The following is a 143,273-nucleotide window of genomic DNA, read 5'->3' on the forward strand; positions in this document are numbered from 1 at the left end:
TGGGGAGTCCAGAGAGTACAAGCAGGAGTGAGAAAGAAGAGAGGTGAAGAGAAGGAAGAAGAAGAAAGAAGGGGCTCCAGAAAAATAGGAGAGGAAGCATAGACTGTAAGGAATGGTGGAAGAGAAGGAGAACAGAGAAGTAGAAAGCCAGAAAGTGTAAAGAAGATGAAAGGCAGACCCAATGACACACGGGGGTGCGGGAAATACAGAGCCTAAGAGTCGAAGCGAGGTTTCCAGTTTGACTTGGTGAGATGATTGAACCTTTATTGTGCAAGGAAAAGGCTTCCAGGCTCAAATTCTGCACAACAGGCTGTCCTTTGGCCTGTGCCACCAAGAGCTCAGCCATGAGGTAGCAGGACGCCCAGCCCTGGGCGTGGGGTGCAGTCGGTGGTCCAGGCTTGGCAGCCTCATCGACCTCATCTGTCCGATGGGACTGTTTGACCTAACAGGACACGCTTGGGAGGCGAAGGGTGCAGTGGGGGAAGGGCATCTGTTCTTCCTCTTTCCTGCTCTTCTCATCTTCATGTGCATTTTAGAGCCAAGCTGGACCAACTCCGCCTCCCAAGGCAAGCCTGCTTGGCTGAGGGGTTGACTCTGTTTTTGGACTGTGTTGATAGTATTTACTATTCCCTACAACAAGGTCACCCTTTGTTGGACCAAATCATTACTGAGGTCCTATAATTCCCCAGTGCAGCAATTCTATGAAAAGAAAAGTAGGTACAGGACCTGGCTCTTCTGCCCAAGGACGCCCAACATGTCCATGGCAAATTGACCACTGACCACGAGCCAGGGATGCCCCTGCAAGACAGAAGCCTTGAGGCAGCCCGAGGCCTGGAAAATACTAAAGCGTCCTAAACCCAACAAGAAATCACAGCCTCTGCGCCAGACCTCAGCAATTGCTTTTCTCTGCTGAAGATTCAGCAAATAAATCAGCCAAATGACACGAGTGAGAGATCCACACACTGCCCTGTGGCATTGAGGGTGGCCACAAAACACTGCTGAAGTGCGGGATGAAAGATGTGACACAAACATCCGTGAACATCAGCGAGTAAAAGTCAAGGGACAGAAATGGCAGCTCGGGCCCTGGGGCGAGAATATTGTCAGGATTTGGGGAGGGGGTTGTTAATTTGCTTTTGCTATATTGCTTTTAGAAGGCACCTTATAGCCAGAAATTCATTCCAGACATTTGACGTATTAGCAAATTGCACAAATAAGACTGTCAAGAGAATGAAGCAGGACCCGCCAAGCAGCGGCGGGGAGGAGGCAGGGGTTGTGCTCTGCAGTGCACACTGTGGCGCCATTGGCCTCTCAGAAGGTCTGAGACTTACACAGAAAGCCAGGCAGGAGCAGAGCCCAAGAAAAAGACCCCAGGCACTCAAGGCAAGCAGCTCCCACCAGCCAAATTTGAGCTGCAGTAGGGTGGTAAAGGCAGTGGATAGATACATAGAAAGCTCAGGGTATCTGGGGACCCAACACACTGTTTTGAAAACTGGTTGAGCCTAGTAGTGATGACTTTAATCCCAGCTCTAGGGAGGTTGAGGCAGGAGGATCAAGAATGAGAGGCCAGTCTGTGTTAAACCTTCAAGACCCTGTCTCCAAAACAAAGAAAGATCAAGTGTTCATCTTGCTTTTTAAAAATAAGGACTATCAGTATCAGCAATTGAATAGAGGATTAAGGAAAGTTTCTCTTTATAGAAATCTTTTAGTTAATAAATAAAGAAGAAAGGAAAGAATTAGAACATCACCTTTTTTTTTTTTTTTAAGACAGGGTCTTACCATGTAGCCCAGGCAGACCTCAAACACTCAGACTTCCTGCTTTGGCCTCCTGAGTGCTGGCATTACAGGTATGCACCACCACACCCAGTTTAGAACATCACCATTTTAAATGAAACCATGGGATGCCATCAATATAATCTAAACTGTGAAAAAGCCTACAACAGTTCATTACATTCCCTCAACCAACACACTGCAGGATAGAGAGTATCCCTGGCTTAGGAAACTTGAGGACGGCTGGGTACTGGTGGCTCACGCCTGGAATCTTGGGAGGCTGAGATCAGGAGGATCAAGGTTTGAGGCCAGCCTGGGCAAATAGTTCTCAAGACCCCCATCTCCAAAATAACCAGAGCAAAATGGACTGGAGGTGTGACTCAAGTGGTAGAGCCCCTGCTTTGCAAGTAGTAAGCCCTTGAGTTCAAACCCTAGTCACACTAAAAAAAGAAAGAAATCAGAGGACTTATCAATCAAGCAACCCAATGAGTGGATTCTGAATTGAAGAAATTTTCTGTTAAAGTTATAAGTCAGTGTCAGTCAGGAAAGTCTAAACACAGATTCAATATTTGATATGAAGGAACTATTAATTTTAGGTGAGCTAGTGGGTTATGGCTCTGGTTTTTGAAGAGTCTGCCTAACTTAGAGATTTACAGAGAAATATTCATGACACTTGGCATTTCTTTCAAGGCAATCTGTAGGTGGGGAAGAGGGTGGCGAGGGAGGCACAGGACCTTATGATTCTATCTTTCTGCCGTGCACACGTTGGATATTTTCCATACTAAAAAATCAACTATCCAGGAGGTTGGACAAACCCAACTGGATGGCATCCTACAAAGTTCTCAGGAGCCCATAGTCAGGATGACCTGAGTGACAGTGTCAGCATGGGGCATGTGGCTTTGATCCCAAAGCCACAGGAATCTTTGCTGGCAACTCTCCATGGTCCCCAAAGTTATGAGGCTCAAGATGGTGAGCTGGCTCTGCCAGGAGAAGCCAACTCAAAGCAGTACCTCCCAGAATGGGAGCCTGGGTTCACTGGGCCTGTCCATGAGGCAGGTGAGAGAAGTTTGCACCCGCACACCATCCTTGGTTCCTCAGGAACACTGTGGTTTAGGTGCTCAAACCATTCGCCATCCCAGCCAGCTACCACTTGTGCGACAGGGCTGGTTTCTGCACCGGCTCTCCCAGGAAGAGTGACTGGTTTCCAGCGCGGCTGGTGGAGGCTAAATGATTTCCTGAGTGTTTCCCAAACATTTCCTTTCACTTCTTCCTGTAAGAGATGCCCTCCACAAATACCAAGGTATTGATTTTCCAATTGATCGAGGAGGCGAATGCTTCATACAGTTATGAATCCTGACAAGCGGGGAATAAAAACCCTGTCATAATGAGTTCATTTACTTTGCTTCGTTATATTACTTGATAGCGAAATATGGATACCAACAGCTGCCTCAAGGACATCTCTTCCGAGCTGCTGGTTCTTAATAATGCTGCCAGTCTTGCTGCGTGATGTGTGAATTTAAAAATCGTCCTTAGTGGGCTCTTTTTCCTTTTTTTTTTAAAAATAATGCCGGAGCTGTACTATGGAATGTTCCCTTCACCCAGGAAGAAATTTGATTGATGGAGAGAGTAGGACTCAGATTTGGACACAGGGTTTATAGAGGATGTTTGTTGATGAACAAGGAGGGGGAGGTTGTGGTGAAAGCCTAATTGTCGGTTATAAATATACTTGGTTTTCCCTATTGATTAGATGACAGCAAAATGAAAGGGATTGCCTTCTTAGATCATATTTAGGCATGAGGATGTCCGTGTGCTTGACTCAGGGCACTTGCCAAAGACTCATTAATTATTTGAGATGAAGAGGGAGGTCTGTTTAGCACCCCAAACGTCCGATGGCTGTCCCCAGTCCTAGGCAGATGCTTTTGGACTCCTGGCTGCCTCTCACAGGCTTCACAGACATTCTCTGTTCACCAGCCTCCTGTGGCCGGGCAGAAGCTTCCATGCATGTTCCCAGTACATCAGAAGAGGACCCTAAATAGAAGCTCTGTTTGAGGATTCAGATGGCTGGCTCACCCTTTCCCATGAGCTTCTGGGGGCAAGGTCTGGCACTGAGTGGGAACCAACAGAGTCTGACACTTCTTTAAATAAACTGTCTCACAATTAAGCCCCAGCTCTTAAGAACTCCCAGGAAGTGAATCATGGAGAGCTGCCCATGGTGACTCAGGAGATAGTACAGCCCTTGCTCCCAGGGCACCACAAAGCCTTGCCGTTAATCTTCCTGGGAACTTGTCAAAAAAAAAAAATGGATTGTGAGTTTCTCTGCCTCCTCAAGAGGATGTACTGAGCACCATTTTGCTCTCCCTTGACCAGTAAGATCAGAATTTCCCTCGCCTCCCATGGCTCAGCCTGACTTAGTCCTGGGACAGATAGACCTCAGGCCACAAAGGAGATTAAGGACAGCAGCCCAGGCCTCCCTCTTGCTGGGAGACCAAGCCTCTGGATCCAGAGTCCTCTTCTGAGAAGAGCCCTTATTCATAGGGCCAGAGCAGGAACTCAGTGAGCATGCACAGTGGTCAGAATGTTGGGAATGCATGTTGAGAGGATGCTGGAGAATGGGGCTCCCAGGCCTGAATATCACTCTTATTACCATCCAGTAATAAGACTGCATTCGATTCCCACGTGCTACGACTGTGGTTACAAGTGTTGCGTTTTCTACTTAATCCTTCTTCTCTAGTCCTGAGGCCCGGGACTCTTCAGCCAGCAGAGTGTTTGCCCCATGTCCCCACTGCATCTGCCATCGCTACCCTCTCTCAGGGGTGGGGGTCCTCTCTACTTGCTCTGTGCTTCTCAGATGTGACCTGGCCAGATGAGCTGCTCCACCAGCCTGGTGGTGACCCCAAGACGGAGTCTTCATTTCAACCACACTGTTCCTTCTCCTTATGACTTGGGACAAATCATTGCAGCTCTCTGAGTCCCAGTATTCTTCTCTGGAAAATGGAGCTACAACTCTTAGCCAAGGGATGACTTGAAAGTGAGGGTGAAAAGAAAAGATCCCCGCACCAGACGAGAGCCCAGAGGGGAGGCCCCAGACGGGAGCAATGAATCTCCCCATTTGTGTAGGCAAGTCACTACCAGACTTCGATTTTGGCTGAGTTGTTTAATTTTCACTTCTGCTAACAGCCTGCGTTTAATGTCACCTCTCTCCTTATTCATTTCTGGCTTTCCGAGCTGCCACAGAAACCTCTCTAGGCAAAACAGTAAAAGTGAATGATAAGTCCTAGCCAGGTTCATTCTCGGTAATATATAACTTGGCCACTAAAGCGATTACTTAATGTAATGTTCCCCGGGAAGGGACAGGGACACTGAGCTTATTGAGTGGGTGCCTACCGTGTGCCAGGCCTAAGCTGGGCGCTTCATCTCCTCCAATCTTCCCTGGCATGCAGATCCCAGAGGTTCTCACTTCTCTGATGCCCCATTTGTCTGCACCCATTAATACGAACCGTTATTCCAGCCCCACCTTGGCATCGCATTGCCTCAACGTTCTAAGAGTCCCTGTGCTGCTTCCGCGGGTGATATCCATGCCCTGGAAAACTTGGTTGATGGGCACATTTGCTTCCTCGGCACATGATGCAGAGATGGAAATGACATGGAGGGTATCAGGCGACTGATCTCCTCCACCTATGGACCACAGGCAGGTCGCAGGCTGCAAGCTACAGGCTACCCAGGAAGGTTGAAAAGCAAGGAGGCCAGAGCTCTAGACCATAGTAGGTCCCTGAACCCAGCTGAGCCTCAGTTTCCCCACCTGTAAAAGATAGGGTAGACCCAAAGCCCCTTCTTGTGCCTTCATTCTTTTCTCAGAGAGTCCTGGAGGTGTGATCGCCTACCCTGGCTGGAGCTCCAGACTGCGTGGAGGAGCTCCTTGCAGCTCCGCCTCTCCACAGGCCTCCCAGGCCTCAGAGCAGACAGTTTAGGACAGCTGGAGCTGCAGAGGACAGGCCGGGTACCATCTTTCTTGGCCACAGAGGCCCGTGTTCTGTTCTCAGGGTCCAGCACCATGACCCCCAAGAAGTCATGCTTCTCATGAATTCTCCCATTTCTATGCCGGCCCTGGTACAGGTCCTCCCTGAGCCCCCTGTGGCCTCCTGCTTCTCCACTCCACCCCAGTGTTACAGACTCACCCCTCCTGCTATCCTGCTGGCGCATGAAAGACCTGGGCTCTCCTGCCTGTCCTACCATCTAGCTCCCTCCAACCTCAGAGTTGCTGTCTCTTCCTGGAGAGCGCTTCACTCTTTGTCCTCATGGCCCTGCTATCCTTTTGCTCTTGGTATCTGCTCCCCCAATACCCCTTGCCCAACCCTCCCCTGACTCGATTCCCTCCCTCTGCTCCAAATTTCTTTCTTTCTTTCTTTTTGGTGGGACGAGGTTTGAATTCAGGGCTTTGCACCTACAAAGGTGCTCTACCACTTGAGCCACACCTCCAGACCATTTTGTTCTGGTTATTTGGGAGATGAGTGATTTGCCCCAGCCGGCCTCAAACCTTGATCCTCCTCATCTCAGCCTCCCAAGTGGTCAGGATTAGAAGCATGAACCATGAGCTCCCAGTCGACTCCAAACTTCTTTACCATTCTTCCCAGTACTTCCAGTTCCAGATGTCTCTGTCCACTTCACCTGTCCATATGTCCCTCTGTAGTATCATATATGAGGTCTCTGCATGCCCAGGCCCAACTGCATTGTCTAACAGAAAACAGTCACTCCAGCAATGCTTGTTGAATGAATGAGTGAAATGTGGATTCTTAGACTAGTACTTCACTTTGTTATCTTTAAGACAGCCTCAGAAAACCAGCAGTCATTGCTCGATGTTTGGTTTTTTTTTTTTTTTTTCAGATCATTTGTGTTTTAATGGTTTGATCAACAGCTCATCTTAGAGAAAGCTCTGTTAATGCAGGCACCAGGGAGGTCCCCACTCAGCCTGCCTCCCCACCAAAGAGCTCGCGCCGGCTGGGGACAAGCTCTGGTCTGGGACAGAGCTCACCTGGTGCACTGTGAAGAGCAGGCAGAGGGCAGGCCATGTCTTATCTTGCAGAGGGCCATCACGCTGTAGCACAGAGCAGGCTTGCTCCCCAGAGGACAGAAAATAGGACTCATCAAAGAAAGTGCTGGTGGCCTGAACGGGTTGCCTGCCTTTGGCTTTTGCTCCCTGGCTGCGATCAGAATGTTTCAAATTAAGGCAAAAATGGGACTTACACTCACAGACCTTCAGTAAGAGGTCAACATTGCCCAAAAATAAGGAAAAAGTCTCAAAATCTAACTTAGGGTCTCTAAAACCCAACAGTACACATCCTTCCAAAAGCTGCTGACCGCTTGCAGAGTGAGCCTGCTGATCAGCCAAGGGCACAGCTTCATGATGATACTTCCAGAACATGCTACAGAAGCACTTGAGTTCCATTAGCCATTCTAGAAGCTTTGGAAAACCAGCGGTCAGCTTGTCAACCACAGAGTCCCAATCACTCATTTCCTCCTGAGAGGACCAGAAAGCCTTTAACTGGCCACCAAAGTGCCAGAGGATTGAGTGGGGTCTAGTTTCTTGTTTAAAACAACAAGAAGACCTCTGCATTAAAGGGGAAAACGAACAAGGCAGAAAAACGAAGAAGTGGTGACTTTTTTTTAATGATGTTTTCCAATGTCACCCAGAAACTATTACAAGGCCCCTGTGTCCCAGGCAGGACTCCCCCCATTCCCTGCCCTGGAAGCTGTCTGTGTTTCCCTCTCTCAAACATCACTCTCCTCACATCCAAAAGTCTGTTCGTATACCTGCTCCCTTCTTTGGAATAGGGTTGCAGAACTGTTTTCATAAAGGGTCACAGAGTAAATGCTTTAGACTTTGTGGATCCTGTAGCTGGTCTTTGCCACTCCTCAGCTCTGCTGTGCATAATGGCTGCTTGTATGGCACACACAGGACGCTTAGATATGGCCCTACAAATCAGGAGGCTTAGATAGGGCCCCAAGGTCATAGTTTGCTTACCACTAGAGTTCATAGAGGAGGACACCCTGTTACATAAAAGACAATTACTGACCACTCAACAGTGGATGCACAAATGGACCAAAAAAAAAAAAAAAAAAAAACCCACTGCCCAAGAGAAGTATTTCTACATTTGCCATTCTTGGCAGCTAAAAAAATTCTACTTTGGTGAAATGAAGGCGCTGACATGGACTTAGAATACATAAGGTGACCTTAGAACCCTGCATGTCTCGTTTTGATTTCGGTCCCAGCCACAGTGGGATCTAACACATGACACACGCATGCTTCCAAGTCACTCAGGAGCTGCTTCCCCAGATTAGCAAAGCAGACTCCAGAAATCTCTGACACCCCGAATTTGCAAACTGTGTTTTCATCAGAAGTGCATTAGCAGCCAGCAACCCAGCCACTATCAGAATCGGAATTAGTAGGTCCACTTGATGTGAGCTGGCTCCCCAGCTAACATGGGAATCAAAACCTGGCTGCTTGGGCCAGAATGAGAGGGAGCAGGTAGAGCCTCTGGGCCAGTGGCTGTCCCTTCTTGGCCTGCCACTGTCATAAAATGTGAGAACAACATGTGTTAAATCAGGTCAACAGTCCTGACTCATTTTTTACAATGGATCAATTGTTTGCTTGAGCTCCCAGGATTCTTGGTAACTCTCGGACCTCACCAGTACCACGTGGACTCCTGGAAGGAAAGCAGTGTCCTCAGCCAGCAGGCACTTCCACCCACTTCTCCATCCTCTTCCTGCCCCCATGGCAGGCACTGCTTGATTTGAACACAAAGTTCTGAGTTGCCTCCTTTTCCTTGTCTGGTCCTAGGCTGAAAAATTCCAAGGCAGAACCCCTCCAATGCCAACTTGCTGGTCTGTCTTACCAAATCTGTGAGCTCAGGGGTCTGAGCCACAAGGCAAGGGACAGTGACAGGCTTGGTCTGTTCAAAATAACCAGTGTGACCTGGCTCACACCCTACTGTTGAGGATTGTGAGGGACATGGCTCAAGTGGCAGAGCACCTGCCTATCAAGCATGGCACCCTGAGTACCATTAAAAAAAATCAAAAAATGGTACCATCAAAAGAAAGGGAGAGAATCAATGTTCATGCTTTTCTTACATTCTTGGGGCACAGTTGACTCTAGAAATGGAACGAGAAGAATGCATTTGTGCCAGGCACAGTAGTGCATGTCTATAATCTCAATTACTTGCCAGGTGGAGGCAGGAGGCTGGAAAGTTTGAGGCCAGCCTAGGTAAAGTTAGTAAGATCCTATCTCAAAAATAAAACAAAACAGCTGGGTACCGGTGGCACATGCCTATAATCCTAGCTACTCAGAAGGCAAAGATCAGGAGGATTGAGGCTCAAAGTCAGCCTAGGCAGATAGTTGGCAAGAACCTATCTCAAAAATACCCATCACAAAAAGGGCTGGCAGAATAGCTCAAGGTGAAGGCCCTGAGTTCAAACCCCAGTACTGCAATAAATAAAACACAACAAAAAAAAATACAAACAAAAGGGCTGGGGGCATGGCTCAGGTCCCTAGTACCATGAAAAAAAAAGTGCATTTTTCTTTACAATTTAGCTCTTTAAGAGAGAGAGAGAGAGAAAGTCCCCTCTGTTTATAAAAGTATTAATTTTCCACTGGATTTACTTAAACAGCAAACTCGCTAATAGATTTTTAATATTTGGTTTATTTATTATATTTTGTAGATGGTGCTTGTACATGGTTTAAAAATAATTCAAAAGGTACAAAAGGGCATAGAGTAAAAAGCCACTCCCCTTGCCACCATTGCTTCCCTCTTCAAGGCCAAATGGTCACAGACTTTTTCGTGTTCCTCCAGAGATATGCTTTGTATGTAAGAGCACATGTGTGCACGCGTGTGTGCATGCTCATGAGTGTGTGTGTTTCTTAAGCAAATGGTTGCACATTGCATACGCAGTGTTCTTCTGCACTTTACATTCTCCCCTTGGCCATCTCTCTTGACGCCTGCTCAGGAGCCTCCTTATGCTGCCCAGACACCATAATTTGTTGGAGCAGTCCCCTAGGGACGGGCATTCCCTCCCTGCTGAACCTTCTGTAGAGAATGAGATTAACACTCTATGAGCTGGAACACGGCAACTGAGTGAGGCCAGGCAGGCGAAGACGCAACAGGAAAAACTCCGAGAAGAGGGAGACTAGCATGTCTGACCAGAGATGACACTGGGTTCCCCTCCTGTCCCCGAGGGATGTGGATCACAAAGCCTTTATGTTGAAAAAACAGCTGGAGCTGGTGTCCATATTATGCAAGGGAGGCAGCCTGGGTCCCCAACAGCTTCGTCGTGCAGAAGAACCATGGATCTGTCTCCGAAAACTACCACCCTTCACTGGTCCAATGAGTGGACCCAACAGGGCCCAGGTAGCCTCAAAAGAGAGATTTCCTTCCCAGTTTTCTCCTCACTTTATAGTAGGGGTCCATCCAGTATCACCTGCTTCCAAGCAGGGACCAGTGAGTGGGAGGAAGAGCCTGGTGTGGCTTCCTGCTCTAAAGAGACCCCAACCTCATGGTATCCACTCCTTTTCCTTCCAGCTCATAACTCCCACCTTGGATACAAGCAAAGCAGGGTAAAAACAAAAACAAACATCATGATGACGACAGAAAAAGAGACGCAGACTATTTTACAATCCCTGGGGGGAAAAAATAATCAAACCGTGGTATTTTATGTGCTTTTTCACGTAAGGTGGTAGGAGTATTGTACAGTTAGATTGGAAAAACAGATCTGAGCATTAAGAAGGCTACAGACTCTGGCTTAATATTTCATAGGGAGAAAATGAATTGCTTTGGCAATGTACCACCTTTTAAAATAAGAATTCTGCGAAATACCCTAGCATATTAGTGACTCAGTCTAAAAATTAAGAAAACTTTAAAAGCCAAGTTTTACAGCCAGTTTCTTAATTTAGTTAAAAGTACCAAATAGTAAAAAAAAAGAGAGAGAGAGAATAAAATAAATCCTTTAGGATATAGAACATCCAATTCAGAGACGCTCTGCACATGAATGGCTCTTGGAGGGATCAGTAAGAAACATGTGCACCTCCATGGAGGGGTGTATGGCTCTGCCCCAGGAGGGAAAGGCCAGGCCCTGTCCTATCTGCTAACCCTGCAAAGACTCAAGAGATTCTAACTTTCCTGGCAACTTCCCAAGAACGCCTACAAATGGATGACTCCACAAATGCAAAGTAAATGTAATTCCCCTCTGCTGAGCGGAGCCCATTCTCTGAGTCTATTAGCAGAATCTCCAATTGCCACCCTGGGGACAGAGGTACCTGTCAGGTGTGCCTTTCTGTTGAATGGGAATATTATGCAGGCTGGTGGTCTCCAGAAAGTGTTCATTAAAGTAATGAACTTGAAGGATGCTCACTAGCAAAGAAACAGCAGGCGGCAGAATCCAGCACAGCTCTGCCACACCAAGCTCCACCAAGACACACATCATGAGCCTGGACCTGGGCAAAGGGGAGTCTTGAAGGCTGAAAGACAGGCATTCACCTGTGTCCTATTTACCAAGATACCTGCTTTGACAGGCCCTGTGGTCCTTGCCCCTACACCAGAACCAGATGGCACTGGTTTTAAGGGGTGCTCATGGGCTTAGGTGGGCTGCTTTGGGCCTATCCAAGGTTCTTTGGTAGGTGGGATCCTGGGATCTGAGAAAGTCCGGAATTCTCAGAGAAGCATCTGGGTATCAACTCAGGCTCACAGTCCAAGTCAAAGAGATGAACTGAAGATGGAACTTGGGGAGAGTCTGGAAAGCCCTAGGTGAGAGGAAGAGCTCCATGGGGTTCCAGCCCATGGGCTCAGGGACCCACCAAGCAGGAGTGCTCTGTAGGTTCCAGGGGATGCACCCTTGCCTGGACTTTGGAGCGCCAATCTTGAAGTCTTGGTTCTGGAAGGGCCACCTGTACAGACCTGGAGGATCCGGGAGCTTGGCAAAGGTGCCTCCAAGGAGGACAGAACCAACTAGAAGTGCCCCTTCCCAGTACATCTGCTGCTTTTGATGGCCCTGTAGGGAGCCTGAGACTGTCATGCACCTTCTTACAGTCCCCATGGGACTGTGTAGGCAGCTGCTGTACAGACACAGGTGCCAGTGAGTAACTGCTCCATTTCCTCTGCAAGTCTCTACCCAGGAAGCTGTGGGTCTGTTTCCGTCCATACCACTCCTGCCCTGATCACAAAAGCTCGTAAACTCTGGCAGAGCCGAGAGCCTTTTAGCAAATTGAACTGCAGGGGCCACCACCCATGAACTTCAGCAACCAAACTCTTACACTTTTCAGACAGCCCCAGAGTTCAGTGGAAAACCCCAGCAATGTTTTGAGATTGGTGTGTGTAGATAGCTGTGGTGGCTATGTTGAGTAAGGGACCATGACTGTCCCAAAACTCCTCACCATCCTTCACTATGAATCGCAGTGCATCTGCAGCTCAGGCAGGTCCCCTGGATGAGTGCACTTCGGGTTCCTGAGAAATGGACAGGGGCTTGAGCCAGCCAGAGCAGGAGGTGGCTGGACCTTAGAAAGGGCTAGGTGAGCATTTGGCGGTAAGAACACCACCGTGCAAAATTCTCTTTCTACCAGAGATCTTTGCTGGAAAGAGCCCAAGCTCATTCTCATACAAGGGTCTATACCAGGTCTTATGAGACACCAAAATGGAGTTGGGGTTATGGCTTTAGTTGAGTTGCCTGCGGAAAAGGCAAAATCAGTGCATGAGGAAGTGCACTGGTTGGGAGTTGGGAATTTCATCTGTTTATTGACCGATTTGGGTGGTATTGGAAATCAATCCCTCCCTCTCTCTACCTGTGTGGGGGAACTTTGGGGTTATCTGGTAGAGAGTGTTGACCTTATTGATAAATGCAAATGGCTCCTGTTGTTTCTCTCTGGCCTCTCCCATCTGCCCACCATTATGCAAGAGCAGGAGCCAGAAGGTAGAAGAGGGCTGGCACAGACTGCAAGTCTAGGATAGAGCTGTGTTTCCAAGCTCTGTCTGTTGGGAATCCAGGCAATGCCAGTGTCAAGGGTGTTCAGGAAGCCAGAGCGTCAGAGAGACCTGAGATCTTCTCACCTGTGTCTCACCTTCTGTTTGGTCTCAGGGTCTTCTGTGTGAACTCACATATGTAACCTAGCCAGACAAGGAATCCTATCCAGGATTCAGCCCTACAACCTCTCACCCACAACCTCTCTCGGAGCGATACTGCATCCTTGGGGTCTTGCTTGGGGTTGTGCTCAATGGTCCTTTGCCGACACTCTTGAACCAACATGGCAGCCGTGAGGGGCTAACCCTGAGTCCTCATACAGGGCCTGGCAATTGGTAAGTTCTTGGTAGATATAGCTACAGCAAACAAGACAAAAGTTCCCTTTGAAAGAGCCCTTGGCCACTTTGAAAATTCCCTCTTAGCAGCCCATGGCATTTTGTCATTCAAGAAGCCACTATTAAATGTCTTCTGAGCTCCCAACCTACACTAGATATTACAGAGACCACAAAAGGGGTGGAAGCATCAGCTCTATCTTCCAAGGAGTCAGTGTCCAACTATGGACAGAGATCATCCAAAGAAATCACTGGTGAGCCAATAAGACATCATGAGAAATTGGGTGTGTTGCCTGTCTTGTTCACAGCAGGGGAGAGCAAGGACTGGCCTCACTTCCTGGTGTCATCAGAGCCCCTCTTGCAAAGAAAAGACTGGCACAGTAATTCTCAACCATGGATAATTTTGACCACCAGGAAGACATTTGACAACATCTAGAGGTATTTTTCATTGTTAGAGTGGGGTGAGGAATGCTTCTGATGTCTCACGGGTCATGGCCAGGGATACCCTCAACCAGCCCCAAATGCCAACTGGGCCCACACTAGGTCAACAGTTAAGAGAGAGCACAGGTTTCCACTGAGCCAGACCAGAGTTCGTGGGCTCAATTCTCAATGACCAGAATCCTCCACTTGCTATCATTAGATGAGGGGAGTGATAGCACCTGAGTGAGAGGCTTATTTCATCTTGTGAGGATGGAATGATGTGACATGTGGAGAGGGCTGAGCACAGTGCCTGGCTAGTGCATTTAGACAGTTTTCTTCTTGCTGTCACTATGAACCTAACAATTGCCAAACTGGGACAGAAACTCATGAGCTTTATCCCACAACATAGATTTTTCTTGCCCACAGGAATTTCCCCAAGAGAGTGTGAGGCATAACTTGGCTCGTCTTTGTATCCACCTTGGTGCTCCCAAATGGGTCCAATCAACACTGGAGACACATGACAATGATGACTGGCCCCATCATCCAAGAGAGAGCTCCAAGCTGACCTGCCTTCCACATCTACTACCATCTCAGGGAGTAAAGGGTTTCACACACCATATCCAGGGGCTGGGACAGCTGTGGTTTGAGGTCTTTGTCAGGGTTCCAGGGGCTCTTCCCTGAGATCTTCCCCTGTCTTGCAAGAGGAAGTTGGGAAGTCCTGGCCTGAACTGTGGAGCTGTGTCCTTGGTGCTCCATGCCTACCAGCAGGGACAAGTCCTGATAATTCCCACGTGGGAAGGGCATTGCCTGGCAAAGGAGGAGGAATGCTCAGGACTGCTGGATGGGAGGTCTGGGAACCACAGCCTTTGGGGCAGCCCCAGGACACATGAGATAGGACATAGAGACCCTGACCTGCCAAGAGGGAAGTCAGCAGGGAGGGCTGTCCTCTTCAGCTCTAGTGACAATGTGTACAAAAGCCACGTGATGTGGGTATCAGTGTTGTGGTTTCTAAGGAGAGGAGCCTGTTTCTGATCCAGAGTCTTTCCTTCATGTCTTCCTTTTGCTTCCAGCACCCAAAATTGACTTTGGCGGCAGTGTTGCGATGGCCTCTGCTGCTCTTGCTGCCTCTGACATGGTCCCTGTCTCACCTATTCTTCATATGCTTCCGGAAGAACCTTCCTAGGCTGCTGCATTGTCTCCCTCCCCCAAACCAGCACAATAGCCTCTAGCATATGGTTAGCATTTAGTGGTCCCTGGGGTTCAGACCTTGGTGTTCAAACTCACAGGCTACTTCAAGGTCTCGTTGGTCCATTTGTTCCAAAGCCCATGACATGTCATGCATGCAACCATGAACAAAAGCAAGCCCATGGTGCATCCCCGCTGCACACAGCCTGTGGTGGATAGACATTAGAGAATCACACACACGAACAGAAAATTACTGCTGTGCTCAGAGGCACAGAGCAGGACAAAAATTGGTCAGAGAGGCCAGGGGAGGCTTCCTGGAGAAGGCTGACCTCCATTGACAGGGTTCAAGGAAGGCTGCCTGAGAGATTGGAGCCCCTAAAACAAGGAGCACACTTATGGAGGAGGAAGGTGGATGGAGTGCTAAAGTCATTTAAGCATACAGGTCTTTATCCTAAGAGCAATGGGGAGCCCCTAAAGAGTTAGGCCAAGAAGGGTCAGGGTTGAAAAGAACGTCTCTGGTTGCAATGTAGAGAACAGACAAGAGGAGTCAAGAGTGTGGGTGGAGTAAGACAGATGGGTGGGCCACTGGAAGGAGGGATGTAAGGGGAAAGGGGGGAGCATACCCTGGGATGCTGTGGGGAGGCCAAGAGTGAAGTGGTTGACTCCAGAGAGACTTGGCAGATACAAAAGCATCTTTAATAGTCGGTTGATGTGGGCTGAAGGCCAAGGAGGGAACTTGCCTGCAAATTTTGGATGGATTGAGACTCCATTTACTGAGGCAGAAACAGAGGTATGAGGGAGCAATCCTGACTCAGGTGTGTTCTGCAGGCCTTTAGGACAGTCAGGTTTATTCCCGTTCAGCCCTTGCTCCTTTCTACCTGACAGCTACTTCCTCCACACCAAAATACACCCAGGTCATTTCCCCAGCCAGGAATGAACTTTCTGCCACCTGCCCCTCTACAGGCCCAGCGCTTCCTTCCTTCCAAGCGCTTCCTGGTTGATCTTGTGGATCAGCCAGTTTGTCCAACACCCCGAATGGATGCAGCAATCAACCCAGACATCCATGGCCACCATCTTCCAAGACCAAAGCCCAAAAGAAGCACCCTGCCTCTCTTCAACTTATCCTCTAGTTATTCACGCGCATGTCTCAGCACCCCGAGACCCCACACCCAGGGTCCTGTCACATGGTGCCCACGTTGAACAAGAACCTCACTCCAGCGCTGGTGGCACACAGTCCCATTTACATCTTACTATGTGCATTCCAAATACACTGCAGGAGGTGCTCAGTGAAACAGCATTCCATCTTGTGCTCAGAGCCGAGGTCGAGCAAATGGATCTGTGCAGAAAACACTCTTTAAAATGCATTACGTGCATGAGTTTAAAGAGATGCCTGCTGCTCGGTGAATTTCAAAAAGGAGCAACCCAGTGATGAACGACCTCAGTTGTTACCAGGCTAAGGAACAAGGGACTCTGCCGGTAAATAAAGTGTGGACATCTATCACCTACAGGGCTCTGCTGGCGGGAGGCGCTTAAACCTGTTGGACAGGAAAACGGTTCCCAGAATATCATACAATAAGGTTCTTATTTGGATTAATATGAAAAGGGTCACAGCTCGGGGGAGGAAGTCCCCATACCTTTCGTGGAGGGTAGGGTCCATGGTCATAGTGGGCATACCTGAATGTGAAGGTGGCTTCTATACAGACAGGAAACACCCGGGACACCACTTCAAGGCATGGACAAACAGGTGTGGTTGTTGTTAGTTTTTTAACTAACCTACCAGATCCTATTTTTGAACTTTCTGTCCTGGGTGGCACTATAGACAGTTCTGAGGCAGTTTTATCCTGGCCTAGCTTAGTGGGGAAAGAAATTAGTTGAGTTCCTATATTAATTACAACCCTCTGTTTCTTCTCCTCTTAGAGCTAGCTGTGAAATTAAAAACAGAACCAGCTATTAGCAAACCATTATTAAATACACTTGTGTCCAGAGCACTACGTTAGGCACCATGAGGAGAGATTCCAAGCCGTGGAAGCTCTCCTAGTGCCCCTGGCTCTGCATACAGATGCAGAAGTGACATCCCTGGGTGCCAAGCCACAGACTCCATGCTGAGCAGGTGAACTCAGGCAGGTGGATGTGTGCACAGTTCAGGGACAAAGTGGAATGGCCTCCCAGGTGAGTCACATCGGCAGTTGCTCTCCCTTTGGGAAGCACAGTGGTCTGCCTGCAGACTTCCTTTTTGTGTATTCCGAATTGTCCCAGGCCCCCTGGGCCTGGGCGCTGCTGTTGTCACGGGGTGATGCACAGAAGCAGATACAGGAGGAAGGATGGGCTCCATCCCGTCAAGGTGAACAGGTGTATAATCACCCTGGAGTGAGTGCTTTGGGCAATTATTCATAGACTATTGGACAGCTTTTCATCAGAGCTCATGCAAGCTGGGTTTGTGACCTTGGGCAAGTTATTTGCTTCTCTATCCCCCCCCACCCCCCTACCCCCCCACCCCCCGCTGCAAACTAGTCCCCAGGGTGCATTTGGGAGCCCGCGCCACCCCCACCAGTTCAATATCACAGCCCATGCTGGTTAAGCAAAGCATTGAACAATGCAGGGCACAGGTTTCACCCTGAACTGAGAAGTGGGCTCCTTGCTCAGCTCCCTTGGGCAAGTCTCATTCATTAAGCAAGCATTTACTGAGCACTTGCTGGGTGCTAGGAGTGCACCGACCACAGTGCAGATCTCTGAAGGTGTTCTCCCTACTGGCACCATCGTAGCTTGGAATTTCCACTGTGGTTTCTTTGAAGTCAACTCTGAACACCTTTCAAATCCCGTGATTTACCACCAACACTGCTAGAATTTGAGCAGTGACGTTTTTGCTGATGCCTCAGTCTCACATGTGTCCATCCTCCTCCACCTCCTCACCAGGAGCCCACAGCACGGAGCACAGCTCTGTCTTCCCTTTTGCTTTGTGAATTTGGACAGCACCCCTGTCTTTTGCTGTTTCTGGAACTCAGGACCTCAGCCCTCTGCAGAGTGCTACTGATGAGACTGACTGGCATGAAGAAATGTCCTCTGGAAGAAGAGGTTGGAAGGTACAAGATTTCAAACTGAGGGCACTTGTCTGGAAAACCCTGCCTTAGTCTCTGGGCTCTTGAGCAGGAGTCTTGTCCCAAATTCCAGCTTGCTGCTGTTAGGGCCAGACGGTAAGCCTTAAGCAGCTATTTAAAACATTGTTTCAATATGGCAGGCATGGCGGTTCACACCTGTAATCCCAGCTACACAGGAGGCAGAGGTAGGAGGATCACCTGTCAGAGGCTGCCTGAACAAAATTGAGAGAACCTGTCTGAAAAGTAAACTAAAGCAAAAAGAGCACCTGCCTAACAAGCACAAGGCCCTGCATTCAAAAGCCCAGAGAGAGAGAGAGAGAGAGACATCTTCCATTCTTTTTTTCTATAGCGTATTTTCAAAAATCTAACCTATAATTTTTATTTTATAGCACATCTCAATTTAGATGCTAAATTCTGATTGGAAATACTTGAGATTTCATAAAATTTTAAGAGGAAGCCACAGAGTCTCATATGCTGTTGTTGTAAACAAGGTCTGAGGTTTCTAGCGAGCCCTGGAGTGTTACAAGTGTTCGGTTGTAGTGAAGTCAAGGAGATCTCTGCTCCTCTGAGAGCTGGTCATGTTTCGGGAGTCTGCAGCCCTGGGTGCTCTGACAGAGGACGCATTGTCACACTCCACTCTGCTCTCCAACACTGTGCTGGAGTCCTGCAGACGGGTGGGGAGGCTGAGGTCCTTGTGGCTGATATGTTCCCAGCAAAATGTCTTGGAAGAAGGGGAGCTGGAAAGGTACAGCCCCTCCATGTGACCAGGCCAACACAGAGCCTGCTGCCTAAAGATATTGTCACTAGGAGCCCAGGCCCTGGAAGACCTAGGGAGGCCTTGAAGTACAGAGCTGAGGCATTGAAAGGAGAAACTTCCCCTGGGGAGGCAGCCCCTTCTCCCCCACTCAACTGGCCTCTGGCCCCAGTGAACAGCAGTCCTGAGAACGGCCTGCACAGATGCACATCCAAAAACACAGTGTAGCACCTGGGCTCACTAGGTGGTCCTGCTGGCCTCGTTCCCTAAGTGTCCCTGCAAGGGCTGTCCAACGACTCTGGGGTCTGCCCACCCCATCAGGTAGACAGGGCACTGCTGTGGCCCCCCTTAGTACCTACTAGGTAAGAAAGGACTCTTGGGCCTACCCATGTTGGAGAACAAAGACTCAGTGATGACTTTGAGCGCCAAATGTGGCAGTGGCTCTTAGGACAGAATCCTCACTCTACCCCTAGGCCTTTTTGGTGCCATCCTCAGAGCAAGAGCTGGTGACTGCATCCTCAGAGTGACCCTCACAAACATGGGAAAGTCGGAAGCAAAAATATCAGCCAGAAAGAATCCCGATGCCCTTCCCCTATCTGATAAACAGGTGGGGAGTGGTGGAATCTGGAACCTTCACAGAGCTCAGAATCAACAGTTTGCACATCGGCAAACATTGAGCATCTGCTGGGAGCCAGCTCAGCCTTGTACCTGAGAAGAAAGAAGCCAGAGAGAGAGTTCAACTCGATGAAATTCACCCAGCGGTTCTCGGCTTCACTGGGGGGAGGTGGGGCAGATGTGGGCACTTTACAAACCCAATCTGACTGTTGTCCATCGGCTTAGGCCAGCCTTGGGAAGCACACATCACCCCAGGCTGTTGCCGGTGTCCCGTCTCCTTGTTCTCCTCACTACAGCCCCTCCCCAGGTGCCATCCTGGCCCAGGTACCTGTCAAAGCCCTTAGGTACAACCTCTGGGATGGGCCAGCTGCCAAGGGTTCCTAGAATCCTCACTTGGGACAGGAAGGGGAACTGTGCAGTCCCTGAGGCTGGGAGCAGCCCCCTGAGGACAAGAAGAGGCTGGGGTCTAAGGGGTTCGGTAGATAACATTCAGACGATGAGACCGGGGGCAGATGAGCCCAGACTGTATGGATAAATGGGGGGAGAGATGGTGGAATTGTGGAGGAACCCCTGGGGAGAGCGCCCAGTGCCACTATTTTCACAAGTGGAGAACTTTGGCTTTTATATGATTACATGCAGAGGGCTGGTATCGGGAGCAGAGGTGGGTCAGGACAGGCTCTTCTCCATGATTAACTCACAAATTGGCCCTCAACCCTTCTTCTTCTTGCTACTGCTGCTGGATATTTTTTGGTTTTGATGGTACTGGAGTTTGAACTCTCTACCATGCCTTCAGCCATCTTTGCTTTTAGTTATTTTTCAGATAGCATCTCCTACTTTTTGCCTGGGACCAGCCTCAGACCTCAGTCCTTCTACTTTACTTTCTGGGTACCTGGGATTACAGGCATGAGCCACCTCACCCAGCTACTGTTGCTGTTTTTGTATTTTGTTTTATTTTCTTTGGTTGTACTGGGGGGTTGAACTCAGGACCTTCTGCTTGCTAGGCAGGTGCAATTCCACTTGGACTATGCCCTCAACCCTTTTTGTGTTGGTTATTTTAGAGCTAGGGTCTCACTTTATGCCTGGACCGCTTTCTTCCTATTTGTGCTTCCCTATGCAGCTGGGGATGATAGGTGCATACCACCATACCCAGCCATTGATTGAGATGAGGGTTTTGTGAATTTTTGCCCCACCTAGTCTCAAACTGTGATCTTCCTGATTTCTCCCTCTCAAGTAGCTAGGACTGTAGGTTTGAGTCACTGCACGCAGCACTGCTGTTGCTGAAACTCGCAATCCTCCAGCCTTAGCCTCCCCAGTGCTGGGATTATGGGGGTGTGCCAGCATGCTTGGTATCTCTCAGCTGAGGATGAACGTGAGTTTCACCAGTGGTGTGCAGAGCAAAAGTCATCTGAAGCCCCCTTTGCAGCAGGAGGAAGAGGCAGGTTCCCAGAGGATGGGCAGGAGGTGCATGGTGTGAGGAGAGGGGTCTACAGGGGGAGAAGAGTGCTAAGGCCAAGGACTGCTGCTGACCCAGCATGGTCACTGAAGATGGGGTTCCCAGTGAAGTAGTGGCTTCCTGGGGGTGTCTATTTGGCCTCCCAGGATCTGCCGCCCCTTGAACCATTTGCTGATGTACCACTGGTTTGCTCTGTAGGACACACGCTCACTCGCCAGCCAGCTAGGCTCTGTCACACTCCATGGTGGAAGCCACCCTGGATGTGTTGTACGGTCCCAGCATGGCTGAGAGGATGTGGGCCACTTCCATTCAAGGGTGGGATGCACTTGGCTGGCAAAGTGCTATCGGCACAGCGAGACCTCCCCTTGGCTTGGCGCCCCCTGGCCTAGGACAGGACTGGTCCTGGTTAACCCCCTCCACACGTGTGAGCCAAGACGGGCCAAGCCACTGAGCCGTTCACGAGGCTGAAGGAGCTCAGTGTAGAAGTCACTTACACCCATCGTCCTATCCTGAGGGCCTCGGACGCCACTGGTCCAGGGGGCCACTCAGCAAGCGGGGCTTGAATAGTAAGATTTGGTCGTTCTCGTTCATGTTGCTCTTAGGGAGTTTAAATGCTCTTCTTTTATGAGCTGTGCTCTTAGGAAGTGGTTGTTTCTGTGTGAGTGTGTGTGTGCGTGGGTGGTTTTTGTTTTTGTTTTTTTTGGCAGTATTGGGGGTGAACTCAGGGCCTCGCTCTTGTGAGGCAGGCACTTTATTACTTGAGCCCTTTTTTCTTGGGATAGGGTTGAGTTTTTACCTAAGCTGGCCTGGACAGAGATGTTCCTATTTATTCTTCTCACGTAGCTGGGATGATAAGCACATACACCCATGCCTAGCTATTGGTTGAGATGGGGTCTTGCAAACTTTTTTGCCCAGACTGGGCTGGAGCCTCTATTTTCCCAATCTGTCTTCTTAGTAGCTGGGATTACAGACATGAGCCCTGTGCCTGTCTGTTGATGGATGCCTTTTCTTGATAAAATATTTTTGTATCAGTCTTTAAAATCCTAAATCTAGGGACTTATTCCCTAAATGAATAGATCAGAACGATATTTACATAATGGATCAGACATCGGGTATTGATGAAATGGGAAGGTATATCCCTAAACACCCCAAAATAGTTCACCATGACCTACCACTTCTATAAACTACAAAGGATTTTCATACAGGCTGCTCTGTGTTCCTCCCTTGGCTTTGTAAAACAAGGCATTACAAGTGTTTAATATTGATCCCTACAAAGGAAACTCTCTGTTCAAGCCAACAGGCATAAAAAGGCTCTTTGGTAAAAAGGCTGGATGAGAGGAACTGCAAGTTCAGGGCATAGTTTTGTTCACCTGTGAGAGGCTTCCATCAGGCACTGGCTGCTTCTCAGGGAATCAGTCAAAGGTTTGGGGAATAGAGGACTCAGAGGCAGGAAAGTATGGCAGACAACTGATAATCCATTTACCTGCACAGAATAGCCAAAGCAGAAAAAGAAAGTAAGCCAGCGTCCGATATGGCAGGTAGCCTCTGCAGAGGATGAGTGGGGAACAGACAGGCTAAAATTTCATTAAAAGGGTCTTGAAAAATCAGCCTGTTGCGATTAGACCCTTGTTCTTTCCAAGTGGTTTTTTGAATTTTCAGGGTCCCTTTTTCCCTAAAGGAAATAAATAATTCTATAGATTATTTTCCCCAATCAGTTGCCTGTCTTTGAAATTAACCATTTCCCTGGCTTTCCCTGTGATTGGGATCAACTCCCTCCTTGGCCCTTCTGAGGTGCTATTGTGCTGGGTATTATTCGCTTAGCCACACACAATGTAACCTTGAAATGCGGTGGGAAAAAAATTAGCATTTCCAGTGCACTGGAAAGAATGCGTCTGATTTCAAAATGTGTACTTAAAGAAGAAAAAGCACACCAGAATTGATTCTACCAACTATTGGGCTCATTCTGCCCAGCCAAAGCTGAAATGCAGTTTTGCAAAAGGACAACTTTATTTATGATTTTTTAAAGGAAAGAAATATGAAGATCCAGGCAGAGGGGAAAAAAAAAAAGCGTCGTGGGGAATTAATATAGCTTGGATTAATCAAAGTGCCTGCTTTTAAGCTATGTGTCCCCACAGAGGACTGAATTAATGGGCAATTTATGCAGTGAATATATTTTTTTCTTTCATTATCTAGGTATTTCAGAGGAACATGCTTCGTCTGACTTGAATTCTCCAGATACTTCTCTGAAATTTTAGCTTCACTTTGCATGTATAATTACAGCCTCAAGTTGTTTGGAGAGCAAGTCTCAAGGCAGTGGAAAACTTCCTGTGCCCCCAACCTCATGCAAATCAAGCCCACTGCTCAACCCTCAACCTCTACTCTTGCCTGACTCCTTCTGATTGAAGAATGCATTTTGGGATTATTCTTAGGCCAGTATCTCCAGGGTTAGTTTGGGGAGGGGCTGATTAAATAAGAATACAGATGCCCCACTCTAAGAAGACTCAACACCAGCAGGTCTGGGTGGGGCCTAGGAGTTCATATTTTTCAAGGTCCATGTAGCAGAGTGGCCAAACTCTAAACCCTCAATGAGAAGGCAAGTTAATGAATGTTCTGCCTTACAAAGGCAATCTGTAGACCCAAGGTTGAACTGATGGCCAGGGTCAGGAGCAAGGAGTGAGCAAGGAAAAACATGGAATTTTCTCTCCTACAGCTCAGTTGCAATTTAGACCCCCAAGGGTCTACATGAGGTGTGGGGAAAGGACCTGGATTTGTAGATCTGCCTTGTTCTGGCAGCCCCTAGAAATGAAGGCAGCATCACCTTATATTCTTATAGAGCTCTTATATTCCATTATTGTGCTGGCTTCCAGGAAATGGGGAGGGGACCGGGGACTAGGTGGATGGAATTCCCAGACTCTGGGCCTATAGCCTTATCTTCCACTGCAGCTTTGTCAAAATGTGAGGCTTGGGTTGCCACAAACAATAGGTATGCACAGCCAAGAAGGCTGGAGCGGCTGAAGCTCTGGGAACAGATGTCAGTGGGGGTGGGTGGAATGTCCTTTCTGTCCAAAAGTTCCTGAGAGCAAGGAGCTGGGTAGCAGGCCTTGGCCATGGTCATGGCCTCAGTTGCTTCCCACCTGTCTTTCTGGGTCACCTCCACCGAGCCCCTTTTAAACCCAAAGAGTGGGTGGGGATGGGGGTTGGCGTTCAGCATAACCCTAAAGTGTTGGCTCTCCTCCCTAGCACAGCCCTCTGGGCCTTCCATGCCAACACCCATTCTCCAGTTCACTTCTTTCCATTTGCCCGCACTTAGGACTAAAGGAAGGAGAGGGAGCCAGTTTTGAAACAAGCTGAGATGGCTCTCTGGCTGACCTCTGTTCTCCCCCACCTGAGATCTTTCAGGGACAGAACGTTCAAATTCAGGAAAACACAAGTAGCCACTCCTTCAGCCACCCTCCCCTTTGCCACCTTTCCATTAGCACTGAATCACAGCATTCAGAGCCTTCACAGCTTCCTGGCTTAGATAATTATTTTCTCATTAGTTCCATTCACATTCACCTGCAACCTTCATTAGACGCTGGTGTATAAAATGATCAGTTTTCTGTACACACAACCAACTGGGTCCACAGTGCCACCGAGCTGACCTTCCAGCCCTCCACCCACACCTGCTCCCTCCATTGGGGACAGTGGGGATGGTTCCACTCTCCTTGTGAAAGCAAGAGGAAGCTGGAGGGGCTGGGGTAATAGCCTTGTATCATCCCCTGAATGCCCCCTCTGTTGCCCAAGCATCCACCATTAGCAGGCCAGTGATTTGAGCTGACAATTGCCATCTTCCTGTGCCTGGAACAGGCGTGGGAGGATCTCACAAGAATGACAGGGCAGTTGGAATACCTGTTGCATCTGTGTCCTTGTGTCTTCCTGTAATTGCCCAGAGCAGGCGCTGTCTCTGGTACTGATGACCTGGGGAGCCCACAGACCCTCCCCAAAATGGCCACTTTTTGTCCACTCATCCAACAGCATTTATTGAATGTGCATTTGTTGACAGGCACTATTCTAGTTACTGGATTTCAGCAGGAACCCAACAAAGCCCCATCCCCATAGAACTGACTAGGTAAAAACATGAAATTGGTGATATATAACTGTCCTTAACTGACAAGAGCTGCAATTTCATTTGATTCAACTTGATACGCTTTGGGTAAAGAAAGAGATAATAAACAAAGACTATGCACAGATATAGGAGAGATGGAGAAAGGGCAGGAGGTGTGTGGAGATTCCTGGGCAGGCTGTTCCTATCGGATGGAGGACACAGCACATCCAGCCAACGCTGCAGGAACAGACTGGAGGCAGGGTCAGCACTGGCCCAGGGTGAGGAGCTGAGAGGCCACCAGGAGGCAGAGAAGGTGGCATGATCCAACATCTTCCTGGGAGGTGCCCATCCACACCCAGGAGGCAGGCTCTGAGAAGTGTCTGGAGGTGAAGACAAGCCTCCTCCCACGCAAGTTTGGACTACAGCTGAACTGCTGGATGGCAGAGCCCCAGCTTTACCACCATGGGATTCTCCCCAGCTTCTCCTACATGTCTGCTCTCTCCCTTGGGGGGAGTTGATGAGGTGCTGAAGGACCCACCTTGGATTGCCTAGACTCCTCCCTAGGTCATGCTGTGGGTTCTGAGCACACTTGCCCCCACCCCTGTGGGTCACAGTCTGTGTCACTGTCAGACGTCCAGAGTGGTTTCAGCCCTTCTTCCTCATCACACCTTTCAGGGTGTTACTACCCTCTGGAGTCCAGCCTGGATTGGACTAATCCTGCCCCAGTACTTCCCATCTGTGCGACCCTGGGAGAGGGGCCTAGCTCCTCAGAGCCTCTGTCTACCTGTGAGTGAGGTGTGCTCTAGGTCCTAGAGCAATGGCACCAAGCATTCTACCATGTCAAACTGTTTGGGTCCTGTTCGACATAGGGTAGCTGTAGGAGGCTCCTTGAACTCAGGTCTACTGGAGCTTGTTCTGTCCCTCACTGCCTCCAGTACCACTGTCAGGGTTACCTGAAAACCTTAAATGGATGGATAACCCATGCCTGACCTTCCAGAACCATCTCCACAGACCAGCCAGGAACTCTGCCCGTCCCTCCTCACCCCCTAGGAGCTGGACTTGCCCAGCTCCAGGTCCACAGTTTAAAAGAAAGCTGGAAGGATTAATTAGGCTTTCTAAAGAGAAAAATTAACAAGCGGAGAAATGTCCATCAAAAAACAAGAGACCACGCCGTAGCCAGCTCCATGTAAGTGGACACTCTGGGTACTTTGGAGACAAATGGGCCCAGGAGAGGAGTTTCTGTGTGACAATGACTCTGCAAATATCACCTTCAGCCTGCTCAGCTGGAGTTCTCTTTGCCCTAATTAGGAAAACCTTTCTGCCTGCTCTGCTGGAACCCTCCTCTGTGTGTGTCTGCAGTGTGATTTGGAGATCACTTGCATTGAAGTATCCCATAAAGCAACACTGCCTTCTCATCTGTTAACCAGTTCTTAAACCACAGAACTGGGGAGGGGTGGACTTTATCCCCTCACCCACCTGTGATCTGTGATGCTTTCCGTCCGTGGTATCTCTGAGAATGGACTGAAGGCAAGTGTGGATCCAGGCAAACCCTGGAGCTCATTAAAGCTTCCCTTCCCAGTTTAGGATTTGCAGCACTTAAGGTATAATTGACATCAGAAAATGGACAATACATTCTAAAACAGAATCAAAAACACACTTGAAAATGGAACAGAAAGCGAAGGTCACCACTGCTGTTCTGAGGTGGACAGAGCCATCAAGGAGCATGGTGCACTTTGAGTGACTATTCCCCACACACCTGGTTTACTGCTCAGCAGAGTAATTGAACACTCACTGAAAATGCATGTTTTTCTCTCCTGTCGATCATACTGATTCAGGGAATCCAAGGGCCTGGACACTGAAAGTCAAGTAGATTTGCTGGGGAGAGGGGATGCTGAGGCCCAGAGATGTCCACCCCAAACTACAGCCACCAGCGTTCTGCTCTGTGGCTTTTTGCATCTTTACAGGTCTAGCTAATAGTTCCTAAATATTGTTTTGTTCTTTCATTAAATACGTGATTTGAAAAGGAAATTTTGGAAGTGAATGGAAAAATGAGTGTCACTTGCGGCAAATAGGAAATATCCAATTTATAGTAATAATCCATAACGCACTTATTAGCATAGTAACTCTCCGCAGAGAACCCAACCACCTTCCCTTTGTTTTGTGAAACAGAGGGTTAAGCTTTGGAATGAATTTTGACCCACAACTAGAAGGTGTTGACACTGTGTTATTTGGAAGACAGGAAAGCATCCCAGGATATAAGCAAAGCAAAGAATCCTTAGAAAACAGCGGCAAACTGAAGAGTTCTGAGCATCAGAGAGGGGCCTGGTCTCCCCCAGGCTAGGGAACTTATCGTCCCTCCCCCAGGATGTATTTTTCATAACAAACCAGCACAGAGTGGTTTTGGTTATTTTTGTTTTATTTTTTAAGAAATTAAATTTTATACTTTGATTTCTGAGCATTTATTTCTGGTTCAAAAAATCAAAATGTACAAAGGAAAGGGCACACAGGGAGGTTAATACAGCCTCTCTCACTGCCCCTCCCGGGAGGCAGCAGGCCGAGGGACACGGGGAGTGGACACAGCCAGTGCAAACATATATATTTCTTCCTTTATTATAAACACAGAGGGTAGTGCACTGAGAACACTGTTCTGCACTTTGCATCAACAATAATGACATCGTCTGCTCACCATACAGTGAGCCTCCTGGTTCTTTACACAGTGACTCCATCGCACTATACTCCTATAATATAACGCAAGAAGGATCGCTCTGCTCACGTTCCAGATTCACGTATTTTCCACAGAGGTTCCTGACAGCTAGTTGGTGAGGGGGCTGGGGCAGAATCGATACCTCCACGTTGCAAGGGACCAACGTGGTTTACTGAACCAGTCCTCGGTGATGGGTGCCTTCCTTGTCTCCAGACCACTGCTCTGCAATGAATAAATGTGGATATTCATTACCCATCACCGGCGCCTCTGTAAACAGTAGAATATTCCTAGCAATGCAATTAGCACATGCTTTAGAATGCTGTTTAGCACGAGTCTGTAATGTTCCTGTTCCTATGGGATGGAGGGGCTGCAGCAAGGAAGTCAAGACCAGAAGATATGAGCTCAGAAGAGTTGCTTTTTATTTTCACCATGTCAAGAAAATGCCTCTCTCGGCCTCAGTCTGTAGAAAAAAAGGATAATTCAATTTGAGTTGCACACCCCCTGACTGGGTTCTCTATGAATTATGGATTTTCAAAAAGACAGGAAAGGAGGTGAGATATTGAATTTCCCAAACTGGTTTTATCTTACTCAATTTAAAGTTCATCTTCTCATTCTGATTTAGGCAGTGGCGTGAAAAGTGGCCGTGTGGCATCTCTCTGGGCCTTCTCACAATTAGCTGGTGGGTTTATGCAATTCCAGGAAATGAGGGATTTATTTTTCTGGTTCGCAGGCTTGTTTCTGTGGTTCCTGTCAGCCAGGCCACTATTTGTAGAAAAACTGGAGCCCCAGCCCCCGGTCTTGAATGGGTGATGGAATTTGGTAAGAAGATTCCAGGGGCTCCCAGACCACTGTGGGGGAGGGGGAGGCAGACACAGACGAAGATTTTTGAAGATGAAAAACACAGGCAGTGACTCAGAAATGCAGTAAACCAGGATCCTGACGCAGGAGCCGGTGTCATCTCTATGGAGCCCTCCCATGGAAACACCAGGCAGGATGGAGCCGAGGGGTCTGCAGCAGCTGTGACCTTGGGCGCCCCCACTGGACATTTGCCCTTATCTGGAGACATTTTTGGTTGTCACAACTTGCTGGTGGGGGTGCCATTATCATCTAGTGAAAAGAGACCAGGAAATGCTGCTACTCCTCTTCTGAGGAGGTCCAGGATGCTTTCTTCCCATTCATCCCACCCAATATATCAATAATGTCCTGATGGATAAACTGAGCTCTAGCCCAAGCGTTGAGACAAAATGACAATTATGCTGGGACTCAAAGCCATCTTTGTGAGGTGGCAGCACCCATCGTGTGCACCCTAAGGGGGTGGCATGCTGGGCCTACCTGCTTCCCCACCTCTGGCCTAGGTCTCTGGCATCCAGGGGCCCTCCTGAGCCCAAGCTGCTGCCATTTCTATGCTGCAAACACACACATTCCATTTCAGAGGGGAAATAGATGAGAGAAGCAATATCTCAGGCTTCTCAACAATTTTTCTCCTCTGAGCTCAGACAGCTTTTCCAGGACAATATTACTTTATACTCCTATAATATAACGCAAGAAGGATCGCTCTGCTCACGTTCCAGATTCACGTATTTTCCACAGAGGTTCCTGACAGCTAGTTGGTGAGGGGGCTGGGGCAGAATCGATACCTCCTGAAGCCTTTTTTTATTTTTACAAAATGAAAACAGCTCTTTTTTTCTGATTATAAAAATGATACCTGCACACTGTTTCTTTAAAAATTCAAACTACAGGAAAACACAGGAAGAAAAATGAAAAATCACCCAGATTCTTTCACCAAGAGATAAACAGATGTAGACATGTTGGTGCTTATCTTTCTAGCTCTTTCTCTGGTATGGACATGTACAGTTTTTACTCACACCATTTTACTTAAAGTGGCATTTCTCAACCCTGGCACTATTGACATTTGGGGCTGGAGAGTTCTTTGTTGTACCTGTCCTGTTCACTGTAGGATGTTGAGCAGCAGCTCTGGCCTCTGCCAGGAGCATACCCACCCCTAGTCACCGACAACTAAAAATGTCTCCAGGCATTGTCACATGTCCCCCAGGGGGCAAAAGGACCCTAGTGAAGCACCTCGGAGATGAACAGAATCATGTCCTGCCTGTTCTGGATGAACAGTTTGGAGACAGGAAAGAGTCAAGATTAGGACTTTCTCGTCTTTTGGTTTTTAATGTCAGAGTTTGGGGGTCAAAGTCCACCCTAAGAGTTTTTGGTAACTTACTTGACTTTCCTGAGCCTCAGTTTCCCTGCTTTCAAAGTGGGCCCATGCTAAGAGACTGCTCCTTCCGGGGGTTGTTGAACTATGTCCCAGAGACAAGGTGTGGGAGTTCCCTTGGGCTCATCCAAACCCTGCACCTGGTGGTTCCCCAAGATGCTGGCTTTGTGCTTCTGCAGTGGGTCGGGGGAGGGGGGCGGGGGGGGGGGAAGGCACCTTCACAGGAGGAGGCACCACTGAGTGATTTACTCCAGTCACCAAAGCAGCACACAGGGCAGGTCGGGAACAGAAAGTTGTGAGGCTCTGTTTGTAGGCCTTGATTTTAATTCAATTATTTTGGAAAACAGATGAGCATGAGTTTGCTTCGATATCATATGTTAGGTTTCGGGGTTTTTCTCCTGAGGTTTTGTTTTTTTTGTTTTTTTTTTTTTCCACATAAACCTTGGTTTATTTTGAGCTTCAGATATTAAAAAAGACAAGTATATAAGGTCTAAGCAAATTGGTTTCTTCCATTGTGGAGGAAGTAGTGTAAGTCACAACCCTGGGTTTGTCAGATTTTTACAAAGTAGTCTGCGTTTTCAGTGCTAGTGAAAAGAAAGGGGGTGGACAGCACTGGTAACCTTTTTCTTACTTTCCCCTTCCCACCCTGACACCATGTCTGTACACACTCCCTTGCCCCCTTGGGCAGCCAGGTCAGCTCTGGTCTCCTGGGAAGGAAGCCCATCTTGTGTCAGGTCCTCATGGGAAGAAATCTTCCCTTCAACTGGTCCTCAGGGCAGACCTGGAGGGTGACCTCAGCAAGTCCTTACTCTTTGTGACCTCTGCTTCCTTGTCCATAACATGATTGCGTCCTACTCCCTTGTAAGACGTCAGTGACCCTTCGACCCCTTTCACTGTTGTCCCCAGGGGCCGACAAGCTCTGCAGGCCTGGCTCCTTCCGCACTGCTCCTCACTCACCTCCCTCTGCCCTCGGGTGGCCTGGCCTCCCCAGGTTCTCCCCCTCCTGTTCTTTGCTCTCACTGTTCCACACTGGTGCACACTTCCTGCCCCTGCTCCTTGCGCGCCTCGTCCTTGGGTGGGAGCCAGGCATCCCCAGATGCAACCCCTTGAGTGGTTTGACGCAGCTTCTCTGATTATCTGGTCAACCTTTGTCTTCCTATTAGGCTATCACCACCTGAGGGCTGGAACCCTGTCTCATTTTGCTCTTTCATTGACATTATCTCACACAACCCCTGCAGGGTCAATACATCTGTGAAGGAAGGAAGGCGGGAAGGGAGACCTGCCATCTCTGAAAGTGAGTTTTTTACCTTTGACATCACACTCTTCCCTCATCAAGTGGTGTGTGAACACTTGCCAGCTCTACTTCCTCACTTCTTCCTCTTCTGGGGACCAAGGAGAGCATCTCCCGTAGTGAATTCAGGAGACAGATCTGTGAAGCCGCCTGCCTTGTGGCCCTGAAGCTCCTTTTTTTAATTATTATTATTTTATTATTCATATGTGCATACAAGGCTTGGGTCATTTCTCCCCCCTGCCCCCACCCCCTCCCCTGAAGCTCCTTTGCTGCCAGCCAGCCAGCCAGCCAGCCCCTGGAGAAGCAATGATGACCCAGCACTTCCCTGTGACCAAAGGGTATCCAGCCTTTCCCAAGAATTACTGTCCACCCATAATGGAGAAATTGTGTGAGGCATAATTCACTCTGGCGAGTCACCCATGTAGAAACGGCACTCAGTGGCGGTGGACATGGCTGTGGTGAGGATGGCTAAGTGTCTAATCAGGTCATGGTCTCTGCGTTTGGGGGACTAGGAGGGTGCAGGGGCCCAAGCACTTCTGGGTGGCTCAAGGATACTTGTCCACATCACCTTCGTGAGGACTAGGAGGGGACATGGTGAGTGGCCTGTCAAGCTCCCTCATTTTAACAACAGAGACCGGAAGACTCACCTACTAGCTATCCCAGGTGGCATTTTCCCTCAATTTCTTCTGTGCTTCTCACAGCCCTCAGAAGTCACAGTGCTCAGTTGCCAGGGCCGCCTGGACTTGATCACTCCCCTTCCTTTTGTCACCTCCTCCCTGGCCCTCTCCAGGACTTCATCACCCACTTGCCATTTCTCCTGGCTTTCACTTTGCTTCCAAACAGCAGTCTACAAAGAATTTTTCAGAATGCAAACTGAGTTGTATCACTGGTCTCTCAGAAACACTTCAAGGGTTCATCCTCAACCCTGGTAACATCCATGTGGGGGGTGAGAGGAGTTCTGTAGGGTCCAGGCCTTCCCACATGCAGTCATGGGCACACATCCCTTCAGCCTGGTCACCTGGCTATCTTCCTTTCTGCTCACAGCCCACTTCCTCTGGAAAGCATTGCCTGCTATTTGCTCAGCCAGAGAGTCTCAGGCATGGGCACGAAACTTCTGCAGGTACAGGCCTATGTCCCTCTCACCCTAGTATCCGAGGAGCCCAGAGCAGGGCATTCAGGCAGTGGCTGGTATATGTCTTGCAGACTGTGGGAAAGATGTATTGTGACTCTCCACAGGGGTGTGGTGATGGTTCTGGGGCCCTGGCTTCTTGACCTCCCTTTCTTTGGCATCCCCAAAACTCTGCCCTGAAGGAAACTGGTCCTCAGAAAAGCTGTGGAGGGCGTGCCCTCACTCCCGCCCCTCCCCGCATCAGGCCCATCTCCTGCAGCAACCCCCGGCTCTTGGACCCTTGCTCCCACTGACTGCCTGCCCAGACGTCCCTGCTAGGTGTGAAGGCACAGGCCACAGATGGCTCTCACTCACAGGTGGGTGCAAACGCCTGGTGCATGGGCACATTTTCATTCTGAGAGGGTTGGTACCATCCCAGATTCACCTCAGATTACAAGAACACTCTGCCTTTTGAGAAAATGAAGAATTTCGGGGGAGTGGGGGGAGGCATTTTTGGGCAGACAGGGCCTCTCCTGATCTCCTTCGGCCAACTGTGCTCTGGGTTTTCTTCAACTTGTGGAAAACGCTGCCAGTGGCCAGGAAGGCTGGACACACACAAAGCCGTGTGCTAGGAAGGGCTCTGCCAGGCGCCCCCAGCCGACCTGGCTTCTGCTTTTAGTGTTTTCCCTTTTAGAGGAAACTGAGACCTTCCCCTAAATGTCCCATGGTGCACACAGTAGCATGGCAGCTTCCAGCTGCACCACATCCTTGTGGCACCCATAACTCAGGCTGTAGTTACACTCTGACTTCTACTGTACATCTTGGGTTGCAGCCAAAGGCCCAGACTCTTCCATCTCACATCTTGTCCAGCAACCTGAACCCCCACCCCCGTGTAAGGGCCTGTCCTTTCTCCTCTGAGCCAACACAGCTGCCTTCAAAGGGGCTTTCTGCAGCTCCATTACAGGTGAGGTCATTCTTCCATGTACACCACCTGTGTACTATATGGGTTCACACCACATATGTGTGCTCATTGCACAAGCACATCACTCTACGTGCAGGTAGACACATGTATGTATGCACACCCACAAAATACTACTTGTGCACACACTAGGCATGTAGCTGTTTCTATACTTCACTTCATCCCTGAATATCCCCACCATGGGTTCAGAGGGGCCTGTATCTGTGATTGACACTTGCAATGGCCCACAGAGGACCCAGTCACTTCCTACCTGGCCTCCTGCTCCCTTCTCCCCATTTCACTTATGGGGGCTCAGGCATCAGGTCTATTGGTGTGGGGGCAGGCTACAGTTTAAAGATCCAATTTATTGCTCTCTACAGCACCTATCTCATCCAGGAGGTGTGTGCTGGAATATCTATGTACACACACACACACACACACACACACACACAGACACGCGCGCGTGCTTGCGCACGGGTACTGGGGCTTTGTGCTTGCTAGGCAAGTGCTCTACCATTTGTGCCCCAGCCCTTTTTGCTTTAGTTTGTTTAGTTTCTCAGATAGAATCTTGTGTTTTTGACAGGAACACCCTCAGACCTATCCTCCTACCTCTGCCTCCCAAGTAGCTGAGTTACAGACATGGCCACCAAGCCCAGCTGAATACACATTTTAAATAAGCTTTAGTTAAAAATGTACAGATTTACAGAAAAATTGCAACCATAGCCCAGGGCTTCTGCATACCCTGCCTCCGTATCTCCTCTTATAACTGCCACAGACTGGACACAACTACTGAACCAATGCTGAAGCAGTATCACCCAATCTCCATGCGTCAGGTGGACTTCACTGTTTTCACTCTGTGCTTTTTCCCGGCCTGGACCCCAGGCAGAACCCAGAGGACCTTGGCCATCTTGGCACCCAAGGATCTTCTTGGGCTTGTTTTCTATGGCCTTCACCATTTTGAGGTCTAGTCAGTTTTGTAGAATGTCCCTCCATTTAAGCTGTCTGATATTTAGCCCATGGGTGGAATGCGGGGAGAGGCTTGGTAAAGTCCTTTCTCATTGCATTGTCCACACTCGTGGTGCCTGCTATATGCATAGGATTCCTTGCCTGGCCTAGGTGCAGCCCTCCACAAGTCTCCTTACTACACTCTTTGGAAATCAGTCACTCAGCATCACTCAGACTTCAGGGGTAGGCAGCTATGTTTCATTTTATTTACCTGAATTATCTGGAATTATTCTGTGCAGAAGACTTACTTCTTCTACCTATTTACCCATTCCATTACTTGTATCTCTGTAGATTCAAATGCTTTATATATTGGGTTGCAATCCAGGACAACTTTGTTAGCCAAACTGCCCCAGTCTTGGCCTCATGGAGCTCTTTCAGTTGGCTCCTGTGCCCCTTTGAATGCTCCCATGTCTGCTTTCTTGAGATTAACTTACTATCTGGAACCCCATGATGTTCTAGGTTCATCATGTATTCCTGCCCAACAAGAGCCAGTTATTTCCACTAGAAGCCTGGTTCCTTTCACTGGAAAATGGTGCTAGAAACCCAAACCTGGATGCTGTCATTGCCTTGAGGCCTCTCAGACACCCTGGGCAGAGTGAGGAGACCCGTGTGCCTACCCATTGAGAAAAAGTACAGCTAAGAGATGTGTATATGCACACCAAGTAAGAATTATTTCTTCATCCATCCATCCATCCATCCATCAGTCTATGTATTAAGCTAAACATCCTCATACCAACACGATCCTTGGAAGGTCACAAGGCTTGTTTACATTTTAGCTGCCTTGGGGCAGTACAGTTTAGATCTAGTTTAAGGAGGGCAACAGGCTGTGTGGTGATGTATTTTTCTTTTTTTCCTTTGAATTAATAGTTAAGCAAGTCAAGGTAAAATTGGTATAGCTAATGTATACCAGTAGCCCGGGGTGATTTGTTACCCAGAAGACATAGAGCAGTATCTAGAGACATTTCTGGTTGTCACAACTGGGCAGTGGTGTGGTAGTACTGGTATCCAGTTAGTATAGGCCAGAGGGACTGCTTAACGTCCTACAGGGTCCAGAATGGACCCCTATCCTGACCCAGCCCCATGTGAGCCCCACCCAGGTGGAGAGGCCTGGGGCACACAGTGGCCAGTGGGAAGGAACCTTGGAGAGTCACATTCAGATAGCAATTGCCCTCCTATCCAGCTTCACCTTCCCACAGAAATGTGTCTCCTAACACGTGAGATCACTGACTTACTTCTTAATACCAATGTTCCTTTCCCTACTCAAAAGGGAGCCGTGCCTCTTTGTGGCTGATGTCTCCCAGCCTACACATGGCTGGGCACTTGACTGTTGCTCCATGTCTGCTCACACACAAACGGGGAAGGGCAGTGGAGTGTGTATTTCTGAGACAGAAACACGAGGGACAGGCAGCATTCCTGAGGAAGGGAGGCTGAGTCTGCAGGAAGCCTGGGTCAGCAAAAGTGGGAGACTGGAGGACAATAAAGATCTGGAGCCTGGATGGGAGATCACAAACAAGTCAGCAGGGCTCTGCCTTCCTGTCCTGGAAGCCCACCCTGAGTCAAAGGAAACAAATGGATTCTGTTTTAGAGAATTCATTTGCTCTAAGGGTGGGTAGTCTTGCCCTGGCCTGCTCTAGGACAGCTGAGATACTCCTCATCCTTCTGGCATCCTAGCATCCCACTTGGCTTCGTTTGAGCCCAAAATGCAGGAACCACTGTTTCTGAGACACTTCACTTGCCTTGTTCATGACTAAGTCTTTTTGCTCTCTGTTCATCCTTGTATCCATCCCTCCATCCATTACCTGAGGCTTATTCTGTTCTAAATGGATAAGAAAGATGCTCCTGTCCTTTTTGAGTTCAGTCTGGTCTAGTGAGTCGGGGGACAGACACTAAGAAAATAGGACATAGTGCCAAACTAAGAGTTAAGTGCTATGAAGGAAAAGAGCCAGTTGTCATGAGAGAAACCACAGGGGCTGTTGTGGTGTGGGTAGAGGTGGGGGCTGTACAACTTCCAGCAGGACCCCTAGCAGAGACTATGACAGGAGCAAATTGAGGAAGTCCAACGAAAAGCACGGACCACACACTTGCTCTGTGGACTCAGCAAGCATAGAGCTGGGTGCTGTGTGCAGAACAAATGAAAGAGAAAAACGTACACCACTCCTTCTACACAAATTTATTAGGTACACACTGTGTGCTATACCAGGGAAGAAGCCGGACAAGATAACAATTCACGAAGCAGCTATGGCCTTGCCCCCTGAAGCTCTGTCTAGCAGAGGTGCACAATCAATAAATGGCCCCGTGAAAGACCTGGTGCTATGAAGCGAAGTGGAGAGTGAATGGTCAGAGCTTCTCTGAGGCGTGACAGGGAGGATGGGAAGGCCCTCAGGAGGGCAGTGTGAGTCCAGGGCAAGGAGTCACTGATAAGCTAGAGTAGGAGGGCTGTGGCCAGTTCCCATTGACAGGCCCCTGGGCACAGCATGGGGACAGATAGGGTGAGTGGAGGCTGCCATAGAGGACCAGGCACAGGACAATAGCCCTTCTCTTATATAGATAGAGCAACACAGGCCTGCAGTGCGGAGCTCCTCAGAGCCCTTCGGGAGAGCCTCCACCCAACCCTCTGACTTAAGCACAACAGGATTGAGGGGGGGCCCTCCCAAAGGGCCCTTTCCTGTCATCTTTCACCTGAGGCTGTGCCTTGAGATCCCATCCTGGACACTCCCCATCCTGTCCCATCTCTGTGGCTTGTGGAAGGCCCTAGACAGACACTAACAGTCTTTCTCTGCACAAAGTCTCCTGTGATCACCTGCAGAGCCTCCTACTGAAGTATGCACAACCATACCTGCCTCCTTGGGGCCTGCTACCCTCTCAGTTCCAAGATGTATTGTGTGCTTTGATATCATGGCCTTGGGCATAAGTCTTGCACGAATCAACCAAGGACCTTGGCCTTTGGTGCACTTTCCTTGCAGACCTACTCAAATGCACACATCCATGCCTCCCTGCTCCCTTCCCTATTCCAAGGTGCTACTGTGCACTGGGAAGCAGGTTCAGATACTATAAGAACCTCATCACAGTAGGCTGCTGCCTCTCGCAGTGTCAAAGTGTGCAGACAGTCTCCACACTTTGTTTGCTTTGAAAGTTCTACCTTGGTCAGGGGAGTGGGATATGCACTAAGGCTGGGAGAAGAGTCTAGAAACAATTTCCTAATTCAAGGGCCGCAACCATGGACAGCCTCTGCGTGGTTCTGAACAAAGGGAGCTGTTGGCCCACTCCTAAACAGAGCAATGGGCAAGTTCCTCTTGGTCACGAAAACCCTTGGGAGGGTAGATTTGGCTCTGATGAAGGACAGTCCTGTCCCATGTCCTCAGCTGCTGACAGATCTCTGTAGTTAGACCACAGAGCTGCTGTGCAGCTTGGAGAGTGCAGGCTGAAGGGACTGGCTGGCACACTCCCTGAGGTGTTCAGGAGGCAGCCAGGAAATAGTGAACTCAGGTAGGGCTAGAAGTTCTGAGGAGAGCTCCCCAAGTGCTGCTGGGAAAGGTGGGGAGGGTTCTCCTCAGGGTCAGAAGAGCCACAGATCTAAGCAGCCCACTGGCTCTGGATAAACAAAGCAGATGGACAAGCCTGTGGCTACTGCATCCAGGGGGCTCATCTATTATGCAGCAGTACAAAGCATCATTCTGTAGATACTGCCTGCTCATTTGTCAGCAGGTGGGCTGCAGTTTCCCACCTACCACCTGATATGGTGTGGTAGTAACCTGGAACAGTAAGTCCTCTCATTCCACATGGCCCTAGGTGGTGGGGTCATCTCTAAGAAGCCCAGTGGAGACTCCAAAGCCAGCTGAGGAGGGGCTAGGATGAGCCCCTCACTGGGCCTTTCTTACAGTGAGACCTACCTCTACTCTGACTGATGTCTGGAGGTGGCGTGTGTGATGTCTCAGAGGTCCTAGGGGCAGTGGGTTCTGTGGAGGGTGAAGAGCAGTACTTATCTCCAAGGAATCTTATTCTACCAACTGTAATGCTTGGCAAACCTCTCCTTCAGAGGGCAAAGGATGTGTTTTGAACCAGAAGAGGCTGAAGCAGTACAGATTTTAAATCAAGGAGGGGCATTCATGAAGCTCACTGCCACACAGAAAAACACCAGGGCTTCAAAGGTGGTACAGCTGCCAAAGGCTCCAAAGGTACTTAGAAGAAGATAGGCTTGGGATAAAAAGAGAGAAAAATGAGGGAAGGGTTAACAAGTTAAACAAAACCAGACACACACAACCTCCCAAGGTCACACTTAGAAAGCTCTTCAACTTAATGTCTTTCTTCTAGAGGCCAAAACAGCCATCAATAAAATGTATGTTTATGGCAATCTTAAGGCTAATCGTCTGTTGATGTAAGACAGGCAGTCATAGTTTTGAAAATATGGCCCCTTTTCTGATGAGGGAAAGCAGGTTATTAAAAAATGGGTTTGACATACCCGTCTCCAAGGCCTTCATGCATGATCTTAGACAAATTATCTGTCTTGAGTCCACTTCCCTCAGCTAGATAAGCACAGAGCACAAGAAATCCAGCTTAGAGAAGCCTTTTCTGAAATCCTCTGACTGGCCAGAGAAAGGGGATAGAACTATGGTGCTCCTGTTGATCCTGTGAAGCAGACTCAAGGCATAGAGAACAAGAGAAGAAAGGCCACTGAGTTTACATGAAATGACAGAGCTGGTGGACACCCATCTATCTCTGATCCCAACCCTTATTATGGACAACCACTCCAGGCCCACACAGGTGACATGACTTAACTGTGACCTCAGAGCAAAATGGAACAGCTGGGACTGGGTGTCACATCTAAGAGGTATCCAAATGGGCCCTATGAATCCCACCCCAGGTAGTTCTCTGGAGAAGGAGCACTTCAGTGCTTGTTGGCATTGTCACTGCAGCTGTACCACCTCGTGGTGAGGGGCTGAGGCACTTTGTGCCCTACTGGAGTCCCTAGAATATCCATCACCCACAGTACGATCATGGCTCCAGATCCCTTTCCAGTGTCCCCACTATGAGCATCAGCTCCCCACTGTACCTGACCTGGTGACATCCAGAAGACTGTCGTTTTCCTCATGGATTGGAGATGTAATCCCAGCATTGGCCACCTACAAGGCCCAAATTTCCTTACCTATCAAACAGTAAAAATAAAAATGCATGAGGTCCTGCCCACTTGCCAAGCTGTCAAGAGGACAAGTCAATGACTTCAGAAGCCCACCCGGAGAGAGCTATTAGAAGCACATCCCACTGTCCATGTAAGTATTCCGCCCTAGTCTGTCTCTCCAGAACATCCCACAGCACCCACTCCAGCCTGCTCCTGCTCAGTGGGTGCTCGGTGGGCTTCCCACTACCTAGGCTAAGGCCATATTTGTTCATCAGTCTGCAAAGAACCAGCTCTGACTTTCGGCTGAGCCCTCCAAGAGCTGAAGAAGATTCCACAAGTACCAGGGTCCTTTCTCTACACTGTCAAGGAAGAGGCCTCAGATGAAAAGCCTCTCCAAAGTTGAACTTCTAAATACTCAGAGTAGCTCAGACCCCCATCAAATCTAAGCTACCCTCAAGCTTCTCCTCACATACCATGAGCCAGTGCTGCTTGCCTCTTGTATGCATCATGGCCACAAACAGGCCCCACAAGGTGTCTCCTGGACCAACTGGTCTTCCTGCTGCTCTTTTGCACAGCCTGGCCACCAAGGCAGTTTACTTAAGAGTCCTCAGTGCTCCTCACTGTGCCTAGACTTAGACCCAAGCTGCCTCTCCTTCCCAACCCCTCCCTGGCTCCCTTCCTATAGCCAGGCTGGCTTCCTGCTTCCCTACAATTCCCTGCCAGCTCTCTCCTACCCCAGGGCCTGTTCACCAGCTGCACCCTTTTGCCTAGCCACCTAGTAAGCTCCAGGCTTTGGCCTAAGCATCACCTTGGGCCCCTTTTCTAAGGCCCCTCAACTTCCAATCAACCTTGAAAGGAATTGGCTTAGAAAGTACATTCTGGAGCCCAGCTGATTTCCTTAGTTCAAATACAAGGTCTACCACTTTCCAGCTGTGAGGCCTTAGGCAAGTTATTGGACCTCTCTTCTAGTTAAGTTTCCTTATAAGTTACAGAGAAGATTAAGTGAACAGAAGAATTCCTCTCTGAGGCCTAGCACACAGCAAGTACCATAAACAAGTCAGTAACAGGAAGGGCTTCTCTGTGCCAAAAAAGATGGAGTATGTAGCAGTAAGCAGCTGACCCTGGTTTGTCTCCTGAGGCCTGCAGGAGACTTGGACTTGAAGAGCTAGGAGTCTCCTAAACCTTCACACAGATGAAGCCGTTAAGGCCCAGCTCTCCTACAACTACAATGGCTTCTTCCCAGAGACCTGGACAAGTGAGGGAGTGCTCTGAACTGCCAAGGAAAAGGAGGAAATGCAATGGAAATAGAACAGGGATTAGCTTGGGGTTGGGGGAGGGTCCTGCCTGACACCTACCCAAGGCCCCAAGAGAAACTCCCCTCCTCCACTTTTCCTCTCTCCTTCCTTTGTGCTGAGTTTGCAAGGCCCAGGTTCCAGAACCACTTTGACCTCCTCCGAGCTTTCTAAGTCAGTCCCCACCCAGCTGTGGCTAAGGGAGGCCCAGAGACTCACAGATGTTACGTTGTCATGGTAACTGCCTAACCCTGTTGTGCTCTGTTCAGGTTACGAAGGGGCCCGCCAAAAGGAAACAGGGCAGTTATGCTGGTTTCACAGGCCTGGCCCAGGCCGCTGTCAAAGTTCATTGCCCTCTCCCTTGGCCTTCCTCTCCCCAGGCCCAGCCACTAGATACTGATTGAGCCCAGGTCTCCTAGACCAATGTCACAACAAAGTCAAGGAGGGCCCAGTCAGAAACTCAGTTGCTGGGTCCCTGCCTAATTCTGATGGCCCTCGTTCCTCCTAGGATAATAATAGCTACACTTCATTGCAGGAAGAGCAAATGCAAATGCCTACAGAGGCCAGGTCCTGCTCTGAGATGAATGACAGGGCTGGGTGGTAGCAGACATGGTGGTGGATTTGTCTCTGGTCAACAGGGGGCAGTCGCCCCTTGCCCACAGCTATCTGTGGACAGGCAGATAGCAGGCCCCAGAAAACCAGAGGCTCCACTGTGACATAAGTCAAATATCCTAAATTTTTGGTAAAATCTCCTAATATCTAAACATTGGTAAATAATTTATTTTCATTCAGACGTAAAACCTATGTGGTTAAAACACTGTCTCTGGTGGACTGAGCCAAGAGTTAATTTCATATTAACTACAGCAGCTACCGTTTAGGGACTTCTTTCTGAGAACCAGGGCTTTGTTCATCTTACTTAATTCTCACCTAGCCCCTTGACCAAACCAAAGAAACTGCCTTGGCAGACATGTTGTCTTGAGGCCTGGGAGTGGAAAGTGGAGCGCTGAGCTTGGTGTTCTTTTTTGTTTGATGCCAGAACAGGGTCCCAACCCACAGGCTTTCTTCTCACACCATTGCTCTGAGCTGGGGCTCAGCTCTGACCTCTCTACTCAGTCCTGTCCTTGTCACTTCCACACAGTTCCATCTGCCCCTGGACCCAGCACCTGCTCACATCTCTCACCTGCCCTCTTGCCTGGCCGCCACCTCTGGCGCCTACTATTTACTCATAGGATCCTTCCTGCTACCTCTTCACGGGTACTTCACAGGCTGGGCTTCTTCCCAGGCACTAATCCTACCCAGCTCTCCTGACCACATCTAGGCAGAGCAACTTGGTGTCCTCCAAATCCCCCTGCCCCTCCACCCTGCTGCCAAATAAGCTTCCATTTGACCTATGACATTTAAAAGTATCTGCCTGGCCTTGGCACACAGAGCCCAACACCCCCAGCTGTTGGAATACCACCACTTCATTTGGCCTCACATGCCTATGCTTCCAGCCCCCAGCACACTGACCCAGAGCACAGGCCATCTGAACCCTCTCCCATCACGTCGGTCCCAATTTGGCTCCTTCGTCACATAGCTGTCAGTATGTGACCATCCCTGCCCCTACAAGGAGAAGTCATGCAGGGGCTTGGGGGCTTTTGAGCGGCAGGGCAAGGTGCAGGCCACCTGTGTGCCCGTGACACAGGAGCACATGCCTGGAGCATGGTGTGATGTCCGCCACAGCTGTCCCTCCTCCCTGGCTTCCGACCCCAGCAGGCCCCATGGCCTTGCTATTAATATAGTACAAAGAGGCCCAGCAGCTGACCGGGGCAAAATCTTTCCACATGGACGGTGACAACTGCCATCACGCTGATTTGGGTTCTGAATGTTCCCACCATGCATTCTTTCAGAAGGGGCACAGCTGAAATTTGCCTGGGCTCCAACTACTGAAACTGTGTCCACTTGGCCTTGGCATTGGGGGCATTTGCCAGTGATCAATTTGGGGGCCTTGAAAAGGGCTCCAAATTGTAGCTTTTGGAAACTCCTGGTGCTTACAGGATCGAGGGTCCTCTCCTCTTAATGACGTCATCAGCCTCAGTTTTCCAAGAGGTCCAATGCCACCAGCTCCCTCTCTTCAGGCAGCGCCTAGCACTGTGCCCAGCACAAAGCTACAGCTGAGGGCACACCAGTGGGACGACACACACTATGGGGAAGAGAAGAGGAGAGGTGCTTTAATTCTCCCAACATGCTGTCTTTGAGGGCAAAGAGGGTGGTTTCAACCTATCTTTCAAGAACCCAGAAAGAGTGAAATGGCTAAGTGTTATACCACGAACCCAGAATGGAAAATCTCACTCTATTGTCCAAAACTGCCAGGCACACAGTGTACCTTCTGTGATCCACTTTTAAGCACTCCAGAGGAGAAAATGGGTGCCACACAGTCACCACAACTGTGACCTGGGCTTGTTGGCCTCTATCTCTACCTTTAAATTCCCATAGGAAGTTCAAAAATATACATATGACAACAATACTGAAAAAATATTTAAGAGAGTACAAAAAGAAGAAAGGTGAACAAAGCCCCACTACCCACTCTCCTGGGAGCCTGTGCCATGGCATGGTGTTGCCACTACCAAGATGCCCTGGGTTGGTTTCAACTGCCTGTGCCCTGGAACGTTGGAGACAGTCTCAACACAGGCCTTTACATAATGAAAGGCTGGTGATGTGTGGCTCAGCAGTATAGCACTTACCCAGATTGCATGAGGCCCTGGGTTCAATCCCCAGAGCTGAAAAAATAAAATAAAACTTAGCATTTAAAAATATGACCATGGGCCCGACTCAGAAAGAACACTGTGGGAAACTTTTCCCGTAGTGGCCTTCTCCACAAGTGACCAAATGTCATGTGTGGACCCATAGTTTTAGGTGTAGGTTCTTCTCAGACACCCTATCAAGCACAGAGAGCAGAAAGGGAGAAAAGACCCACCTCCCTCTACCCAAGTCCCTAGAAAAGCTGAGTAAAGGCCTTGGGGGTCAGTTCTGCAGAACTGGCTATAGAAGAGCTTCAGAGGAAGCAGGAAGGACAGAGCCTGGCTCAGGCTCACTGTTGTTTGGGACACAGCTCCACTGAGGCCAAGGGCATAGGTTAAGCACTCCACTGATAAGGCAGTCTCCGCTGCATCTAGAACATAAACATGAGAAGTGGCAGCAAATGCCTGGTAAAGGCAGATCAAGACAACTACATGCCGGCTTATTATTAGAAGGCAAATGTCATGGAAGAAAATATGCCTCAAGTAATTCAGTCCTGCTGAAACTCGACAGGATTCAGCTGGTTGGAATCAGAATCCCTCCTCCCCTCCTCAGCAGAGGGGCGCCTTATTGGATCCTGGGATCAAAATCGAGCTTTTCCCTGATGGTGGGAAATATTTGCCATCACACAAAAGCCCCTCTTGTAACGTCCTCCCTGGGGAGCCGATGAGCGTGGGTCTTAAGGGGATGGGGAAGCTTTATGCATATTGTAAAATACTTAACAGAAGTCAAGGGATATTGGCAATCGTTTGGGGTTTTGAGACAGGGTCTCCCTAAGTAGCCAGGGAGCCTTGGAAAAAGTGCTTCGCCCACTTTGTGTTCCTGAACTTTAGACAGAACTTCAGGAAAAACACAGCTGAGCAAATGCTACTTCTCATGCAGAGTTCACCCAACTTTTCGGCGCTCTCCATGGGAGAACTTTCTCTTATCACACTGAAGTCTGATTTAAAAGTAGTGGTGGTGGCTGGGGAGGCAGATGTAGCAGCTCCAGTCTTAAGGCAGAGATAAGGAGGACTTCAGTTGAAGGCCAGCCCCCACCAAAAAAAAGTAGTGGGAGAAGGAAGTTGCTTCTCTTGTAAATGTGCTAAAATAATAACATAATATTAATTATTTATAAAATAATTTAAAATTAAATTAAAATTATCAATTATAAAATTAATTTTATAACTGTGTTACTTTCACATTTCACTATAGCGTTAAGCTTAAGGTTAAAAATTATATGGTAACCTAGTTACACACCATGACTAACTCAACTATGCCTGCAGGGTGGGTGGCTGAGGGGAACAAGGATTTTTCTAAGCTCTTGTGCCAGTCACAATTCAACCTGTCTACATCACAGACTAGAAGAAGTCTCCATTTGGGTTGCACATTATCCCGTGAGGATGGGTATATGTCTATAATCAGTGGTATTAAAACGCCTCCAGTGGTTATGCCTAAAAGCAGCCAGCATATTTCCACACAAGCTTTTAGTCTGAGGAACTAAAAGAATCTGCATACAGCACCTGAAACACACTCACTGGCCACTCTTCCCCAGCATTTTTCAGTTAGGTTTCCCTCCCTCTCCCTTTGTGACAAGTCTCTGAAATATATGCCACTGAAATTCAACTCTTCTTCTTGACAGGCTGAGGAGTGATAAAGCCAAGGTCATGGGCCTCACAGCCCCAACCCCACAAGCAGAGCAGAAAAACAGCTCCAAGCTCTCTTCTACACACTGAGGTTCCCGGCACGGTACTCGTACAAAGCAGGCTTTAGCTTAGTTCTGTTTAGTACTTTAGAATTATTAATTAGATAATACATGTCATTCAGATAGTCAGATGTACAAATCAACAGTAAAGTTAAGAGATCATGGCTGGGAAAACTGCTGGTAGCCATAGGTTTCACAGAGCTGACATCTTGAAAAAGAGTCAGAGAAAAACTGATGGTGCCTTTCTTGTACCTTAACTCCCATGTTTTGGGGGCCATTTTAAATAATAATTGGTGTTTTTGGAGCTACTTGGACTTTGAATAACCAGCAGAAAAAGAGTGTCACCAAATTATATTAGCTTTAACCTTGGCCAAGTCCTTCCCGGTTGCCATGTGGGCTTTGCCAGGCTTGATTATTCAGGGCATGGTATAGTTCTATTTCTAGCTTCCAAGCCACTTCTAGCCAGCTCTTGCTTTGCTCTTTCTTTAATAAGGAGCCGGTGGAATGTCAGTTCTAAAGTGATCAAGAAAAGAATGTGAAGCTGTGAACTGTCCATTTGGTTGCTGACAAAAAATAGATCTGATATCAAGAGGGTTGACATCTGAGCCCTTGGCTCACCTTCCACCTCCACATGAAGATTCTCCACTTGGTGCAGTGAAAGTTTTGGAGACACAGATTCAGCCTAAGAGCTGGTTTGGCCACAAACTTGCAGGTCCCACCTCCTTCTCTGAGCCCCAGTTACCTTACTTATAAAAATGAAGGGCTAAGACTTGGCCTCCCCAGTCCCTTACAGCTCAGAGATGACTTCTATTCCCATCAACTTTAGTTGGAAACTCAATTTGGGGTGTCCCTCCCTAGCACTGGTTTTTTCCCTCCTTCCATGACAGCAATTAAAAAAAGAAAAAGAATCCACTAAAAGGCACTGAGGATACCATTCAAGTAGCAGAGTATTTGCTTAGCAAGCATAAGGCCCTGAGTTCAATCCCCAGTACTGTCACAAAAAGAAAAAATTAAAACTTCATATAGACAAAATCCAACTTGACTGCCTTTCCAACTTTATCTTCGTCTCTTTCTGCCTGGTTGAACTCCGTGTAATATTTCCCTTCATTCTTTTGGTCTTTCCACCTTTACCACTGCCAATCATCTTCACCTCATCAACAGCATCACCATGATCTTCACCATCACGACCACCATCAGCACTAATGTCACCATTACCATCACTGTCATCACTACCTGCAAGTCAAAGTCAGTGGTCAGCTGGAAAATCATTTATATCCAGACCTGTCAATCTGGCTTTGGGCCTCTCACTTCCAACCCTCATTTCCAACCTTTCTGTTGGATCCCTGAGATAATGGATATTATCTCATTCCGCTTTAAAAACCATCTAAATATGTCAGAGAAAATACCTTTAAAAATGGAAGCAAAATGTGGTGAACCCCAACACATCCCTAATACAGTAAAGTATTAAAGATTCTTCTCTCACACATACTTTCAGAGAATACAAGACAAAAGTGAAAGATGAAGAAATTAGAGAAAAATGAAAGGAGGAATAAAAAACATCAATGACATGACAAACTAGAAGAATCCAGAATAAACTAAACATTATTTTAAAATAAAAAAAGCCCAGATTTACTGAATATCAAAACTGTAAAGCCCAAGAAGACACTGAATTTGTGGAAGTTTCAGATTTTGAGATTTCAGACAATGTTAAAATTTAAAGAGAAATGTACAGTGCTAACATGGGTTTGCGAACTGTCTTTTTAACCTGCTAAATAAAATCACAGAAAAATAAGATTAAATAAACAAACAAAAAAGCCTAAATTCTTTGGGGGGGGGGCGGTTAGGATAGAATTCAAATTTTGATTTTTTTTCTTTTGGTAAGCATTTCTTGTTTATTTAAAAAACCTCTAAAATCTTAAAGCAAGACAAAAACTCTAATAATCTTCCATCCTTCTAAACGAAATGAGTCACCCAAATCCTTTACCGAAAAGGTAGGACACTTACAAAGCCTCAAAATCAAGATTAGTCCTTTCCCTAAGTAAATTAGCTTCATGAAAAACTCACTACATCATCTTTACTGTCCTTATGTCACTACAGAGCAGCATTTGAGACTCACTGACTTCCTTCAGTTCTTTCCCCATGAAGGAACAGACCCAAAGCCCTTCAGAAACCTGCTGAAGGTGTGCTGTGGTGGCACCTCATCAACCAGCCAATTATAGAAGTAGCATAATATGAGAAGAATGTACAAAGCCAGTATCACTCCTATAAACACAAAATAAACAGCCTGAAAAAATCTAATGGAAAAAAAAAAGAGCCCACCTATAATGCAACCAAAGTATCAAATACTTGAGCAATGTGTACGATGTACATTCACATGTCAAACTCCACAAGATACATTATAACTATGTAAAGAGAACACAAACCCCCAATGTGAGAAATAGAGATTTGAAAACAGACTCAATGAGACAATTCTTCTGGGTTAAGAGTAAATGCAAAAAAGACAATGTTTTCCAATTTAATTTATAGAATGAATGCAGTTCAAGGCAGAAATATCATCAGTCATCATAGAACTTGATAAAAATGGTTCTAAAATTCATATAGGAAAATAAATGGATAAAAGTATCAGAGAACTCTGAGATAATATTCAATAGGAAGGCACTTGCCCTGGCAGATCTTGAAATAAAAATATAAAACAATGATCACTAAGGCTGTAAACCAACCACAGAAAAACACTGGGAAAAGATGTTGCAATTTAACAAACTAAGCAATAATAGACCAGCTCACAATAAACAAAAATATAGGCCCACATACTGTCACAATACTGTAAGGACAGAGAGATGGCTTTCGAAACCCTCCTACCACCATTGTAGATGGGGAAGGATTTTTTTTGTTGTTTAGTTTTGTTTTGTTTTAGTAACTAATTCTGATTTCCCAAGGTCCATCTCAAGCCCTTTATTCCTGGAGTACTTACAGTCAAAAGCACACTGTGGAAGCTAATTAAATTCATGTTCTTCTCTAATTATTTTGAGTGTGAGTATGTGAGGGAGGTCGTGGCAGGTGCATCTTCTGCCCTGTCTGCTTTGCTAGTGACCCTGTACCACCTCTACCCAGTAAATACCATTGGGCCTTCTCGCTGGCCAGTGGCTTCCTGAATACACTAAAAACTGCTCAAGGGCAATTACCTGAATCCAATTTCTTACTTGCCTCAAAACCAGCCATACCTCTATGGTTTGTTAACAGTCTTTTCTTGTTCTTCCTTCCTCCAAGATTGGGGTGGGACGGCCACCCAAATGTGTTCTCATTCTCGTTCTGAGAGACCTGCACTCATTTTTCCATGTTTCATCATGCAGGCCATTTGTTGATCCTGTTAGGAATCATCATATCATCTTAGCAGCAAGATAAAGGTCACCTGGTCCAATACCTCAGGTTTCTTATGCACACAGAGAAACGGGATAAAAGGAAGAGGCTGAAGTGGAATGGAGTGTCCACTGGAAAGTCAGCTGGGATGCATCCTGTTGTGAGCCTGATCTGATTATAAACTGACACAGAGGGACCGTGTTCTGAGATCTAAGTGAGCCACACACCCTGACTCCTGCATGGTGCAGAACTGGATGTTCACAGACTGCCTTTTGGAAAAACAAAGCCAAGCAAAAATAACAAACAAATACCTTAGAATCCTCTTTAACTCAAAGCAAAGCTGCATGAATGAGGCCGATTTCGCCCAGTTATCAGGATGGGCTGATTACAGAGCCCGGATTCATTTGCTTGAAGATAATTGCCTCAATTGTCCACTTCACTTTGCACATATAGAAATAGCCCCAATCTTCCGGAGCTGGAGCCTCAGTGACTAGACATGTAAAATTGGTCTAATCATAGTTTGAAGAGCTCAAGCTGAAAGGATTCTATGAGCTTGTGACTGAACCATGACACCAAGAGTTTCTCCCCTCTGGGCTTGAGGCCCCTCGCTTCCTGGCTCCCTCCCCCAGGTCTGAAGGGTGAGTCAGATACTCAGCAGATGAGATGAAAACAACTTTGAGGCTTTCTGCTCATGCTGGTGGCGGGGTGCAGGGTTAGTTGGGGGAGAGGTGAGATGTCCAGGAGATATGAACAAAAGATAAAACCATGAGCCTGGGACATTTCCAACAGTTAGGTGGTCCAGATGTGGGAAGTGTTTTTACCCATTTCACTCACAGCCCACCAGCTGGAGGCAGCAGCTGGTGTGTAGGGTAGAAGTAGACATCTGAGGTAGACATGTGTGGCCAGTATCACCTGGGCTGGTAATGCCTTTAGACATGGATGTCTCAGCCAACCACAGGAAAGAAACAGACAAGAAGCTAAGTATGTCAGGGCTAGACAGACAGACAGAACCCAGTCCTGATCTCTACAGGACAAAACAAGGCACGTGGTCAGAGTCCAGGGGCTAACCTAACAATTCCACGAAAGGTAAGGTCCAGGGCCTTACCAAACACAGAAAAAGAGGCCTCACGTCTAAAGACCTATACACCAAAGCTTCACATGAATGACGGAGTGTCAAGACATTTCCTGTTGGCTCTGAAGTCTAGAAATTATTCCTTCCATGGCAGAAAAGAAGGGAAGGAGATAGGTGCAAAATCAGTGGGAGAACCTGCATGGAACACAGGGGAAGGAAAAGGAAAGGCAACTTCTAAGCAGAAAACTGCTAACAATCTGTACCCAGGAACACAGTCAGTTCTGATCCTATCTCCCTTGCAACATGAATGGCACAAATACAGTACTGTAATCCCAACAATGGCCTGGACAGAACCCTGGCATGTCACAAGATGATGAGTCCCCATTGTTTGCTTTTAGCTCTAGATGGCATCCCCCAAAATCTCACAATCAGGAGCTTAGGATTTTCACCATTTCTTCTGGTGAGAGCCAACTGCGATCAGTGCAGTCTGAGTAACAGCAAAATAGCACCCTAGAGAGATGAGCCAAATGCTCTTGTATTGTGCCTGTCCCCTTGGGGAACAGGCAGGAGGGGCCAGTACCAAATTCTCAGTGGGGGTAAGTCTTTCTGGCTGATTGCCACAGTGAGGGGTGGGGAGCACTTCCAAGGCCCTGAATTCATTTGTATCCAAAGGAAAGTTTGAAAAGCTCTCCATCTCCAAAAATAGTCCTTTCCAATGACTGTCCAGAAAACATGTTCAAGAGTGATTATACCCACCACTGGGCAGAACAGAACCATTCCTTTATCTTAAATCTCATCTTGGAAAATGTATTGGTGTCTATGGGACCTCTGACAACAGGCTGCAAGCCTTCTACAAGCTCATATGATTCATCTGTCTCCCAGAGAGACCAGCACATGGCTTTGCACATGGTAGACACACTGAACAGGTGGACTGGAAGCAATCCTCTCATGGGCTTTTAAAAAACCAAAAGAAAAATATCAAAGTCATACTAGGTAAAAAAAAAAACCCAAAAAACTCAAAAACAAAGAAACACCACTTTCAGAAACCCAGATGAGCTGTAGCTGATTCTAATCACTGCTTCTCAGCTTCCCTCCCCTGTTCATCAGGAATATGTTCTATCAGGGATAGAACATATTCCTTTACACCTGTATGCACTATGTTTTTAGTATTTGGGGGCATTTCACACTGATGCGTATGTTGCTGGATGGCAGGAATGGCTCATCCTCAATTACTTCCATCTCTCCACAATGCCAGGAATAGCGTCTTGGTCATAGAAGTGAGTCAATTCGTGATTGCTAAATAGCCAATTTCATTTGTAATTTCTGAGACAGCTCTAGGAGGGGAGATAAAGAGGACTGATGTAATTAATACATAGACTTGACTAATGTCTTTGCTGTAACAAGTGAGTTGTGGAGCAGAGCCTCAGAACCCTGCTGGGTTACAAGAGCTCCACCACAGGCCACTGGGTCCATATGCATTCTATCTGTTTGCCTGTGTCATGAAATGGCCACGTAAACATTCCTTCTTGTCACTGAGCTACTCATACTTTCAAATGCTTCCCAAATAGAAGCAGAGTTGAAAACTGTGTCCATCTGTAGAGTTCCCAGGCTCTCTCACAGCCCCCCATATGCCTTGCATGGAATCAGATCCGAGTTAAGACGACTTCAGTGAACCTCAAGTTCCAGCTCCACCCGGATCATAAGCACCATGGAAAACATCTCCAGTATGTGGTCATCTGTCCTTTGACTTAGCACAGCTTCTAATGAAGAGCCAATAACCTCTTGACAGTTCATTCCACTTCAGAGCCCTGATTGCTAGAATATTCTTCCTTGGGTTGAACTAAACCTATCTATAAATGCTACCCATAGTTTCTAATTTTGTCCCCTGGAGCCACATAAAGTAACTCTTAAAGCTTCTTCCACACAACAATCCTTTAAGGAGCTGAAGACAATATTCTTCACAATGCATCCAAATAAAAACCTTATCGTATGATACGATAATGAACTGGAAACTGCGCTTTCCTGTCCAACTTGGTTTAGGAGCCTCCCTCTGGCAGAGCCTGAAGGTAATATATGACCACACTTTATTTAGCAGCAGACAGAGAAAGCCCTTATTCCTTAAGCTGGTAACAACTGAGGTCGTTCATCACCCACTTGGTCCTTTTTGAAATTCACTCTGCAGCAAGCACTTTTTAAAATCATGCACATAATGCATTTTAAAGAGCATTTTCTGCCCAGATCCATTTGCTCGACCTCGCACTAAGTGCGAGATGGAACAGTATTTCAGTGCAGTCCCCTGCTCCTCCTAGAGCCTGTGCCGAATGCACACCAAAATGTATTTGCAATATACATGACTGGGGCTTGAAAATGCAGTATTTTGTTAAATGTCTTTTTGCTGATTAAAATGCATCTTACAAAGAAAGAGCATTGCTAATGCAGAATCTAGTCCAAAAATCTGTATTATGTAATGCATATTTTTTAATAATGCAAGCAATCTCGGTGTGTCTTTTTATTAGTGAATCAGCTCTGGGCTGCCATCTCCATTACAGGCATAAAGCAGTCCATCTGAAAAATGAAGGGCTTTCCTATGCACACTGAAGAACCAAAGCCCACCTCAGCACTGACGGCTGGCATTAGCTTCCACTGAGGGCACTTGACAGCACCCACATAGTCTTGATTTTTTTTCCCTTCGATGTGCCCTGAAATTAACTTGACCGATGTCTTTATGTTCTATACACTGTCAGTAGAGCTGTGCTAATTGAAAGAAATAAAGTGGGCGGGTCAACATGAGCAGACTCTTTAGAAATGTCCCCCATTAGTCAGGGTTGAGAGGCAAGAGATCAAGATTTAAGATATACAGCTCCCAATAACCCTGTCCAGTGTCCCATAATAATACCCACATGGTGAGTAGAGCCATGCTGGCACTTATGATAATAAACCCCTCCAGTTTCTCTGGAAAGTGTTAGAGTAGGGCACAACTAGAGCACAGCTGTCTGTCCTTTGATGGGATTTGCCGAATCAATCCCATTCTATTAGATCAATCAGTATTTTAATACTACAAACTCCTAGAACATGAGATACAACATAGACACAGCCAAGATGCAGAAATAAGAAAAACTTCAATCATCCAAAGTTGTGGCTGGAATGTAGCCAAGGTTCTAATTCTGCATGTGGCATGTTTAACGCAGGTCTGGTATTAAGGAAGTGGAGGTAAGTCACCCACAGTGAGGAACGGCTTTGGTGGGAGAGACTGAGTAGTCAGTCACCAGAAAGGATCACTGGGAAAGCAGAGAATTTTAAGGGCAGCGCCTCTTCTTTGAGTTCCCTCACACTGACTCAAGGAGAACAGAACCAATCCCAACGTGACGTGTCTCATGTAAAGCAACCTTATTGACAGTTCATGGATTCCAGAAAGATGGCTTTGCTCTGAGCTTTATCACCTCTGGACTTGTTTCTGAGGCACAAGGGGCACTCCATATTTAGCAGGGAGGACAAGACTGAACACACACACACAAAAAATTGCATTGCACATGGAACCCAAGACTTCCCACTGCTGGTATCCCCTCCTGGACCCAGGAAGCTCATTTGATTTTCTAGGGCTGAGACAGAGTGGAACCAGTTTACTTTAATTCTTTGGCCTCCAGAGTTCAACACCACGATCTAGTAGTACCTGTCTGCCCCCTAGCCCCAACGTTCTGTTTTCTCATGTACAAGTCAAGCTGGATTGAACAATGTTGGTGAATGAAGGATTGTGAAAGATTTAATGTTCCAATTAGCAGATTAATCCTCAATACCCTTTCCTTAATGCAAGACTTTTTCTTGTTCACTATTCTGCCTTCAGCACCTAGAACAGAGCTTGATATGTGCTAGGTACTCAATGAATATTTGTTAAATTAATTATTATTGTTGAAAACTGATCTAAGAACTAGCTCCAAGGGGCAGAGCTCATGGAGTAGGGGGCAACCATTGTCTGCAGGCTTGCAAACTACTACCTCTAGGGCTTTCTTAAGGAAGTGGCTAGTTTGTCCATAGGATAATTAGCCAGTTGAGACTATACAGTGGGTATATTTTTTGGAAACTTCTCTAATTAGTCACTACAACATATCCGCCAAAGGTGGTTTCATGATTAATGACAGCCTTAGGTTACCATCCTCAAACTATTAAGCCTGTGGAAAATGCCTGGGGCTGAATCATTAACACTCATGTACAGACCCTCATTTCTTCAATTTTTCCAATTTTGTGGACTAGTTTTCAGCTGGTCATGACTCTGTTCATTTCATGGAGAAGAATTTGGGGAGGGGGACAAACCTCGTAGAGAATCCACACCCAGCTACCCAAGTACTCTAACCTGTAGCTACCGTGAGCGCTCGCTTGCTTGTTCGTTGGCACTCGCTAGGCGCCCCCGCCCGCTGCTTTGCCCAAATACTTTCAAACAAGGATCCCTCCTGCCACCTGCCGGCCCACTAGGGTCTGCACCACGGGCTAGGAGCCATCGCTCAGCTCGCGGGGAGACAGCCCCCACCTCCCTACTGCACATGCCCGGCAGAAGTCCGGGCGCGCAACTTCGCAGAACCTCACCGCCCCATCTCTCCTCGCCTCAGTCTCCTCTTTCCTCTCCCAGGCGAGAGGACCAGCGGAGGCACCGCTCTCGAGTCTTAGACTGCAGTCTAAGACTTAGTGAGAGGAGCCCGGGAGGAGATAGCCCTTTTCCCATCCCTTTTTGCTTGGAGAGGCGAGCAGAGGCGCGGAGCTTAAGAAAGTTCTTAAGTGGTCGGGAAGGTAGGTGCTTCCCTTTTTCTCACACCGAGGTGGGACTGGGACCTCCGAACCCAGGTTCTCACCTCGTAAGACGCATCTTTTTCGGCTCCAGCAGCTAATGCGCATCGGAGCCGCGCTCTGCAGAGCCAGAGGGCGGGTCGGCTTCTCCGTGTGCGCCTAAGAGGATGGATCGCAGGTCCCGGGCTCAGCAGTGGCGCCGAGCTCGCCATAATTACAACGACCTGTGCCCACCCATAGGCCGCCGGGCAGCCACTGCACTCCTCTGGCTCTCCTGCTCCATCGCGCTCCTCCGCGCACTTGCCACCTCCAACGCCCGTGCCCAGCAGCGCGCGGCTGCCCAGCAGCGCCGGAGCTTCCTTAACGCCCACCACCGCTCCAGCGCCCAGGTGTTCCCCGAGTCCCCTGAATCTGAGTCTGACCACGAGCACGAGCACGAGGAGGGAGACCTTGAGCTGTCCCTCCCCGAGTGCCTGGAGTACGAGGAAGAGCTCGACTACGAGACCGAGACCGAGACCGAGTCCGAAATCGAGTCCGAGACTGACTTCGAGACCGAGCCTGAGACTGCCCCCGCCACCGAGCCTGAGACCGAGCCAGAAGACGAGCGCAGCCCCCAGAGCTCCACCTTCAATCAGTCTCTTACCCAGCGTCTGCACGCTCTGAAGTTACAAAGCCCCGACGCCTCCTCGAATCTTGCGCAGCCCACCACTCAGGAGTCCCGGAGCCCCAGTGAGGGGGAGGAGCCCGAAGACCAGGATCCGAGGGACCCCGAAGAGTCTGAGGAGCGCAAGGAGAAGCAGCAGCAGCGCCGCTGCAAGCCAAAAAAGCCTACCCGCCGCGACCCGTCCCCAGATTCCCCTTCCAAAAGGCCATCCATCCCCATCCGGCGTCACTAATGGAGGACGCCGTCCAGATTCTCCTTGTTTTCATGGATTCAGGTTAGTTGCCCACGGCTAACCTGGGGATCCTGGGGGCAGTGCGGGCTCCGCGGGAGGAAGGGTGGGAGAAAGGGTGGAAGAGAAGTAAAGACAGGTTAAGGGGCAAGGTGGGAAAGGAGCAGGCTCAGCTAGTCAGCCCTAGACGAAGGACATGGTGAGGCGAGGGCTCCACAGATCTTCCCAGGATGTCAGGGGTGCCCCGGTGGCCAAGGGCTTATTGGACGGCGAAGCGCTCTTCGCGCCTCGCTGGAGACAACCTGAGGGTCTCCAAGTTGGCGCCCGGGACAGGAGACTGAATGCTGAGCACGCCTCAGGTTTTGAGCTGCACACCCAAACAACAAAGGTAAGTACTTGTTTGATGCGTTTTTTTCCTTCTAGAAAGATTTGTCTCAAAGTAAGTTGACTTTAGCAGGCGCCCGAACTGTGGTTCGGAGGTTCACGCGCCAACTTTCCCCAATTCAAGAGCAGCATCACTGTAGCGACACTGTTGCAATGTGAGAAAAGTAAACAATAGAATTGGGTGAGAAAACTCCGGAGACTGCCGGCTCCGGAGGAAGTCGTGTGCGCGCAGGTGCCTAACAGGCTCGGAGTCTGTAGCCAAGGTCCTGGTGCTGCCAATTTGGAGCCGCGGGAGTTCGGCACTAGTGCCCCCCACTGCGGCACAGCAATCCTGGCCATCACTGGTCCCCTCCAGGCACTCACCCGGCCAGAGCCAAGGAAAAGAGAGAGCTTGCGCACCTGTCCATGCGCCCAAGGGCCAACCTTTTCCAGTGAGCCGGCATCTCCCTGGCAAGTCACTGGTACCTGGAGGGTAGGCAGTGGAGGTACAGAGACCATTTGGCGGGGGTGGGGGGTGCCCCTCCGGGCTACCAGGGCTATCAGCGCGGGATCGATCACGTCGGGGCATCGCCAACCTTTTGGCGCAGCTGGTCAGAGGGCAAGGCTGGATGCAGCTTGGCTGGAGAGGTCCTGGGCTGTTTGCGCAAGGTCCTAAAGGCAGGAGAGAGAGCCGAGGGAGGAGGTGGTAGGGCGGAGAAAGGAAATGCAGGAGTGGGGAGGGGGACGAAATCGCGTCTGTCATCGAGACTGAGTACAAGGCGCCCACAAAGTGAGTGACACTAACCGAGCTGGGGAAAGGTGTTGGATCCAGCACGCCGTCCTGGGGCATTGAGAGGGGGCGGTTTCAGCAGCCTCAGGGAAAGGAGGTGGCGCTCTCTGCTCCGGCCATTTTCAGCTCTGGTGGAGCCAGGCTTGCAATCTGTAACCTGGAGGGAAAATTGCCCTGTGATCCAGCCCCAAAACAGCCGCAATCTGGTAACACATCTTGGAGTGTCTTCCTTTCCAATTCCGGGGCGAAACTGATAAGTGAAATTTACTTACAAATCTTAGCAGATTTGGGAAGTTTTGTGCGTGTGTTGGTGCGCGCGTGCGCGCGTCTCATTTTGCGCGGCTTGAGTTATTTTAATGGGAATGATTTGAGAAATCTGTGAAAGTAAAGCGTTTTGACGGCTTGAAATGAAGGTGGTCGTATTCTTAAAGTCCTAAGAGAAGGATGGTGCTAGAAGGAAAACTAAGTGGTCTTCCTTCCAGGACCTCTTCCCTAGGACGGCGTCGCAGCCTCCGGAACTTAGTTACACGGAGCTGCGGCGCTGAAGATGGTTGGATACCTGCGCGGTCTTTGGTAAACACAAGGAAGACAGGGAATATGTTTCCCTGGCAAGCATATTGGTGTCTGGAGGTTGCCGAGGATGTTGCAGAACGGCCAGGATGCCCAGCCGTTATTATTATCATTATTTTTGGCTCGCAAGCATGAAGTTGCCTAAGTGAAGTGGAATTCCACTAAGTTGAAATTTCTGCTTAACAAGGATGGCGACTTTTCTGTGACACTGACATTTAGTGTTCTGGGTTTTTGTTTTGTTGTATCTAGCAATGTCTTAGTGGCCTCAGTTCATCAAACCCAAAGCTCTGTAGTTGACGGCAAGTGAAGCCAGGAGGTTTGCTGGATGTTGTGCTGTCCTTGCTTCAGTTTGGAAAGTCTGGGAGACAAGTTTTTCAGCAGAGCTAGGTTTTTCATTAACTAAATTAGCACACTGCCTTGTTGCAGAGATGAATAAATGCTTTAAAAGGTCCTTGGTGCCTAGTCCATTCCTTGCCTAAATCTTGTTCTGTTTTAAAAAGAAGCCTGCAGGGGGAGGCCAGCTTATCTTAACAGTGAGCAGTGCACCAAGTTCTTACAGGGGTGCCCAAATAGTTTGCTGCATCTCAGTCAGCATCATCCATAAACTACCTGAGTCAGTAAAAAACCAAATTACAGCCTAATCCTGAAAACCTGCTACCCACCAGCACACACCCTCCCCCATTTAGTGCCCCTCCCCCACCCTCCCTCCTTCCACCCTGATTAGGAGATAAAGTCATTGGGGACCATACAGGAGTGTACCAAACCCCAGGGAAAACACCCACGACCCACTGGGAGGAGAGGGGGTTTTGCTAATAAGACACTTCAAGCCCACTTTCTGCCTGGGTCACTGGGTTCAGCTGCCTTCCTTTTCCAGACACCATTTCTAGCAAGTTCTCCAAACATTCTCTGAAACTAGTCTGCCAGCTAGCCCTTTGTCTCACCCGGATAAGCTGGGGTTAGCATTTCAATGGGCTTGCTTGCCCTATACCATAGGTAGGGTCTGTGGGGTGAGGATATGCTCTCTGAAAGGCAGATCTTTTTGACCACACAGCGAATTAGCAGTCCATTAGAATATTTCAAGCAAGAGGGAGAACAGGGGGAGGGAGAGAATAAAGCTTGTGAAATACCATGGTATACCCCAACCTTTAAAAGCTTTCCTTTTCTGTATTAGTTATTTGCTTAATGTAAATCTGCTTTGAGGGGCAAAGGTGCTCTTGCAATTCAACTTTTTTGAGTTGTAAATCATGTAGCAATGTTCAAATATTGTGTATTGTAAAAAACCTGATGTAAGTTTATAAACAAAATTTCTATGTTTATCAGAATTAGCAAACTGATTTTAAAATTTGGAATTGTTCTAAGATGTTTCTTAAATGCAATAGAAGCCCCCCTCCCCCGCCCCGGCTCCCAATTGCCTACAGCCCTTTACTCTTTAGCCTTTAGCCTTTATTACTAGCAGCTGTGATGGAAGGGCTAACAAGAAAGCTGGAACTTCAGTGTCGGTAAGAATAATGTTTTTTAAAATAGTAATAACTGCATGAGTTTTGCTTAATTTATCTGAATTACCACTGCTCTTCAAGAGGAAAGCTATTCAGAGGAAACTGAGCAGAAACCATGTATTGGGTAAAGCATCTTAACAGGAAGGTGACCTATCACTAACATCAAATTAAACTTCCAGAGGCCAGTGACGTCATAGGCCAATTCAAGTGCTACCCTTCTCTAAAATACTGCCCAGCAACAGGGATGAGAATCTCAAGTTACATCTTTAATCCCCGTGTTCCAGAATAAGGGATGGAATTTCTTGTCCTGCTGTGGGGGTTGACATTAATGACTCTATTTCCTACATCCTGATGCCCCAGACATGGGCAACACGATCCAAGACAAAAGGTCTTGGGCTAGCCCAGAATGATTCTAGTCCCAGTCCTGTCAAGTGGCTTGGGTTTTACCCAACATCCCTCTGGCTCAGTTTATTCTAAGATGAACTACCTAAATGATATGTTTCTATGATCCCTTTCGGCTTCAAATATGTGTAGGTTGACTTGTTTAAGAAGCCTGGAGTGTCTGATTTGATTCATTCAATGATGTTAGCACTGATGAAGCCCCAAGATTCAAAAGTTGATCGACAAATAAATCTGTTGTCAAATGTTTTTTAACTTGTAGCAAAAATAAAGAGGCATGACAGAGAATGCAGAATTCTGTGTCCTGTCTCTAGACTGAGAAAAATATGGCCATCCTTAAGCACAGTGGGTGTGTGTGTGTGTGTGTGTGTTCGTTCGTTCTACACCTCTCTCCCTAACAGTAGTGTCTGGACTGAGCCTTCCAGAGCCTCAGCAGGCAGCATGGTGCAACTGCTGTCAGAACACTGCAGCAGGGAGCTGCTAGCCCCTGTGGAAGACAGCAGACTGACACACTGTGGAGTGCTGAATATATTATTTGGAAACAGTTTCTGAGTGTCTTGATCAGGCTAGACCTGGAAAAATGGCTTCGAGGCTATAACTAGTTAGAATAAACCAATTCTCCCAATTATATTTTTCATTATCACTCCCACCCAGGAGCTTTTTTAAGCTATTTTTTCCTAGCTGTCCCCCTCTTCAGGAAATTTTAATCTCACAGATATAGATTAGATATTATTTGCTTATCTGCTGTGGGATCTGGTAATTGCTAAGCTTTTTGTATGTACACACACACACAAACCAATTTTGGCTCCACTGCAAATGCATGGGATAAACAAAGCACACACATACACAAATTGCTTTTGTCAAATTAACTGATTTTTGTGTCCTGGTTTTTGTTTTATAAATTAATCCTTTTTTGGCCACTTACAAAATTTGGTAAATTTTTACTAGTGTTTGTTTTTCTTAAAAAAAAAAAAAAAAAAAAAAAACTCAGTTTTTCTTCTTCCAAAACGGTTCCCCACCCACCCCTGCCCAGGGCGGGGGGGGGGGGGGGGGGGGGGGGGGCAGGCGAGCGCAGCCGTGTACAGCCAAGTGCTAGCGCCTACTTAATTCACATGACAGAGGCCAGAATAAACAGCCTAGTGACTTACTTCTCCCAAAGCCAAGAGCCTACAGTGCAGGGCCACCATCACTTGTTGATAGAGCTCAGCCAGCAGAAGCAGGACACCCAAGAGGGCTGGCGCCATGCACCTTCCGCCTGCTAACTATTCTGGGTAGAACTGGAGAAGTTGCCTTCCCAGGTTCAAGTATGGGCATGACCTGTGTGTTTATGCTATGGGCCTATTTTAGGGTGAGTGTGTTGCGAATTAGCCAGGGGACATAGGTATGAAAGAGACCAGAGTAAGCACAGACTGCACAGAGGATAGGTGTGTGTGTGTGGGGGGGGGGGTTGGCCAGTAATTCCAGATGGATTTAACAAAGAGGAAAAGAAGGCTTCAGAGGTCACAGGTGTGGGGGGGAGATGTAGTCAGATAAGAGAGCACCCAGGAAGGAAGGATCAGATTTAGAAATCTGGGGGGTGGGGTGGGGGAGCTGCAAAGCCAGTAAATTTTAGGTCTATAGAAAGCAGTTTAAAAAAGGTTTAGGGTATACTCAAATATGCTAGACTTCAAATATCTGGTGGCTGAAGGGAGTGGAACAAGGTACAGCAAGGAGCAGATGTAGCCTCAGTGTTAGAACAGTTTTATCCGTCAAATACAGCACTAATGAGGCATTCAGATTGACCACCCTTAGAGTTGCTGTGCCTTGACAGTCTCCTACAGTCTTGGCTCAGGAATTTCAATTTCATAGTTGGAGTTTTCATACAATACCTCAAATGCTTCAGTCAAAGAGAAAGACTTAAAATCTAGCAAAGTTGTTTTATGGTTCAAATTCTAAGCCTTGGATTTTTGTTCAACAAAGGCTGGTCTCTGACATCCCTACTCTCTAACTTGAGGGGGGCACAGGCCCAAAGACTGACAGTTAGTTGAAACTGACAGATTTCTCCTTCCCCCAGGCAGGAGCTGGTTTCTGAGTGTCCTGGCTTATGTTGCTGTCCCAATTAGACTTTATTAGCAAAATTTGCTCTGCCTAATTGAGGTTGTATGAAGAGGTGAAATATACCATTCCGCTTAAATTCAAACAGCATTCAGTGTCCACAATCCCCCAGGGTGCCTGGAATTTCTACCATGAATTACATAAATTTTAAACAGAGCTTCCACTAAAGCCAAATTTATCTTCCGGGATTCCTCCTCACCTCCCAAACCCCACCATCGCCCCTCTCTTAGTAGCCTTCCCTACTTAGTAGCCATTCATCCACTTCTCCCCCTCAAAATTCTCTGCTACACTGTTAAAGAAGGAATCCACAGCACAGCTGAGGTGACTCTACAAAGGGCATGGACGTACTGCATGAGCACACGTAGTCAGGTGACAGTAATATGCTGGGCTGAAGCAGAATTTGGTGGCCCTTCTATGAAGAGGGCTGATGAGCCACAGTTAACAAGCTGAGTTGGGGGCGGGGCAATGAATGCATGGGGGAAGGGGACTTTTCAATCTAAACAGATGAAGTGTTTTCAGAAATGCTGTTTTCACCATCTTTAATTATCAGGCCTGCATCTGCCCCTACCCCAGTATCTTTGCCTCATCTGCAAAAAGCATCTTTCCTTTATTGGCATTTGCCTGAAACCTGGTCACGCAGCCCCTTTTGCAGACAGCAGTAAGCTGCTGCTGCCTCCACCGGCCAAGGCTGGCAGAAATGCTGGGAGGAAAGGGATAGCAGCAGCACTCTTAATTGAGCTTCCAAGTCTTATTGCTACTCAGGCAGCGTTCAAAAAACCTTTGTCACTGGGAGGCTGAGAAACTGAGTATTGGCCTAAACGCTCTTCTCTGTCTTCTCTTTTTCTGTGTTTGCTTCCTTTTCCTCATTTGAAAGAAGCCCACTGACAATGAATGACATGACTGGGCTGTAGAGAAGGTTTCTCTTTCTGCCCTTTCCCAAAAGCTTCAGACCAAAAGGAGCCTGACTGCCAACAGGACTGCTTCTCCTGGTTTCTGTTCTCTTCCCTCTTGCCCACCCTCTCTTCCTCTCAAGAGACCCTTTTCTACTTTGCTTTCTCTTTCATGGCTACAGGAATGAACCAAGAAAGCTGACAGGCAGATACCTTAAAATCTGGATGTGTTTTGTGCTTTTGGCAATGAGTAAGAACACAAAATGTTAAGTATAAACACAATCAATTTTAACTCATGCCATCGCAGAGGTGTGCATAAAGCCAAGAGCTTAAATTTAGGAAGCCCAGAGTACCAAGTGGGATTGCTACAAAAGGAGACCATGCCCCTGCAGATAGAAATGGTGCCGTAATGCCACTGGTAGGAGAGTCAATGGTGAGGAAAGCATTCTTTCCATTTGGGACTACTTATTTACAAAAGCCACTGATTTGCTACTGGGCACCTAAGTCACCTGGACTGAACAGGATGACTTTCCTCAGAAATGTGGGGTAGCATTTTTCATTCCTTTCTAATTCATCAAGTGTAGGAAACCTATGACTGTTAAGTAGCCAATTACAAACCATTTTCAAGAAACTATTACCTAGGTTTTACAGCAACTCTTGTCTTCCTCTAATTGACGCATCATCTCATTGCAGCCCTTCCCTCTAGCTCCCTACCAGGACAGGATCAAAATCCTGGCACCCAGATTTTGTTCTTCATTCCTACTTGGCTTTTTATGGGCACTAAATTATCTCGACTTCTTCTTCCTTAGCTGCATGAACCCTTAACTGACTTTCCTTCTTCCTCCTTACTCATATTCCCAAATATTTACCTCTTCCCCAATGAAGATCCATGTGGAACTGCAAATCTACTTAAGGTCCTTTGATATTATACAATTACAATGGCAGTCCATAAAAGCAATACTCCTGGTAGGGTTAGGCCCCAGACTAAGCTACCCACCAACACCTAGCACTGACCCTCTCCATCCAGGTCAATGCCATGTTTCTTCTTGAGCCAGAAAATTCACCAATTCTCAGCAGGCTCACTAGACAGATGACCCCTAACCTATCTACTTGCTTATCACTCCTAGTTCTTTACCTCAAGTCACTTTGGCCAGGTCACCCAGCTGTCTTCTGTGTAACTCCTAAACATCTGGCCACACTTCTGGGATCTCTCGAGCTGCGCTGCTGTTGTGCAGTAGTTCAGCTCTTTGCCCCATTCACCCAAGCGACTTAGGGTCTTCAGATTCTGGTAGCCAGTCACTACAAAAAAATAAACAAGAGTGGAAAAAAAGGTAAACATCAGAGCTAAATACTGAAGTTTGCTTTTCCTGGTACAAATTTACCTTTAAATTAAGGTGATTTCTATTCAACTCTGAGAGTTATTTCTCAGCTTATAACACTGATTTTCAACCAAGGGTGATTTTGCACCCCAGAGGATATTTGGCATAGTTTGAAGACATTTTTTGTTGTTACAACTAAGGGGATGCTACTGGCATCTAGTGGGTAGAGGCTAGGGATGCTGCTTATGTACTATAATGCACAGGATAGTCACCACAGCAAAGAATTACCTGGACCCAAATATTACCTGTGCAGAGGCTGGGAAACCATGATCTAGGTTGAGGGTGCTCACAGGTTCGGAAGCCCCTTCCACTACTGTGCTCTCATCTCTCCCTGCAGAGCCTTCCCTCCTTTCTCCTGTCCAGTGCTCCAATTATTCTTTTAGCACCAAATATCCAGTGATCTTATTGTCAGTTCGCATTTATGCTTTTCCTTCTAAATTTCAGATCCTTTCTCCCCAATGAGTTGTAAAAATCTCAATCAGACTGACCCTCATTCCTTCAACTCTGCCATGTCTAAAATTAAATTGGCCCTGCCCACTCTAGCTCCTTCATGACTTCTCTATCCTACTCCCAGTATCAACATCAATCACGTGCCACAGGCTTTTTTAGTTCCTCTACCTTTTGTATCCCTCTAGCACAGGTATTGCTAGAGGATCCTCTGGGACCCTTTAGTCCCTTCCTTCAGTCTTCTGAAGAGAGATTGATTAGACATTAGAGTCCTCTGTGTCTGGGTCTCTCCTTTAAAGGTCATAGGCAGCCACAGCCTCCTTTGTGCATAACCCCTTTCTTTCTTCTCTTTGTCAGGATCATCCTCTACATTACTTCTATTACTAAAACTTGGCTCAAATTCTCACTTGCAGGACAAAAAAAAAACCCAAACAAAAACCGCTCAATATCCTCTGCATTTCTTACCAAAATGGCCTCAAGAACATTAACCTGATGTTCCATGGATCCTGAGAGGGTTCACACTCATTTTTTTTCCTACCCTCTGCCCCACTGCTCCTCCAAGAGCAAAGATGGCCTGCTCTGTTTACCCAGCCATACCCCGCCATTGGATCCTACCATTGGATCCTTTGTTCCTGATAGGTAAATGTGTTCCGCTTCAACCCCCTGCCCCCACCACACACACACTTCTATTCATAGTCAAGGCATTTATCCTTCGATGGAGAGCCATTTGAAACGCCATTTTCTCTATCAAGACTTTCCAGGCCCCCCTAATTGGAGGTCGTCTTTTATTTTTATATTGCTCTGCCCCTTAAGATAGAAGACTGGTATCTAGCCAATCTTTATTCTCTTAATATATGTGTTTGCCTGGCTGAGGACTATGATACAAGAAAGAATATGGAACAAAGAGGTCCCACGGATCCACAAGAATGTGGACCTTGTGACCCTGAACTCATTTTTGTATGAACAGTGCTTTGGAAGTGGGAGTGATGTCTGGCGAGAGAAACCCTTCCCGTTTAGGAACCCTACTGCAGCCTCCTTGGGGTTCCGATTCCAGCATCTACTGACCTTCTACTTGTGCAGGGCTCAGCATCCCTGGGGCCTCAACTCCTAATCCATCCTGGGCTGCTCTTCTGCATGGGAAAGTAAGCGCTCATCCCAGGTCTGGACCACTACCTCCAGGCCCTGGAAATCCTTCTCTTCGCCTCGCCTCAGCGGCAGCACTGTTAAATAGGTTAGCCCACCGCCATTCAAGAGCCCAGTGGCTGGCCTCTAGCAGCCCCCGACTCCCGACCCAGCCTCTGTGACTTGTGGCAGCAAAAAGACTGACCCCACCACGTTCTTGGTCCTCGTGGCTTTCTAGGCCTGGCCGCCATACACCCGCCCACCAACCGCTTCCAACCATCCCAGCAACACAACCTTTTTGGGCGTTCCAACGCGGCGCCCCCTATTGGACCTCCCACCCATATCCGGTTTCCGGTCCGACGCCCCCCGCTCATTCGCCAGGCAGCCTTGATTGGCGTGACCCCAGCCCAATAGCTGACCCAGTGCTGGGTCGGAGGATCGTGAGTTGATTGTTGGGACCTACTTGGCCCATTGGGTAGATAATCAAATTGTTAAGCCGTTGGGTATGGGGGTAGTTGGCCAAACTTTGAACTAAAGTTCAATACTACCGTCAGAAAAATGTGTAGACCCATAGGACTGACGTGGCATGCGTTTGGAAGGCCTCAAATGTTATCCAGGACTCGACTTTGTCGGTTTTCCTCTGTGCATGATGGCCACGTGGAAGGTGGATGTAGGGAACTTGGGGGGTCTTTAGTGGCTGTAGCTGTGGTGCCCTGGTTGGAAGAGGAATACATTAGACAGACTTAATAAGATCGGACCATGCTGTGGTCCATCCGCCTACAGTTCGTATACAGGGACCTGCACCGTGCGTCTTTCATGCCGCAGCCCATCCCGAGTCATACTTTTTCACCCATCGTCTCTGACCCCCACAGCTCCACCAGACAACCACCTGCCCCCTGCCCAGCTTCTCTGCAATTAAAGGTAGCTGGTGAGCCCCTGTCACCGGGTGGCGAAACTGCGAGGCGCTAGTGCCAGGTTTTTATGTGATCCGGGAGCGGCAATTTTTTCCTCTGGTGCTCAAATCCCTCCACTGACCCCCCAGGCCCAGAACAGTGCGCGTGTACGCGCAGAGCCCACCTGGCAATGCGGCTGTTTACCCTCCGCGGGCTCTGAGCCCACCGCAGCACCGCAAGGGGCGCTCAGCCTGGCTGGCAATCGGTGGATTGCTAGCTGCACTTAGCACCGCCTCCGCAGACTGTAGCAGAGGAAAAGTATAGCGGCTGCCCTAGAATATTCATACCAAAAGGAGAGGGGCTGGCAGGGGGGCTTGAGAGGGGATAGGGGAGCTGACTGATAGATCCTGCAGCCGGTGCCCAAGACAGGAAAAAACGCACCTCGGCTGTTGTTGCCGGCGCGGCACGGTTTGTCTGGAGATTAAGTGCGTACAGGGCTCTCCCGTCTTGGAGACCACCCTAAATCAACCATTATTCCTAACCAAAATCTCCTTTAACCCTTCCCCAGAATGAGGAAGTATGAGGCCTGCGCTGGGTAGGGTCCTCCTGTGAGCCCTGCGCCCCCTCCCCCATTAGCGCAGCCAGCCGCCTACCGCCTGGGGGGTTTTGCTTGATTCTCTGCAGTGCGTGCCTGAGACCCTCTTTTTCACCTGCGTCACCATCCACATAAACAGGATAGAACACTGCGTCACTCTAGGCCACTGCTGAGACCCTCCAAATGTAATGGGGACGGGGGACATTGAAGATAATTACCGGAGCCAATCTCCGCAAACGACAAACAAAAGCAACAGAAATGACAAAAAGTACCCCGGAGCATTTAAAAAATAAATTGTGTGCTCACACTCGGCAGCCCCTCACCCCTCGCCCCCTCTTCACCCCTCCGGTGGGCTCACGACCACCTGTCGCATTCCCGCACGCTTGCCTGTGTCCCCTTCCCAGTCATCTAAAGCTTCATTTTCTGCACTTGCAGCTCAAGATCGGGGGCTGTCTGGGGCTGGGGGCTTCAGCTAAGGGGTTCAGGGGTATTCTGGGGTGATAAAATCCTCCCGCAGTCCCCCCTCCCCCGGAGAATCAGTTGGGGAGGGAGGGTTTTAGCTCCTGCACTCAGCATCTTGATGCCCACGTCTTGCGTCACGTGTCCCGCAACGCAGGAGAGCTTTCTCTTTGGCCAGGGGAGAAGCGAGGAGAAAGACCAAATCAGTCAGGGAGAGGAGAGGAAGGAGCCAAAACGTTCCTGCGAGGCCTGCGCTCATCAGCCCCCTTACCCAAAGTCCGGGGCTGCCGGGCTCCCGGAGCTGGTTCCTGGAGCTGGAGCCGGCTCGGCACTAAGACCTGCGTCCTCTGGTGGCAGAGACAGAGCGCTACTAACGATTTTCGGAACGAATCGGCACGCTCCTTAAAGCCAAGCAGGCAAACTACCCGGGAGCAGAGAGAAGAAGGAACACAGACAAGCCAAGGGGTGACTGGCCAAGGAGCAACCTGAGGGAATAGAAAGTGACCAAGAAGAAGGCAAGACTTCACCAGCGAGAACTGAATTGCTTCTGCCATGACTTGCAGTTCTAGGCCCTGAGACCCCCAACCTCACAAGGGTTGGAAATTAGGCTGGAGAACATTCCAGCTGCTATTTTGATATTTTTTAAAAATATTTTTTTCACCCTAGTTTGGTTGGGTGCTCCGTCTTACGGAGCCCCAAATTTATTTTAAGAAACCGCCACCGTGTTATGGGCGTGCGCAACTGCCTCGACGGCAATAATATGTCAGGACAACACGATATCCCCCCTGAAGACGGGGAACAGCCCGAGCAAGACCCTTTGGAGGCCCCAGGGGCAGCTGCCCCCAGTGCTGGGCTTAGCCCAGCCGAAGAGATGGAGACCGAATCGCCCCACAATGAGCCCATCCCCATCCAGATTAATGGCAAGGCCAGTGGACCCCCAGAGGTCTCCAGGCCGAACTTCCAGGGCCTCAGCACGGCCCTCAAGGAAGCCAGAGCCAGTGGAGGCTACAGCCCACCTCCTGAGGAAGCCATGCCCTTCGAGGTCAAGCAGCCCAGCTTGGGAGGTTTCTGGCCTACCCTGGAGCAGCCTGGATCCCCCACTGGGGCCCATGCAGGCCTGGAGGCCTTCGACCCAGTGCTCATGGAGCCCACCAGAGCCTTCAATGTTACGAGACCAGGCCTGGGAAGCTACAGCCCACCACCAGAAGAAGCTATGCCGTTCGAGTTTGAGCAGTCTACCCAAGGAGGCTGTAGCCAGCCTCTCATGCAGATCCCAGACCTTGCTCCAGGTGGTCCGGGGACAGGGGTCCCTGGAGCTCCTCCCGAGGAGCCCGGAGCTCTCAGGCCTGCAAACACTGGCTTCAGAGGAGGCTACAGCCCCCCTACTGAGGAGGCTATGCCATTTGAGCTTGATGGAGAAGCATTTGGGGATGACAGCCCACCCCCCGGGCTCCCCCGAGTTATCCCACAAATCGACTGTAGCGGCCAGTTCCCAGCAGTCGCGATCCCGAGTGCGGTCTGCCTCACTCCCGCCGCAAACGCGCCTCCCCTCTGGGTCCCCAGCGCCATCGGCAGCCCATCCCGAGAGGCTGTCAGACCTCCTCCTAACTTCGCATGCGACAGCCCCCCGGTGGAGATCTCCGGACCCCGGCTCGAGATTGGCAGCGCCCCCGTTGGGGTCGACGACGCTCCCGTCAACATGGACAGCCCCCCAATCGCCGATGATGGCCCGCCCATCGAAGTCTCTGGAGCCCCAGATAAGAGAGAGCGAGCAGAGAGACCCCCAGTTGAGGGAGAAGCAGCGGAGATGGAAGGAAGCTCAACCACCGCTGCCACGGAAGAAGGAAAAGTCCCCCCTCCAGGGGATGGAGCCTCTGCTGCCGGAACCACTCCAGATGCCGGGGCAGCCCCTGCCGTGCCAACCGATCCCAACGTTCCAGGAGTCCTCACCGAACCAGTCGATCCCAAAGCCTCGGGAGTCCTGGCTTCCCAAGGCGATCCCAACACCCCAGGAACCTCTGACACTCCAACCGATTCCGACTCCAGAGCAGTCGCTTATGATCCAGCGGATCGTGACTCCCGGGGAGCCTCAGTTGATCCAACCAAGCCTGATGTCTCCGGGGCAGCCTCTGTCGCCACAGCCGTTCGGACCGCCGGGGCAGCCCCTGGCGCCCGAGCCAATCCTGGCGCCCGTGGAGCATCCGCCTCTCGAGCAGATCCTGCAGTTAGGGCAGCCCCTGTCCCCCGGTCAGCCTCCGCTGCCCCGGCCTCCGGGACCAGACGCAACCTCAGTCTCCTCAGACCCCCCAGCCCGGAGATCCAGGCTGCTGACCCGCCTACTCCGCGGCCTACTCGGACGACCGCCTGGCGGGGCAAGCTCGAGCGTGGCCGAGGCCGAGTCAGGTACGAGGATGAGGGGGCGATCGGTGACGACTCCTCCAGCGACGAGTCAGACGATGGGACCATCGGCTGCTTCCAGTGGCTCCGGCGAAATCGTCGCAGCAGAAAGCCCCAGCGTAACTTGCTCCGCAACTTCCTCGTGCAAGCTTTCGGAGGCTGCTTCTGCCGATCTGACAGTCCCCAGTCCAAAGCCGAGAGCCCTTCCAAGGTCAAGAAGGTTTCCCTGGCGGAGAAGCGAAGACAGATGCGCAAAGAAGCCATCGAGATGCGCGCCCAGAAGCGCGCAGACAAGAAACGCAGCAAGCTCATCGACAAGCAACTCCAGGACGAAAAGATGGACTACATGTGTACGCACCGCCTGCTGCTTCTAGGTAATGCGGCGGACTCTGCCCATGGGCAGCAGGGCCGCCCGGGTACCCGGGGAGGGGGTGGCAGGGCTGCCTGGTGGGTCTGGGGCTCGACAGTGGGAGGAGGGGTCTGTCAAAGGTGGGGAGAGCCTGCTAGAAGTTCCAGGGAGGGACCCTAACTTTGCCCTGGGAGCGGGAGGGGACCTTGGAGGGGTTCGGGTGGCCGAAGTATATGCCCTCCAGGGAGAAAAGTGGTGCCGAGCGACACTGAGGGTCGTTTCCGGCTGGAGGCCAGTGCCAGCGCCAGCGGCCGTAAGCTGGACAGGCGGGGGCTTCAGGTGAGCCCGGAACTGCCGGGGAGGGGCCCTGGGGCTCCCTGGCTAGGTTGGCTGGGGCCGCGGTGGGCTGGGGCCATTGGGGAAGGCTCGCCCCCGCCTCGCCTGGCACGGCTGCTTGGACTCAGACAGCTTGTCGTTGGTGTGTGTTGGTGTCCATATTGTGTCCGCTTGTGCATGACAAGCTCAAGTGTCCCCCATTTCCCTTCCCTGGCACCCCCAAATTACCCGCCGATTGTGTACTTGTACTTGGGAACGGGCTGTCTTGTGATTTGCGCCATGGCGCAGGCAAAAACTTTCCGTGTTGGCACACTCCGTGGTACCTGTGCGGGCGCTCTGCTGCGAGCCGCGCGAAAACGCGCAGGGAAAGGTGGCGGGGCATCCTGGGTAATGTGCTGGGCCGCTGGCCGGGGGAGGGGGGTGGGGGGGAGAGGGGCCGCTGCTGCGGGCCTCCATAACCTTTTTCCTGTATGTCTTTCTCTCTTTTTCCCTTTGCGCTAAGCGTTTCCTCACTTCTCATTCGTTCGCCAAACCCTCCCGCCTTTACGGTTGAAAAACCAGACACACAGGTATCTGGGGCTTTGGGGCTGCACACATAATTTCTGTGTTCTGCACACACTCGGCTCTCACCTGGTGGGAGGCTGGAGGGGGAGGAGGGAGACACTTATCCATGTTGGCAAGTCAGATCCAAAACCACACGGGGTTGGTTCCAAGAGGGTGGGCGTGGCTGTGTTTAAAAATATGAAATGATTTTGTTTTCCTAGCGAAGAGCCCGAGGTAAGCCAATCGTTTACAATTTTACGAAGAGCACAGTAGGAGGGTCTTGGCTTAAAAAGAGAGAGTTGTATGTTGGAAATGTAATGTCATCTTTGTGATTAAAATGCAATTGAAATAAAAAAATTAAAAATAGTCTGAGTGTATTATAAGTGTATGAACCAAGTATGAAAAACTGTGACTGTGACTTGTAAAATAAATAAATGTTTACATGTGAATTTTTTTCAAGCAGCTTTAGCTGGGGCAAAGAGTCTCAAAGGTAAGGTCTTCTGCAAATTGGCTTTGGATTTTAAAAAATTGAGAACAATCTTGTGATTAAATTAATGGTATGCTAATCAGAAGGGTGGGCTTCATCTTTCTCCTTCTCTCTCCACCTCTCCTAGCTCTCAGTGTCCCATTTCAGGACTCCTCCCCCACCCCACAGCAAGGACCCCCTCCTCCTTTCCAGGCTTCTTACCTCAAATCTTGCCACAGTTAATCAAAGCAATAATTAAGAATGATCTGAATCTGCAGATTAAATAAAAATTTCAAAAGTGAATCTCCACATTCTTAATTGCTTTATTTTATTCTCTAAGACCTTTCAAGGGATTTCAAGATCACACTTTGTTAAGTATTTTATAATGTGTTATAGTTTTTATTAATGACACTATTGACATAACTATACTGTTGTGATGGGTCTCCCACCAATCACAGTTTTAGATGTGGTGGCCATTTTATTTATGCCTACCTGGGAAAATAATGACATTATCATTTACCCAAAAATATGCAAAAGGAAGATAGTTTTAAATTTAAAATGTCTCAGCTACATGAAAGACACAGAACCTTAAACCTGTACCAGATTCCTTGCAGATAACTGATTTTGCTATATCAGGCTGCCTTTAGTATTCCAAGCATAGCTCTGGGAAGCAAGCCTGTGAATTGGGGGAAGAAAGGAGGACCCAACTGACTGTAGAAAGGAGACCCAAGTGATGTATATACCTGGCCCCTAATTGATAGCATCCCTTGCATGCTGGGGTCTGGGTTGCCTCACTTGAGAAATTGAGCTTTCCTAATAAAGTTCCACCGAGGTCTCTTTTTTAGCTCTAGGACTTGAGTTTTCTGTACTCCCCCTGCCTTGGGGTCAGTGGGAGGGGGAATGAGGGCTCATGAATGGATTATGTAAACTTCCATCTTACAGCAGACTTCATGTCTGGGGCTAGGTCTTAAGAATATTAGAAATTTAGCTCACCTCCCTTTGATTTGTCCTGGGGGGAGGGGGGTTGTTAGGATGCCACTGTCCTGTCTTTGCTCCCTGGTTGTTAGTAGTCAGGCACATTTGGATGCAGCCTTCTCCACGAAACTGTCTGGAAAACCTCGGGCCATGTCTAGCACAAGCCTGAACTAAGAAGGCCAGTGTCACCTGCTTCCTGGCTACTTTCCTATCAGGCTGGGTTCATTTTGCCAAAAAAGTGACAAATGAGGGTCCCACCTGGGCCTAAGTTATTGATTAGGGAAGCAGAAGATAAAGACTTACACAGCCATATTTAGGATAAAACTTACTAATGTTCTAGTCCTAACATGTAAAATAAGACTCCATCCATACACTCTTAACACTGAAAATGTAAATCAAGTGCCCATCCTTTGATATGGCTTCAAATTTGTGACCTACAGATTCATCTGTTGCTTTGAAAGTGTGTGTTTTTTGTGTGTATACTCTGTTTTTATTGCCCAAACATCTTAATTACATTCCTGAGTATCTTAAGGTCTATAGGTAGGTAGGTAGATGATAGATAGCTATCAAAAACATGATGAAAATTCTAGAATATTAAAGAGTTGAAGCTTTTTTACTTAACACTATTTGATCCCAGGCTATTTACATGTTTCTGTTGGCCTTTTAAGTAATTTTGGTGGGCACAGGCTTTTAAAAAATTTTTGAAGCCTCATTTAAGAATTGAAGGAAGATATTAGATCAGAATTTCTTAGTATCTGCTGTATTTATTAAAACTGTGCATACAAATGCCATGTATAATAATGGCCACTCTGCTATGACACTTTATTTATACAGTGAATCACAATTGATTGTACAATAATTTATTTATGCCACCAAGTGCAACAGTAATGTATTGCATCCCATCTTGTAGAAGCGCTTCCCCCCCCCCCCCCTTTAATTTAAATGCAGCCATTTTTCTGTTTAGAATGCCTCCACTGAACTGTTTGGTGCAGTGGGGAGGGCGTGGCTTATCAGACCCAACAAAGTTTTAGAGTTAAGAAGTCCTTTATTACTTCTCGTCTTTATCTCCCAGTAGTATTTATTTTAAAAATACAATTTCCTCTAGATTTCTCTCAAAAATATTTTTCCATGTGGATAGATTAATTTTAAAAAATTGGTCCATATTATCTATCACTAAAAAAATGGTATTACAAAAAGAGAATTGACATTGTCCCCTCCTGACTTGGAAGGGTAAATCTCACTGCTCTCAATTTTGTTAGTGAGTAGTGATAATAATGATAACACATTATTACTATATTTTATATTTTTTAAAGCCTTCTATCTAGTCACATTTGTTTTTTGAAACAGTTCTGGGCAATAAAAACATGATAGGATCCCATTCCATAAGCACATAGCCAAAAACTCAAGGATGAAGTAACAGAGATTTTGCTCAAATATGGCGAGGTAAGTGAAGGACCTAAAGTTTCTCATTCATATAAGAGAATGCTTACCAAAACCACAATCATAAGAACAGGCATAGCAATTATCTAATGTGAAGCATGATTGTTATAATGTACTGTGTGCTCTTGAAATCCCTTGTCAAATGTCAGGTGTCTAACAGTCTGCTGCTTTCTGAATTATAGCCAGACCCTGACAGATCCCTGGTTATAAATGTCCATTGAGTGTACAATGAAATGTGAGCTTGTCATTTCTGGGATACCTGTCATTGCTATGGTGATATTTAATTTCCACATTTGCTTTAACTCATCTGCCAGCACTACAACACTGCAGTCAGTTTGTTCGTTGAGCTTTCTTTCTTTCTCCTTTTTTTTTTTTCTGAAGTCTTTTCTTTTTTTTAATCCCTAAGTGGTCTTTGTTAGTAGATTCTAGAGTTTTTCTCCTTAGTTAGGTTTCTAATAATAATAGCAATAATAAAATGCAGTTGTCTTTATGTAGTGTGAGGTTGTTTAAAATTGTGGTTAAGGTCTCATAATGTGTGTGTGTGTGTGTGTGTGTGTGTGTGTGTGTGTGTGTGTGTGTGTAACCCGTACTTTAGCTCAGGGCTGATTTTCATTTTGCCATTAAGCAAGAGTCAGTGCATGATTTGAAAACCTACCTTTAACTTTTATGCCTGAAGGTTGACATTAAGCAAAAATAATTTTACTTTAGATAAGCTAAGCTAACTGACTAGATTTGAAATTCTGAACACCAGGCATGTCCCTTCCTTTTTAGAATCAATTTTCCCTCCAAAGGAAACCAACACCACCACCACCCCCACACACACACACACTCCACGCTCCCCACCAAACTGTAGATTTGCCCATTTTAAAAATCAAATTTCTCAGAAAGAATAGTTTTTAAAGTAGAAAGGAAAGGGTCACTTGATGAAGTAGCATCCCCACCATCAATTAGAACAGTCAGGGGAGGGACCAAAAGCAGTGGTCTTCTAGTTATTTCTCCCTTGGCTGCCCCCCAGCCCCCTAAAGACACCAAGACTCCTAACTCTGCCTTAACAGGTGTCATTGAACTAGAGTGAATGTAGCCTTTCTTTCCATCACATCCCTGCCCTGGCCTGGTGTCACCCTGAGGATGAGATCAACCTTTCTTTAGGGAGTAAGAGAAAAATGGACTCAGTCTCTTTTTAAGAGTTCTGCTGAAGAATCCACAAGTCCTAAGTGTCCTTTGTACAATTGAGAACACCTACTGGGCAGCCACAGAGGCAAACTAGCCAAAGGGGTAAACTGTCTTAAATGAGGAAAGGGAAGGAAATTTCCAGAAGAAACAGACATGGAGACACTTCTTTCTTAATTCCACTAAAAAAAAGGCCAGATGCCAGAGTGAAGTTACATTTCAGAGTGAAATCTTGAGAAACCCTGTACCTGGTACCTATAAGTACCCCCAAAATGTTAAGTGTGTTTTTTAAAAATTCTCTTTTCCTCTTGGATTTTTTTTTGCTCCCTACTCCAGTGAATTTTGGGTTTGATTTTGTTTTTTCTATATTTCCTCACAAGACTGTTAGCTTTATAAGTTCTAGAAGGACCAAGCACTCCATTCTGTCTTTGTTTCTGTATTTCACAGTACACTCTTTGTGCACATTTTGTAAACAAAGGTCAAGCCAAACAGTAGACAAATGACACCTGTCAAATTTGTGATTGTGTAAAGTCACTCTCAAGTGATGTGGCAGAGAAAAGATGAGGGGATAACTTTTTTACTTGTTCTGAAAAAGTGTCATTTGTCATCCTTGCCCAAGTCCTATTCCCCCCTTCTGTTTTTATTATCTCCTACCTATAAATTAATTAATTACTGGGACTTAGCCTAAGGACCCGAGCTTGGATTGTTCTGTGGTTATTATACATGTTTTTTGTTTTTTTTAAAAGAAGTGTCTTTAGTTTCCTTCCCAACAGCCAGATGGTGAAGCTGGCCAGCCAGTGGGGACTGAAGAGGACAAGACCTCCAAGAAAGAGGTAGGGAACCACACAAAAAACCGTGTTTGACTTTCAGTTATTGTTGATCATCACACACACTATTGACACTAGGATGCTTTGGTCTCTGACGCCTTTCAAGTTAGAATTATTGGAGCAGTTTTACACATGAACAACTGAGAGCTGTAACCAGGGAAGAATGTTAAGCAAGTAATCTCTCACAGCAGTGAAATTAAGAGAGTGTGCCTCCCTTGTACTTACTTGGAGGTAAAATCCCAAATTGCTTTGCGGGGTAATTCATTAAGTCTCAGGAGAATTCACTAGTATTTTGACTCGTGGAGCTCTGCCCACAGAGCTTGAACATTGGATCTTACTGAATGTTTTTTAATGATTCAATTCGGGGGGAGGAGAGAGGTGTAAAGGTACTATAAATTGTTACTCAATCTCAAATTTATTATGAGTCAGTTTCTGACATTGTCACACACGTTTTGTGTGGGGGACAGAGTAAGTACTTTAAACTTCTTCTAATGAATTGATAATGGGAAGGAAAGGAAAAGCTCTTGTACCTGCCTTCTCAGAAATGTCACAGTCAAGTTTTCATAAGCTCAGTGTTACTGCCAAGGGAGTGTCAGAGTCGCTTCTGATAAGGAAATCAGAATATGGTCAGAAGGAGGCTCTCTCTTCTGACTTCCTGGCTCTTGCCTCTCCCTCTGCCAAAGGATTATATTACCTCTCTCCTTCCTCCATGGAGCAGTTTGCCTTCCAGTACACTGATCGCTAGTGTGTACATTACCATGAAGGTATTCTTGCAGGGAACCTGCTTCCAGGTAAGTTTGAGGCTGTGGTATTTTTTGAAAAAAACCATAGTACTTAGGATGATACATACAAAACAAAGTCAGGCATTGGGATTCAAATAGGTGCCATTTTTAATCTGTAGTTGTCTATGGTAACCCCAAAGTGTCCAAAGGATTTAAGCAGAAGAACTATGGCTTTCTCTTTCAAAAAAGGCAGACCTTATTTATAATTAGACTCTTGAGGGTTTTTTTGGCCTGTGTGGGCTTTTGAAATCTTAGAAAGTATCCATCTTAACCCCTTATATTTGCTCTCTGTGAAGCCCTATTAGGCCTATAGGATGCTTAATTAAGCATTATTTAACTTATTAGTTAAATAATTTTTGTCATTCAGGGCTCTTCTGTCCACTACCACCCAAAATATAAATTTTTAAATGGTTTTAAAAGAGCCCAGAGATGGTGAAGGTGAGTTGATATTTCAGGTGGCCACTAGATGGTGAGACAGTATAAGGCAGGAAAAAGGTGTCACATTTGTTGTACAAATGAGAGAGGACAGGAAGAACCAGTAAGGTGGGGAAGGGTCTCACTTCACTTTCACCACTGTCTCCCCCCACCCCCGCCTCCTGCATCCCAGGACCAACCCCAAATAGGCCCCAAAGCTTTAGTCAGACCTAGCTTTTTAGTTTTAAGCTGAGACTTCTCCCTGTTAGCTATGTGCTGAGATTTTTAGGAGCATTTTGAGGGACTCTGCTAACAGAGGGGTCCTCCAAGCAGCTTCGCTGACATTTTGTCACGGAGCTGGGGGGTATTTAGAAGCACCTCTAGATATCTTACACCACCACCATCTACACATAGTGAGACAACCAAAACTATCTCCAGTCATGGCCAAATGTCACCCATGGTGACATTCACATTATGCATACCAAAGTCTAGGGAAATTACAGATCATGGTAAGTTGTCTCTTCAGTTACTGTTAACCAGTCTGTAATGTCCATACTACTTTTGGTAACCTGTACTCCTAGATAGGAGCAAATTTCAGAAATCTCAAAAAAGGTGACCCAGATGACTCTAAATAGAAGAGAAAGGGGAATAATTTCAGGGAAGTCAACAATGAGTTGATCTGGGACTTTGTAGCCAACTCAATCCCTAACTAATTAATGGGGAGAGGGGGGCAGAATCAGGGCATAACTAGATTTTAGCTGTTAAAGAATCACTTCTGCCACTTAGGGGTTCTTGAGGTTGCCTCTGTCTGTAGCAGGCTAGGAATTCCCCCTCTAACTGGTGCACACATACATTTAAACACTTAGCTTTACTATTAGGATTGCTTTAGGGTGAGGGGTAGAAATGGATTGGTAGTTTGACAAATTATATGTTGAACATATAAAAGTATCATTTGAAATCAAAACTTGTTTGCAAACTAGCTTGATTTGTTCCAGGTTCAGCTAAGCAAAGTGCCCCCTAACTCTAATCCTTCCTTACTGCAGAATCCTAGAAATTACTCCAGGCAAGCTTTCAGGATGTTAGTTTTGATATTTTGCCTGGGACCAAGTATAACATCTTTCCAAGGAAATGCTTAGAAGACTCAGGGCAGAACCCAAAAACAAATGCCAGGTGTTAGGGAAAAGTTTCTTTAAGTGGGACTTCCAGAAAACTTCTGGCTATTTATAATTAAGCATTAATGTGATGTCAGTTATTTTTTAAGTGCTAGAAGGGAAACACAGAAGATCATTTTGTTTTGTAGAGCAAATGGCCAGGGCAGGGATTTAAGATGGACACTTCAGGAGGCCTCCCTTTCCAAGTGGGAGTACTTGGAATCTGGAACAGTTCTAGAAATCATTATCCTGGTTTGACATTTTGAGGTTATCATGAGCTTCCCATGTTGCCCCAATGGAGGAGAGAGGCTCATCAATGAGGGAAGAGGTGGGCAGAGGAGTCCCAGTTTGGGCGAGGGTCCTAGGATACTGGAAAGAGCACTGGCTTAGAAGTTGGGAGTTCTCCCTCCTATGATCTTTGGTTGATTCCGGCACTTCCTTCTAGTATTCCATGCATTTCCCAAGTGGCATCCAGAAATTGTTGACAAGGCTGAATGTTGTGATCATCCTGCCATGGTCATGGGGACCTAAATTTCATGGGTTGTCCGAGAGGAAGTCAGGGTGTATTCCTGTGTTCAACTTTGTATGTAGGAACAAACATCCAAGATGGCAGTAGGACAAACAGAGCTTGAGAAAGGGGACTCAAGGTGGTAACCTGGACTCAGTTGGCAGAACAAATCCAAAGCCTTTGCAGTTAGCAAGGCCCAAGACTTAAGTGAACAGGTGTGAAGGCCTCTTATCATCCCCACCCCTTGCCCTACAACCTTGACCCCCAAAGTCAGGATCTGAGTTCTGATGTTAAGACAGCTTCAGTGGAGGAGCCAAATCTGCAGGAAGGAAGATGAAGAGCATCAGGATGACCTTAGTCATTGGGAAAGGAGCCTGTCTCATTTTTCTCAGAAATTTACACTCAGAAGTGGGGGGCAGAAATCAGCCTCCTGAAGAATTTTATCTCCTTCCTTCTTGTTTTTTTGCTTCTTCTTTCCTTATTTTCCCTCTTTATCTCTTCCCTGAGATTTTTTTAAATGGGGATTTTTACTGGGGGGACACTTTCTGAGCAAGAAAAAACTTTTTTAAAAAAAAGAAATAAATGAGCACACCCACTATTTAGGGCTGAGAAGTGGAAAAAATCCAATAAAGCAGGACTGCTGCGAACCGGCTGGCAGATGGCGCTCGGCTTTTACTATTGAAAGCCTGGCTTTTCAAAACTCAGCCTGCGCCTGCCTAAGGCAAAACTCTATCCCCTTCCTTAATCCCCCTTCCCAGGGACATAGCCCTGCCCCCCCAAAGCCTAGGGATATTTTTTAAAGGTTTTCAGCCAAACAATTGATATCTGAGGACAAATTCTCACTTTACATAGTGACTCTGTACTCCTAGTCAGGGCAGGAAAACTGACTATGGATGGGGGTGACCTCCAAACTCATGGGGGTGACCTCCAGATTCACAGCGCTTGGTCCTGACTCTGTAAGGAATCAGTTCTGAGGTGGTAAGCAACTCTCTTTGTTTCTTTGGTCCCAGTTTTTCTCTTCTGGAAAGGAAAGGGATGTCATCTTCACTTTAAAAGTTTTTAATTCTCCTATAAAAAGTCTACTAAGTTTATCTGACCCCACCTCTTAAAATTGAAAAGCCGAAGGAACAATAAAAAATATCAAACTAGGCAAATATCACTCCCCACCCCCCCACCCCCGCCCATTAACCTTTTTCTTTTAAGTTAACAACTCTGTAGCACCATCTCTCACTCTTGCTCTTCTAGGATTCCTTAAAGCTTTCCTTGCCCCCTTTCCTCCCTGGGGCTCCTGATACATTGCCCTGAATGCTAGTGGTAGGCAGGTTAACACGGCCCCCTCCTCTGGTGTTTATTAAGGTAGATGTGGGTACAGGTGGGCTACGCTTCTCAGAACTTTTCCTGGGCCAGTGGCACTCCTCCCCACCAGAGGTCAGCAGAGCTCTCAGAATGGCTGGGTCAGTTTGCAAAAAGTGGGATTACTTAGAATTCTCTAGATAAAACCCTCTATATGTGGGGAGGAGGTGTCTTTGGCTAGGATTTCATCTTGTCTTGGGTCCTTGGGGGCTTAGTTTGAACACCATTACTGCCTTTCTGTGCTTTGGGGGAAACAGAAGTCTCTCATCTGTTATTTGGGTTGGTTTCTTTGCCAGCCCCCCTCCAAACACAGAAATCCTTCCCTTATAGGGGACTACACCCTGAGAACTTTCCCTATGGGGCCAAACTTCCCACAGGAAGGTGGAAACCATGCCCCACACTGGGTCTGGCCCTTTTTCTTCTAGAAGTTGTATTGACTGTTAAATTGACATTATATTATTATAGGAAATCCCTCCCCACCACTGCCCTTATCATGCTTTTATTTGTCCTTATTTCCTCCTGTAAGGGTATTCTTAAGAGGGTATTTATTAACCCTTGTGTGCCCCACAATTACGTATTAACTGCCCCCACCACACACTTTACAGGTTTCCCTTGTTCCCCATCATCTCTCCACAGTTTGGAGCTTGTCTAGTCCCTTTGCTGGCATGAGGGAATGGGGAAAGTATCTGAGATCTGAATTTCTTCCCTCTTTTTTCTTCTTTCTTTCTTTTTCAAATATTTCCCTTTTCTGCTTTTTTAAAATCCCAGGGTCCTCATGAGCCACTCAAGTTACAACCAACTCCCTAGCCAGTTCTTTATTGTAGAGAGAGAAGAAAAGAAAAGAAAGAAAAATAAGTACAAAAAGGACATTAAAAAAAATTTAAAGGAAGAGAGAGAGAGAGAAGGGGAACCGTTGCCAAGTTTAGCTCTAAGCAGCAGATGGGGTCCCTGCCCTCTAGAAACTTCTAGTCTGAAAGAGGATCAGGTTGCAAGTATCTACAGCAGCTGAGGCCAGATGGAGAGCTGCCAGTGAGGGTGTGGCCAGCTAGGCTTAACTGAAGGACAGATGTCCAGATACCACCCCTCCCATACCTCATCACCCCCACAAGGCCCCCTGCAGATTCTAATGGCTGCCTTGTCCTCTGGGCTTTTGACTACTGCCCTCTCATCCCTCATGACCCCTTTTTTTTTTTTTTGCTTTTTCTAATACTTCTCACTTGATCCTGAAAAGGTGGTCCTGTTTTTGTTTTACTTTGAAATTAGGAACAACCACCACCACACACACAACCTGATTTTCCAAGTGTTTTCACATGCCTTATCCTACTTAGTGGTTTTGCTTTGTTTTGTTTTAAGAAATTTGGCAAGTGAACCTTTTTGTCTTAAAAAAAAAAATGTAATCTTCATGAATCCTTTGATTCAATAATCACCCAGAATAAAACAAAGCCAATCTAAGGTTAACTCAAACACTGTACCTTAAGTATATATCTCAAATGTTGTGGAAATTCTTAGGATTTTGCAAGTCTGTGTCATCTACAATTTGGCTCCAGCCAGACCCCATATAAGCGTTGTTTTCTTCCTTCCTTCCTTTCTTCCTACCTCCCACCTCCCACTTCCCATCCTCCCACCTCCCATCCTCCCATACCCTTTGCAAAACAAGTTTTAGTCTCCTAGGGTAAGTTCATTCAAGAGGGAAGACAATTCTGTTTAGTAAAGAAGGGTGAGGGGAAGAAAAAGGGGAGGAGACTGCAAACAAGATTGATGGCTTGGTGGTGCTGGGGTTAGGTGGGGACGGAAAAACATCATAGCTAGATGCAAATTTAAGAGTAAGCTTTCAGCTTCCTGGCCTTAGTGGGGAAAATATTCCATCAGCAGCCCCTCTGTGTCCTGTGCTTTATCCATCAACTCAAGCAAAACAGAAAAGGGGGAAAAAAATTAGTTGTGTAGGACCCCATTCTCCCAATTTTGGGCTTTTTGATTGAAGCTGGTCACAGAGGGGAAGAGACTGTCTGGGCTGCCCTGCTTGTTTTTAAGGTTCAGTCCCTCCTCACCAGAAAAATGTTCTCTTTTCTCCTGAGCAAGTGCCAAGGGTTAGAAATGTGTTGCTAATTGATTTGAGTCAAATTTGTATTGCTTTGAGACTTAGCAAAATGGCTGATTGGGATGGGGTGAAAGGCACACAATTGCTGTTCTAATAGCCAAGGAAAGGAGCTCACCACAAATGTGTTCACTCAGTGAGCCTTCTGTGGTATTTTAGTATTACTGGGGATTGGTGGTCATGGTGGTTCTTCAAGAAGGAAGAAAGAAAGATTGTTGGGAAGTGTTTAATGGAAATTTAGCATAAAATGACACACCTGATTTAGGAAAAGAGTCACTCCATCATGGCTCAAAATGAAAACAGTGTCACAAATTAATTTTTCAGCTTTTGACCATTGGCAGATCTGATAATTACCTCACATGTAGGTTATATCCAACTTGGCAAAGAACATGGAATATCACCCAGTCAGCAGTGCACATGTACCCATTTTCTGTCACTGATAAATTTTTCTTAAGCTTTCCATGAACTTGTTTGTCAAAGTAGCCTTGTTTCTTCTTTGCTTCCTTAGTAGCATTTCTAAGCACACAGTAGCTGCCCACGTGCCCACCACGCCTCTCAGGAGAATGAGTCTCTGCTGGGTCGGTGAGTTTGCCTTAATTTGGGCACATTTATTTACTTATTTATTTATTCATTCATTCAATAGACAGACATTGAATGTCTAAATGTGTGTCCTTCCCTATGGGGAAGACAGAGGTCTAAGACATTGCTGTTCTCCTTGATAGTCTTTCAGTGAAAACAAACCCAGAAGTCAATAATACAGTTTCCACTAAGGGTTTACAAAGAGTAGATACAGCAACTAAAAGACATGGAGATTGGTCAAAACACCAATTTCAGCAACCTTTCAAGAATTCTCCAATACATTTGAGCAAACCAAGTCAGAGCTTACATGAAATAATTGTGAGTGCTGATAATTGAACTTCAGAAAACCCAGAGGATTTGTTTGGGTCAAAACAACCAACCATATTTGACAGGAACAACCATTCAGATTTCCATGCTGATCTGAGATTGGAAGTTTGTACATGAACAGTGGCCATTGAGCTTTTTCTAGTCACATGGTAGACCATGGTGTTGATAACTTGTTAGTAAGGGTGCTGAAATGGCCTTTCTCTAGGAAGTGTAGTCCAGAGGGTTACTGGCCATGTTGAGGGCAGGCTTGTTTCCAAAAGAGGCTCCAGAACCCTAGCTGAGGAGTGGGGCTGAGAACTGCCTTTAGCCGGTTTTCCTCTTTCTTTCATTCCTGCTCCAGGATCTCCCACGACTGAAATTCTCTTAGTGGGTGAGCCTGAATTCTTGCATCTAACCTTAAAATCACTTGTCTATGTCGAGGATTCCTGTTCTGCTGGTGGGATGGGAAGATGTTTGTGGTTTGCAGCCAGAGGTCCTGATAGACAGTATCAGGCTTTCATCTTGACTGCAGTCTTCTACCTTAGTTGTAACTCTCCATCTTAGCTCCAACCTTCCACCCTGGCTCCAGCTTCCATCTTTGATTCTAGCCTGTACTTCACCTTAGAGCTTTGCCTGTCCTCCATCTTAGCTCCAGCCTCCATCTTAGCTCCTAGCCTGACTGCCATCTTAGCTCCAGCCCTCCATCTTAGCTCCTGAACTTTGGGTCTCTTCTTCCTATTCCCTAAAGCAGATAAATAATCTGTACTCAAATGCAGTCATTAATTCTCTAAAAAGAAAAACATACATATCATATCCAGAATTTTATTTCTAACTTTCTTTTCACAAATATGGTTATCTGTGTATTATTTGGAATAATATATCTTATCTATAGGTCTCTAATGTTCAGCACATAATATGTGACCTTTATATATCTTAAAAACATACATGTATATATACAGATAGATTTATTTCATATTAGCAATCAAACAGATGAAGTTGGTTCACCTGTTGTCTGAACTGAAGAAACTCCTGACTGAGTTTTGTTCCATAATGAATAAAGTTCAAGTTTATAGAATAATTAAATTTTGGCTTCTCCTCAAAAAGAACAGAAACAGGAATGACTGAATTTTTCATTCTGCATATTCAGAGACCAGCCCATGGCAAATTTGAGAAGTGGGGATTTGGCCCCAGGTTACCTTACCTCCCTGCAGGTGGCTGTGTTCTGTTCAGTTAATCCCACTAGCTGACAGAGGCTTATGGGGTTACTCTTAAGGTACATTTGCATTTTGATAAAGAGTCTGTGAGGTCAAAAAAGGAGAGAGTTGCATGTTTACTAATAAGGTTCTTAGGAATAGGATTCTAACCAGAGGCTCTGAGGAGGGAAGAAGAGGGGATATTTGGGCAGTCACCTGCCTTTCCCATGCCTCCCCAGCACACACACATCCTCCCCTGTGACCCTTGGACATGGGGACTGATGCGCCTCCAGTCCTCGGAGGCAGCGTGGTACCTTAGTGGTGGTGTGCTTGGCAGCAGGGTGGCTCCCTCCCCCATTCAAGTGGCAGAGTGAGGTCCACATGGCAGCCTTGGGTACCTGACTCATTCCAGTTCAGGTCAATAACTTCAAGCCCCATGTTTCTGCAGCATCCATGGCTATGACACATAGAACAGTCAGGAAATAAAAGAGGCTTGAGTACTCTCCAGTTGCTTTGCTTCCTTTAAAAAAGAAATATAATGGGGAGTGGATGGGGTGGGGAGAAGCAAGGAACAGGAGGCCAGGTCGGAAAACAACCTTGTTTATCTATTCCACAAACAGCCTCCTGGCTTGTTCTGTGGTTACAGCCAGAGGAGAAACTGGTGCTTCATGACACTTGCATTGATTTCACACCTTAGCATAAGTTGCTCAGAGGTGCATTGACAACCAATGATTCAGTTGAGAGAAGCTCTGGTTGCCATTCTGACTTGCCAGATATTAGCATACCCTTTGAGAGACCCAGAAGCCTGCCAATTAAGCTCTCCAGTGCAACTTAAAAGGGACCTTTCCAAGATGCATAATCTTTAGGAAAAGAAAATTAAGCTAATTTTGAAAGCTTCTGACACTCGAGTTTCCTTAACATGTTGGAGGTTGAAGGCTAGAATGAATATTAGGAATTCCTCCCATAATACGTGTTTGAATGTATGTTATAGACTCTAACAGAAGAGCTTAATTTATCTTAGAGGATGTTTTGTTTTGTTTTGCTTTTAATGTCACCCACATGAAATGAGCCTTTCAAAAAATTCTGTGTTGGCTAGCAGGACTGGAATAACATTGCCACAAAATGAGATGAGACTCCAGAAAGACTCCTAAATGGCGCTATGTCCATGTTACACACAAAGCAGTCTTCACGTGGCTTGGCAACACTCAGTTAGGAGTGTGTAAGTTACAGCTTTATTGCAAACACAGGGCAGGCTGGCGAGCGATAGTATTACACATGCAGTCATGCTCTCTCTTCCAGCATTGAAGGAGGTTGGATTTTATCCTCCCAGATCGGACTTCTTCCCTTCCTTCTAAATAGTTGCCTCCTGTCCCTTAGCTAAGTTGTCGGGGAAAATAAGCCTCCAAATTTTGCTAAATTGTGTACCCCAAGAATGACTGGTAATGAGGAGGTCTTTTGTGGCTCTAAAGTCAGAGGCAGCTGGTGCAAACAGCCTCTCAGGCACCTTGCTGCAGACAGAGTTCAGCTTGAAACATTGACTTTCTCCCCACCTTCCCAAGGTTAGGATTCTGCTTAGAACTCTCTACTTCAGGCTAAAATTTCCACCACCAAATGGCCCAATTTCAGGCAGACACAGGACCACTTTAGCAAATGAGAGAAGGAAAAGGGAGGGAGAGGAGGGTCATTTCAACAGCAGCAAGAAAAAAACCCAGCCATGCCATTTGCCTGACAGCGCTTTAATTATGATGAAAGAACATAATGTTTTTGATTTCTACAGAGGAGGCTTATGGTAGGGGGGAAGAGGGGACCTCTGAAAGGGATGTGGGCTGCCGGGGTGCAGAGTGCAAAGCAGTTGTCACCACAGAATGATGCACTTGAGGGTGAGCCAAGCCCTTCCCTGGTCTGTGCACCACCAGTCAGGTCTTCAGCCACCTTGCACCTTGCTACATTCAGCCCTGGTGATTATGAAAGGAAGGGCCTGAAGGGCAAAGGTGAGCAAACTGTTAGGGGCTGATCTCTCCCTTTCCTTCCTTTTTAACCCAAAGGCAGCTGGTGCTTAGCTTCACCAGCTAGAGGGCTTTCAAGTTGGTCACACACCAATGTTGAAAATCATGTTTTCTTTAAGGTCAGGTGCTAGGTCAGATGTGCAGTTCCAGTGGACATGCAAGGACCCTGAAGCTGGAGGGAGCAAGCCTAGGGACTGATGTTCCAGCCTCAAGGCTGAAGAGTCAGAGAACCAGATGTTGAGAGGCCACATTTTGCTCAAGCAAGAATAAGGAAAAGGCCCCATTTCCTCTTCCCACTTCTGCCCTGATCTCAAATGTAGGCACCCACTGGGTTGCTCCAATCCCACAAAAAGACCAAGGAATACCAGGCTGGCAGTATCTAGAAAGAATAAAAGTGAGCCCTAGACTCTCTCAGAGCTGGAAAGTGTCTTAGCTTGTGGGAATGGAACTGAAAGAAAAACCGTAGCAAAATGCATCCAAGGTTAGCTGTAGAAGGGAGCAGATAGACAAGAAAAAAAAAAAAAAAAAGGTATAGAAGGTGCATTGTTTTACACTTCCTCTCCCCTCCTGCCTTGGTTTTAGGGCTCTTTCATGGCAGGCAACATAAGTACAGGCTGCTTTGAGAGCTCTAATGCAGAATTGCACGGAGCAGAATCGATGGTCTGAGCCCGTCATCTGGCTGCCTTTGTACAGCTGCATTACATACACAGTGTCTGTGTTAGAAGGGGTGTTGCTGCCAAGAGAGCCCCCTCCCCTCAGAGTAAACACCAATTGGCGTGATACAAATCCCTACCCCAGGATGCACTCTATGCAGCAACTTCCCTCGGGTAGCTGACAGTGAAACAGCGGGGACATAGGGCTTTGTGGTAGGTGAATTATGGACGTTTACAAGTAAAACCACTTTATTTTCTACACTTAATAAGAGGATTAGCAAGCAGAATACAACATCTGCAGACTCTTACGGGAGGAGGAGGGGTCTTGCAATGGTGAGGAGACCGCAGGGATGCAGTGCTTCACCCAGAACAACTGCTGTGTCCCCAGCTGAGCCAAGTCCAAGCAGGAATCTGTTCCCTGTCCCTATGCACAGTGATTCTGTCAGCTTCTGAGATGGAGAAGCAGCGATCTCACTGATTTTAATGGATCGATGGGGGAGAAATGCTTAAAAAATATAGTAGATCCTGTCTTCTCTCTTTTTCTACTTGGAAAGCAACATTAAGAGCCAGTACTTCAGTCAGGAAAGGGAAAGACAGGGATGGCATCTTGGTATACAACCCTGTACCCACTTAGGTATTATATTTTAGAAAGATTGTAATTTGACAAATCAGATCTAGAGGTACATCCAGCCTGGAGGTCAGAGGAAGCCCACACTAGCCAATCATGCATTTTCAATGTTAGAATAAGTGAAGTATTTGAGGATTTTGTCATTATTAAAAAATAAATAGGCACTTTGGAAAAGGAAAACATTCAGGTTTTTGAGAAACATTGTAAAGTAATCTGTTAATGTGAGGTGGTGGACATGGTAATTGTGTCGGAAAAATTGATCTCATTTTTCATGTCAGAATTAATATTGGTTGAGATTAGATGGCTTCTTAATTTAGACCATTTACATTTTAGAAAGCACTGAAAAGGAGGGCTCTAAGCCACATTCTAGCAGCAGCAAAGCCAAATAAATAGGGATAATACCACCTTAAAGAGGTCCATTCTTTCATTTAGAGATTTGCTCTGATAAATTTTCAGTCCTTTGGCACAACCTAAAAACTCAGACTCTCATTGCTAATATTTTGTAGTGGTTCTTACTATTTCTACAGCTTTTTTTTTTTTTTTTTAACACATGTCCTATTTTGGTGACCTTTTTCACTTGAGTTTTTGTTTTCTTGACACCAATGCACCAATCAATCTGGTCGAAAGTTCAGTTGTGCAAAAAAAGAGTCTGGGTGTTTTGTCTACAAACAATCGGTCTGCCTGAATATTCGAGCCTATCATTTCATCCAACCACCTGCCCTGATGTCATCCCAACACAGCCCGAAGACTATAGGTAAACTTATTTTTTAGGAATCAAAGCCAGATTGCACTCTGAGGGCTGAGGAAGGGAGCGGATGCATGAAGGAGATGCAGGAGTCTCTTGCCTTCTCTGCAGTAGCCATCTGAAGTCTGCCGCAGAGGGAAGGTGGGGGGAAGGAGCAGGCTGGTCCCTACTGGCAGGTGTAGAGGGAAAATGGTGGGGAAAGAAAGCTTCATGGCTAGACTGTCACCAACATCGTTGTTAGTCAAGGTTTCTCTAGTGCCTGCATCCATCTTAGAATTTAGAGGAAGCTGAAGCCACTTTAACCCTCATTTTGTCTTAGGTTACAACCAGCTCAATTCAGCTAGGGAAAAACGAGGGTAAGAAGTGTCACTTGTACGGCAAAAGGAAAAATGTCCATGATTGTTTCTTGAAAAAGCTGACCCAACCCCCCCCTTCTCCCCTGCATTCTTATCTCAAAGTCACCAAAACAGAGACTAGATAATTGATTCTCTCTCTCTCTCTCTCTCTCTCTCTCTCTCTCTCTCTCCCTCCTCTCATCTGCATAGCCAATTTAGACAGTCTTTCTTGGCTGGCATTTTTTCTGATCTCTCAATGCAGTAAAAAGCCAGGCATGTAGAGGAGGAAGGGGCTGAGGAGAGGCAGGAGAAGGGGCACGGTTCCATGGCTTATGGTTCCATGGCTTATCTCCCTTCCCACTTCGGATTCAGTTCAGTTCTATTTACAAACAGCTCAGCCCAGAGGGAAGTGTTGATAATACCCCCAGATGCTGTTCCTAATGGATCTTCCTCGTTTTCCCTTAGGGATACAGGCAGGGCAGAGCTCAGATGTGATCAGACCTTCAAAGTCCAGCCTGGATCCTTTATGTTTATGTAACAGTCAAAGAACCTTGAAAATGTGTTTTTAGCACTTTGCCACATACCGAGGATTTTGGGGGGTGGGGGGTTGTCAAGAACTGATGACTTAGGTTTTATTAGTAGCCCCATTAAACAGTTCTCAGAACCCTAATAATGGGTCTTTGCTAGACAAATCAATGTCATGTTTCTGAAAGGAAGAGAGTGACAGCTGGCTGATTTCACAGAATTATCAGGTATTGGGAGGAAGGTTAAGCAAGAATTCAGTTACTATAATTACGGTGATGTTTGTTTGTTTGTTTCCCTGGGGTTTTCAGGTTGCTGTAACTGTTTTTTTTCCCCCTCTCCATTTGCGGATTTGCTATATTGCTTTACACATTTTAAAGTATGCATCTTTTTTTCTCTCAACACCCCTTTCTTTGGCATCCATTTTAGAAACTAAAATTTGTTGTAGAGTTCTATTCTTTAGCCATTGTTTTCTTTCCTTTTTTCTTTTTTTTTTAAACCTAGATTTATGCTCCCTAGGTCCTTTTTTCTTTTTTAAACAAAGTTCCCCTCTCTGCTTTCGCTACTGTCCAATAAATCTAATGAGTATGTAATTTTGCCAAGTTGGGGAAAAGACAAAATTTACTTAACACATTTAAGAATGTGCAAGATAGGTGAACTATAAAGGCATTTTATACTTAAAATTAAAATATTAAGCCTACTTAGGGGTCACACTAGTCAACATTTTGGGTTTGTATATTCTTTCAACTAACAACTCATCTTACCTCATTGAAACGGCTCATTTAATTAAAGATTTAATTAATAGAAGACTAAGAAACTCACTTTTCAAGTTGAGAATGACTTTAAATTACCTATTCTCCCAGAGGCCTGGATTAAATAACAATCAGTTTGGGGTCATGTAGGCTTTTAGACTATGAGGTACCTTTAATAATTACTAGTAAATGGAATATCCATTTAATTTGGAAAGCAGATATCTCTGGGTCCTCACTAAGTTTTATATCAACTTCCTTTGTATGGTTTGGCCACCTGGCACCATCTTGACAGAAGATAGGAACCCATGGGCTATGCTATCTGTAGACTAGACCAAGCAGAGCTTTAAAGATCTAGGGTCCACGTTGATTCAACAAAACCTAGACTGCTCTTCTTGCTTCTTTCTCCTGACCAGGGCAGTTGGTTCGGGCTGGTGTTTGACACTCACCAGCTTGCTGATATTATACCAGAACTCCCACAGTTTGGTCTACAGTCCCACCTTCACTATTGCTAAGTTCTCTGGAAAAACCAGCTACCTTCTTGAGTGACTCAGGTTGGGCCAAGGGAGTTAATGAAAGCTTTGCCCCATGCCCCCACCTACCAAGGTGTTCATTTTTCTATAGATGAAGGGATAGTTTTCCAGTCTTTATTTATTATTGTTAGGTCATTAAGACCCTGGAATTAAAAATAGGTAAAATTAGTATGCTACAGTTAGACTCTGCATTTCTAGCTTTGTATCACCTCCTCTAATGATACCAGTTTTGGTGACACATTTCCTAGAATTCTGGGCTTATTTCAGTTGCTAAAATCCTCCAAAAGCCAAACTGTAGGACAGACCTGTTTGCTTCTGATTAAATCTCGTCTTTCCCTACTTTCTTAGACATTGCAGGTTCATTTCAATTTTCTTGTTCTAAAATCAGGGAACCACAGCTCTGTTCTCCACCAATGCTGACATTTTTGTTGAAGGCAGAGCACACATGGTTTTCCCATGCCTGTGGCAAAGGCTGTTTCCTTGCTGGCTCTACAGTTGCCACTAGTTAACTGGGGAAAAATGTGAGATAGGCATCACAATTGCAGCCAAACTGGGCATGCAATGAGTACACCTGTCACTTCAGCCAGTGTCCAAAATTCAGCCCCATGGATCACAGCTGTAGCATTATTTCAGCATGAGCAATTCAGTATTTAATGTTCCTAAGAAAAAAATAAATCATTCCAAACTGCTACTGTTCATTTATTAACCCTTAGGGTATTTCTCAGGATACATAATTTGTTTAGTTAATAGGGACAATGTACCCTTCTCAATCTGTCTTCTGCAAGGCCATTTCTTACATAATGGAGAACAGCCTATAAAAACAACATTCCTGATTCTCTTGCAGCCTCAGACTTTCTGAATGAGAAGTTAGATTTTCTTGCCCTTTCACTTACATTTCACCTGCATAGTACAGGTACTACTTTCTGCAATTGGTGACTGTCATTTCTTTCCTCTTCTCATGGTCGTTTAAATCAGCTTGTCATCCTTGACAAATCTTAATTCACAATTAAGTGCTGGGAAAACCAGTTCATCATCAACCAGAACTTACCATTTTATGTAAATGTTCCCACAAAACAACATATTTTTAATGTGTCCTCTTAGTAGCTGGGCCCTTCTGTCACCTGGCACTTAGTGAATGAAGTGGCCATCTGCAATTAATACATGTAGCATGGATTATTTGAAGGTCCAGTGTTCTGCCTTCTGACAGAAATTGGCTATATTTAGTTTTAAAAGTAAGTCTGCTTTGTGTTCCTTGTAAAGTCGGTGACATTATTTCAGTTTTGGGGGTGTAATTAGCACAAAAGGAGCTGTAATCTGAGAAGATAGCGAGACTAAAGCAACTGAGAGACAGGAATGTTCAAGAAAGTGGGCTGAGGCAGCTTTCCTAGTATTGGGCAGTGTGCAAAGACCCCAGGACATGGCTGTGGGTAGAGCTGAGGTCTGCAGCTCATAAAAACATCCCCTTTCACCTGACCCCCAGACTAGTTGCAAATCCTTGATGTTTTGGCTGCATAATTTTCTCCTCTTCCAGAGGTCGGCAGAGATCTCAGAAAGCCACAGTGCCATCTGCACTGTACTGTTGCTGAGTGGGCTCTTCATGGGTCCTACACACTACCAAGCCCTCAGGACACTGCTGAAGAAGCGAGTGGAAGGCACCACTGCTAGGCTCCCCAGCAAACACTGAATTGTGACCAGTGGAGACTAAAGGGGACCTGGGCAGAGGCAGGCTCTGGCTCGTGCATAACCACCTACAAGAGGGAGGTCGCCTTCATCATTGGAAGGCTAATTTCCTCATCTGAGGCTAATTTTATTAGAACCTCAGCACTCTGTTGGTCTCAGCATCACATCATTTGCACCAACTGTTTTTTGTTTTTGTTTTTTTTTTGGCTTGTTTTTTTTCCTGTTATTTCTTTAGTAAAATGCTAGATCAAAATATCATTTAAGCAAAGCACCTTGTAAATAAGAACAAAAGTTAACTGGCTTGTGCCTATTTTTAACTAGTTTCCCATCCTGGATGAGTTTCCACCTTCAAGGCCACATTAAACATTCTAAGCAACAGGTTTTCCCATTATCTTAGTCTTCAATTTTTTTTTTCCTTAAGGGAAATGAGAGATATTTTAGTTGAGGAAAATTAACTTTCCTGCTGTAGAGTGGAGGTATTCTTCTAATATTCCTTTATCAGATTAAGGTCTTCACTTAGTAGGTCCATTGGTCTTTCATGGTATTGATGCACCACCCTTAAGAGAGTGGTGCTGACTCAGTCTTCCTTCTGTTTGTTGTTTATGCATTTGCTGTATGCTGCAGAGGGTTCTCCCTTTTGGTTCTGCTAGTGAGTCTTATTTTTCCCTCCCTCTCACTATCCAAATTGTCCATGTAGAATAAACAAAGGGTATCAAGTGAGATGTGCACATCAAGTTGTTCAAAAGGAAGATGGTAATCCACATAGTCTTCTTCTGTTAGCTTTCCCCTTTTGAAGGAAGATGGTGGCTTTGTTAAAGGTCACTTCCCACCCACAGGGAGGTTGTGAGAGAGGCACAAATGGCCTTGGGAATTTGGGTTTTCTGAAATGAAGCTTAACATCACATTTAGTTTGGAATTGTAGGGTGAGAGTTACTTTGTGTTTGAAATTACTAACTAGTGAATATGACAAGAAAAAGATAAAATGCCCTAGGTGATCACTACATTTGATTTTTTAAAGAACTTTTATGGTCTTAAGTAAAAGACCCTTTTTACAGGGATTAACCAGGACTAGAAAATACTCTTTATAATACCTGCATTCATCTCCAAGATAGCATAGGCTTCAAGTTACATTTATTTACAGTAACAGTTTCAGTCATGCTACTTAAAGTACAGAATATGCTCTGGAGACAAAGCCCTGTGGAAGCACTAAACACTATTATTAAAACCTTACAGCTACAGTTTCTGTTTCAGTAGAAGCCTATTTACTGTTTCTTAGGTTATTAAGATAATGTTATAATTACATTTTTTTCTGGGCTCTTGGAGAATGGCTTACAATGACTCCTCCCCTCCCCAACTAATGAAAGACCACAAGAATACTCTTGTCTAAAAACCAAATTACATCATTAAGTTTAATATTTTCAAGATTCTAAGCTGTAGCAATTTTATTGCTTCTAAAAGCAGACAACAAGCCATTCTTACTCAGAAAGGAAGATGCAAGAGAGTCAAGGAACACAAATTCCATCCATAAATACAAAGTTTACAAAACCACAAAATTCAAACCTTGATATGTGAATTCATCCATTATATATATAAAGAACATTGCCAAGAATTGTTGCTAGACCTTCTCTCTGAGGCATGTGACACACCATCTGTTTAACCAAGTCGTATCATTAAGTGACCTACTGTTTTAGGTTAGGGATGTGTTATTATCTCAACTTGATGGTTTTGGCTTGAAGCAAGTCACCTGAGCTAGGGAAGGACAGACATTTTATATCCAGTATGTTCTGGCCTCTTGTTCCTTCATGGAGCCTAAAGTTTCTGTAACTTTCATCTCTTCCACGGGAAAACTCTCTAGTCTGGAGTGTTCCAGGAATTATGCTAATGGTTGCTTTACTCTCAAAGCATAAATGAGGTACTTAAGATGGCAAAAACCTATTAAAATAAATTACTAATTCATATAACGAGATCACACATAGTGAGCTCCAAATCTGAAAGACTTTTTAAAAAATTATAACTTTTAGGGACCAGGTAGATCAGATGCTAGGCCCAAAACTGTAGATGGTATCAGCTCACCATACCAATTAAGTAAAATCTCTTATTTCACTCTGTGTCAAATGAAAACAGAAAACCGAACAGACCACAAACCAGCTTGTGTTTCAGAGCTCTTGGTGTCATTTGCTTACCTGTAAACCTTTGAGTCCACCTGCTGCCATTTATTTACAAAGTAAATGCTTTATTTGTCCATCCGTGGTTAGTCATAATAAAATATAGGCGAAACCTACACTTTAAAAAATTTTTTTCAAGGGATGGCCTGCTAGGTTGGGAGTTGAAAGGAGGAAAACCTGACCTTGCGTTACACATTTCTAGGACAATAGTCCCAATTGTGCCTTGCCTAGAACATGTGGCAGTGTATGCCATGGGACAGTTTCACTCCTTTTAAAGTTCAGGTGTGATATTTATCTAAAAGGGGAAGGCAGTAACCCAACTTAGAGACTTCCAAATAAGGAGACTGTTCATTACATTCATTGTATAACTGTGTAGCTCCTGGCATAAGTGTCAAGGTTGTGTTGGTTACTATTTACCTTGTCCCCTTTAAATACAATGTATTTGTGCTTTGCTACATTAGAAGCAGGAAGGAAGAGCCTTTTAAACAAATGGAACATAACATAATTTCTGGCCAGTTCCTCCCTCTTCTAAGGCTTTACTAACTTTTAAAAATGACAATAGAATGGAATTTTTGTTTACTATGTCAAAATTGGAATCCTAGGCCCTGTCTTCAAGTAGGTGCTAATTGAGTTGGCAATCAAAGTGAGTCATGATCTCTCCAAACAGCCTTGAAATTATTGATCTAAATAATTGATCGGAGTCATCCACCTGGAACAGGAGTTCCTTAGAACTTTTTTTTTTTAAGGTATATTGTGTGTGGAAGAGAGGCCATAATCAGAGTGTGACAAAGACCTGTCCTGTGTCTGGCAGGGGAACTGCAACTTTTAGGTAGTTTGAGAAAGTCAGGGACCAGCAACAAGGCTGGGAGAGGTCAGCTAGGTCGAACCTCCTGTTCTTAATTTCGGTTGTTCTTTGGTTACTTTGAATTGTTCTCCATTGTCCTTTCAGGTCCATAAAAAAAGAGTTTGTAGAATGGGGTAGAGGTATACATGAGGAGCCAAGAAAAATAGTATGTGACATCTTTATTTGTCACACCATTTCTTACTTTGAGTTGAGCAAACTAGGGTAAGAGGGACCTCAACAGAAGTGAGTGGTTAAGTGGTCTTTCAGAGATAACTTAAGTTTTAAGTTATTTGTTCAAGGCCTCTGGAAATATCACACAGATACCTGCACCTCTGGAGACTGTTAGTATTCTCATTTTTCCGTTGACCCCCTCTTTCCCCACCAAAAAAAAAAATCCCAACTTTGTGACGTCTGTTTAGAAGTGAAAGTAAGTTAGTTGCAAGAGCGCAGGTCTGAGTTTATGGCAGGTAGACCCGTGTTCCATTCGAGGCAGGCGCCATGTCTTGGCCTGACATTTTGGTTACTTCAGCTCACCTGGGCACAAGGTGGCATGGACCAAACAGCTATTGAATGAATGAATTGTAACCGAGCAGACACCACGTGGCAGCAAGTGCCCTAAATGCCTGGGGAAAGTGGTTGAAAACTTTAGTGTCCCTGCCCTAACCCAGTGCTCTCTTCCATGTTCTAGTGTGGGGACCAGAGAGGTGGTGGGACACTTTTGAGTTTGGGGACAAGTCTCAAGTTCATATTCAATAAACTATTTTTCCCTGTGTTCCAGAGCCCACCCCCCCCGCGCCCAGGCCGGGCCACCGCCTCTCCCACCTAGGAGAACACCGCATGTACCAACTCTGCCTCGGCCCACGGCTCCTTGGCCATCGCCTCGTGCTGCTGCCTGCTTCTTCTAGGAATGCTAGTTGTGCGCTCCCATAGCACTTGTCACCAGCAGATCTGAACCCCGTGCGGCGGGCATCGCGATTAATTAACTCGCCGACACCTACCTCCATGGACACGCGCCACTGGGAGGGAGGGGTGGGTGACTGTCCCCGCGTGCGCTAACAGGGAAGCTGGAGGTAAGGAGGCGCACAGCAGGGGTAAGCGCCGCCGTCGCACACTTTGCACGCCGCCCAGGGCTACACCACTCACCGAAAATTGGGAGGCAGGTCTGGGAGGCGGGGTCGGGTGCCCACCGTCTTGGGCACGCCCGTGCCCCCCTCCACGATGCCCCCCACACCCCCTGCCCACATTCTCATTGTCCCCGCACCGGGGCGCACCCCCCGGCTGCGCGGTGGCCCATTTGGGCGCGTCCTCGGTGGGCCGATTTTTCGCGCTTCCCCTTCGGTTTATAGGGGCCGCTGCTTATGGGTCGGTCCTCTGAAGAGGCTGGGGCGTCATCAGGCCGGTTAGAAAGCGCTGTTCCCCGGCGGGCACACTCAGTCGCGTCGGCACCGCGGAGCGGGCTGCGTCAGGTGGCTGGCCCGGCGCTGCGCTCGCTCCTCGCTCTCTGGCTCGGGGCTGCGGCACCGGCTGGAGCGAACCCCTGTCCCGGCGGCGCGGGGCGGCGGCGGGCGGCCGGCAGGCAGGCACTGCCTTGCGTGTGAGTGCACCTCACTCACATGTAAGTCGGGGAGCGCAGGGGCCTCCCACGGAAGTGCGAGTCGCCCGGCGCGGGCAAGAGCCACCGGGGCCGGGACAGGGCAGGGGCGCCCCGGCGCCGCTGCCCTGCCCCAGGCCTCCTGGGCACCCCCCAAATTCTCTCTCTTTTCTCTTTTTCTCTTCTCCATTGGCGTGCTCAAGAGCCAAACCAAGGAGCGCCTGAGGGTAACAGCAAACTCGTGCCATCGCGCCTTTGCACTTTTCTTTTTTGAGTTGTTTGACATTTCTTGGTGCTTTTTGGTTTCTCGCTGTTGTTGGGTGTTTTTGGTTTGTTCTCGCCCTTTTTTCGTTTGCTCATCCTTTTTGGCACTAACTCTTAGGCAGCCACCCCAGCAGCCCCCAAGCCCTCCCGGGCAGCCGCGCACCGCGGCCCCGGGGCAGCACAGCGGGGACCGCAGCCGAGCCCCCGCACCGCCCCGACACGGGGCGCACAGGGGCCGGACAGCCCGAGTCCGGGGGCAAGCAGGGCACCCGGGCCAGGCGCGAGCCAAGCTCCCCGAGGTGGCCGGGTCACCATGCTGAAGATGGCCATGAAGCTCAAAGCCCGAGCGGCGGAGAGCGAGAAGAAGACAGCCGCGGCGGCTGCCGAGGTGGCTGCCGAAGCTGCGGCGGCGGCTGCGGCGTTGGCCGAGCCAAGAGAGCCGCTCGCCCCGCGGAAGAGCGGGGACACCGAGAAGACCCCGAGGAACGTGAAGATTGCGAAGAACCAGGTGCGGGATGTTCCACCCGAGAAGTTTTTTACCGACAAGGAGCGCAAGAAGATGGAGAAGAAGCTGTTGGAGCAGAGGAGAAAGGAGGAGAAGAAGAGGGAGAAGGAGAGGAAGAAGTTGGAGAAGATGCTGAAGAAGATGAAGAAAGTGCCAGAAGCCCAGGAAGAGGCCCGAGGCCCCGTGGCCGCCGCCGCCGCCGAAGACGACGCCGAGGGGGCCGCGGAGGGCGCCGCCGGGGGCGGCGAGGACGCCGCCACCGGGGGCACGAGTAGGGCCTGGGCCGAGTGGGACACGGACTCGGGCGACGAGGACGACGCCTACTACGCGGCTCCGCGTGTTGGGGGCGTCGTGTGGCGGCCCGGGCCACTCAAGGCTGGCGCGCTTAGCGCCCACCTGCCCCTCGTGGTGTTCCTGGTCTTCTCGGTTCGCAGCCCCTCGTGGGTGCTCAACTTCCTGCTGCAGAAGCGCACAGAGCAGGGCCGCGGCTGTGGCTTCGTGTTCGGGGCGACCTGCTGCTTCCGAGTGTTCCTGGGCTGCGCCTTCTTCTCCTACTTGGGCGGCCGCGCCAAGCGCAGAGGCCGCGGGCGCTCCGGGGCCAGCGGCGCCTTCGGCTCGGGCAATGGCGCCCGGCGCCGGGGGCGCGAGGAGCGGCTCATCTAGTCAGACCCCCTCACCCCCCGCCACCGCCACCGCCACCGCCACCACCAGACACCACCATCGCTGTGTAGTGTGGATTTTTATTAGTATTTGTGTGTGTGTGTGTGGACACATTTTTCCTTTTCGGTTGCTCTGTTCTTTGGTTCGTGCTCGCCTCGCTTTTTTCCACACTCCCTGCTCTCTGGCTCTCTCTGTCTCTCTCTCTTCTTTTCGAAATTTTCCTAAGTCCGGGCTCGCGCTCCCTCCCCTTCCGCCCACCCCGGCCCCTCGGCGGCGCCCGCGGGAGGGGGGGGAGCGGCGGCCTCAGGGGCCGCAGGGCAGCACTGCCCGGGGGGTGGAGCGTTGGCGTCGTGCGAGGGGTCGTCACTGGCGCGGAGACGCCCCCTCTCCCCCCTCGGCCCGGCCCGACTGGGGCCCAAGCCAGGGGGGTGGGGGGGCGGCTCCCCGTCCCGGCCCGGGCTGGGCGCGGGCGGAGGGACCCCCCTTCCCGGGCACCCGGGTGGGACGCCTCCCTCCGCCGGCTCCCGCCCTCCCCGCTGCCGCCGCCGCTGCGGCGGCTGCTCCTCAGCCCTCCTCCTCCTCCTCCTCCTCCTCCTTCCACCCCCCTCGCCGCCGTCGCCTCCTCCTCCCCCCGCCTCCCCCCGCCCGCCGCGGCGCTTTTGGGTCGGGGCGGCGGCGGGCCCGGGCCGAGGCAATAAGAGCGGCGGCGGCGGCAGCGGCGGCAGCAGCTCCCGCAGCTCCTGCTCTGGTCCGCCTCGGCCCGGCGGCGGCCATCAGTCCCCTCGGCTTCGGCTCGAGGGGCGGGGAGCTGCGCGCGCCCCTCGGTCCGACCGACACCACCCTCCCCTTTGCGCCCGTCCGCGCGCCCCGCGGCCCGCGCCCCGTAGTTCGCCCCGCGCGCTCCTCTCTGAGGAGCCGAGCCCGCGCCCGGCCCGCTCGCCCGGCGCTGCCCCGGCCCTCTCGGCCCGCGTGAGGCCGCCCGCGCCCGGCCCCGCCGCCGCCGCAGCCCGGCCGCGCCCCGCCGCCGCCATGGGCTGCCTCGGAAACAGTAAGACCGAAGACCAGCGCAACGAGGAGAAGGCGCAGCGCGAGGCCAACAAAAAGATCGAGAAACAGCTGCAGAAGGACAAGCAGGTCTACCGGGCCACGCACCGCCTGCTGCTGCTGGGTAAGGGCGGGGCGGGGGGCGCCGGCCCCGGCCCGGCCTGGGGGCCTCGAGGGGCGCCCCGCAGGCCGCGCGCGCCGAGCCCGCCCCCCGCCCCGGGCGCGCGCTCCCGGGCTCGCCGCCCGCTCGGGGCTCTGTCTGTGGGGGGCGAGGCCGGAAGGGGGACCCCTGGGCGTGAATTCGGCCGGGCGGGGGCTCAAAATGGGGCGGGGGGGGCCTTGGCGACGCGGGGGTGGGTCCCCCCTCCCTGGCCTGCCCGTTCTTGCTGTCTCTGTCTTTCTGTCGCCCTCCTTCTCCCTCCTTTCTCTGGCTCTCTCTTTTTCCGCGAGGCCTACACGACGCCTGGGGTTTGGGTGCGTGTTGGGGAGGGGGAAAGAGAGGCCCACGGGGCCCCTAAGACTGCGACAAAAAGAGGGTTTTGGGGACAGGAAATGGGGTGGCGGGCAGAGGGAGGGGGACCCGCCTCCGTAGGGTGTGTGATTTGTTGGGAGAGGGGAAGAAAGAGGGGCGAGAAGAGGAGGGGGGACGCTGGGGGGCGCCGTGGTGGCGGAGGGGGCCTTGCCAAAGGGAGGCTTTGGCGGGGGAAGTGGCCGAGGAGAGTGGGGGGGCGAGTGACATCAGCCCCTCGCAAAGGACCGGAGCGGTAAAGGTGGTGCAGTGGGGGGAGGGGGCGCGGACTAGTCGTGGCGCCGGAGGGGGGGTTGGGGGGAGGAGGGAGCGCGGCGGACGCTGGGCGCGACTTGGTGCGTTTCGGGCAGGACCGACTGTGTGCGGAGCAGACGTGTCCTGGGCTAGGCCAGGCCGTGGAAGGAAGAGAAGGAGAATCAAATAAAATAAAACCAAAAAAAAAAAAAAAATTAAAAAAAAAAGATAGTACGCAGAGTGCCCAGTGAAGCCAAATGACACGTCATTTTACAGTATGACCTTTTTTTCCCCTTCCAGACTTGCAGGCTTTTTGAAAAGCAAAGAAGAGAATTAATTGTAGCAGCTGCCCCCCTCCACCCACCCAGTTGAGACACCCCCACACACACCCGTGCAATAAACTATTTTAAAAAACACACATTTTCCTGTTAGTTGGCCACATTGAGAGTGCTTTGTGAAAAAATTTAAAAAGGCCCTAGTCAGGTAAAACTGCAAAATGACAACTGTATATAAATGGCTTCTTGGTCTGGAAATGGCGTTTTTAAAATTTGTCCTTTTCAAGGTGGGAGGGGGGATTGAGAGCTCCAAGGAGAAGATTTGTCCCAGGTGGGAGGAGGTGAAAAGGCATTAATTAGTTGTTTGTCAAGTGACATTTGGTTGTTTGGTTTTTCTTCTCTTTTTTTCACTGTGGTTTCTCCTCTTTGTCAAAAAAAAAAAAAAAAGGGGGTGGGATCCTTAACTATAAGGAGATGGTCTTTCCTCCTTTTTTCTTTTAAGGTGCTGCTTTGAGAAAAAAAAACAAAAGCAAACAAATTGTTGAAATGACTAAAAGAATTACACAAGCATTAATTAGAATGGAAGTTTTCCACTTCCTTGATAATTGGCTATCTGAATAAATTGGTGAATTGGCTAGATTAAGTCCTAGTTCGTGGTTTCATTTCAACAAAACAGCTTGATTATCAAGAATAAAATATTAAAAGGCTCGTTTTTCCTTGTGGTGGTGTTTGGTTTGCTCTCTTTGGATGGGTCACGTCTTTGTTCTCCTGGGTTTCCAGATTTATAAGAGCAGAAAATTAGTAATTAAGTGAAAATAAGTCTCTTTGGTGTTTATGCATTTGCAGTATCAGTAATTAAATGGTGCATATGTGGAGGTCTTGTCTAAAACATCTAAAGGCTGAATTGTTACGTGAATACTAATGTGCATATAATTTGATTTCAAAGTATGAGCCTGCAAAAGTCTAGAATCTTCCTCTCGAATGTTATCTGGCTATATGAATACTAAAGACACTGATGGCACCTTAAGTTTCTGACACCTTTCGTTTAGTGATTCCAAAGTCTCCACTTAATTTGGGACTGTTACTCTGAACACACCTTGCCTGCCTTAGGCTCATCTTTCTAAGGTATCCTGGTCTGTATGACTACATTTTGTCATCATTTATTAATGGCCTGTGGCACAGAAATCTGTAGCCCAGACCAGTGACAACATTTTGCAGTTTTAAATGGTAGTTCCCACCAAACTCCCCCATCCCCCTCAGGAAACAGTACCAAAAACCTCTCCACCCATCTTAATCTAATGACATAAAAATTAAGTGAATTACAGAACCACAAAAAAAAAAAAAAACTCTGACATTAATTTTCAGGCCAGTTCTTTAATTTCATTAATGTGGAAACTGAGGCACAGGTCTATTTGTGTCTGTAAAACACAGGTGTCACACATTATAACATTTCTGAAGTCAGAATATTAGAGATTCTGATCAATACTATATTCTCTTCATGAAATCTCTTAATGCCTTTTATATTTATGAGTTATGTTTATTAAAATAGTGTTTGCTTTGAAATCAATGTTTATGAAAATGAATTTTAACCTTTACAGATTGATTACAGGCTTGTGAAGAAGCAAGAGAAGGAGGAATGTTTTGCTATTTGGCATTACAACAAAACAATACAACTAAAAGTTGAAAAGGGGTAAAATCCATACAGATTTGAGTGGGAGGAGGGCAAAAAAAAAATCTGTCTACATCGAGATTAATTGTTGTATATATTTGAAAAAATATATATATGCAAAGTAGCAGCAATCCTCCCTCTACCTGGATGGAAATTGTGCTATTTCCATAAAATGTTATTATTTTTTTCTTTTAACAAATGAAAGGTGTTTTAAAATGGAGGCATGTGTTCCTACTCTTTTAGTTTGAAAGGGCTTAGAATCTTTGAAATTCAGGGGTTTCCACGGATATTTTTTCCCTATAATTAAAATCTTGTCCTTTAATTATTCCTTGCTGTTGTTGCAGGTTGCCTAATGCTAACATGGTCTCAAGTGCTATATTTAATATTAAAATGTATGTTTTTTGAGATGATAGATAATTGATGGTCTTCCATTTTCCTCTGCAACAGTTGTATCCAGAGACAGTTTATCTTTAGAAAGATACAGTTTGCAGGAAAAAGAGGGTGAATAAGAAGTGGATAAGATGCAGTGAGGCTTTAGGGGTGGGTTTTAAGTAGCCCAGGGGTGAGAAACCTGCAGGAGGCTGCATTGTGCACATGTTTGGGAGGGAAGGCTGCATGGCTGCGCTGTAGAAAACACTGCAGTGTCTGGGCATTGTTTGCAAACCCTGGGTATTTAACCATGAAACGTGACAAACAATGAATTATGTAGCTATACATTTCTAGGCACATAAAGTTTACCAATTAATGCTCACATTTCAAAGACTCAGTTTACTTTAACTTCAGTTTTCTTATCCCTCCATGACAGAATTGCGTCATTCCTTCTCTTTGCCCCTTCAACACCCCATAATTTTTATCATGACAACCAAAAGGGGAAAGAAGAAAACAAACAAAAAACCCCACCTAAAAACAACAAACCTTTCATTCTTGTTTGTTACTCTCATGGTGAAATACTGCAGGTACACTGAATTGGACATATATTTCATTTTCTCTGCGTCGAAACGTCAAGGGAAATTGCAAGTCTGTTATTTTGTGTTTGTTGTATGTTGCTTCCATGGGGAAAAAAAAGAAACCAACAATGGACAGCAAGCAGTGTCTTCTCCCTGCCAAAGTGTGAGATGCCCTCTTCTTAACCTGAGCCTTGCTTTCGTTTTCCAGGTGCTGGAGAATCTGGTAAAAGCACCATTGTGAAGCAGATGAGGATCCTGCATGTTAATGGGTTTAATGGAGAGTAAGTGTCAAATCCGTGCCAGGGCACTGAGTAAGAGTGGCACGTTGTATACTAACCCTTAGGAAGTACAGGTAGAGCTTTTCCTAATGTACACATAAGAAAATCCTTGGAAGGACTCTTTGCCCCCCTCCCCTTTTAATCTTGGTTGCAGTAAATAATAATACTAATAAAGCCCTGTGTTCATTTAAAACACCTTCTTATCCCAGGAAAAACGCCTGGTTGCAGGAGGACACTTAACAGCGCTTGGCCCTGTGACAGCATCTCTGAGGCCAGGTCCTCTGCCGCAGCCATTCTGCTGCAGCAAGTCTCCAACATGGCCGACGATGCGGCCTTGGCCACCCCTTGTCCTGCCGGGGGTGACGGGGGTGACCACCGCAGAGATCACTCCACCACCCTCACCACCCCAGCAGATTTCAGCAGGGAAACATTGTTTCAGAAATGTCCTCACTTGAAACAAAGTTGGAAGTGACAGCCCTTGTTGACAGTTTCTCATTCTTTTTTTTTTTTTTAAAGCCCCCTTTGAATTGTTACGTGCAAATAATTGTTTCCCTTATTAAAAAATTAATACTCAGGCCTAAAACAAAAGAAAAGCAGCCTAGAAATGACGCAAAGACTGAGTTAGATACTTCTGGCTGGTGCAAGGGGCTTTTACGCCTTTGAAATGTCCTTCTAAGCCTCATGATAGAGGACAATATGTCAATACTGCAGTGAGAATAAAGATTTCCTAAACAGAAAGAGACAACTTATATGAAAGATGTAATATAAGCATGGGGTTCTGCTTTCCATGAAGAATGCAAATGGAGGGTATATTCAATAAATCAGGGAATTTGTCTTTTCTACCCACACCCAGAGATGGGCCCCGGGCCCATCTGTCATTCTCCCATAACAAAATCTGAAACAGAGAAAGCTAATTTATTGGTCTCTGGTTTCACGGCTGTGAGGGCGGTTAACCTCAATAGATTATAAGCACCTGAAGGCACTAGCTTGCAATTACTAGCTGGTTAGCAATCCCACTCCCTTTTTTCAACCTGGATTCAATTGAAAGTCATCCCTCAATTGCATTCACTTTGGGTAGATTGAGACAAGGTGGCAGTTTAACTCAGTTACGCACCCCCTAGAAAACAAAATCCTGTTTACTGTCACCTGTGCATTAAGAACGGAGGAAACAAAGATGAGCTCTATCACCTTTTGCAGTGCAAAAGGGAGCTCTTCTTAGAAAAATCTAGAATTTGTTAGGTCAGATAATGGGGGGCAGGTAGAAAAAGATTACATCACCCAGACAAATGGTCAGCTTAGTTGCTTTTTTATATTTTAACCCCAAATTCAGAAAGATTAGCTAATGTGCAGAAGGGGAAGGTGGGCTAGCGTACCAATTTTATGAATGACTTGATGAGTTTTATCAGTATGCACCTGTATTCTATTAAATAATCTTCGCTTACAGCAACCAATTCTGAAATTCTTAATTCCTAACACATCATTTAGTGCAGCCTTGTCAGTGAAGATTGCCATCCTGTCGATAAACAAAAAGAGCCTGAGACAGACTTCTAGCCATGAATCTCTAACAAAAAACCTTCCATAAATTCCGCCCCCTGCAACTTTCAGGAGTAGTACTTCATGAGACTAGTTAAGCAAAAATAATTTGACCATGCACCCTCTAGATAAATATTTTGATCAAAGCTGGACATGACTAGCATTTTTAAAAGGTGCAGCAGTCAGTGTTTACCTTAGCTTGGGTCAAATGGAAGAGAAGTCATCCTTGAAATCATTCACTTAGAGTTTTATTACCCTATAAGTTACCCTAAAATTTTAAATTTTTGCAGAAAAGGTTCTCCCTATGTGAGCCAATCTAATGCAGATGAGGCTTCTAAACCAGAACTTCTCTTTTCTATTTTCTTTTTGAAAAGAGGAAGACAACATTTCCACTTTGCCTCCTTGGTCTCCAAAGGTGTTAAATTTAGCCTGTGAAAGTGAATGCAGGGATATTCTTCATGGGGGGTCTAGATACCCAGATTTTTTCTTTCTTTCTTTCTTTTTTTTTTTTTTTTTTTTTTTTTTTTTAAACACCAACTAAGCCTTTTCTTTTCCTCACTGTGGTATTGCACCAAGCACTGTACCTTCTGGACGAGAATTCCCTATAAAATGGTGACCTCCCTAAAAGGTGGTACTCCTAGCTGGGGGGTTTTCTTCCCAACATTGCCCTTCTACCCCCAGTCTCACACTTTTTAAATTGTAGGCTGAGCTGTTAAATTTCTCAACTGTCCACAGGTTGCCCTGCTTTTTACATTTTTAAGAGTAACATAATATTAATTTGACCTTCAGAAATAACAGAGGTCGAGTGTGGATTTTTCTAACTCAAAGCTAATTCTCTCCCTTACATTCAAAGCCAGAAAAAAGAAGCATCATTAACACTGGTTAGGCTAATCACTTACAAAAACCCTGTAGAAGGTTTAGCTGGCCTGCCCTTCTACCTTCAAGGAGTAATTCTCAAAATGATGATTAGGGCTTTTTGGTTTTTGGTTTTTTTTTTTTTTTTTTTCTGCCTCATGGTCCAGACATGGTTTTAGTTGACAATTTATGAAGAACAATTACTTATAAGTACAAACATTTTATAGGTTGTTTCCCCCAATGCAAGAAGTGAGGTCATTAATTTTGCACCAGGAAATCAGGGGCAAAAATCTCCCTGTCTATGCCTTTGTGTGTTTGGATCCGACATTGTGAAGATGCTGACCTGGGAGAATTAAGAGCCTTCTGCACTGCCATATTCTCAAAAGGATTGTGAGATAAATCATTGCTCTAGCTCCCTCATGCATGTACATTTAGTGAAAGCACAAGAAAATAATTATCTGTCCTTCCTGTATCCTACCAGAGTCTCCAGAGGCTCTGTTAATACAGCAGCGAAAGTGTGGGGTTCTTCCCCCTAAGGCCTGCAGTCTCGGTAGACATTCTGATTTAGCCAGAAGGGAGACCTATGAATTAGCGGGAGGATGGCGCGAGAATGGTTGCATTTGGCTGGTTGTTCAGGGATGTGGAGAGGTTGTGTGGGATTTGTGTGAAATTGCGGTGCCTTGCAGATTAGGTGAGCTTTCAATCTCTCTTTAAAAGGGGCGGCGAAGAGGACCCGCAGGCTGCAAGGAGCAACAGCGATGGGTAGGCACATTCAAAAACAGAAAAAATTTTTTAACAAACAAAACAAACATGAAGATCATACTGGGAAACTGAGGACACAGACCCGGGAAGAAAATAAAACTCATTTAAGGGCCATCAGCCATCTTGCTGTACATTTGTGAACGACACATAAACAATTTAACAAGTAAAGTGCCAAGCATAATTTTTTGGTCATGCCTAAAATATAATTAGATCCAGCTGGGGGAAAGTTACAGATTTCAGCTTAAGACGATAATTTAGAATTTTGAGAATCCATGTTTTCCATATGGTTTCTATTTTCTCCCAGTTCTCCTGTTTGAATCAACTACTTGTTTTAAAAAACAAAACTAAATTCTGTTCACTCAATACTTGGTCTGATCTTAAAATTTCAGACCTATTTCAAAAGATATTTTTCCTCTATTAAAATAACGCAGTGCCGCATGGTTCTTGATTTTGTAAAACACAGTGGCACCTTTCGGCAAGAATCATCTGGAAGTCTCTGGCCTTTTAAAAAATTATTTTAATCCATGGCACTTTACATTATCTAATGGATAAGGACATTCATGGTGACATCTTTTTTTTTTTCCATTATCATTTTTTTCTTTTGCTTCCTCATCCCCACACCCATCTCACGCGTGCACATTCATGCACACATGCACACGCATGCCAGGTGATCATTCTAGCTCTGCTTGTGTACTCAGCATGCAGGGATGGAGCAGCTATTTCATGAACACACTGAGCAGATTGACTTAGCCTAGGGCATCTCAAAGAAATAGCTTCTGTGGCCAGGGAGGGGAGGGGCAAAGGATACTGGGGTCAGGGGCAAAGTAACTGACACATGTTTGTTCATCTGTTTCTTTTAGAATTTATTTTCCCTAGATGATGGCTACAGTTTCTCATCTTCCTGGCTATGTCCTATCACAATTTGCATGCTGGAATTGCTCGGTCTTAGCAACCTCTAATAAGAATACTATTCTGTTGCCTGGGGTGGGAGGGGGGATGGGGCCCCTACCTATTGCCTGAGCTTTAGAGATAGCAGAAAAAAAAAAAAAAAAAAGAAAAAACATTTTAAAAATGGAATGAAATCGTTAATTGGCAAAAAAAAAAAAAAAGTAGAACAGCAATCCAAAAAAAGCATCTGTCTAAAAAATGACTAGTTGATAACATACTGTACCAAAAGTTGGCATCTGAGAAATATGACAAGTCCTACTGTGTACTAGATGTTGTGCTAAAAAAAAAAAAAAAAAAAAAAACAAAACCCTTGAACCTTACTAATACCTTGCCTGCATGTCTTTCCGTGACTCTGTTCTACAGGTAAATATAAGTATTAACATTCATGATAAATAAAAATTCTCTGCATGTTTCAGCAATTCCTGTATCTTGAGTCTGTCTTCTGTCTTTTCTTCTTTTGTCTGTCTGTCCCCACAAGCATGAAGATAGTGTAGAACTGAATCAAACCATACAATATAGCCTTCCCTTACCACTTGCTTATTTGCAGGGGCAGGACCTGTTAAAAATGTTAACCCCACTAATGTCCTTTATATAATGGAGGTGGGTGGATGGGTGGGAGAGCAGAAGTGTCCTGAAAGTTACAGCTCCAGTCCCATCTTCGTAGTCAGAATTCTGGTGATTGGCATATATTCTGCCTTTAAGTAGTTTAGAGACATCTAAGGAATTTTCTCCGAATTTCACAATCAATGTTAAATTCATTAAGCGATAGTACAAATAATAAACCTGCCAACCCCCAGTGTAATATCTCCATCTACATAGTAATTGCTTCAATGGAAGGATTTTATGTTTTAGTATTACACACCCGAATTAGATTTTAGATTTCTATTTTAGCTGTTTTATACTTGATATACTCCCACACCTATTCACATACGTAGATGAATACTGAACACGTTCTCAAAATATCCGTATTTTAAGATGAAGTTTCCCAATTATCATACTACTACTTAGACCAAAATATCAAACTGAATGAAAGAGCCTCATTTCTGAAAATACTTTCCTCTTGCTGTATGTGGATTGGGTATTTAAGACCCAATCATACCTTGATTTTCTATTGTAGGACCTTACAGAGATTTGGGGCTTTCAGTACCACAGACTTGGAGCCTGTTTTTAATGGCTGGGAGGGGATTTGCCTTAGGGGGTTCTTGGTAAATTGTGAATTCAAGGGTGAACATCTAAATAACTGATTTTATACTGTAACCCCAAGGCTAAAAATTCATAATTTCAGAAATGAGGCTGAATTCTGCATGACCCAAGTAGAACAGTCCCAGTGAGTGGTCAGGACTCTCAGTCCCTTTAAATATAGGGTGATAGCACTTTTAAGAGTCTGGGGCCCAGAGCAGCTTTCAGATTTGTGCACATATCCCATACCGTGATCTGCAGCACCCTCCTCCCCACTTACCAGACTTTACTCCTGAGGTCTCTGATTCTGTCCACTGGCAGTGTTATTTAAATGGTCCTAAGGGAGTTCCTGAGTGGGATGAACATGCCTGACTTTGACTTTCCACCTGTAAGCCACACCCCAATCCTGTGTAGGCCTAGTCCCTCTCACCTGAGCAGTAGCATGATCCTATGGGAACATCAGTGACAGCCATCTGCCACCACCCCCCCCAAAAAAAAATTCCCCTCTGCTGATGAGTGAGAGCAACCCCCCCCTCCCCCCGCCAAAAAACCTTGCTTACCTCCTTACCTGACGTGAACAGCAGCATCAGAGAGCCCACTTAAGAGGCTTGGTCCTAAAGGTTAAATGACATTCAGAAAACGAGGGCCCACTCCCCAAAATCACAAATACTCAGGCGGAAGTGCTTGGGAAATATTAGCTATTATAGTTCTTTGAAAAAGGGAAGAACAGATATTTTGGGAGCAGGCCTGTAGACAGGCATGCATGGGAAGCCCCACGCCCCTCACTGTGAGGCCCAGCTGTTCCCCCACTCTCACCCCCTGCAGCATCAGTAGCTGCCCCACCTGGCATACTAACACTCATTTGCATTTTCTATGCCTTAATTTTCTGATCACTACTACAGAGGTTATTTAATTCCTAGCTCCGTTCAGTGACTTGGTGAACCAACCAAATGAATGCTTCAAAAACTGAGAATCTCAGAAGATTTCCTTATTTATAATTACAAACATCAAGTTCTTAGCTCTGTCCTGTCTTTGTGGTCTCCCGTCCCCCCAGTTTCTGCCTCTGTGACTAGGACTTTCCCTTGGCCTCAGTTTCCCCCTCAGGGTGGGGCTGTAGCACCTTCTTCCTACACATGCAATGCGTGTGTCACTGGGCCTCAACACCAATAGGTGCTGGACAAGTTGGTTTTCTTTCCCCCACTAAAAATGAAGGCAAGACTTGGGCTAGACAATATGAAACCTGTACCCCAAGTAAGGGTGCTTTGTTATCCCCTATAAACAAGCTGGAGGGTCCCTCCTATCTGCCTGTGATAAAGGCTGATTTAGAAAGACACACAGCATTTGGATCGATGTAGTGCAAAAATTAGCATTCTGACCAGGACCCCCAACAACCCAAGGTCATTGCCTTAACCTGGGACCAGTGACAGAATGCAGATCATCCCAGAAAGGCCATAGGTTATCCTGGTGCTGCATTAGAATAAAAACGAAAGAAAAGCAAAACCTCTAGCCTACTTAACAAAGGGACCTGGTCCCCTCCCCCACCATCATTAAGACTGCTGGGAATGGGCTCTTACATAATTACTATTCACATTTAAGGACCAAAATGCATTAACACAGTAAAGTAGAAATGCTGCCAGCTGTAGTACCTAATAGCATCATTTCCCTGCGTGACAGACACACAACCTAATTAAATAAATAATTAAATAATAGCCCCACAAATAAGCCTACAGGGGTATAATACCCTGAAGTCTGTCATTAACAACACTACTACCATTCACTCGTTTTCAGTATACTAATCCAACAACCTGAAGCACCCACCTCCTAATGACCCCCAACCCCTTATGCCAATGAGGGTTAAGCAGGAGCCTCTCCTAGCATGTGTTAATGTGTGGCTGGGAACTTCAGCAGAGCCACATCTGAACAGCAAATGAACCAGGTGCAACTTCTGGTACAGTTGATCATGATCTCGGGTGCCAATTTGCAACTCTGCCCCGGTCAGACGTGTCCTTAGGACATGTTTGGGAGGTTATAATTTATTCAGGTGCCTCCAATCTCTGCACAGATCTGAACCCACAACTCCTCGAAGAACAGAATACTATGCTTTTTAGTCGGATTATCTTGATATTTTAATAACACTCGTGGTCGGCAGGGTGCAATATGATTTTCTTTTTCTTTTCAATCCCACTGTAGTGAGAAGGCCACCAAAGTGCAGGACATCAAAAACAACCTGAAGGAGGCCATTGAAGTAAGTGCCCAACCCTCTGCCCTCTGTCCTTTAGCACCCCGCCCCCCACAGTGCTGTTCCTCTGAATGTTTCGCAAAATCATTTTCAGACCATTGTGGCCGCCATGAGCAACCTGGTGCCCCCTGTGGAGCTGGCCAACCCTGAGAACCAGTTCAGAGTGGACTACATTCTGAGTGTGATGAACGTGCCTGACTTTGACTTCCCACCTGTAAGCCACACCCCCTGTCCTGTGTAGGCCTAGTTCCTGTCACCTGGGCAGTAGCATCCTATGGGAACATCAGTGACAGTCCTGTGACCAACCAAACACATACCAGTGACAGGGATACTTCAGTTACTTCCATGCACAGCCTTAATGCTACAAAAAAAGAAATGCAGACTAGTATCATAAGAGCTTTGTTCAAGATGGAATCCCCAAAATTCAATGCCCACCCCACAAATAAACATCACACTTTAATACAGCTCTTGCTTTGAAGAAACACCTACATTATTATTCAAACATCAATTACAAAATTAATGTTACAGCAAATTAGACTTTTCTCTGTGCCCTCCAATTGGGTACATGATCCTGTTAACCAGAGGTCTCTCTGCTTCCTAAAAATCTATTTTTAGGAAATACAAAACTGCTTAAACCCCAGCATGTACATTTTGGCCACTTTGCAAGGGAGAAATAATGGTTATAAGAGGGGAACGGGAAGCAAGATGGAAAACCCTACAAGTTTATAAGGCTCAGAAGGAAGAGACATGTCTACAGTTAAAACAATGAGTTATTGTTGCCTTTTGTTAGGCTCTCGTGGGAATTTGTGTTTGTATTTTAGAAGGTTTGGCCGCAAACTTGTATCAGAGCAATTAGTGTGGGTCAATAAGTTTTTTTAAATAACAGTTGATGAAAAAATTGAATCATCAAATACAGTATATATAATACAACCCGCTAATTTTCTCAAGGTTCTATATTTCTAACAGGACAAGCAAAATGGCAACCAATTCAACATGCATACAAGCAGTAACTTCCCCCAAATACCTGAACGTTACATTCCTACCAGCAATTTCTTATCGTAATTTTTGGTAAAACTCACATTTTTCTGGAAAGAAAATTAGCCCCAGAACCTATTATTGATGAACTTTCTTTTTTCTCTAAGACTGAATCGTTTGTTGGTATATTCTCCTAACTCAGATTAGTGTTTCCTCTTCCTATATAAATAACCCTGCAAAAAAACACAATTACCTAGTAGCGTGCTCACATCTTTCTCTAAACATTTTTTCTTGGGTTCACTTTCAGGAGTTCTACGAGCATGCCAAGGCTCTGTGGGAGGATGAAGGAGTGCGTGCCTGCTATGAGCGCTCCAATGAGTACCAGCTGATTGACTGCGCCCAGTAGTAAGTAGCCGCTGGCCCTCTCACTCTCCAACACACACCCCAAACAGGCAAAAACCTACAACTCCAGTGATTCTTTACACGGAAGCCAACCAGTTACCCCACCAGCAGTCAGAAAGTTTTAGTCTGGTTCATTTGTTTTGACAGAGTCTTTCATTGTACCTTTTAGTGCAGTGACATCATTTTACATAAGTAATTAATACCTGTTAAGAGCAAAATAATAATTACTTGCAATAAGGTGGTAGTCACAATTAATTAGTTTAAAGTAATTAATTGAAATGACCTCCAGGAATTTGGGGAAATAGGACTGTTCTTACACTGGAAAATGCAAAATTGTTCTATTTTATTGCTGTATTTTAAAAATATAACAAAGAAGAGCAGGAGAGACAAAAACATGGTGTCCCCGCTCCTTGCCAGTTGCTAACTGCTTTACTATTTCTGCCCTGGGGCCGGTGACTTTAGTAACTGCCTTACTTTGCTGCATGTTACTATACTATGTCAGTCTGCATGGAGTTGGGTTTTGTGTTGCCTTGGCTTTTGAACTCTGTCTCATACTTTACTGATTCCTTCACAAAATAGTCAGTGGATTTTAAATCCTAAACTGTTAAATCTAAGCAACACAGTCTGTGGGGAGGATATTTCCAAATAAAATTGAGTTATGTGACAGGAAGACAGGTAAGGCTAGCAGTAAATGTCAAAGACACCTATCTCCAAAGTCAAAAGTAGGCAGGCTCACCTGAGGAACGTGCCAGTAAAGGAAGAAGGAGAAAAAGATTTAAGGAACAGATTTTAGTACACACCTCTACCTAATGACTAAGCTACTACACTTGTGGCCTGAAACTCGACCTAACTCACCCCCGGTGGTGGTGGGGGGGTGTCCTTCCTGAGCTTCCAGGGGACATTATACCACACATCTGGAGAGCTGCCTTTTAAATACTTTATGACCTCCCTCATCCTGTACCCAAGTACAGCAAGCATATGGTGGTCTGGGTCATAAAAATATTTAGAGATACTTTTGTTTGCTGATGCCATACAAAGGCAGAAAGCAACTCAACTGTGCTATTCTAGAACAGGGGTATCTGTGTGATGGGGAGGGGTGGACAGGAGGAGTTACCTCCAGATCACATGAGCTGATTTGAGGGTCTGTGAAATCAATCAGTTGATCTTTCCCCACCCCTGCTTTTCCATAGGAAGTTCATTTGGTTATCTTCAGTTGTCACACATGTAAATATGTTATAGTTTAATACACAAGCAAAGTTGCATATTCTTTCAAGGAACAGAAAAACAGTCCATGCCCCCCCCCCAGCCCCCGCAAATCCTCCTTCAACAAAGTGCCTGATTTTCTCAAGTTTGAACTAAAAGCTGGAAGCACTAATTATAGTAACACCAAACAAATGGAAATCCTGGAATTGTTTGCAATTTGTATTTTGGATCCAAGTCAGGAGTTAAGTACAGGTACAAGATTGGGAGGCGTTAGCCACCCCAGTTGTGACTTCTTGGGGCAGGAGGGGAGGTAACCTCATTAATTAACAGTAATTTACCCACATTATTTAGTTTTGGTCACACAATTTAAAAGTTTTATTAAAACTTCCTTTTTTTTTTTTTTAAATAGTAAAGCATTCCTCCTGAAACTATTGGAAAATAGCACCTTCGGCACAGATTAGGAAAGTTTTAAGGAAACTCAGAAAAAGAGAACATAAAACTTTTAAAATGTCTTCTCTAGCAGGATGTTAGGACAGGCTTCCTTAGCTGTGGCCAGGGTGTTTCTGGTTTGACTGCCTCTATGCAGGAGTTGAGGTACTGGTGCCAGTGCCCCTTCTTAAGCTGCCTATTTTTATTTGTTGAGCTGGAGTTTGGCTGGCGCCACTCCAGATGTCTTCTCACAAGATTTGGTGCTGAGGATCTATTTATAGAACTGTGGTTCTGTTGCCATGGCAACATGCTGGAGGCCAGGGTGGCTGGGGAGCTATTTCTGGCCCGGTGCTGTAATGTAAGACTGATTGGGCAAGTTAGTGTATCCTCCAAGCCAGACTAACTCGGAACTGGTAAAAAGGAAGGGGAAAGGAAAAAAAAAAAAAATAGTAGGGATTTCTTTAAATAGACTTTTCTCCTTTTGTGATTTTCTTTTCTGATTAGCCCACTTTAAGACAATTCCCACCTCCTCCCCCTCCCAAAAAAAGCCAAATTGGTATTAACCTTAATTTTCCATATTAATTAAATTGCCCCAGCCTGGCAAAAAGTTAATTTCCTGAACTGTAACACAAGCAAGATAATGTTTTTAAACTGAAAGTTTGCTATCTAGAGTGCTCTGTTCATAGACCTGGTAGAGATTGATAGGGAACTTTGTGTTTGCTTCCTGCTCAGTGGGGTGAGAGCAAGAAGGGCCCCGTTTCTCATTAATCGATGAGATTCTAAAAAAAAAAAAAAGAAAAGAAAAGAAAAAGTTTGTCATTTTCAGTCAAAGCCAAACAATTTGAAAGTAAAAATATTTTTGGTCATTCATTATCAAATGGTATGGGATCCCCATAACATTGGGATTCTTGCTTTACTGGTTGATAGACATAAAACTATCTTTTTAAAAATTAAAAACCAAGAATAAACCTGGGCTGTTTATTTTATTTGGCCAGTTGTCGTGACCCCTTTGAACACCACCATGTGTCTTACTTTTATTCTCAGCTTCCTGGACAAGATTGATGTCATCAAGCAGGCCGACTATGTGCCAAGTGACCAGGTATACTAGAGTACTTGGATCCCTCTTTTCAAGCTATTCAAGGCTTTTGCTCCAGATTAGTGATCATCATTTCTATCTTTTTGGTTGACTGTGGTGAAATTCACTGACCCCCACCTTGTTTTAGGACCTGCTTCGATGCCGTGTCCTGACCTCTGGAATCTTTGAGACCAAGTTCCAGGTGGACAAAGTCAACTTCCAGTAAGTGAATGGTTCCCTTTCTCTTGAACTGCTCTCTGGCAGTTAGAGCAGTGGACCCTTCAGAATAACCAGTGTCCTCTTTCTCCACCAGCATGTTCGATGTGGGCGGCCAGCGCGATGAACGCCGCAAGTGGATCCAGTGCTTCAATGGTAGGGACTCGGTGGGCTCTGCGGCTCTTTGAAAAGCATGTGCTTTTGTAGTCATCAAGGACCATGTTCTTCTTCTAATCCGCACTGTTTCTGTGATGCAGATGTGACTGCCATCATCTTCGTGGTGGCCAGCAGCAGCTACAACATGGTCATTCGGGAGGACAACCAGACCAACCGCCTGCAGGAGGCTCTGAACCTCTTCAAGAGCATCTGGAACAACAGGTGTGTGGCATGACTGCCCCCCCAGGTGGCCCCAGAACCCTGAGCCAGTTTTTGAACAAGCATTTAGCTCCTTGCAGAAGACATGTGTAAAACTTGCCTCTCCCTCTTTGCTAGATGGCTGCGTACCATCTCTGTGATTCTGTTCCTCAACAAGCAAGATCTGCTCGCTGAGAAAGTCCTTGCTGGAAAATCGAAGATTGAGGACTACTTTCCAGAATTTGCTCGCTACACTACTCCTGAGGATGGTATGCAGGACTTCCATTCTTGGAGGTTCTTTGTCAGAGAGGGTCAGGCTGAAAACTCCACCCCCTCCCACCACTAAGCTATAAAGGATCCATATGGGAAGCCAGGAAAACTTATTTCCACTCATTTTCTTTTTTTTTTTTTTCTTTTTTAGTACTGGGGATACAACTCAGGGTCTTGTGCTTGCCAGGCAGGCCCTCCCCCCACTTGAGCCGCTCTATCAACATCCAGTTATTTTCATAGGAAAAAAACCAGTAGTTCTAAGAAATTAAGGGACTATTATGATGTTAGCTAGCTCTGCTCTAACCTATGTAATTACCTTAGTTCATAAAATATTAATTAATTAATTAATTAATTAAATTTTTTTTTTGCAGCGACTCCTGAGCCCGGAGAGGACCCACGCGTGACCCGGGCCAAGTACTTCATCCGAGATGAGTTTCTGGTGAGCAGAGCCTGTCCACTGTTCCCTCTTTGTTCTTATAGTTACAAACTTACTGAATTCTAAATTTAGGGGTCAGAATATACAGTCCTTCAGTTTTAATTCACACACTTTCTCGCCCTTCACTGGGCTTGGTTTGCACTGTGACATCAGTGGCTGGTCCACACTGGGTCTGGGGTGGGTGGACCATGGCGGTAGTGGACCGGGTCTCTGACAGAGCGTCCCCTCTTCCCACAGAGAATCAGCACTGCTAGTGGAGATGGGCGCCACTACTGCTACCCTCACTTCACCTGCGCTGTGGACACCGAGAACATCCGCCGCGTGTTCAATGACTGCCGTGACATCATCCAGCGCATGCATCTTCGTCAGTACGAGCTGCTCTAAGAAGGGAACCCCCACATTTAATTAAAGCCTTAAGCACAATTAATTAAAAGTGAAACGTAATTGTACAAGCAGTTAATCACCCACCATAGGGCATGATTAACAAGGCAACCTTTCCTTTCCCCCCGAGTGATTTTTGCGAAACCCCCTTTTCCCTTCAGCTTGCTTAGATGTTCCAAATTTAGAAAGCTTAAGGCGGCCTACAGAAAAAAAGAAAAAGGCCACAACAGTTCCCTCTCACTTTCAGTAAATAAAATAACAGCAGCAAACAGAAATAAAGAAATAAATGAAATAAAAAATGAAATAAATGAAATAAATATTGTGTTGTGCAGCATTAAAAAAATCAAAATAAAAATTAAATGTGAGCAAAGAATGGTAGACTGCTGTGAGTTATTTGCGGTTCTGAGCCAGTTCTCCTTGTCCTGGCATCAGCTGTTACAAGGCCCTCCATTGAGATGCAGGCCCAGTGTTATAAGTGGTGTAAAATCTTGCAACTATGTGTGTTTTGGTGATGTAATCACTATGGAAGTCCCACCCATTGTCCTTGTCCCTTTGTAAGCCACTATGTCCCAAAGAAAGCTACTTTTTTGATTATTGCTGCCCTATCATATCCAAACATTCTCCCAATCTACCTGGTCTCCCTCAAAACAGTGTTAGGAGTTTGTTTTAAGATTCAATTTAGGAGATTTACAGACACAGTATTTCCAGTGAGTTGGTAGGAGGCAAGGTTGTTCAAGAAATGGTTTGAAAACTACCCCTACCACTTTCCACACACCAAAATGAATTAGGTGTGGATTTCACTCATACATGTTAATTAAAAAGGTACTTCCTCGGAGTAGCTGTTTTTGCCAGTTTATAGAAGCCCCCTCTTAAGTCTGACTAAGATCTAAAAGCCATAAGAAGGAGGGATAGCTGTACAACGATGAAAATCACATAAAAATTATGATGGGGGAGGAGGTTGGGTAAAATTAACAGGGTTGGTTAATATGAGTTCTTAAGCATGAGACCCTGAGTTCAAACCCCAGTACTGCTCCCCAAAATTAATAAAACCCTCAGAAAAATTGGAAAAGTACATGCAATATACTAAAATAAAAGGTGCAAATGGCTAACATATCAGAAGACATGGAGCATCACTCAGAATGAAATATAGAAATTTCGTTATAATTGGGGGTGGAGTGGTTGTCAGCACTCAGGGGCCCCATATTAAATACAATGAAGCCCAAAAGGAATATTACTGGGACCTGAGGTCCATACATGTCCCTGCATTTTCACCCTGCAGGCTCATCCCTCAAGTGTTGGGTTTCTTGGAAGGTTTGGGGTTAGGGAAGAGTCCAGAATTGACCCCAGCAATAACCACTGTGCCCTCTGAAGCTGGCCAAATGAGACATGAGTCAAGTTAATTCTGTAACCTAGGCCCCAAATCCACTTCCTGTTCTATTTTTCCAGATCAAGACAATCCCAGTCAGTGCAATCATTTGTTATAACTCTCCTGAATTATGAGCCCCAATGAGGCTGAAAAAGTAGCAAGTACCTGTATTTCTACCTTCATAAACCTTTCCAAAGACTACATAACATTCAGTCCACATAATAACTGCATTTGCTATGCAGAATTAGTACAAAATAAGCCTCAGACCCCAAAATAAATGCACAAGTAAAAAGGAGGCTTGCTGTACAATAATAGCTAGGTCCACCAATAAATTCCCATGACCCTCCCATGCTCCATAAATGCATAATCCAAGTAAATGGAGTCTTGTTATGCAAATAGCTAGAAGGCCCACCCATGTAATCCAAGTAACAATGGAGTCTCATTATGCAAATAGCTTGAAAGCCCACCCACAAATTCCCATGATTCCTAAAATCCCCCAATAAACATATAATCCATGTGAAAATGGAGTCTTGTAAGTAAACTAAAAGGCCTGCCCATATATTCCCATAATCCCCCAAATCTCCCCAATAAACATAAAATCCAAGTAAAAATGGAGTCTTGTTATGCAAGCAGCTAGAAGCCCCACCCACTAATTCCCATAATCCCCCATCTGCCCAATAAACATACAATCCATGTGAAAATGGAGTATTGTAATGCAAATAGCTAGAAGGCCCACCCACAAATTCCCATAATGCTCTAAGTCTCCCCAATAAATATATAATCCATGTGAAAATGGAGTCTCGCTATGCAAATAGCTAGAAGACCAGCCCACAAATTCCCATGATTCCTAAAATCCCCCAACAAACATATAATCCATGTAAAAGTGGAGTTTTGTAATGCAAGTAAACTAAAAACTCCACTCATATATTCCCATAATCCCCCAAGGCTCCCCAATAAACATAGTCCATGTAAAAATGGAGTATTGTTATGTAAATAGCTAAAAGGCAAGCCCACAAATTCCCATAATCCCCCAAATCTCCCCAATAAACATATAATCCAAGTAACAATGGAGGCTTGCTTGCCAGAGGACTAGCTCACAAATTCCCACAATCCCTTTCGGTGCCCATATAAGTACAACTAACTGAAAGGCAGCCTGCAGCAATCACAAAACCAGTGCACATAAAATCACCCCTACAAGTAGAGGCTGTGCTGAATGGAAAGCAAAGGTTGGACCTCCATCTCTTCCAAGATGGCCATCCATGAGCCCCTCCACATGGAAATTCTGGTGCCCACTCAGGATTATCTTACATAAGCTTGCAAAACATTAGCCACATATCCTTCAAAAGGAGAAAACACAAATTCCCAGGCCACAGAGCACTTATGCCAAGCAAAATGATACCCCAGAACCCCACCTTGCTAGCCCAAGATGACAGAGACATTGTGGTATCTTCTAGAAGGAAAGCAATAAAATGACCATCTTCAGGCATCTCCTGTGTGACAGTCACTGCCCAGTGAGCTAGGTTCAGCCGTTGTTGCCATTTTACCAACAAGAAGCAGAGGCCTACAGAGGCCCTGGGAGACATGGCTTGCCAGCAGGGAACAGAGGGTTTCCAACTCAAGGAGCCAAAGGCCACTGCTTGACCACTGCCTTATACTGCTGTCTTAGAAGGTGCAGGAAGAAGAGGAAACGGTTTCCTGGTGTTCTACCATGATACCAGTTGTTGGGAGTCCAGGACCTGTGACCCCGAAAGGAAATCCTGCAGGGCACCATGGGATTCCATTTCCCTGAGAGAGTGGCTTTGGGCAATTCTCCCGCCTATCCACAGGTTCTGGGCTTTGTCACAGGCGCCCCGCTGGTCATTCAGCTGTGTTTGAGCCTTGTTTCCTTACTTCAGGAGTCAATCCATCTATTTAAAACATTTTTGTTTCCATTTTCCCTTTGACCCTGCTACTAAACATAATTTTAATAAGGTTGTCTTTAAATCTAAATTCTAGAATCTTCAGAAAACAAAAATGATGAAAAGTTCCAACTAAATCTTTGATTACAAGAAGCCATTATTTTAAAAACATTTCAGCTGAATTTTAAATATCTATTTAAATGCAAAGCAATGTATTTTTAAAGGTAACAATTTGTGCCACACTTAATGAAGGTGTACAGGCCAAATGTTACCAATGACTCTTCACTGAAACATAGTAAAAAACCAGTAGGCCTCTCACCATAGGGGGAGGATCTAGAACTGGGCAGGATTTTTTATTACCTCTATTTTTTATTAAAATTTGGGCAAAATTATACCAAGAGAAAGGGCTACATCTGCATAGATTTCCTATGCTAACAGCATATAAATGATTTACTGAATAGTTTTAGCTAGCTTTTCATTCAACAAATGCACAGAGTACGGAACCTGTGCCAGCTAGTGAGAGTTCTGTTCTCATGGAGTTTATGCTCTAGCAGGGGAGACTCCCACCTGCCAAATAAGGTATTAAAAGAATTACAGGTAGAGACAGGTCTCTAAAGTAATAAACAGGACAGCGATGCTGGGGGATGAGAGAGATTTGGGGGAAGATTCATTTTAGATAGAATGGCTAAGAGGTGGCACATTTTTTTAATGGAAATGTGAAGGATAAGAAAGAGGTAGCCATCCAAGTAATCATTGCTAATATAATATAATATATAATTATATTAATGAATGTATATAATTATAATAATGAACATTTATAAAGAAACATTTTCTCATGTGCCAGGCACTGTCCTAGGTCCAATTAGCTCATTTAATTTTTCAAAGCCCACCAGGCTTTGAAAATAGGCCCTATTCTATTACACAAAAAAGGCAATATTGTTGTTAATAATTTATGGAAGCTATCATTTTAATGAGGGCTATACTAAAAAGTCACTACAATAAGCATTTAATTTGAGTCCTTCTTTCCTGGGCTCCTATTTTAGAGCAGAACATTGTGTCTCTAGCATAGTTTTTCTGCATTTAAATACTCATATACTGTGAACAACTAGACTTTTCTGGGCTTTCCTTTCTTATTTTCTGTATAGGTTGGGAATGCATTTGGCTGCAAATAACAGAATCGTGGCTCAGAGTGGCACAAAGTGTGTATCTCACTGATCAAGGATTTTGGAGGTAGGCAGCTCCTCATGTTATTTCAGCAGCTCATCAACAGAAGGGCCTTCTCAGTTTCTCTCTCTCATTGTTGCTTCATGGCCAATGGCAGAAAGGAAACAGTGCAGCCAAAACTTTCTTTTGTCTTCCTGAGATGCCTTTCCATTCCTTCCCTGCCATGTGGAATGCACATAGACACCTAAATGGCTAGATAAATAGCCAGCTAGCTAGCTAGAACATCTGAAATGACCTGTGGTGTTAGGGATTAGAAAAGAAAACAGGTAAACAACAAAAACAATAAGCTTTTCAAATCATAAAAGACTAATTTTCACAATTCTATATACAATTTTAAAGCTAAGAAGAAACAGATTATTGTCCAATAATCTATCAAAGTTGACCTTAGTTGAGACATAAAAAATCTAAGCAGATCAGTTCTCCAGGAAAGAAGAGAGCATGATTAGAGTGTTCCATGACAAAATTAGCTCCAAACTAGTTTTGGCGTGGGAGTTAAGGACCAGGGGAGTGGAAAGGGGGTTTCTGGGGTCCTAATAACCTTGTGCTCCTTGCTGATAGGACAAATATATTCTATCTGAAAAATATACCGAGCTGCACACTTATGGTTTATTTACTTTTCAGTATGTGTGTTATATTTTTTTAAATAAGGAAAAGGAGAAAAGCACCAGACCCAGGTGGTTTTACCGGGCACTTTACTAAACTTTGAATAGTCAAATAATCCCAAAACTAACTTAAATTATCCCAGAGCATATAGTAAAAGGAACACTTTAAAATTACGAGGTCACCATGCCATTGATTCCAAAACACACCAAAGATAGAATCCAAAGATAAAATTACAAATCAAGGTCATTTATGAATATTGATTTATATAGCTTAAAATATAAGCAAACAACCCAATATGTCATTTAAAAAATAGTATATCAAGTCAGGTGTAGTGGTGCATGTCTGTAACTTCAGCATGCCAGAGGCTGAGGCAGGAGGCCTAGAAGTTTAAGACCAGCCTGAACTACACAGGGAGATCTGAGGATTGCAGTTCATAGCCAGCTGAAGCTCATAGTTCCCCTTAAGACCTCATCTCCAAAGAGAGTACTAGGAGATATGTTATAAAAATATAACACACATACTGAAAAGTAAATAAACCATAAGTGTGCAGCTCAATATATTTTTCCAATGGAGTATATTTGTCTTATCAGCATTTACAGCAAGGAGCACAAGCAAGGAGTTCAAGCAGTAAAGCACCTGGTGTGCAAGCACAAAGCCCTGAGTTCAAATCCCAGACCTACTCCCCCTCAAAAAAAAAAATCATGCCCAAGAAAGATTTATTCTAGGAATTCAAGATTGGCTAAATATTAGGAAAGGTAATAATATTTGCCAAAATTTAATACCCATCTATATTTTATAAATCCAATAAAATATTAGTTAATGTATGTTTTTCTAATATAACTGTATATATATTCTACATATACCATATATCTATACATAATATACAGTATATATTATAAATATATGACATAGCCAAAGCCCATGCTTTAATTAATGAGGAACCTCAAAAAACTTTCCAGAAATGTCAGGAACAAGAAATAAAGAAGAGGGGAAGAGGGAGAACACTGGAGGGGGTAAATCTAACTGAGATGTATGTGAGCACATCTGTAAATATCACAGTGTATTCCCTTGCACAACTATTAGGTGCTAATAAATTGAAAAAAAAAGAAAGAGAGGAAGACAAGGGTGCCTCATATTGGCAGGCTGTGTCATACTGTTAGGGCGGCATGCATTTTAATTGTATTGGATATCCAAGCCAATTCAAGAGAGAAAAGAAAGCAATTAGCAGCCTGAGAATTGAAAAGGAAGAGGTACAACTATCTTTTTTTTGCAGGTGATTTAATTTAATATCATACCTTTTCTAAAAAACAAGTCCACAGAAAAATAATGACTAAAAAAGGAGAGAATTTTGCAAAGATCAAGTTAAAGTTCAACTTGCAAAACTCAGTAACATCTGAAAGGCAAACAGCAAGGTTTCTAGAAGAAAGTACAAGAGGCTGCTGCTTGACAGGGCTGCATGCTGCACTTGCTAGATACATCTCTCAAATCTTGTGTAGTGCATGGGTTTCCCATCCTGAATCTTTCTTTCCTTAAAATTTAGTTATTCAAGAAACTAATTGTCCTCTAGGGTCTTTTATTCTAGATTTTGCTGTTTGCATTTTTCATAGTATAAATGTCTTTGTTATTCTTTTTTCTTTTTCTTTTCTTTCTTTCTTTTTTTTTTTTTTTTTTGCAGTCCTGGGGTTTGAACTCAGGGCCTATACCTTGGGCCACGCCACCAGTCCTTTTTTATGATGGGTTTTTCGACATAGGGTCTCGAGAACCGATTTGCCTGACTGGCTTTGAACCTTGATTCTACTGATTTATGCCTACTGAGTAGTTAGCACCACAACTCATTGGAATGGAATTCTGATTTGAGCAAACCAACTGCAAAAAAAAAAAGTCATGAAGTTTTCAAGTGAGTTTGAATAATGACATTTGATGATATTAAAAAAGTGTCAACTTTTTAGATGTATAGTACAGGTTTTATGGCATTTTTAAGAGTCCTTATCTTTTACATGTTCCCACTGAAACAAAATGGTATGCTGTTCCAAGTTCCAAAATAAATCAATGGGTAGGCTTGGAAAGTGGAACAGTGGTGTGCTGGGCGTTGCTTAACCACAGGCTCTCCAGAGAGGGGTAGGGGGACCCTGATTTTGCAGTTTCCATGGTATAAATGCTCCCACTATGGTTGATGTCAAACTTTCAGCAGCATTCCCTTGAACATGGACTTGGGAAGAGATGTGTACAAACAGTCCTTGGCAGATGGTGCAAGTTGGCGATTTTGCTCCAGTACCTCACCAATGGAAGTCGGGAGGTAGTGTTGAATGACTACAATATTGCCAACAAACCGACACTTGTTGTGAACAATTTTGTGTATGTTTACATTTTAATCAAAGATTTAAAAAACAAGCCTAGCGCTGGTGGCTCACATCAGTAATCTTTGCTACTTGGGAAGCTATGATGGAGAGGATCATGGTTCGAAATCAGTGTGGGCAAATAGTTCATAAGACCCCATCTCCAAAATAACCAGAGCAAAAATGACTGGCTGAAGTGGTAGAGCACCTGCTTTGCAAGCACAAATCCCTGAGTTCAAACCCCAGTTGCACTGAAATAAATAAATAAATAAATAATGGTAGCATAGGCCTATAATCCCAGCTACTTGGCAGGCAGAGGCAGGAAGATTGTGAATTCAAGGCCAGCTCAGACTAGGCATTGAGAGCCCTATCTCAAAAACAAAAATAAAAAAAAAGATTTGGTTGCATAGCTCAAGTGGCAGAGCACTTGCATGGCAAACATGGCGCCCTGGGTTCAATCCCTAGTACTGCAGGAAAAAAAGAAAAAGGAAAGAAAAAAGGAGTCTTAAATTCAAAGATTAAAAAAATTTTTTTTAACTTGCACTGTTAAGAAAAGAGATTGAGCACCATCATATCAGTGGCTCACAACTAAAAGGACAGTAATTGTAAGGGTTACTCTGCGGTTAACAGCTGTTGCCTGCCAGTCGCCCCTGTTTTAAGTGCTGTGCAAAGACCAGACAGGAGAGCAGAGTCCTAGGTTTAAGATCACATATCTAGTGAACTGCAGAAGTAGAACTCAACCCCAGGAGATCAGGCTCCAAAGACTCAATTTTATTTTACTTTTATTTATTTATTTTTTTGGTGGGGTCGCACTGGGGTTTTGAACTCAGGGCCTCATGCTTGCTAGGTAGGCACTCTTACCGCTTGAGCCACTCCACCAGCCCCAAAGACTCAGTTTTAAACTTTACCCCCAGACGCTTGCTTCTCAGAAACACTCACAGTTGTAAGACAGCAATGAACACTGAGGTGGCTGACAATACACCGTGTAGGAGATCCTGTTTCCAGTAGCAACCTTGTTGAGTGCTTCCTATGGGCCAGAGCTAAACAAGACAATGGTGACTGGGACAGATGTGGCTTCTGTCCTAATGGAGCAGACACTGTATTGCGAGGCAAGTCAGATTTCCAAAATGGAATTTCACTTAAATGGGTCATGGTGAGGCAGGGAAGAGGCAGCAACTGATGAAAATTTCTGGGTTGTCCTTTTAGAGTCACAGTGTTCTAGTATTTTCTTTGCATAAATATCTGTTAGGACTAACTTTTCTATACTTTAAGAACAAAGTGTTTCACCCTTTGTCAGAGTACTGACAAGTGCTGTGCTAGGTAGTAAGCCGACAGCACAATTTCTCTCTAGAAGAGAGAAGTGCTCTTCTTCTAGAGGCTTGAGAGTAAAACGGCAGCCCTATAAATAATCAAGATTGTTCCGAGGGTTACAAGACCTACCTAGAGCAAGCCCACCTTTGGATGGTGTGGTAGGGAAGACCTCTCTGAGGAGGTGACATGTGAGTAAGACCAAGGGTAGGAAGAGGGTCAAGACCTGAGGATGGAGCCTGAGGTCCATCCATGAGGAAGCCCTGGGTGCACACCACATATTTCTAGCATATTTGAGACACAAATGTGCTTTTGTCACTAAGGACTTTTATGTCTTTCTGCTTAGAAATCACCAGCCTTGCATATAAGAGTCTTCTCTTTCCAAAGCTGGGACCCACTTTTTCCTGGGAGGATATGAAACTTGGAAATGGAGGTAGGAAGAAAGTGAATGAGTATAAAAGTCAGACATCACAATCTGGAGCACAGATGCTGTTCTGCAGCACCCAGAGCAGTGCCCAGCAGCCAACTCTCCATGAAGAAATGTGGAATGAACTCTTTGAGGCAACAGGAGGGCATCTTCACAATCTCTCTGAACACAGACGAACTCATCCACATGGCTCTTGTGGCTGAGTGAAGACTCCCTAAACCCCTCTGATTCCTAGAGCTCCTACACACATATCCCTTGCTGCTCAAGAGACTGAGTTCAATCTTGAGAATAACTGGGATAACCTGCCAGAAACAAGAGTCCATAAACCAGAGACAAGAGTTACTTCTACTCTTTTCCAAGAGGAGAGAAATTGTTTTTTTTTTTTTAAATCACTACTCTGTTCCTAAGGTTGGAGTGCCTCAAAGGAAACAGAAAGTCTCCATTAACTTGGGTTCCAGGGAAGAAGGAACTGGAAAAGTGGAAAATTCTACTCAGGGCTGGGATCCCAAACAGCCCCAGGAGCAAAGGTTAGACTGCTTTGGGGTTTTCCCATCATTAGTCCTGACTCTCTGGTCCTTGTTTTAGTTTTATAGCTCATTAGCAATCAGGATCCTTGGGAATTGTAGTAAATGACCAATGAGGGGCTTCTTAACTATGTTCTTCTAGGTTTTATAATTTAACAGTGTTCAGCAGACATTGAAAAGGCATTAAGAACCACATTGCATTTGGTAAATTGGTGGCTGTTCAACACCCCCTTGGTTTTGTATTTTCTTCCCAACTGTCAGGTAGCTTTGGTGGCAGGGCTCAGAATGACAAAATTTTTCATTGGCTCTTGAGATTGAAATAACTTGGCCTCCCAAATTTTGGAGACTTTTTCTATTTATGTATGACTACTTTTGTGCTAAAATTTTTTCCTTAATTTCAAACTGAAAATTTGTTTATTACCAGAGTACTAATAGATTAGCCTTAAAAAGCCACCAAAAAGCCAGGTACCAGAGGCATATTCCTGTAATCCTAGCTACTTGGGAGGCTGAGATGGGGAAGATCGTGATTTGAGGCAAGCCAGGGCAAATAGCTTGCAAGACCCTCTGCCCCAAAATAACTAGAGCAAAATGGACTGGAGGTATGGCATTAGAGTGCCTTCTTTGTAAGTGTAAGCCCTGAGTTCAAGCCCCAATTCCACCAAAACAAAACAAAACAAAAAAATCAAAAACAAAGAAATAAACAAAAAACCACCAAAGAATTAGAGGCTGCAAAAGACAAACTTGGTACAAGGTGAGGGAGATGGGCAAAGTTTTCAGAAAATATGGTAGCCTTCTCACTTTCTCTGAGAGTCTCTGCCATCGGAATAGCTAGGATAATCCTTTGTCTCTAAGAACAAGAATCAAATATAAAAATGACTGAATTTCACAAAAGAGAAGAGGCCATTCCCTAATTAGTAACTGGAAATCTAAAATTCAGCCAGTAATACAGGTTAAATTCGAAGTGACAATACAGGATAATAAAGCATTAAACCTTTACCCATACAATTATAGCTATTGTATAACCAACTGAGAAATTACCCCATATGGAAGTCTGTAATTGCATTCTATCCACAACTATAAACACTTCCATTATCTTCCTATAGAGGTTCAAATATCCTTATAATAGTTTCAGCAATAAGTTGAAGTTGTAACGGTAGCTTATCATTTGCCTTCAGGCTTCTATTTTATTAAATAGTAATAGAGGAGAAGCCATCATTCCTGGGGTGTTCCCAGAATGACATGAGATCACGCCCCTGCGTTCAAGTCTCAATGAAACCAGCTTCCACAAAGGTGGTATGTGTGAGAAAAGCAAAACTTGGAGCCTTGTATTCGTTTTGCACCTGCATACCTCAAGGAACATTTAATCCATTACTGGCTTTTTTAAAATGAGGACTTTGACAGTTGGACATAGAATTTACTCATTCCACCCATCTGATCAAGTGGAAAGCTTTTTCCAGAGATAATTCAGTGCATCTTTGGGAACCCAAATCTTCACTGTAAGAGTTTACATTCATCCCTTGTTTTGAGAGTTGGTTTCTGTCAATGGCTTTGAAATAAGCAAATGTGATAGACTTCCTTCTGCCCTTCAGTGAAGTGCTGCATTTGTCAAGGCTGTCCAGTGGCTTGGAGCCATGTGTGAGAATGCTGTCCTGTTGGGCTTTGGTTCTTGCTCATTCAGTTCTTCCTAAAATGATGCTGACGCATTGGGTCTCTTTCCCCTGGGGCTTGCCACACTTCTTCACAAAGGCAGAGAGAAATTAAAAACCAATCTAGGATTCTGACCACAGCAGAATGTGTTTAACACAGAAGGTTCTCATGGACCCTGCCAATGTGTTAGTACATCAGGAGAGAAGACACATCTGGCAGCTTGATAAGGGTTGAAAGGCATTTTTTTTGTTGATGGTGGGACGGGGGTTTGAATTCCAGACTTCATGCTTGCTGGGCAGGTGCTCTTACCACTTGAGCTACTCCTCCAGCCCTCGAAAAGACATTTAAGTCCTTGGGTTCCTTTGGCTTATTAATGCCCTTGGCAAAACCAAAATAAAAGGGCACTCTGATGAGCATCAAGGTATGTATGGATTCAACTGCAGCAATATTCTTTTTTTTTTGGTGGTGGTACTGGGCTTGAACTCAGAGCCCTCACCTTGAACCACTCCACCAGCCTTATTTTTGTGAAGGGTTTTTCGAGATAGGGTCTCATGAACTTTTTGCCCAGGGCTGGCTTCAAGAGCTCCTCCTGATCTCTGCCTCCTGAGTAGCTAGGATTACAGGCATGAGCCATTGGCACCCAGGAAGCAATATTCTTAATATTCCTGAAGTCAAGGACAAAAAAAAAAATCTGTTTTCACCAGTATTGTTCTAAAATTGCTGGTTAGTACAATTAGACAGAAACGGTGGATTTAAATGTACGAGAAATAGAAATGTCATCACATGCGGGTAACATGGTCGTGAAACTTAGGAAAATCCTGAGTGAGTTCCCTTGATGTGGTAGGAGAAAGACGGAACTCTTGCAAGGCATGTTGGTTCATACTTACAATCCCAGCACTTTGGAGGCTGAGGTAGGAGGATCAGAAACTCAAGGTTAGCCTGAGCTCCATAATGAGACCTGGCCTCAAAAACGAAAAGCAAAAAACACCGTTAACTTCTATGTTGAGCACTGTCTGACGTATTTCAAGAGTCGTGTACTCTGTAACTATAATACCGAGAGTTAGCACTCATGGAGTACTTAACACGTTACCTAAACTTCACATAACCACACAATAACAGGATACGTTTGCGGAGTGTTTATGTGGCGACCGATCAAAATGCATCAGTACTCACGGCAACTGTAAGATGCTTGCAGCTCTGTTTGTTCTATGATCCTATAGATTGCTTGGACATTGCTACAGATATGTTCTATACTACGGTCTATGTTGTAAGTGTGCACATGTGACATCACGCGCAGATCATATTACCCTGCACGGTATTCTAGACTCCAAGTTATGCATTATTGATATACTTTTTACATTACCTCATATTTATTTTTATATCATTTTAAGTATTGCAACTGTACATGTAGAAGGAGGTAAATTATTGCATATGAAGTTAGATATGATTTATTTTTTGGTGTGTTGAGGTTTGAACTCAGGACTTTGCATTTGCAAAGCAGGTGTTCCACCATTTGAGCCACACCTTCGGCCCGTTTTGCTCTGGTTATTTTGGAGATGAGGGTCTCAACAACTATTTGCTTGGGGTAGCCTTGAACCATGATCTTCTGGATCTCAGCCTCCCAAGTAGCTAGGATTACAGGCGCAAGCCAAGGGCAGCTGGCTGACTTAATATTTTTAATTACTACTAACCATGCAGATTTCTAGGGCACCAGGCAATGTTTCAGACTTCCTATTAATGACACCAGATGAGATGATTATATTTTTATTTCTATAGTAGTGCCCAGGAGACTGTGAGTAACGTTTAACGTTTATCCTTTGTTTGTTTTGTTTTTGTTTTTGACTGAACTGGGGTTGGAGCTCAGGGCTTCACACTTGCTAGGCAGGTGCTCTACCATGTGAGCTACTCCACCAGCCCTACCTGGTTAATGTTTCAACTCACATCTACACTGGGTGATGATCAAATCAGCGTAATCACTGTTTCCATTTCCCCCACATGTGTCATTACTTTATAACAAGAAAATTAAAAATCTTGACTTCTAGCTATTTAGAAATCCACGTTCTTTTTAACCAGTCACCGCACCATGCAGTAGAACCCCAGAACTTATTCTGCCTGTCCGCCTGCAGTCTTGTGCCTTTGACCACCCTCCCTCCCCACGCCCTGCTTCTATGAGATCCCCTTTCATAACTCCACAGAAGAGTGAGATGACACACTGTCTCTCTGTGCCTGGTTTGTTTCTCTGCGTGTCACATCCTCCATTTCCACCACGTTGGCACAAAAGATGGGACGTTATCGCTGTCCCGCTGAATAGCACTCCGTTTTACCCGCACACGCATGTAGTCTACCTTTTCCTTCTTCATTCTGCAGTTGTTGGTTGGCGGTTGCGACTAGAGCTGCAGATGTCTCTTCCGCATCTCATTGCATCTCCTTTGGCTACCCGCCCTGGAGCTGGGCCGCTGGATCACACGGCAAGTCATTTTTTGAGGCCCCCACATTGCTTTACGCCATGGCTGTGCTCGTTCGCATCCTCACCGCCGACGTAAACAGGGTCCCTTCTCTCTGCAGTCTCGCTAAAGCTTTTTCTTGCGTGTGTTTTTGAAACTAACCATTGTAACTGGAGTGAGATGCATCTCAGTGTGGGTTTGATTGTATTCCCTCATGACCAGTGATGCTGGTTTTCAAGTACTTTTTGATCATTTGGATGCCCTCCTTTGAGAAATATTTATTTAAGGTATTTTGCCCATTTTTTTTTCCCTATTGGAATTCCTTGTGTTTTCTGCGTGTTAATCTGGTGTCAGATGTACTATTTGCAAATATTTTCTCCCTTTCTGTAGGTTGTTACTTCATTCTGTTACTATTTGCTGTGCAAAACTTTTTAGTTTGAGTATTTGTCTGTTAGTGCCTTTGTTACCTATGCTTTTGAGTTTTTTTTCAGTACTGGGGCTTGAACTCAGGGCCTTCACCTTGAGCCACTCCACCAGCCCTATTTTTGTGAAGGTTTTTTTTGAGATAGGGTCTCCTGATCTCTGCCTCCTGAGTAGCTGGGATTATAGACGTGAGCCACCAGTGCCCAGATGAGCTCTTATTTTAAGAGTCCTGGCCGGAGCCAGTACTGTGCAACACTTCTCCTATGTTTTGTCTAGTACTTTCATAAAAAGTAAAATAAGTTTTTAATCCATTTTGAGTTGATTTTGTGTATGGTGAAATGCAGGGATCTAGTCTCATTCTTCCTGTGGATATTCATTTTTCCAAATGTAATTTATTGAACACACTGTCAATCTTGGCTCCTTTATCAGAACTAAGTTAGCTGCAGCTGTGCGGACTTGTTTCTGGGCTCTCCATCCTGTGCCTTTGCTTTGTGTGCCTGTTTTTATGACAGTACCATGCTATTTGGAGTTCTATAGCTTTGTAGTAGATTTTGAAATCAGGAAATGTGATACCTCCAATTTTGTTCTTTTTGCTTAAGATTGCTTTATTTGGGGTTTTCTGTGGTTCCTATGAGTTTCAGGTTTGCTTTTTCTAGTTTTGTAAAACCTTGTATGGTGTTTTGATCGGGACTGCATGGAGCCTGGTAGTGTGGATGCTTTAACTGCTAATTTTCCAACCCATGAGCACAAGCGCACCTCGGTTTACTGTGCTCTCCTTAATGCAGCACTCTTTTATACTTTGCAATGTAGCGCTCGCTCACTGCCTTAGGAAATTTATTTCTATTTTATTTTATTTTTGTAGCTACTATAAGTGGGATTGATATTAGTAAGATAGAAATGCTACTTTTGTGATTTTGTGTCCTGCAATGTTACTGATGTCTTTTCTTAGTTCTAACATTTTGTTTTGTTTTGTTTTTCAGTGGAATCTTAAGGATTTTCCATACATAAGATTATGTTGTCTGCAAACAGGGGCGACTTGAATTTCTCCTTTCCCACGTGGATGCCTTTTGTATCATTGTCTTTCCTGGCTGCTCTGGCGAGGCTTCTAGTACTATGTGGAGTAGAAGCAGTAAAAGTGGACACTTCTTACCCTGTTCCAGATTTTAGAAGAAAGCTTTTGGCTTTAAAAATCTTTTTGACTGAGTGTAGTGGTACAAGCCCATAATCCCAAATCTCAGGAGGCTGAGGCAGGAGAATCAAAAGTTCAAGTCCAGCCTGGACTATATAGTGAGAGTCCATCACAAAAAAAAGTATGCATTTTAAATTTCATATTATTTTAAAGTATATTTTATTTTTAAAACATTATATTTATATATCTTAGATATTTTAAGTTAAAATTTATAAACATAATTTTATGTTAAAATTTATAAATATAATTTAAAGATTTAAATATATTTTATATTAATAGTTTAATTTTAAAACATGTTTAATTACATATAATAATGTCATCATTCATACAACATGTTTAGATTATACACTATATTTCCATATTATAATTTCACATGTATAAATTGGCATAAGGCTATATATTACAGACTGAATGACATGCAATTTGTATTATGTTATATTATATTACCTTGTATTTTAAAATCCTGCCTTTTACAAAGGCTGGAAAGTGAGGCAGAGAGCAGCATCACTTCCCTGGCAGAGCTGGGATTCCAACCTTGACCCTGTCCCCTCCCAACGATCTCTGGAAATGTCCAGATCTTCATCATCAGGGACGCTTTGCCCCTGCCCCCATTCTCCTCTGCCAGGACAAGAGTGGATGACTCTATTCAGTGTTGAGCTGAACCAGAGGGAGGGCTGGGGAGAGGATGCTTAATGGGTGCTAAGTGACAGGGAGAGAGGCAAGAAGTTCCAGTGTGCCCTTTCTCAGCAGGGTGACAACAGATAGCAGTGATGAGGAAACATCTCAAAAGGCTAGAAGAAAGTGTCTTGGACAGTTTCACCATAGAGAAATGAAAAATGTTGATAGAGACATGTTTCATCTGATGTAAACATAACACAGTTACATACATGTGTTGAAATATCGTATTACCCCATTAATACATATAATTTTTATGTATCTGTTAAAAATAAATTTAATTAAAATGAAAAAAGAATATAATAAAGAAAATGCGAAGCAGACAATTGGATGACTAGGTCTGGGTCTCTAGAGACAGGCTGGTGGCAGAGACGCGTGTGAAGCTGTGAGACTATTCATTCTCTCTAAGATGTCATTGAGTGCAAGCAGCGCCGTTATTTTATATAGCATTAAGAAGAAAATAAAAAGCACTTCCAATTAAACTATGACATGCCATCAATTGCAGAACTCTGATTTGAGTTAAATTAGGATGTGGAAGAAAAGACCTCTCCAATGGATGAACTATGACAGCAAGAATGGAAGCTTGGTCTCTGTGATAAGCTAACGGAACAGGGGATTATAGGGGAGATTTCTCTCCTCTGTAAGGTCTCAGCAGGTAGGACGGCCCCATTTCTGGGTGTCAGGGCCTAAGGCTCTGCTTTTGATGCAGGGAAGGCATTTCTCTTGCCTTCCTAGCCACTGTGACTCATCAGTGACAGCATTCTAACACAAGGATGCTAACAGCAAGGAAAGGCCATGCCCCCTCCATAAGGCACCATGCAGAATTGGCTCATTGTCACTTCATTTCACATCCCAATGGCCACTTTGTCAGGTGGCACTCTTAGCTGCAAGGATGGCTAGGAAATACGATCAGCAGAGACCAAATGCCCAGCAAGAAGCCAGGGCTCTCACAGAAGAAAGTCCAACTGGTAGGTAGCCTCTGCAGCAGGCGTTACCTGTGCACGGAGAGCAACTGAGATTAAGAGTGTGCGTGAGAGGAAGGTCAAGGCTAAGCACTGCAGGGCTCTAACCCTTTGAGGCTTCATAGAGGACAAGGAGAGAACTGTGCCTGGGAAGTCAGTGTTCCTGGGGGTCCAGAAAGATGAGATTTCATGCAAACATTATCCAAGGGGGGCAGACAGACAAATAAAAGAAGATGCAAACATGGCTAATTGTTGAGTTTGAGTGATGGAGGCTCATTACACTGTTTTCTCTTCTCTTGAGTGTGTTTGAGCACTGCTATATAAAACATACATCAAAAAAGAACAGAACAAATCTATTTGATTTTCCAACACAGAAATCATTTGTGACTTTAACGAGAGCATTTTAAACAGCCAAAGCCAGACTGGAGGAAGTGGGGTTTGCGGGCATGGAGGCTGTGGAGACCATGAAAGTAAGGTGGAACACTATTGTCGTAGACAGCCCCAGCAGTGTCCCCAGGTCCTTATGCTCTTTAGAACTTCACCTCTTCCCAGCAAGAGATGGGGTCTCCTCTGAACCCTTGAACTGGGCACGCTTTGGGTTCTCTGCACAACAGAGAAGAGGTGATTTGATGTCACGTGACTTATGAAGCTGGGTCTTACAAGGATATCCCTTCTCTTTCTCCTCCCCCTTCCTTCTCTGCTCCCTCTCTTTCTCTCTCTCAACTGTTGTAAAGTACATAGAACATAAAGTTTACCATTTTAACCATTTGCAAGTATACAGCTGAATGGTGTTAAGTACATTCACATTGCTATGCACCCACCCAATATCCAGAACTCTTTTCATTATGAAAAACCAAACTCTGTACCCATGAATCAATTTTTCTCCATTCCCCCCTCTACCCAGCCTCCGGCTACCACCATTCTGCTTTCTGTCTATATTGGCTACCTCTGATTCTTTTTTTATGTAATACATTGTCCTTGGAATCCAGCTGCCTTGCTGTGAAGAAAACCCAAAGCAGTACATGAACAGAGAACTTGGCAAGGCCCATATGGACAGAAACTGAAGCCCAGCCACAGTGGTCACCAGCCACCATTCACGTGAACAAACAAACCTTCAGGTGATACCTGCCAGGTTCTGAGACAACCAGTCGAAGCTTAGTCACCGTGGAGCAGGTATCACACAGTACTCCGAGTTCCTGACTCACAGAAACCATTGGAATAACAAATGTCACCACATTGGTGGTAAATTGTTATGCAGTCATAGTGACTGGAACAGTGGACTGCTCTTTTAAGAAGTTTATGAAGCAGAGAAAAAATATGGAATGGGAAATTAGGACATGAAAGTTGTTTTTAAATTTGTGTTGCTTTTTAAGATTGGAGTGATTTGAGGATGTGTGAATGTTGAGGAGAAATCCAAGAAGCCATAGTGTTCTGAGGAGCAGGGAGACGCCTCAGCTCAGCTGTGTGAAGGACCTCTCCTTTAGCATGTAGAAAGGGGAGGCCACAGGCTGCTGCCTAAGATGCACCCCTCTCGTGGGGACAAGATAATGGGTGAGCTGAGAGATGAAGTCAGCCATTTGAGGAGAGAATAAAAAATCTGAACCGTCTTTGCAGGGAAGGAAGGTATGATGTTCTGAAAAGAGACGAAGGGTTTGAGGGTCGGTGAGTGGGTTGATGGTGATGACTAGGATTTGCTAGGGAACCAGGTGAGCCTCACAGAGCCCAGCTCACCAGGTGTGGGTGTGATGCATGGTTAGGATCACTCAGTATGGAGTTTGCCCACATGTGGTCAAAGGAGAACAGGACGCTGGATTTAAGGCATGAAAGAGAGTCCAACTGGCACGAGAGACTATTCCTACACTGGAAAAGGAGAAATCACAAGAGATGGGGGAAGTCATGTATAAATATCCACTCTGGATTTCCATTTCTAGGAGTTTTTCCAGAAAACAGAATTGTGCAAATGGCCATGTTTGCAAGGATTTTCATCACAGAATCATATAAAATACTGAAATACTTGAAAGTAGGCAGATATCCATCCATTAAGAGCATTGATTAACTACTGCCAAGCACAGGAATTCTATACAACAGAATACTATGCAGCCTCCTGACTGCCTTTTGGGACACAGGAATGGCCACGTGGAAATTGTAGGGCATTGGTGCCATCTTTTCTGGCACAAGAGGAAGTCTCTCGACAAAGGAAGGGAGAGACAGGAGTGTGTAGAATCTTGACGACTATGAAGGCTGGGTTCAGTTATGTGTAAAGTGAACTTCTGGATTCCCCAGTTATGTGAGACAAGTAATTTTCTCTTTCAACTAAGCTATTTTGAATAAGGTTTTTGAAATTTACAATTCAAAGAACCCTGCTATGCTGGACTGTTTGTGTGGAAATTCTAACCCTCAAGGGCATGGTATAGGGAGGGGGGGCCTTGGGAGGTGACTGGGTCGTGAGGGTGGAGCGCTCTGAATGAGATTAGTGTTTTTATGAAAGTGGTCACTGAGAGCTGCCTCCACCTTTCCACCGTGCAAAGACGTGTGAGACAGTGCTGTCTGTGAGGTGGTGGCCCTCACCAGAAGCCAGTAGCCCCTAGAACTTGGTCTTGCAGCCTCCAAAACTGTGAGCAGTTTGTTTGGGTTGTCCATAGTCCACACTGTCTCTGGTATATGGTTACTGCAGCCGGACAGGCTAAGACAATCCCCTTCTTCAACAGAAGTTGGTTAATAGCCATGGGGTGGTAGAAGTAGCAGAATCTTAAAATGTGGGAGTGGCTGAAGTGACGTATGGTACATGGGGAATCTTATGCCACGTTCAGGTGGGATGTAGCTCAGAGGAGGAGCGCTTGCCTAGCATGTGCCACGCCCTGGCTGGATTCCATCCCAGCAACATGCACACATACACGCACACATGCACACACACACACCACACACAGGACACACACACACACCACACATGCACACACACACACGCGCGCACACACAGCACACCACACACACACACACACACACAGGACACACAGGACACACACACACACACACACACACACACACACGGCTGGCATTAAACTATGGCTAGCTATCTACTATGAGAATTTGGTCATTTGACTACTGAAGTTGGAGCTTAAGATAAATTAACAGGAATTATTAGACTATCGGAGGGTTGGCAACTGGGAAACACTGGGTCTGTGTTGAAGGATTTCTCCTTCTCTATAGCAATCCTAATGGGCCCCATAACCAGAGTCTCACTACCACTGAGAGGCTGGCACATCAGACTTTTTCTCCTGGAAAATTTTGTTTGTCTCTAGAACAGAAACACTCTTTTAAATGTCACAATGCCATTATCTCACCTAAACGTATCTATACCATTCCTTTAATAGCTTCAAATGGCCAGTCACTGGTCTATTTTTCAATTTTGAATCATCTCATAAATACTTCCTTAGAATTGAAAAATGAAGACTCAAAAATCCGATTCCTTGAGATGGTTTCCAAGTGCCTCTGAACTCGCAAGTCCTTCTCCACCGCCCTTTTTTTCTTCCTTGAAGCAATTTACTTCTCACTGTCCAGATTTTGCTGAGCTGTGCTCGATATATATCGAAACCTGGTCTTTGGACCTAGAGGCTTCATGAGATGTAAGTTAGATTTTGCTGACAAGTGTGGCAGTGCGCTCTCTGTTTGCTGCGAGCTGATGGTCAATGTCAACATTCTCTAATTCATCAAGGGCTGAACGAGTGGCTCAAGTAGTAGAGTGCCTGCCTAGCAAGTGTGAGGCCCTGAGTTTAAACCCTAGTACTGCCAAAATAAATAAATCTTAATTCATCAAAGGCTGAAGGTGGTCAAATAACATTTTGGTATTCCTTTTCTATGGACTAACTGGAATGTGTCTTTAAGAAGAAGTCCTCTCTCATCTACTATTTGGTTATTCAAATGTACACTTGCTGGAGGAAAAGCAAAGTAAGTGCTTGAGTTTTTCTATTTACTCATATTCAACATAATATAGAGATCCCTGCATCTCCTTCAACTGTGACCCATCTGGTTCTTTTAGCATTCTTACTGTCATTACTGATTCCAACCTTATTCTTGGTGTGCTTCAAATTATTGCAAGCTTATTTATTTAATATTTAAAGACATAAGCATACAGACATAAGCAGAATGTTCCATCCAATGGCAGCAGGAAACACGTTCTTCTCAAGCATACACAGACCTTTCTCCAGATAGATCACATGAGGCCACAAAACGATCTTATTAAGTTTAAGAATATTGAAAATCATATCAAATATGTTTTACAGCCATAAAAAATGAAACTAGAAGTCAAGAAAAAGAGGCATTTCCGGAAATTCACAAATACCTGGAAATTAAACCATATGCTCCTGTATAATCAATAGGTCAAACGGGAGTTAAGCGATATCTTGAGACAAGTGAAAATGGAAACTCAATGCACGGAAACTCATGGGACGCACTGAAAACAGCTCTACAAATGACATTTATAGAAGCAAATGCCTATGTTAAAAAGAAGAAAAAAGCCAGGCGCTGGTGCTCGCACCTGTAATCCCAGCTACTCAGGAGGCAGAGGTCAGGAGGATCATGGTTTGAAGCCAGCCTCGGCAAATAGTTCCTTGAGGCCCTATCTTGAAAAACCTTCCACAAACAAGGGCTGTGGAGTGGCTCAAGGTGAAGGCCCTGAGTTCAAGCCCCAGTACTGAAAAAAAAAAAGAGAGAAGAAAGATCTCAAACAACCTACTGTTGCACCTCAAGAAACTAGAAAAAGGACAGCAAACTAAGCCCAAAGTCAGTAGGAGGAAGGAATAATGAAGATCTGAGCAGAAATAAATGAAATAAAGACCCTGAAAACAATATTAAAGATCCCTGAGATGAAGCTGGATTTTTGTAAAGACAAAAAAATCGAAACAAAGAATAAATAAAAATAAGACAAAACAGATAAACCTTTAGCAAGGCTAAGAAGAACAGAGAGCCTACTAAAGTAAGTAAATTAGAATCAAAGAGAAGTCATCACAACCGATTGCATAGAAGTGCAAAGGATGGGGCAGAGAACCTGCCTAGTGAGCACAGGGGTGCCCAGGGGCCCACTATAAATATTTAGATGCCCAACAAATTGGGTAACCTAGAAGAAATGAGAAAATTCCTAGGAACATAAAAGCTACCAAGTTTGATCATGAGCACAGAGAAAACCAAAACAGACCAATGCCAAGGGAGCAGACTGAACCTCTAGTGAAAAGAAAATTCCAGCCAGGCCCTGGTGGCTTATGCCTGTAATCCTAGCTACTCAGGAGGCAGAGATCAGGAGGATTGCAGTTCAGAACCAGTCTGGGCAATAGTTTGTGAGATCCTGTCTTGAAAATATGCAACACACACACACACAAAGGGCTGGCAGAGTGGCTCAAGTGATACAGCACCTGCCTAGCAAGTGTGAAGCCCTGAGTTCAAATCTCAGTTCAAAAGGAAAAAGAAAATCCTAGGACCTCATGGTGTCACAGCTGAATTCTACAAAACATTTAAAGGGAAACTAATACCAATCCTTTTTGAATGCTTCCAAAATTTTGAAGGGAAAGGCATACTTCTAAACTCATCTTATGAGGTCAGCATTACTCTGATACCAAAGCCAGTCAAAGACACTATAAGAGAAAATTTTATGTCAATATGTAGGAGAAACTTGGAGGCAAAATTCCTTGAAAAATACAAGCAAACAAAATTCAATACCCATTACAAAGATCAAGAGCATGATCAATTTGTATTTATGATTAAGACTCAAGAATGATTTAATATACAAATATCAATACGTGATATACCACATTAAAGGAACAAAGGACAAAAACCACATGATCATCTCAATGGGTGCAGAAATAGCGTTTGACAAAATTCAAGACCATTTCAGCATAAAAATTCCCAGCAAATTAGGTGTAGAAATAATATATCTGAACACAATGTAAAGGCCATCTGCGAGAACCCCACAGTTAATGTGACACTCAAGAGTGAAAGTTGAAAGCTTTCCCTCTAAAAAGAAAAGGCTGTGGCTCTCACCACTTCCATTTAACACAACATGGAAAGTGCCAGCAAGAGCAAATAGGTAAGAAACAGAAGTAAAAGGCATCCAAAGTGGAAAGGAAGAAGTGGAATTGCCTCTGTGTGCAGACAACATAATTTTATAGATGAAAAACCGTTGTGACTCTGTCAAATAAATGTTAGAACTAATAAAGGATAGGTTAGTGCTCCAAAAATCAATGCACAAAAGTCACCAGTGTTTCTATACACCAGCAATGAACTACTGGAAAAAGAAATCAAGAAAAACACTCCCCTTTACAGTAGCAACAAAAAGAAATGCTTTTGAGCTGGGCACATGGCTCAATGGCAGAGCACCTGCCTGGCCATCACAAGGTCCTGAGTTCAAACTCCAGTACTGGGGGAAAATCCCTTAGGAATAAATGTAGTCAAAGGATGGAAGATCTATAAAGTGAAGAACACTAACAGATGAAAGACTATCCTGTGCCCATGGTTTGGAAGAATTAATGTATGGTTAAAATGTCCATTACTGCCCAAAGTGATTTACAGATTCAAATAAACTGTCTACCAAAGTTTCAATGCCATTCTTCACAAAAATTGAATAAAACTAGACCCCAATAGCCAAAGTTTCTTCAGCAATAAGAACAAAGCTGGGGTATCACATTATCTATCTTCAAAATCTACAAGGTTACACTAATCAAAACACCACAAAACTGCCATAAAAGTTGGCACACAGACCAGTAGAATAAAATAGAGAAATATAAAAAGCTTCTGCAAAACAAAAGAAATAATTAAAAGAATGAAGATACAGTCCACAGAAAGATTGACAGGATGTGCACACATGACATCTGATGAGGGGTTAATATCAAGAATTGATAAGCAACTCCAGAAAATCAATAGCAAAACCCCAAATAAAACTGAGCAATAGCCCTCAATAGACGTTGCTCAAAAGAAGACATAAAAATAGTCTATATGTACATGAAAAATGCTCACCATCATGACTCACCAGGGAAATGCAAACCAGAACACTCTGAGATCTTACCTCCTACCTGTTAGAATGTCCGTTATCAGAAAGATGGAAGATAGCAAGTGTGGTCAAGGGTGTGGAGAAAAGGAAACCCTTATGCACTGTTGGTAGGGATGCAAATTAGTATAGCCAAATGGAAACCAGTGAGGAAGTTCCTAAAAAATTTAAATAGACATACCATAATATCCAGTAATCCCACTGCTGGTATAGATCCAAAGGGAGTGAAACCAGAATGCTGAAGATTCATTGACAGTCCCACGTTTATTACAAAACCATCCACAACAACCAAGGAATGGAATTATCCTAAGGGCTCATCAACAACTGAATGGATCAAAAAAATGCATACATATATACAAGGGAGTATTATTCAGTCATAACAAGGGAACTGGAATAAGCCAGGCACAGAAAGACAAACAGCTGCGTGATCTCACTCACTTGTGGAATCTACAGTTTAACTCAGAGGAGTCTAGAGTTGAATGGTAGTTACCAGGAATTGGGGGCAGAGGTTAATGGGTGCAAAATTTCAGTTAGACCAGAGGAGCAAGTTCTGGAGATCAGTTGTGCAACCAAGTGACTACAGTAAGTAACAATGTGGTGCCTGCTTGAAAGTTGTCAAGTTAGTAATTTTGAGTATTCACACCACAAAGTATGGAGAAGTTGCTTGATCTAGCTCTTCATAGTGCCTATGTATCAAAACGCTATGTTTTACATGATAACACATGTAATTTTTATTCATTGATTTAAAACAATTAATTTGAAAAGTCCCATATTGGTTTATATTTTCCCCCTGGGAACTTATTCTATCTTCCTCCTCTTCCCAATTTACCTCCCCTCATTCTAACACAGTTATTGCTCTGTTAACTGTGGACTCTTAATACTATATAATGTAACTGAGTTATGTAGTCTGTTATAGCATTTCTTATCCTTGCTACTTTCATTTATATTTTTTAACTTGGCACATAATAATTGTATTTTTTTTTTGTGGCACTGGGGTTTGAACTTAGGGCTTCACACTTGTTAGGCAGGCACTCTACTGCTTGAGCCACTCCACTAGCCCTTTTTGCTCTGGCTGTTTTGGAGATAGGGTAAGACTTTTTGCCCAGGTCAGCGTGGACCATGATTCTCCTATTTGTGCTTCCTGCTATCACTGGGATGACAGCTGCACACCACCATGCCCAGGTTTTTTCTGTTGAGATGGGGGGTCACAGTTTTTTTGCTGGAACCATGATCCTCCCAATGTCAGCCTTCCAAGTAGCTAGAGTTACAGCGTGAGCCATTGGCCATAGTGTGTGATTTTAATTGAGCACATCCATCACATATAAGGCATCTATAAAATTCTATGACATTCTTCCCTTGTTATTTGACTTTTAGTATGTCATTTCATTACATATTAATTGCTTTGAATTGAAGATTATATAGGAGCTCTTCAATTACAAAGTTAAGTAGATTTTGACATATGTAAATTTCCTTTCAGCATGCATCAAATTCTAAAAAACACTGCTTAACTTGTAGTTTGAGCTCCAAACATGATTTCACTGGGAATTTGTAGGGATGGAGGTCTTCCTTCTATTTAAACTTTTGATAGCATGGGAAATGTTTAAAGCAGCTTAATATAACTTGTGACTCAAACAATATTAGTAAAGTCAACATGACTTTACCACAATATAAGTTTTGCATCTAAGCTCTGGTTTTTTGTTCTTTTTTTTTTTTTTTTGAGACAGGGTCTCATAGCCCAGGCTGTCCTGGAATTCTCTATGTCACCCAGATGGCCTTGAACTCAATCCTACTGCCTCTACCTCCTGAGTGTGCTGGAATTACAAGTGTGAGCCACCACGGCCTGTCTGATTTGTTTTTTTTTTTTTTTTTTGTGGTACTGGGGCTTGAACTCAGGACCTTCACTTTGAGCCACTCTACCAGTCCTATTTTGTTGTGAAGGATTTTTCAAGATAGGGTAGAGAACTATTTGCCCAGGCTGGCTTCAAACTGTGATCCTCCTGATCTCTGCCTCCTGAGTAGCTAGGATTACAGGTGTGAGCCACCGGCACCCAGGGCTGATTTATATTTTAATATTAGCTTGAGCTCAATAAGAAATACTTTCAAGTTCACAAGAAAATCTGATTCCCAAAGCTATTCACTATTTACAATAGTGGTTGAGAAATGTTCTTCTTATTTAGAAAAACCTAAATCTTGGCCCTGAGCTCAAAATATTTCAACAAAACTTCAGAATTTTGATAAACCTTCCAATTTCTGTGTGGTTGGGTAAATCACCATATCTATCTTCCATTTCTGACGAAAATTCTGGGTCTCATAGTTAAGTTCACAAGAGTAAAGTGAACTTTACTCTGTTAGCAGTACTGGTTCGATAACACTTCATAGATGAAATATTTCCTCAAAGTCACTCCTGACAAGCAATACAACCCATTTTGCTTTTGCCAGTTGTGAGTCCTCTCAGCTAAGCCTATTCTGTCTCCACATGCTTTCACCGCTGTCGGTTTTAACATATCTTTAACATTGCACTTGCAATTGCAGTGTTAAACCTTAATTACTCAATTAAGGTTTTTTCAACCTTCTTCCCTTCCTTCCTTCCTTCCTTCCTCTCTCACTCCCTCCCTCCCTTCCTTTCTTCTTCTCTTACTCCCTCCCTTCCTTTCTTTCTTCCTTCTTTTTTGGCAGGCGGCAGGGGTCTCACTGTCTTGCCCAGGCTGATGTCAAACTCCTGGGCTCAAGTGCTCCTCCTGCCTCAGCCTCCCAAGTACTGGGGACACAGGTGCATTTTATCATACCCAGCTCTTCAACTTCTCTGAGAAGATTCCCACCTAGTGTTCCCCACATGTAATTCTTCAGCCTAGACTTCAAATTCAGCATTGACATCTTAAATGAACAACTTGAGTATTAACATCTGCCTTGTCTTCCTCCCTCCCTCCCTCCCTCCCTCCTTCCCTCCCTTCCTTCTTTCCTATTGCAAGCTTAATATTGGTAAACGAGCTTATTTATTTAACAGTTGTGATCAAATATCATTTCATTAATTCACCATGTACAAACAGCTTTCTTTCTTGGCTAGCAAATGAACTATTTGATAACTGACTTTGGTAGCATACTCTGTCACCTTTAATTTTTGTGAATAAACTTTTCCATGATGTGATGTGCAGTGCTACATGTGCTGACTCTCTCAGTACAGGTCCTACGTCATTGTGAAAGAGGCACAAAACAACTCGCGCTCATCATGCCCCATAAGCATGACTTCCGAAGTTCACTTTTGCCTTTTCTTGTTTTGACATGGATATACACTCATAATGTTTTTTTTTTTTAATTACAATATGAGCAGGGTTCCAGTGGCTCACTACTTTAATCCCAGCTGCTTGGAAGGTTGAGAGTGGGAGGATCAAAGTTTGACACCAGCCCAGGCAAACAGTTGGTGAGACACCATCTCCAAAATAACCAGAGCAAAATGGACTGGTGGTGTGGCTCAAGCAGCAGAGCACCTGCTTTACATGCCTAAAGCCCTGAGTTCAAACCCCAGTCTCACCTCCCCCCAAAAAGCCAAAATTAATTTAATTATTTGTATAAGTCATACTTGCACAGCCTAAAATTCAATATGGAAGCATGTGTGGCATAGAAGTGCTGCTGAGTTACAGCTATAACTGCAACTTTCACTGTGCCAACTAGCAGTTTAAAGCAGTCAGCATGGCACAGGCAGCTGCTGTGTAATAACTTACCTCTGCCATGGCCACACAAAAGCACCTACAGAAAATATGTAAC

General features: G+C 45.6%; 3 protein-coding genes and 1 long non-coding RNA gene across 11 annotated transcripts; 3 read left to right on the top strand and 1 right to left on the bottom strand.

Moving 5' to 3' along the window:
* Window positions 1–32,153: 32,153 nt before the first annotated feature.
* On the bottom strand, window positions 32,154–64,833 carry LOC141423438 (uncharacterized). Of its 3 annotated transcripts, XR_012448328.1 has the most exons (7): window positions 64,452–64,832; window positions 62,696–62,859; window positions 56,127–56,268; window positions 42,433–42,580; window positions 39,041–39,133; window positions 38,450–38,616; window positions 32,154–38,184 (listed from the first exon to the last, which is right to left on the bottom strand). It is a non-coding gene; the product is annotated as an uncharacterized lncRNA (long non-coding RNA). The 3 variants fall into 3 exon arrangements; XR_012448327.1 differs by having other exon boundaries at window positions 32,156–38,184; window positions 38,450–39,133; XR_012448329.1 differs by lacking the exon at window positions 56,127–56,268 and having other exon boundaries at window positions 38,450–39,133; window positions 64,452–64,833.
* Window positions 53,827–105,344, top strand: LOC109692786 (neuroendocrine secretory protein 55-like). Of its 2 annotated transcripts, none has more exons than XM_020173645.2 (4): window positions 53,827–54,068; window positions 54,160–55,003; window positions 102,126–102,198; window positions 105,301–105,344. In XM_020173645.2, exon 2 carries the CDS (start codon window positions 54,233–54,235, stop codon window positions 54,959–54,961), a length of 729 nt encoding a protein of 242 aa, XP_020029234.1. In that variant the 5' UTR covers window positions 53,827–54,068; window positions 54,160–54,232; the 3' UTR covers window positions 54,962–55,003; window positions 102,126–102,198; window positions 105,301–105,344. The 2 variants fall into 2 exon arrangements, with proteins under 2 accessions (XP_020029234.1, XP_073931135.1); XM_074075034.1 differs by having other exon boundaries at window positions 54,163–55,003.
* LOC141423437 (protein ALEX-like) lies at window positions 67,241–69,226 on the top strand. Its single transcript, XM_074075031.1, has one exon. The coding sequence runs from the start codon at window positions 67,349–67,351 to the stop codon at window positions 69,224–69,226; it is 1,878 nt and encodes a 625-aa protein (XP_073931132.1). The 5' UTR covers window positions 67,241–67,348.
* Window positions 95,753–115,825, top strand: LOC109692784 (guanine nucleotide-binding protein G(s) subunit alpha). Of its 5 annotated transcripts, none has more exons than XM_074075033.1 (13): window positions 95,753–95,814; window positions 102,126–102,198; window positions 105,301–105,344; window positions 109,659–109,717; window positions 109,806–109,925; window positions 110,994–111,091; window positions 113,765–113,819; window positions 113,944–114,017; window positions 114,109–114,167; window positions 114,269–114,389; window positions 114,504–114,634; window positions 115,007–115,074; window positions 115,309–115,825. In XM_074075033.1, exons 2-13 carry the CDS (start codon window positions 102,164–102,166, stop codon window positions 115,453–115,455), a joined length of 1,011 nt encoding a protein of 336 aa, XP_073931134.1. In that variant the 5' UTR covers window positions 95,753–95,814; window positions 102,126–102,163; the 3' UTR covers window positions 115,456–115,825. The 5 variants fall into 5 exon arrangements, with proteins under 5 accessions (XP_073931134.1, XP_073931133.1, XP_020029226.1 ...); XM_074075032.1 differs by lacking the exon at window positions 95,753–95,814 and adding an exon at window positions 98,200–98,387; XM_020173637.2 differs by lacking the exon at window positions 95,753–95,814 and adding an exon at window positions 98,201–98,387 and having other exon boundaries at window positions 105,301–105,345; window positions 109,663–109,717.
* The last annotated feature ends 27,448 nt before the right edge of the window (window positions 115,826–143,273 follow it).

The sequence above is a fragment of the Castor canadensis genome, chromosome 5 (genome assembly GCF_047511655.1).
Source record: "Castor canadensis chromosome 5, mCasCan1.hap1v2, whole genome shotgun sequence".
NCBI lineage: Eukaryota > Metazoa > Chordata > Mammalia > Rodentia > Castoridae > Castor > Castor canadensis.

Coding starts and splice junctions, on each gene's coding strand:
- LOC109692786 (XM_020173645.2), top strand. CDS start 54,233: ATGGATCGCAGGTCCCGGGCTCAGCAGTGGCGCCGAGCTCGCCATAAT.
- LOC141423437 (XM_074075031.1), top strand. CDS start 67,349: ATGAGCCCATCCCCATCCAGATTAATGGCAAGGCCAGTGGACCCCCAG.
- LOC109692784 (XM_074075032.1), top strand. CDS start 98,249: ATGGGCTGCCTCGGAAACAGTAAGACCGAAGACCAGCGCAACGAGGAG. Junction 109,718..109,805: donor ACCTGAAGGAGGCCATTGAA/GTAAGTGCCCAA, acceptor AATCATTTTCAG/ACCATTGTGGCCGCCATGAG. Junction 111,092..113,764: donor CTGATTGACTGCGCCCAGTA/GTAAGTAGCCGC, acceptor TTTTATTCTCAG/CTTCCTGGACAAGATTGATG.